Below are 144,179 nucleotides of genomic sequence, written 5' to 3'. Positions count from 1 at the left end.
GTAAAATCTTACCTGTAAAATTCCTTTCTCTGAGTCCTCCGACAGTCGCCGCCTGCCCCTCTTTTGGGGTTCTTATTACCTACTGCTATGCTACCAAACTGAGTTGGGAGTGATCACTGCAGGGGGGTATTGACCAGATGGGACAGCCCCCATGGGTGTGTATATGCAAATGCCATTTGTTTTTGACTAAGTCTATATGCCTAGCTACTCCTGCGGAGCGGAAGTCAATACCCAACAGTGATGACATAGAGGAGGCGGCGACTGTCGGAGGACTCAGAGAAAGGAATTTTACAGGTAAGATTTTACAAAAATTCAGTTTTTCAACATAAGGTTACGAACAAATTGATTAACATCCAGGATTGTAGACAAAACATCAAAATGATATGTGGGGGCAAAAGATAAACCATTTGATAATACAGAAAGTTCACCATCAGACAAAGTCACAGATGACAAGTTAAAGCAGAGTTCCATCCTAAAAAACTTTTTACCTAAAAATACCCCAGGGACAGTCAAGGCTAGCGCATTTAAGCAACGTGGGCAGCTGAAGCCGGAGCGTCCTCTTCGGTGACGTCGGAGTCCCAGAATGCCCTGCTTGTTACTTCCGGTGCAGGCGCGTCATCACTGCACAGCTTCTGGGCATGCCCAGAAGCTGTTCAGCAGGAAATGACGCGCCTGCACCGGAAATGACGAGCAGGGCCGGTGCAGGTGCATTGACTCCTGGGATCGATGATGCAAGAAGTCAATGCAAGAAGGAAGTGACGGCACAGGCTGCAGCTGCAGAGGGAGGAAGAGGAAGGAAGGTAAGTATATTTTCATTAAAAACAAGGTAAGTAAAACCAAAAAAATTTTTAATTATCCAATTCTTTTTCAGGTTTGTGTAAGCTAGCGGACGGTGAAAAGTTTTTTTTTTTAGGGTGGAACTCCGCTTTAATTACATTGACTGTACCTGCTGTTTTCCTTATTTGCCCTGTCTTCTGGGATACTTCCTGGAACTTTTGTTTTTATATTTTTCCTTCCATGTCTTGTTTTTTTTTTCTTCCTTTTTGATGCTGTTTTCTGCCCTTTGTGTTTTTTGAAGATTTAACAGAATCCTGTTTTGAAAAGACCGATCCAACTTAATTATGAGATGTGTTAAGTGATCGTGATTCACCTGTGTCTGAACATTCTGATTGAGTATCCAACTTGTCTGGTGAGCTGAAATTAACCCTTTTTCAGTTGCTGAACCCGATCTTTTCTTTAAAATAGATCTCGGTCTTCTGTGATCATGATGCACATAAACTGTACCCTCCTCATAGTCCTTGAGATCTCTCAAAAATTTAGACCTTTTTGTATACATAAATTCCATTTTCAAATTCTTTATGTTGGTTTGGAGGTCTTGATTCAGGAGATCATATGAGGCTAGAGAGCTGAACTGGTTAATGGAATTTTTTTAAAGAAGCACTGTCCTAAATCACTTCCAGTAATACTTGCTCTTCATAAACCATTATTAGAAGCATAAGTCTTTTAGAACAGTCCGATAATGTCATTCCACTCCATCTAAACCATTGATGGTATCTTTTTAATCCTTAATCCTCTTGGTATCATATTCTCATCAATGTATTTCTGCAAACCTATGTGATCCCAACAGAGTAAATTAAATGTTTGAGTTACATAAACCTATTCTTCTGTGAATTATTACAAGTGAACTTTGCTTATTTTCCCCAACATGATAATAAGACATCATTGACTTCTTGGAGTAACATCCATTATTAGTATATGTGGGTTGTATGGAGGAGGAAATCTCATGTGGCTGAAAAAGTCTTTGTCTGTTTTAATTTAGTTTAATGCGTTTTAGTGGTCTTTGAGTCTACATTGCTGCCATGGTAAAATAAAGAGTTTCTATTTTGTGATTAAAGAAAAAAACATTTCTTCCAATAATTTTAATTTTCTATGAATTTTGTGATGCAAATACCTTAAAGTGCTTTTAAAGCTTGTCTTTTTTTTTTTTAATAAAACCAAAACTTGTCATACTTACCAGGGACTTGCGGTGAGGTCGGTGGCTAGTGAGGTACTGGCTAGTATCAAAGCCAGATATACACAGGTTACATAGTCCCAAATTACGTATTTGATTCTCATTATGTAGGCGATTGCAGTTCTAATAGTTATACTCATTTACAAAAATATTTAAAACCGCTGTCACATGCCCCCTTCTATGACACTGCAGTGAGAGGAGAGCCTCCACTGCAGCATTTTTTTTGGACAGACAGTGGAACTGGGACCTGCCCCTGGCTCCCATGATTTGATTGACAGCAGCAGGAGCCAATTACTCCCTCTTCTATCAATCTGTCCAATGAGGGAAGAGACAGTGGTAGGAGCAGCTGCGCTCATACAGATGGCTGGATCGGATGGGCTCAGGTAAGAAAAGGGGGGGGGGTCTGGAGGGCAGCTGCGGCACAGAAGGTTTTTCACCCTAATGCATAGAATGCATTAGGGTGAAAAACCTTAAGGCTTTAGAACCACTTAAAGTATTTCTTTCTTGGTTATTCTTTTTGCAATAATTTAATTTAGTCAGCGTTAGGTTGCTATCACATTTCTTCTTGTTCAATGTAATGCAGTATGATGAATCATATACCTCCTTTGTGTTTAAAAAAAACACCACACAGTTGACCACATTCTACTGGACACATAAAAAAATATAAATTTGGTTTCCTGGTTATTGGCTTATCCTGTAAGTGCACTGCATATACTCTGACTGTATGCTGGTCGTAAGACATACGTTTCCTGTTACCTGGTTACAGTACATTTTCACAAACCCTCTGAAAGAAAATCTGTGCTGTGAAGAAAAAAAAGAAAACAGAAACAGTGGCATTTAGAAAGACAGTGAACTGACTTCAGGATAACAGGCACACAAATTGTTCTTTTGCAAAGCACTTCAAGACCCTAAAAAGCTGGGTCACTCTATCAACTGAAACACCAACCATAGCTGTAATGTTTGTGCTGTTGTCAGGTCCTTCTCACTCCCCTTATTTATATATTGCCCTTAAATTGTGATAGACAACCTTGCTGACCAATGAAGAGTTAAAGCAAAGAATACCTTGATGCTCTCTATCTAATGGCAACTTTTTTCAATTTTTGGATAGAGTGGTGAAGGGTTAGAATTCCTATTTTCTTGTCCCTGTCTCACTTTTTCTATGTTTCCTGGTTACTATTATCATTGGAACTGAAAGAGAGGGAAAATCCGAAATGTTGAGCTGTCATCAGAACAAGAATAGAGGTGAAATCTTCAAATTGGGGCACTTGTCATAGTGAGACTAAATAAATGCTCCTGTGCTTGAGAGTTGCTGGCAGCTAGGTCTGTAGAAGAGCGACTCCCCTTGTTTAGCTGCTGTTTCGGGTGTGCTGCCACTCCAAACAGGTCAGGGAAACCCAGATAGACTTTAAAAACGATATAAATACAAGCTCCATTTGGAGAGTTTCATCCCACAACTGTCTCTAATCAGTAGAGTATGCTGCATGGACTATTGGTGGACTGTTTCATATATATATATATATACACACACATATACTGTATATATTTTTATCACGCTTGAACAAGTCATCTCATTTGTGAGTATGATGTACAAAAATGTATATTTTTAATAAATTGTTGCCAAGGTAATGCGCTAGGCTGGTGCGCCCTCTGTATTTTTATCGTTTTTACTTGTCATAGTGATGTCGAAGAGGGAATTTACATCTCTTGGGAGAGAGTACCTCTTCCCGTGTTCCCTACAGGAAAGGAATAAAGGGAACTCTACTGAATGGGAAAAAAAGACAACAGAGCTACTCAACCTTAAAGCAGAGCTCCAGTCCCCATAATTAATTTTTTTTAAAAGCTCCCCCGCGATTGTTTGTACTAGTTCATTTATATTTGAATACTCTCCTAACTGTCTTCATGCTTGTTACCTTGAAATCTGTAATAACTTATATGATCTTGGAAGCAGGCAGGGGCCATCGAGGATGTGGGCATCTGAAGCTCGCTTGTGTGTAGTTCCGGGAAAAGGTGCAGATGGCACCTCCTGATCTCACGCCTGCACATTATTGACCATGTGGGGCATAGTCCACAGGTCGCTATGGCAATTATTCTAAAATGGCGCAAATTGCATCACGTCCGGTCAGAAAATCTTGCCACGTTACCCACATTACATGCCCAAAGACTCCTGGGATTGATGACAAAGATATCCTAGGAGTCAATGCGCCAGGGCTGGTGATGTAATCGCATAGGCGGCTGCAAACGGAAGTCGCGGGGAAGACAACTAAAAAAAAAGGTATTTTCTGCAGAAATTACAACATTTCCGCTTCCAAATTTTAATTTACTACTGATGCACATTACAATGTTCCAAATAAAAAATTCAGCCAAGCGCTCACTCCGAAGGGGAAGACTGGCGTGCTGCTCTCCTCAGGCAGGGAACTCCAACATGGGTACATAAGAAAAAGAGAGAAAGGAGGCGCAAACACCTAGTGCATTACCCGTGGTCACTGTTTGTATAATTTCAATAAAATGCCAAATGCATACTCACAGACATGAAGATAATAAAAGCGTGTTACAAGAATCCACGATACATGAACAGGAACATGTCCTTGAAGTCAGGACCGCTAACACGTTTCGGGAGTCAAGCCCCCTTCCTCAGAACTGGTCTTACCAGTAGCAGATCAAAAATATATATAGTGGCTTCAATTCCATTGGTTAAGCCCCCCTCCCCCTCCACTCAGAAGGAGTGGACGGGACCATCCAGTGCCTCAAATAATGGCCCTCTCCGCCTTAGATGAACATTAACCCTTTACGCATGCATTAGATCTTATAATGCAGACCAGAAAAGAAAAACCCAAAAATATGCCAAAAAAATGGCAAACTGTTATATGTGGTGAAATTATTATTATCATGACAATATGTATATGCTCTAGGTGGAATGGGCACTTATTGGTGGGCAGATTCATGAGTTAAGTGTATTTTATTGGGTTAAGTGTATTTGGAACATACCCCGCTCAGATCTCCTTGATGTTCTGCCGTCCTCTCTGCTCAAGCGACCCCGGTTTAGCATGACTGTGGCCCCTCATGTGAGAGCATTTACTACTGCTCTCTGGACAGCACTTTTCCTGTGATGTATGTTACTTCCGGGTCCCGGGACGCACGCCATCCACTCTGCGCTTCGGGACCCGTATCACATCACTTCCAGGATTACAATGTGGTTAACTCTTAAAAATGAGTGGAACCCTGCTTTAAATGAAAAAAATAAAATAAAAATAGTTTTGACTTTAGATAAACTTTAAATCGGATCTTCACAAACGAAAGACGCTATTTAATTATTTTTTAATATTCAAAGCAAACTCCCCCATCTATCCACTTGAATGTGGTCATCTTAAAGCGGAGTTCCGGCCTATTTTGCAACTTTAGTGATTCCTGGAGTGCTCGCTATGCTGATCAACAATTGGGCATTTTCAATTTTTTGCAGGGTCCCTTACCTTATTTTCATTTCATTTTTGATTGTACTTTCTCCTTCTCCCCCCTCTGTGGCCGCGGCCACCGACATCACTTCCGCCTTTGCATTGCATTCTGGGAGCTGTTTGTCATCACTCCCAGGAGGCTAGAATCAGGAAGAACTCCCAGAACACTCCCTGGAAGAAAAACGCAGCAGATTACACTGTGGCTTTAGATGCCCACATTCAAGATGGCCGCACTCAGACAGCATTTTTAAAAGTAAGATTTTGACTAAAATCCAATACTATACACCTTGTAAGTATGAGAATAGCGGTTCTGTAAAGGGCGATGGATTAGTATTATAGGGGTATTTTTAGTTAAAAAAGGTATTTGAGGCCGGAACTCTGCTTTAAGTAAGTGCAAATGTTTCATGTAGCATTTACTTCCTGCCCTTAACTCAAGTATGCATGCTGGAGAGTGTGCTTAGCTGAGAAAAGCCCTCTTCCTCTCCTGAAGACTCCTGGGATGTATGACATCATTTGCCTAGGCATTGAAACCAGGAAGTAACTAAAGAAATGTAAAAAAAAAAAGTGTAAAACAAGTCACTTTGATATACTTTCCTATCTATTTACTAATGCTAGAAGCATGAGGATTAAAAAGGATCACTATAGATTGGGAGAGTGAAGTTCCACTTTAAGTCACTGACCAGGAACAAATATGCAGCAAGTGAAGTCAGAGGCTTTGATTTGCACAATTGTTCTGGGTTCAAGACTCAAAGTACGGAAGTCATTACATCAGTATGAAAGTCAGGGAACTGCAATTATAGGAGAGGGCAGCATCTGTATTTCACTAAGTACAGGTATTCTTTAAATCAGCAGTCCCCAAACTGCAGCCCTTTTAACCAGCCCTTTGGCGCACTACTCCTCCATGACACCAGTGCTTGGGCTTTATTCTTCTCGCTGACATCAAGGATGGGACTCTTATCCTCCCACTGACACCAACAAAGGGCCACTATTTCTCCCACTGACACAAATAATGGGGCACTATTTCTCCCACTGACACCAATGATGGGGCACCATCCCTCCAACTAAAACCAAGGACATGGCATTTTTTCTTATTCAAATGTCTACTGGGGCTATGTAATTTTTACGCTCACTGTCCGACAAAGAGGCAATTTTTATTCCTAATTCCATTTGAGGCTGGGGCATATTCTACTCCCAGTGTCAATAGACTGGCCCCCCATAAAGTCTGGCCTTTGTTTAGAAAGTTTTATTATCCTTGCTTTAAACCATAGCTGTGTACCCCTGCCCAGTAATGAGCATTTCTGGTTCAATATGTAGACTATGGATATAAGAATTTTTGATTTATGGTCTTATCTTTCTCCAAGGGCGTAAAGCTGGCAGCATATTTTTCTATAAAATAATGCAGTATTTTTTTTTGTTTTATTTATAATGTTTATTCTAACTGTGAGTGCCGGTTCACACTGGGGCGACCTGTGAGGCGACCTGGTCGCCTCACAGGTCGCCGCAGGTCGCCTCCCATAGGGAAGCTGCGGACCCGTTCTAATAGGAGCGACACAAGTCGCTCCGACCTAGAAAAAGGGTCCGGAGCTTCTTTGGGGCGACCAGGAGGCGTCCGCCATAGACTTCAATGTTATGAAGTCCGTGGCGGCCGCTCCGAGGTCGCGGCGTGCTGCTCGCACCGCGATCTCGGAGGTCGCCCCTGCAAGTAGCGTCGCGGTAATGTGAACCGGCGCTGAAGAGCCTAAAATTGTTGTAATAAGCCAAAATATATCCCTTGGAAAGTGCAAAGAAATTCAGACAACATTTCATAGACAGTGTGATGGCTAACAACATTTCTTATTTTATTTTACTGTGAATATTTTCAGAGTATCCAAATACAACACTTCATAGACAGTGTGATGGCTAACAATGTTTCTTATTTTACTTTACTGTGAATATTTTCAGAGTATCTAAATATAAACTTGTTGTGAGGAAAAACATCTGGAGTTTGTATTCCTAAACTAGGCTTTTTATTCCTTCATTTAATGCCAAGTACCCAAGTCAACATTTTTGTATACATATAATTATTTTTTTTTCCTCTATTGCCGAACCCAAAAAAAAAAGGTAAAACTGGGGCTGATGATTTTGAGCAAATCTTTATTAGCTCTCTTCTTGTTCTCCTTACCATACAAATTGTGGCGTGTAGATATTTAGTATTACAACCTTGCCACATTCCTTACATATACTGAACTTATTTAAAGCTTCTCCTGATTTTTAGCTATTATTTATTAACCAAACTCTGTAGGAAGATAGTTACTGGAAAAGGAATAAGCTAGAGAACTAAACAGGCATATTGTCAGGACAGTAGAAACATACACTATATTACCTAAGAATATTGTGACACCTGCCTTTACACACACATGAACTTCAATGGCATCCCAGTCTTTGTCCGTAGGGTTCAATATTGAGTTGGCCCACCCTTTGCAGCTATAACAGCTTCAACTCTTCTGGGAAAGCTGTCCACAAGGTTTAGGAGTGTGTCTATGGGAATGTTTGACCATTCTTCCAGAAGAGCATTTGTGAAGTCAGGCACTGATGTTGGAGAGAAGGCCTGGCTCGCAGTCTCCGCTCTAATTCATCCCAAAGGTGCTCTATCGGGTTGAGGTCAGGACTCTGTGCAGGCCAGTCAAGTTCCTCCACCCCGAACTCGCTCATCCATGTCTGTATAGATGTGTCTTTCATTTGCTGGATTAGGTTTTCCTTGGCCAACTACTGGATCTATGGCCCTCAACATTGCCTGTTTCTTTGTGCTTCTTCAAAGAGCCTAAACGTAAGCTCTAACGAGCAGGGCCCTCTGATTCCTCCTGTATTGAATTGCACTGTAACTGTATTGTCTTCCCCCACACTGTAAAGCGCTGCGCAAACTGGTGGCGCTATATAAATCCTGTATAATAATAAACAACGCATCTTGAAACCCCATCTTGAAATCTTACTGATGCAGGATAACTACCTTGTATCTTGTTGTTGTACTCAGTCTTACCATGGAGTATGACCTGTGACATGAAACTGTCCTCACCTTAGTAGCAGAGTTTGACTGTTTCTTATTGATTTTTAAAGTGATTGTAAATGATCACCTTGTAAAACAACCAATTTATGCAGAGTTTGACTGTTTCTTATTGATTTTTAAAGTGATTGTAAACGATCACCTTATAAAACAACCAATTTAGTTTAAAATAGAAATGAAAGGCAAACATTTTTCTATACATATAACATTACATTATAAATACCTTTTTTCAGATGTGATCACATTCCCTCTGTTCTCAGCTGCATAAGAGCTGGGGGGAGGCAGCAGCACACTGAGCTTCCCAGTGAATGGCTGTGCAAGTCTGATCATTGGAGAAGAGCACACTGAGTTTCCAGCATAGCTAGAGGTCTGACCACAGTGTGCTCTCCTGCTTAGTGGAGTCAGTTTTTATTAGGAAAGCAGAGGGACTGCCAGGAACACCAGAGATTTCACATACAGGAAGCAATACAAGAAGAACAGAATACTTTCTCAAACAAGTACATGGTACGGCAGTCACATATACTGTAGATGATACAGTCTGTTGCTTGCATTAAATGATTAGTTCACCTTTACCAAAAACTTGCCTATGTAGGTAGGGGTGCCTATAGATAAAAACAAACTGTGCAGGTTTGACCAAAGTTAATTAATGCTCTTGCTCTAAGTGTAGGCTATTTACGTACCTCCCAAAGCTTGGTTGAAAAACTTCCAGAAGGGGCATCCTTCCATGCAGCCTCATTGCTAGGACGTTGCTAAGGGCTCTTTCACACGGTCCGCCTCCGTAGGCGGATCCGTGCTGCTCAGCGGGGATCGATCCGCAATCCCCGCTGAGCCGGCGGATGACAACTCCGTCTCCGCTTGCAGTGCGGAGAGGGAGGTGTCACAGCCCCCGCTGCTCTCTATGGGGGATCGGATGAGAGCGGACCGCCTGTCCGCTCTCATCCGATCCAATCCGATACCTGAACGGATGGAAAAATAGGGTTTCCATCCGTCCAGATTTCACGGACAGGATCGGATACGGATGGCAGCTGGTGTCAGTGGAGGTGTCTCCGCTGACATCCGCTGCCCCATAGAGCTGCATGGAGGATCTGATCAGATCCGCCTAAAAACTGACAGGCGGATCTGATCGGACCACCCGTGTGAAAGAGCCCTAAGACGTCCTCTCAGCCCTTACTGTTTACCCTCACTATCACAGGTACAAGCTGTCTGTACACAAGGCGTGTGCCGCACGTCCAGTCTCTCTGCCCTGCCTGTGGGACTGCCCCCCCCCCCCCTCATCCTCAATCCCAGTATACCATAATTGTTGGCTGTGATTAATTATAGCTGGCAGTACAATACACTCAGAGGAGAAGTGAGCAGCTCCAGCTGTCAAAAAAGAAGTCTGATAGTGTTTATAAACAACACATTGTTACATTTGTATCTTTCTGTTCATTCATCTGCAGATCAGAGGGATGTATTTGGTTATAAAGATTTCAGTTAAAGCAACCTGAGAGATAAAAATAAAAAAATGTTTTTAAATAAAATGTTCCTCTGTTTATCCCCTTATTAACCCTTAGTGTACTCAGCCCTAGCTAACTCCTTAGTCTCCTTCTCTCTTCAATTATTATTTTCCTGCATATTTTTTGTTTGTTTCTACTTTAATAACTTTTAAACATTTTGTTTGTTAATATTTTTTACACATTTAACATATATTTACACATATATTATTTGAAAAAGGAAAATTAGGAAAAAAAAAAAACTTTAATTTATTTGTGAATGCTTTGTACCATAATACTTCTAGTATAATTTTAAATAGGACAAATTACAGAATAAAATGTGCACTTTTTATGTGCAGTAACACTATTTATTTTTAACATGTTCTGGACCAAAAGGATTTGCCCCCTTAAAGCGGAGTTCCACCCTAAAAACAACCTGGATAATTAATATTTTTTTTTTTTTTGTTTCACTTACCTTTTTTTTGATGAAAATTAACTTACCTTCCTTCCTCTCCCTCCTTATGCGGCCACAGCCCACGACGTCACTTCCTCCTTTGCATTGCGTCTTGGGAGATGAGCGTCATCAATCCCAGGATGCAATGGGAATGGCCGGCCGCTACTCTCATTGCCGATCGCAATCTACAGCACATGCGCGAGATTGCGATCGTCATTCTGGTAGCCAGAAACCAGGAAAAAGGTCACAGCGGGGAACACAGCGGCTTCAGAAGCCCACACCGGAGATGCTCTGCAATCAATTTTAAAGGTAAGATTTTATCTTTATTCAATTACTGTCCTGTACTGTAATGTGGGGTTAGTGTTGGTGTAATTGGAGTTAGTTTAGGGTTAGGGGGTATTTTTAGCTAAAAAATGTTTTTGTAGCCGGAGCTCCGCTTTAACCACTTAAGCCCCGGAGGATTTGGCTGCTAAACCACCAGGGGGTATTTTGCGATTCGGCACTGCGTGAATTTAACAGACAATTGCGCGGTCGTGCGACGCTGTACCTAAACGAATTTGACGTCCTTTTTTTCCCACAAACAGAGCTTTCTTTTGGTGGTATTTGATCACCTGTGCGATTTTTTGATCACGCACTATAAACAAAAAAAGAGCGTCAATTTTGTAAAAATAACAATATTTTTCACATTTTTTAATATGAAATTCCCCAAAAAAAAATTTAAAAATCAAAATTTTTTAACATTTTCGGCCAATTTGTTTTATGCTACCTATGTTTGGTAAAAAAAATCGCTAAAAGCGTATTTTTATTGGTTTGCGCAAAAGTTATCGCGTTTACAAACAAAGGGAAAGATTTTTGTCATTTTTGTTGTTTTTTTTTAACGCGTAATGGCGGCAATCTGCGATTTTTTTTTTGCGGTACTGCAACATTGCGGCGGACAGATCGGACCCTTGACTGACATTTTTGACACTTTTGGGGTTACCAGTGACATTTCTACAGTAATCAGTGCTATACATATGCACTGTTACTGTAAAAATACACTGGTAGTGAAGGGGTTAACTTTATCTGAGAGGGAGGGGCTGTGTGTGTCCCTAGGGGCGTGATTCTTACTGTGATTGGCTGTGGCTTGAGCTGTAGGGACACTGATCAACGGTTCTACATTGTAGAACCGTGTGATCAGTGTTTTTACACCGAGGAGAATGACAGGTGGCTTGTTTACACAAGCCACCTGACTTTCTCCCTCTCCCCCGACGATCGCCGAGTGACCGGCAGACATCGGGTCCGCCGGTCCCACGCGCGGGGGGGTCCGTGACTGCGCGGGAGCGGGAGAGCGCTCCCCAGAGCCTCACAGGCTAGCGACGTAGACCTACATCACTCTGCCTGTGAGGGGCTGACTGCCGCAGTAAATATACTGTGAGCAGTCGGCAAGCGGTTAATGACCAGGCCATTTTTTGCGATTTAGCACTGCGTTACTTTAACGGAAAATTGCACAGTCATGTTACACTGTACCGAAATAAAATTGATGTCCTTTTTTTCCACAAATAGAGCTTTCTTTTGGTGGTATTTGATCCCCTGTGCGATTTTTATTTTTTGCGCTATAAACAAAAAGAAGCGACAATTTAAAAAAAAAAAAAAATATATATATATATATATATATATATTTATATATTTTTTTTCACATTCTGCTATATAACGTTCCCCCCCAAAAAATTGAAAAATCTAAATGTTTCATTCTTTTAGGCCAATATGTATTCTGCTACATATTTTTGGTAAAAAAAATTTTTGATTGGGTTGCGCAAAAGTTATCGTGTCTACAAACTAGGGGAAAGATTTATGTCATTTTTATTTGTTTATTTATTATTTACTTATTTATTTACTATTTATTTTTTACTAATAATGGCGGGGATCTGCGATTTTTGGCGAGACTGCGACATTGTGGCTGACAGATTGGACCCCTAACTAACATTTTTGATACTTTTGGGGGGACCAGTGACATTACTACAGTAATCAGTGCTAAAAATATGCACTTTTACTATAATAATGACACTGGCAGGGAAGGGGTTAACCTAGGGGTGATCAAATGGTTAATTGTGAGCCTAGGGTAGTGTTTTCTAACTGTGGGGGAGAGACTTGGGAAATGATCATAGAGACCTGTGATCCTATATAGAAGGATCACAGGTGCTCTGTGATCATTTCAGAGAGAAAAACAGTCAGCTGTGTTTACAACAGCTGACCGTCCTTTTCTCTCAGCGGGGAGTGATCGCAGGTGCCCGGCGGTAATCCCGGCCGCCGGACCCGTGAATCGGCATCCCCGCTGCCTAGTGGGGGCGGGAGCGCGCCGCCGGTGGTTGAGCTTTTTTCCCCCAGCGCCACTCCCGTGAACCGATGTACCCTTACGTCGATTCGCGCAGCTGAGCCAGTCTGCCGCAGTAAAACTGCGGCGGGAGGTCGGCAAGTGGTTAAACTAACTCTGCTCAAAAAAGAAAAAGTGTGTTTTGTTTAGTTTTTTGTGTTTTATTGTGTAAAGATTGTGGGGAAAAAAATTAAATTATTGTTGCTAGACAATATCATGAAAGCCTTGTTTGTCCAAAAACAAGATATGTATTTGATAGGGTACACACTATAAGAAAATTGGACGAAAAATTCTGTACTAGGCATGATTATTTAATTTTTGTATAGTTTGTACACAACTTTCGACATCCAATTCAGCCTTTCCAAATAAAAATTAACGAAGGGACAGATTGTAAAATTTTTCTTCTAAGTGAACAGAGCTAACAATTTTTGTTTAATCTCTACTGTTTGCCTATGGCTTTTGTATGAGAAAAATCAGATACGAAAGACTGCGCATAATCAAACAGTAAACAATATAAAATAAAAAAAATCCTATGAATTTTTTTTTTAACATTAGTTCCATCCTCAGGTTTTGACCTACTGTGAAACAAGGAAGAAAACTAGATGATCACGCTCCCAAATTTTTTATTAGTAATACCCACCTTTATCTTATTATCTTTAGTAATGACAAAGTTAGGCTATCTGGTGCGGACCGTTCTCTGCTCGGCGGGGTTTCCGATTCCCGCTGAGCAGGCGGATGACAGCTCCGTCTCCGCACCGCTGCTCTCTATGAGGGAATCGGATGAGAATGGACCGCCTGTCCGTTCTCATCCGATCCCATCCGATCCGATCCCCTGGATGGATGGAAAATAGGGTTTCCATCCGTCCGGATTTCACAAACAGGATCAGATGCGGGTTTCAGCGGACATGTCTCCGCTGACATCCGCTGCCCTATAGGGATGCATGGAGGATCCGATCAGGTCCGTCTAAAAAACTGACAGGCGGATCGGATTGTTTGCGTGAAAATAAACAGGTCCATAGCAGAAAGGTAAAAATTGCTCTGGTCCAAAGGTGTGAGAGGTGAAGTGGGTAAAGTGGTTCTAAAGCCCTAAAGAGATTGTAAAGTCTTGTTTTTTTTTTTATAAATAACAAACATGCTATACTTACTTGCTCTGTGCAGTTGGTTTGGCAGAGTGGCCCGAATTCTCTTCTCCGGTTCCTCTTATGTGCTCCTGTTAATGTAACATAAATGTCAGATATGGAATAGCTTTGCGTTAGCGAAATATGAAGTGAGTGATCTGTAGAAATACGTAGTGAATTGTAGATGTAATGTAATTTTGGGTTAATTAACCGGTTGCCGACTGCGCACAGTATATTTACTGCGGCAGTCAGCCCCGGCCAGGCAGAGTGACGTAGGTCTAGGTCGCTCGCCTGTCACTGGGATTTGAGCCAATTGCGGGCGAGCGCGCGCCCGCTGAGGCTTGTTCAGGGAGGAGTGCGGGCGTGTGACCGGCGGACCCGATGTCCGCCGGTCACACTACGATCGTCGGTACAGCGGGAGGAAGGCAGAGCGGCTTATGTAAACAAGCCGCCTGTCATTCTCCCCTGTGTAAAAATGGAGATCAGACGGTTCTACTATGTAGAACCGTTGATCTCTGTTTTTACACTAGTAGCCATGTCCCACTACAGTTAGAATCACGCCCCTAGGACACACTTAACCCCTCCCTGTCCAATACAGTTAACCCCTTCCCTGCCAGTGTAATTTTTACAGTAACAGTGCATATGTATAGCACTGATTACTGCAGTAATGTTACTGGTACCCCCAAAAGTGTCAAAAATGTCAGTCAAGGGTCCGATCTGTCTGCCACAATGTCGCAGTACCGCAAAAAAAATCGCAGATCGCCGCCATTACTCGTTAAAAAAAAACACCAAAAATGACAAAAATCTTTCCCTTTGTTAGTAAACGCGATAACTTTTGCGCAAACCAATCAAAATACGCTTTTTGGGATTTTTTTTTTACCAAACATATGTAGCATAAAACAATTTGGCCGAAAATGTTAAAAAATTTTGATTTTTACATTTTTTTGGGGGGGAATTTCATATAAAAAAAAGTGAAAAATATTGTTATTTTTGCAAAAATTACGCTCTTTTTTTTGTTTATAGCGCATGATCAAAAAATCGCACAGGTGATCAAATACCACCAAAAGAAAGCTCTGTTTGTGGGAAAAAAAGGACGTGAAATTCGTTTAGGTACAGCGTCGCACGACCGCGCAATTGTCCCTTAAAGTCACGCAGTAAAAAAATCGCAAAAAAACCCCTGGTCAGGAAGGGGGTAAAATCTTCCGGGGCTTAAGTGGTTAATGTATTATCACACACATGTCCTGTTAGTAGCATTTGAAAGGACACAGCTGGTCTCTCTGGGATAGAGTTGACACCTCATTGCCAATTAAGGTCCCCCATGCAATTGAACAAAAATTATCACCTTCCGGGAAGCTTCAAAGGAGACTATATGCTAGTCATATTGGCTGCAGAAATCCGCAGGAGGGTGACAATAGGTTCCGAACCGTCTGTGAGCGGTTGCTGCTTTTATCAGATCAAAGGAATGTATTTTATCTCTCATAAAAGTTAAAATATTAGTGGCAGAGAGATGAAAAGAATTCCTTCTTGTGGCTCACATGTGGGGCGACACGTACATGTAAATCTGTGTCTGTGGCATGTGTGGGGTCCTGGAGAATTGCACAAAACCGTGGTATGACGCCTGATTGCGGCAGGCAAGCAGTGTTTGGTACTGTCGGAATCAGACTGATGCGCTGGTGTCAGAACTCCTATCCCTGGCCCAGTGGTCAGCGCCATTCTGGACCAATTCAACTATGGACACAGAACATCCTGTGGGCTGAGATGGGGGCAACCCCTTGTGGCTGATTCGTTAAGGGCTAAAGTCCAGCCCACATCAATATTCCAATAAATTGGGAATCTGAGATTTGCACGGGGTTCTCCCTTGAAGCCAGTTCTGAACTGAGGAGTTCCTGCACAATTTCCGGTATGCTTCTGCCAAAGAGATAAGCTTAGGTAAAGTTTATTTCTGCTTTATTCCCTTTTATTTTCATAGCAAATTGCCAATTGTGTGTCTTTTTCTATTTTTTGTAACTGCTTTCGTTTGTATATATTTTTTATGCACTGCCCACTTTCGGGATATTAAATTATAAAATTAATAAATGACTTCTGTGTACTAAGCTAGGACTCATACCTCTAGAAAGATCTTTTGCATTTCAGCGCCTAAATCGTTTGATCTACGCTACATGCCAATCTGTATGCAATTGCACTGTGTGTTGGCAGATTACATGCAGATTGTACACCAGACGGAGATCTGCGTGTGTGTGGTGTCCCAGCAGACCAGTCTGTGGACAAACTGTTGGGTGGTGGCAGGCTATCGTTTGTGGTGTGTGGGTGTGGGGACAGTGGGAAGAGTGATTAACACAGGGGTTCTAGCTTGTAGGATAGCTGGAGGAATCCTAGTAGTGTGTGGTAATTGCTAGACTGCTCCCCAGCCCTTAGAGTGCACCAGATTGTATGTAAGATTTGTATCTGCCTGTGTGTGGTCAGCCAGCTGGATTGGAGTGGAGTCTCCCTCTAGTGGTGACCGAAGGCAGTGCAGGCTGTGAAAGTGTCACAGCCAATATTACTTAGTAGGAATTTTTTTTATTTCCGGTATCCCCTTATACTCCCCAGTCACGATTCATCGCGTCTCGGTTAGCTAGTCGCCGTGGGCGTGGTCGAATCGTGACAAGTGCCCCCACAGCAAGCAGCTTACTATGGGGGCACCCGAGCCGAGTCACAGCTCCCTGTGTCCATTCAGACACAGAGCCACGACCTGGCTCCACCCCCTCTCTCTCCCGATTGGTTGAATGACTTTGATTAACAGCAGTAGAAGCCAATTGCACCGCGCTGCTGTCTCAGCCAATGAGGGGAGTCCAGGGCAGCTGAGACACTCATGCAACATAGCTGGATAGAGATTGGCTCAGGTAAGTATTAGGGGGCTGAGGGGGACTGCTGCACACAGAAGGTTTTTTTTTTATCCTAATGCATAGAATGCATTAGGATAAAAAACCTTCTGGCTTTACAATCCCTTTAAGGATTTTTACCTAAATGCATTCTCTGCATTAAGGTTAAAAAAAATTTGTAATGAAGATCCCTCTTGATCCTCATTAATGAGGAGCCCATTCTCGATCTAGCACTGTGCACAGGGATCCACTGGCTAAGCCCCCCCCCCCCCCCTGTCTGTGTCAATGGGCACAGCCAGTGGTGCTCCGGAGCAAGCCCACACGAGTACTCCCCTTAGCAAGCAGCTTACTAGGAGGGTACTCGGAAGAGGGGAGTATCCAGGAGCACCAGGGGAACCCCAGAAGCACGTTATGCTTCCCTCTGCTGACCAGCTTTACGGAGATGCTGATTTTATTTTCCAGCAGAACTTGGCACCTGCCCACACTTCCAAAAGCACAGTATTTCATAGAGGAATTATACATACATCTCTGTCACAGCCTCTACTATATACTTCATAGAGGAATTATACATACATCTCTGTCACAGCCTCTACTATATACTTCATAGAGGAATTATACATACATCTCTGTCACAGCCTCTACTATATACTTCATAGAGGAATTATACATACATCTCTGTCACAGCCTCTACTACAGTGCCTTGCGAAACTATTCGGCCCCCTTGAACTTTGCGACCTTTTGCCACATTTCAGGCTTCAAATATAAAGATATAAAACTGTAATTTTTTGTGAAGAATCAACAAGTGGGACACAATCATGAAGTGGAACAAAATTTATTGGATATTTCAAACTTTTTTAACAAATAAAAAACTGAAAAATTGGGCGTGCAAAATTATTCAGCCCCCTTAAGTTAATACTTTGTAGCGCCACCTTTTGCTGCGATTACAGCTGTAAGTCGCTTGGGGTATGTCTCTATCAGTTTTGCGCATCGAGAGACTGAAATTTTTGCCCATTCCTCCTTGCAAAACAGCTCAAGCTCAGTGAGGTTGGATGGAGAGCATTTGTGAACAGCGGTTTTCAGTTCTTTCCACAGATTCTCGATTGGATTCAGGTCTGGACTTTGACTTGGCCATTCTAACACCTGGATATGTTTATTTGTGAACCATTCCATTGTAGATTTTGCTTTATGTTTTTGGATCATTGTCTTGTTGAAAGACAAATCTCCGTCCCAGTCTCAGGTCTTTTGCAGACTCCATCAGGTTTTCTTCCAGAATGGTCCTGTATTTGGCTCCATCCACCTTCCCATCAATTTTAACCATCTTCCCTGTCCCTGCTGAAGAAAAGCAGGCCCAAACCATGATGCTGCCACCACCATGTTTGACAGTGGGGATGGTGTGTTCAGGGTGATGAGCTGTGTTGCGTTTACGCCAAACATAACGTTTTGCATTGTTGCCAAAAAGTTTGATTTTGGTTTCATCTGACCAGAGCACCTTCTTCCACATGTTTGGTGTGTCTCCCAGGTGGCTTGTGGCAAACTTTAAACGACACTTTTTATGGATATCTTTAAGAAATGGCTTTCTTCTTGCCACTCTTCCATAAAGGCCAAATTTGTGCAGTATATGACTGATTGTTGTCCTATGGACAGAGTCTCCCACCTCAGCTGTAGATCTCTGCAGTTCATCCAGAGTGATCATGGGCCTCTTGGCTGCATCTCTGATCAGTCTTCTCCTTGTATGAGCTGAAAGTTTAGAGGGACGGCCAGGTCTTCGTAGATTTGCAGTGGTCTGATACTCCTTCCATTTCCATATTATCACTTGCACAGTGCTCCTTGGGATGTTTAAAGCTTGGGAAATCTTTTTGTATCCAAATTCGGCTTTAAACTTCTCCACAACAGTATCTCGGATCTGCCTGGTGTGTTCCTTGTTCTTCATGATGCTCTCTGCTCTTTAAACGGATCTCTGAGACTATCACAGTGCAGGTGCATTTATACTGAGACTTGATTACACACAGGTGGATTCTATTTATCATCATTAGTCATTTAGGTCAACATTGGATCATTCAGAGATCCTCACTGAACTTCTGGAGAGAGTTTGCTGCACTGAAAGTAAAGGGGCTGAATAATTTTGCACGCCCAATTTTTCAGTTTTTAATTTGTTAACAAAGTTTGAAATATCCAATAAATTTCGTCCCACTTGTTGATTCTTCACAAAAAAATTACAGTTTTATATCTTTATGTTTAAAGCCTGCAATGTGGCAAAAGGTCGCAAAGCTCAAGGGGGCCGAATACTTTCGCAAGGCACTGTATATACTTCATAGAGGAATTATACATACATCTCTGTCACAGCCTCTATTATATACTTCATAGAGGAATTATATATACATCTCTGTCACAGCCTCTACTATATACTTCATAGAGGAATTATATATACATCTCTGTCACAGCCTCTACTATATACTTCATAGAGGAATTATATATACATCTCTGTCACAGCCTCTACTATATACTTCATAGAGGAATTATATATACATCTCTGTCACAGCTTCTACTATATACTTCATAGAGGAATTATATATACATCTCTGTCACAGCCTCTACTATATACTTCATAGAGGAATTATACCTACATCTCTGTCACAGCCTCTACTATATACTTCATAGAGGAATTATATATACATCTCTGTCACAGCCTCTACTATATACTTCATAGAGGAATTATACCTACATCTCTGTCACAGCCTCTACTATATACTTCATAGAGGAATTATACATACATCTCTGTCACAGCCTCTACTATATACTTCATAGAGGAATTATATATACATCTCTGTCACAGCCTCTACTATATACTTCATAGAGGAATTATACATACATCTCTGTCACAGCCTCTACTATATACTTCATAGAGGAATTATATATACATCTCTGTCACAGCCTCTACTATATACTTCATAGAGGAATTATATATACATCTCTGTCACAGCCTCTATTATATACTTCATAGAGGAATTATATATACATCTCTGTCACAGCCTCTACTATATACTTCATAGAGGAATTATATATACATCTCTGTCACAGCCTCTACTATATACTTCATAGAGGAATTATATATACATCTCTGTCACAGCCTCTACTATATACTTTATAGAGGAATTATACATACATCTCTGTCACAGCCTCTACTATATACTTCATAGAGGAATTATACATACATCTCTGTCACAGCCTCTACTATATACTTCATAGAGGAATTATATATACATCTCTGTCACAGCCTCTACTATATACTTCATAGAGGAATTATATATACATCTCTGTCACAGCCTCTACTATATACTTCATAGAGGAATTATATACACATCTCTTTCACAGTCTCTACATTATACGTCATATAGGAATTATATATACATCTCTGTCACAGCTTCAACCATACACTTCATATAGGAACTATATATATTGTACCAGGATGAAACGCTGTCACTGTAAAAATGGTTGGTTAAAGGAGACAGGGTGTGCACATTGGCTCAGTGCAGGACTATAGCGTGTAGATGTGGAGTGGAGAAATCTGCTTTTGCAGCTTTCTCCAGGTTTTGGTATACCTGGATGGGGCTCTATGGTTGGGAGATTCCATAGTGTCTTGGGGGAGACAGAATCTCCAACCCTGTGTCCGGGTTTTGTGAAGGACCAGCAGGGTGTGTTTAGGTGCACACAACCCTTATAATGGAGGTAAAGGAATTCCTCAGGGCTCCCAGTTGGAGATTGCCTCCACCCAACAGACAGGAGGTCTGTGCATGGGAGTCAGGAGGACTCCAATCCTCTCCAGGAGTCAGAGGCTGCAGGTGACAGCCAGAGTGTGTGTATCTGTAAGAGGCAGTAAACGGCCTGAGGACTAAGGCCAGAGCAGAGCTGTGGACGCTAGAGCAAAGCACTCTTCACAGCATTATCTATGGTTAGGGTGACCAGCATAAAGAGCCAGGTAGGTTAGCATTTTCTGTTTATTTACTGGGAGAAGAACCCTTGCATGGGAAATCTATATGTTATAGACTTTTTATTTGCTTTTTAATAAAAATGGGCTACCAGACCCTTAAAATATAGTTCCTGACTACTGTGAACTACTTAAAAATGCATCTACCACTAGAGCTAATGGTCCTCTATGTGGTTGTTGCACAGGGGTCAAGACGGTGGAATCTGGGTTCTTGCTCCACAGGGAGTTCATGTCAGGAACTGTTGGCTGTGTGTGGAAGTGCAGCCAGGCAAAAAGCATTGTGTGCGGCATATGGTGTACCTGAGAAAGAGGAGTAAAAACCATTGTTTCTGCTGTGAACTGTTGTAACTTGCTGTGTTCATGACTGTAAAGGATGGGGTGGGCAAAGCAGAAAATAAGGATGCAATCCTTGCTAAGGCACAGGAAAGGCTACTTTGGCTAGAGGGTATTTCACCACATGCCCCAGCCATGCCAGAAATGTAATACGAGTGTGAAGAGGTTGTCCCTGGCAACAGGAATCCAGGTAGACAACTGCATTTGGAAAGGGTTATGGTTGTCTGTGGCAGCAATGTCAAGTCTAGCAGAGATGTCTGGGATCCAAGCAATCTGTCTGCTGATGATTGCTATCAGTGGTGTCCTCGAGTGGTATCCTGTGGCAACAAGAGAGAGACCGTCATTAAGGAGATGCCAAGAAGTTAAAGTTCAGCGTCCAGTACCGTGTTTGGAGTGTGGTCAAGTGGGGCATGGAATCTTTACTTGCACAAGGCTATGGAACACTGCCGAAGCTCTGGGAAGGCTGCAGTGTCACCCTGTGGCTGCAAAGGGGCAGTAGCTTGTGAGCATGCAGCTGAGACCGCGCACTCAAATGAAGCCAAAGTTACCTGCTACAGGATATGGTAAGACTGTTGCAGTTTGTGGGACTGATACCAGTGAAGTAACAGTTCGTCTTGCTGGGAGATCTGCAGAAAGTGTGAAAATGGACTTGCTGCAGTGTGCTACCCCAAGTAGTGGGGATACACAGGTTGAAACTCAACCTGCAGCAAGGTTAAGGACTCAAAGACTTGAGGACTCTGTATGTGCCTGGTGTAATCCAGCAGAGTAATGGAAATGTTTACCTAGGGGTGACCAAAACCATCTGTGTGACAGGTGCTGCAGAGATGCCCAGGGAAACCTCTGAGCCCACAGTGGTGAGGCACAGGGTTTTGCAAGACAACTGTAAGGGTGGTGTGCTGAGTGGCACATAGGTGGCAGTAGGTAATGCCAAAAAACTGCCTGCTGAAGATTATAACACTGTTGCTATGTCTATGAATGCTGAGGATTAGGGTATTCTTATTGATAAATGTACCTATGTTGGCAGAGGCGTAACTAGAACCTTCAGGGCCCCGATGCAAGAAACCATGAAGGGCCCCCCAGACCCCTGGCCGGGGCGCTTCCCTTCAAGCCCGGGGCTCTTCCCACTAATCCTGGGGCTCTTTAATCTCATTGCATGGCCTTTTATTATGGTCCCGCATCAGGATCCTTTCACAAGTTCTGCAGTGGGCCCCCTTCCTGCAATCTTGGGGCCTCCCCACAGTGGTGAAATGCCAGGGCCCGGTCGCAAGTGTGACCTTTGAGATCCTAGAAGTTCACCCACTGGTTTGCTACCGGGCCCCCTGGAGCATGGGGCCCGGTAGTGATTGCAACCCCTGTAGTTACGCCCCTGTATGTTGGTGATGTGTTCACTAGTAATGACAGGCTTGTTCATGGAAATCTCCGGGGGTCTCCCTTTGTTGGAGCCAGACATTGCACAGGACCAGGGGAGGGCTGGCAGCCTTAGGTCTGGGGGGCAAGTCCAGTCAAGTGGCCCATTGAACCATCGAATCAGCTTACCATCCATGCCCACCTGGTTTTGGACTTGCAGCTGTATACAGTGTCTGGCCCCTACATTAATCCAGCCCTGAGTAAGGGCTTTTTATCAGTTTTTACCACTTTTCAGAGTGGCCCGGGGGGCAATTGCCACCCTGCCCCCCTTGCCAGTCCTCCCCTGCACAGGAACGCACTGAGATTGCTCTAGTGGAACAGAATAGATCTTCACCATGCTGTGCGTGTGTGTGTATGGAAGCAGTCCACTCACCCTATGTGTAACCCAGTTGGTAGGGGGTTAAAGCGGAGTTCCGGGCACAGAAGTCATTTTTCAACAAACATACCCCCGGGACAGTCAGGGCTAGTACATTCCACAATGGCTAGCCTCTGATCTGTCCCAGTTCGCACTTACCTTTTAGAAGAAATACTCACTTATAAAATTTCTTCCACAGCGTTTCCATCTCTCTTGTGGGCAGCTGAAGCCGGCGCGGTCCTCTTCGGCGTCTTCTTCTCCCAGAATGCGCCTGCACCGGCCCCTCTCGTCACTTCCGGTGCGGCGCCGCATTCCTCCACAGCTTCTGGGCATGCCCAGAAGCTGTTTAGCAGGGGAATGCGGCGTCGCCCGGAAGTGACGAGCGGGGCCGGTGCCGTCGCATTGATTCCTGGGAGCGATGACGTTCAGCTCCCAGGAATCAGTGCAAGCCCGGAAAAGACGACTGAGCCTCGGCACAGAGGGAGGAAGCGAAGACTAGGTGAGTATCTTCGATCTTCAATTACAAGGTGAGTAAATAAAAAAAAAAAAAAAACCTAACTATCCAATTCCTTTTCAGGTGAAGGTGTAGAAGCGGACGGGCACAAAAAAAAATATCGTTTTGTGCCCGGAACTCTGCTTTAAGTCAGCTGGGCAAAGCTGAAAGTACACAGCTGAGTGTGTTAGCACCCCCAGAGCAAGCTGGTCAAAATGGTGTAGTGCAGCCATCCTAGATTGATAATGCATTATCTCAGAGAAATAGCATGTTGTCAAAATGTGATGTACAGACAAAGATACTGTTTGTGCTACAGAATGCCAGATGCCTCGTAGAGCAGGTGATGTGGTGCTGTAGAAGCACCCATGACGGAAGCGCAATGGATTGGTACAGTTGGGCCAAACAATTAATAGCCATGCTACACAAGACTATGGTATGTGAAAAGGGCGTGGACACAACAACTGCTATGCCAGAAGGAGGGATTGCAGAGTGGCCAGTGGTTGAGGGCGCATTGGTGCCTGCAAAGGTTATTTCCCCTTCAGTCAGAAGAACAAATTAGGGGGGCAGACAGGGTATCCACAGCCCAACCGCTGAATGTCAGATGTCAAGGTGACCATGTAACTGATGTTGACTTTCAGAGGCTTATTGTTGTTGAGGAGAGTGTAAGACCTGCATCTGACAGTGTTCCAGGGAGCACCAGGCTGTGATGATGGGTAACTCCTGTTAGGTGGAAGCCCCTTTTCTTTTTTTTAAATGTCTCTAGCTACAGTGAATTAGTCCCTCCATTTCCATGGTAAGGGAAAGGTCCCTAAAAAGGTGTTGACTATCAATACAGAGTGCACTTAAATGACAAGTGTGTTATTGGAACTGCTTGAACTGATAAAAGCACATGTATACCTAGGTGTCTCCATTCCAGTCAGATATGTTGGTATTGCAGAATACCAATTGGTGGAGCCAAGTAGTTCAAGCTGTGCTGGCTAACATTAATCACCAGTTGAACTGGTTGGTACAGTGCTTTTTTAAAAGTGTGTCAAGTGATCTCAGTTCCCTATGGGGGTTCTTCCAGATACTATTTGGTATGGAAGGTGCTCCTGGAGAGCTGATAAAGACATCTGAGGTCTCCCTGCCTGATGCTATGACAGATAATGCTTCTTCTAGTGTGGTCCAAGGGATTTGTAAATGACGTGGATACTGCCCCACCCGCTAGACCTCAAAAGAAGGAAGGGTCTGATCTAGACCTGACAAAAGCGGAGATTTTGTCTGTCACCTGCAAAGAGGTACAAGTTGAGGTACCCGGAGACACTCTAAAATACAATACTGATGGTATCAGAAATTGTGATCTTGGAAAGTGTGATCAATTAATAATTGGCACTGCTAACAATGGTACTGGTGACTATGACATTAAAAGGCATAAACCAGTGTGGAATATGGCAATAACTAACACTGTGTTACCAAGTTTATTGGGGGACAGACAAGTTAAAAATGTCAGAGGTCCCTTTGCATAACAGCCAGACAGAAAGCATTTCTGCTGTTATGGTCCGGGGTTGTCCTCGTTAGTTGTTGGTATCTGTGAAGGGCTCATTCATTAAGGGCCATATACACTATAAGATTTTCTGAAGACTTTTTCCTTTAGACTTACCAAAACCATATAATATGAGGTCAAACCTAAACACTTTCAATTTGTATGCAATCTGGCAGGCCCTTGCACTACATAGAAAAGGTAAATCTGAAGGAAATCTAACCACAAAAGTTGGATAGTGTGTATCCAGCTTTACACCACTGAACCAACCTCATGAGATAGAAGAGCTGAGCATGGACCAGCAAACAGCAGAAATCCTGACTATAGCTCAGATAGAATTGGATAAAACTAGTGTAAATGAGGGAAAAAGCGATTCTTCATTAATCAAAGTCAGATCAGTACACCTCCAGGACAGGGAGTTTGGGAGAAGTGTTAGGAAAGACAGAGAGTCTCAGAAAAGAAATATAAGCTTGCACCCCGAAGATAGAGGAAGAAAACTATACAGAGGTGTAGGACCCTGTTGTGATTCGGGCTAGGGCATGCCTGGAAACGCTATGGTAGAGGCTGTGTGAGTGTGACAGAGTTGTGTATATATAATTCCTATATGAAGTATATGGTAGACGCTATGGTAGAGGCTGTGTGTGTGTGTGACAGAGCTGTATATATAATTCCTATATGAAGTATATGGTAGACGCTATGGTAGAGGCTATGTGTGTGTGTGACAGAGCTGTATATATAATTCCTATATGAAGTATATGGTAGAGGCTGTGTGTGTGTGTGACAGAGCTGTATATAGAATTCCTATATGAAGTATATGGTAGACGCTATGGTAGAGGCTGTGTGTGTGTGACAGAGCTGTATATATAAATCCTCTATGAAGTATATGGTAGACGCTATGGTAGAGGCTATGTGTGTGTGTGACAGAGCTGTATATATAATTCCTATATGAAGTATATGGTAGAGGCTGTGTGTGTGTGACAGAGCTGTATATATAATTCCTATATGAAGTATATGGTAGACGCTATGGTAGAGGCTGTGTGAGTGTGACAGAGCTGTATAGATAGAAGTCTGTGAGAGGGAAGGAGGATCAGGAAGTCCAGAAAAGGAGAGCCTGGAAGGAGGAGGAGGGAGGATGGCAGAGAGGAAGTGACTTGTCTGTAGAAGGACGGAGGAGGAGGAGGTATGTGGAAGGCTGGATTGCCTGAGTCCTCCTCAGTGCCAGTGTAGCTGGAGGCTGCCAGGGACACCATCACTAAAATCAGGGAAAACACAAAGGAGCCGCTCCAGGCAGACAAATGGCTTCTATGGCGGCTGCAATAGCCGCAGCTCGGACTGCTGTGTCGGGTAACCGGCCCCTGGATGAGAAGGAGAGGAATCGCTTTGCTTATTTCTCTTCCCTCAACTCCATGGCCAAGAAGATCATGCAGGATAAGGAGCGGATCCGCCAGCGCTATGGCACTCAGTGGGAGAAGATGCCGCCCAAAGAGCAGGATGAAGCCATAGACAAGAGTATGGTGGACCCGGAGCTACAGAGGAGATATGCCCTGCATAGGGGAGCCGCTGACACCCAGCCTGTCCCCTGCTACCCCGTCCTCAAAACCCAGACTGGCCAGAAGGTGGTGCACTTCGGGGAAGAGGTGGGTACACTGCCAGGGACACACTGCATGGGGGTGATGGTGGCAGGGACACACTACATGGTGGCAGGGACACACTGCATGGGGGGAATGGTGGCAGGGACACACTGCATGGGAGTGATGGTGGCAGGGACACACTGCATGGGGGGGATGGCAGGGGATGATAAGGAAACCCTGCACAGGGAATCACCGGGACATACTGTGTGGGAGAATGGCAGAGACCTGCAGCATAAGGGGGGATGATGGGGACACACTGCATGGAATGACAGGGACACGCTGCATAAGGGGGGATGATGGGGACACACTGCATGGAATGACAGGGACACGCTGCATAAGGGGGGATGATGGGGACACACTGCATGGAATGACAGGGACACGCTGCATAAGGGGGGATGATGGGGACACGCTGCTTGGAATGACAGGGACACACTGCATAAGGGGGGGATGATGGGGACACACTGCATGGAATGACAGGGACACGCTGCATAAAGGGGGGGGGAATGATAGGGACACACTGCATGGAATGACAGGGACACGCTGCATAAAGGGGGGGAGGGGAATGATAGGGACACACTGCATGGGGGATGATGGGGACACACTGAATGGAATGACAGGGACACACTGCATAAGGGGGGGATGATGGGGACACACTGCATGGAATGACAGGGACACACTGCATAAGGGGGGATGATGGGGACACACTGCATGGAATGACAGGGACACACTGCATAAGGAGGGATGATGAGGACACACTGCATGGAATGACAGGGACACGCTGCATAAAGGGGGGGGAATGATAGGGACACACTGCATGGGGGATGATGGGGACACACTGAATGGAATGACAGGGACACACTGCATAAGGGGGGGGGGGGATGGGGACACACTGCCTGGAATGACGGGCATTCTGCATACGGGGGAGGCGGATAGAGACACACTGCATGGAATGACAGGGACACGCTAAGGGGGGAATTTACGAGGACACACTGCATGGGGGGGTCAACAGGGACACGCTGCATAAGGGGTGATTGAAAGGGACATGCTGCATAAAGGGGGTGACGGGGACACGCTACATAAAGGGGGGGATGACATGGACCCGCTGCAAAAAGGGGGGGGATGATGGGGACATGCTACATAAATGGGGGGGGGGGGGATGATGGGGACACACTGCATGAAGGGGGGGGGTGTTGGGGACACGCTGCATGAAGGGGGGGAGGTGGGGACACGCTGCCTGGGAAGGTGACAGGGACACGCTGCCTGGGAGGGACACACTTATTTTATTTTTTTCATAAGATATGCAACATGACAAACTTGTACGACATGACAGTCAGTTCTTAATGATTACCATTAACAGTGATACGAAAGGTGAATGCAAACGCTGGTTTAAAGATGGCATTGAAGCTACAGGCCACTATCCTTCCAATCTACACTGCCTAAAGGCTGTGGCATCCGCGGTGCGTATATGTTGTATCGTGGAGAAATTCCCATAAGGGAACACATCTGTCATGTACATACCGAGAAGATGGCACATAACTACCATGAGGTGGGGAAGCAAAGGCAAGGTGTAAACAGGACTATAAGCTAACCATTTTATTTAGTGACAGGGACTTTGATTGGTGTTCAGAGGGCTTTAACAAAGTGTGTCAAAGGTATGCGCTGATCTTTGACACACTTTTTTAAAGCCCTCTGAACACCAATTAAAGCCCCTTTCACTAAATAAAATGGTTAGCTTACAGTCCTGTTTACACCTTGCATTTGCTTTTGCTTCACTTCTAAAATTCTACCCCATATTGCTTTATGCCCCTTTCACACTGGTGCGACTTGTCCTGCGACTTGGGACTGCAAGGTTGCATGACAAGTCATATACCCCATGATTTCCAATGAGTACCGTTTATATCTGTGTGACTTCAAGTCTCAACGACTTCAAAGTAGTCCTTGCACCACTTTGGTCAGACTTTGATGCGTTTTGAAAAAAACCCAGAACTAGAGGGTTTTAGGAGTTTTTCCAGCTGTAAAAACACTAAAAACCGATGAAAAACGTGGCTACTCAGTTTATCAGGGTTTTTGAGCCAAAAGCTTTTATGTGAGTATAGTTTTGCTAAATACCACAGCCAAAAAATACACTGAAAAACGCTACTGCAAAAAACTCATTCTACGGCGAACGTCGCTGCTTTTTTTTATAACGTCCGGTGTGCGCGAGGCATAACGGTTCTATTCTACCCCTACTAATTGTAGGTAAATTCAGAAGAGGGAGAGGGCCAGGTGGCGTAGTGAATGCATTTTGCTGTATATGTGCCATATTAGTAGTTGCTGATTGTAATAGCCATAGCAAGGTAGTGTGTGTGTGTGTGTGTGTGTGTGTGTGTGTGTGTGTGTGTGTGTTTTTTTTTTTTTTCCCAGTAAGATTTGCGTGGTGTCTTTTATCGTGTATATAACCTCTATGGTGTAAAAAGGATGAGTGCTAAATAATCCTTCTTTGTCTCTTGGCAGTCATATGGTATTGAATTCCAGGCTTCTTTTTCTTCTTGCTGCAGCGTGCACTGTGCAAAACAATCCAGAAATGTATGTTTAGGTTCTCGCTCACACCAGCCCCATTTGGACAGCGTTGTCTGACACATAGACAAAACATATTGCCTTCTGTCTCTCTTATTTTGTTTACACTAACATGCTGCTATAACCTATCGCAGTACTCTGCTGCACAGAGTACAATTAGTTCCAGTTCACATTTTTGCGAAGCCGGAATGCTGCGAATATGCAGCGTGATCCCGCATCGCATCCGCACCCCTGGCAGTTCACACTGCCATATGCGATACGCAGGGGGTGTCAATTAAAAGTTAACGACACCCCCAGTTGAGATGGCATATCGCAGTGCGATCTGCAAGTTCGTACAGAATCGGATCGCACTGGTGTGAGCCACCATGGGTTCCGATTCTGCTGCGGATTAAAAAAAGGGTCATGTGCGTGTTTAGCGCGATTGCGGTACGAATTCAGCCATACAAAGTATATAGCTGAAATTTGCACCGCACATGAGATTGCATGTAATTTAGGAGCAGTGCGCTCCGAATTATATGCGATCTCCGTGATCGCACTAATGTGAACCAGGGCTAAGTGTAACAAAAATTTAGGAAAACCAAACGCTGCAGCGCTTTGTACAATATGCCGCCATATGCACCTGGAACTCATAGCATCACATTCATTATTTTTTAATAGTAAGCATACTGTATTATCCCAGAATGAAAGAACAAGGAGGAATCCCAGCTTTGGGTGGAACACTCTCTGGGTTCTGGTAGTTCCAGGCTTTCGTGATGTGACAGAATTTGGGAGGGGCTGTGGAATATTATGTGTTTGACAGTTGTCATTCCAGTCCTATCATAGTGCAAACCTCCAAGTACATTTGTTCCAGTTTTATTGTTCATTTTTGTATTCCCAACATTTGTTTTCATGTAACATGCATTCGCTGACAGATAAAATTGAACTGTAGAAGTAACTTTATCAAAAAGTGCTAAATAAATAGTGGTGATGTGTGGAGTATTCAATTATTATAAATACTAAATTCCAATAATTTATAAAGTGCAGGAATCTCATCCAATTAAAAAAAAAATAGGCGCTAAATAGATGGTGTTGATAAACACAGTATTTAATAAATAAATATAAATACTGAATTCCAATAATTCTTAAAGTGCAAAGAATTTCATCAAGTTAAAAAAACTACATTTAGTCCATAAAGTGCAGCAGTATTTGATCATGCAAAAATTCCACCACAAACAAGTGACATAAGGTGCTGAATAAGTCTTCATATATGGAAAAAGTTCCTTCACCCGACCATGTGAGGGTAACTCACCAGAGATCATAGGGCCTCCAGGACCCAGCTTGTTTAATTATAGTGGAAGGCTCCTTAGGTGTGTAGTAGGTGGATGGTCTCCATAGATCCACTATGGATAGGTAGTAAGCTAATCCCCCTCGATCAGGATGTAATTGCCATTTCCCCAACAGATTGAAAATATATGATAGTGCAATACCATTTTAAAAAGTTTTATTCAACACAATTCCAAAGGATAACAAGGCCCCTTTCACACGATCCGCCTTGCGATGAGTTCCGTTCTCTGCTCAGCGGGGATCGATCCGCCGATCCCCGCTGAGCCGGCGTATGACAGCTCCATCTCCACACTGTGTGCGGAGAGGGAGGTGTCAGAGCCCCGCTGCTCTCTATGGAGAATCGGATGAGAGCGGACTGCCTGTCCGCTCTCATCCGATCCGATCCCCAAGACGGATGGAAAATAGGGTTTCCATCCGTCCGGATTTCACAGACAGGATCGGATGCGGGTGTCAGCGGACATGTCATCGCTGACATCCGCTGCTCCATAGGGCTGAATGGGGCATCCGATCAGATCCGCCTAAAAAAACTGACAGGCGGATCTGATCGGAACGCCCGTGTGAAAGAGCCCTAAGGGCTCTTTCACACGGACGTTCCCGTATGTCCGTAATATCACCCCATCCGTTTGCGAGTGATATACGGACATAATGCTTGTCAATGGGATTGCGGATGTCAGCCGATGACTATCCGCTGACATCTGATTTGTGTCCTTTCAGTTCTGTTCCGTTTTTTTTTTTTTTGGAACAGAACCCTATTTTTCCTCCATTAAAAAAACGGAACTGATGCAAAATCAGATGTAAGCGGTGTCATCCGCAATCCCCATAGACTAACATTATGTCCGTATATCATCCGCAAACGGATGGGATGATATGCAGACATACGGAGCGGATGACACAAGTGTCATCCGTGTCCGTGGAAAAAAAAAAAAAAGTGCCGCAGCGGAGATAAAAAAAACTGAGCGGCCGTGTGAAAGAGCCCTTACTCAACATTTTATTGTGCCTCATTCGGCACATCCAAACTAGCAGAGAGCAGAGCTATGTGTGTGAACACCGCATTGTGGTTGTTTTCGTTGATCATTTTCTCGCGCTGCGTGCGGAGACACAGCTGTCAGGTCCCCATGCATCTCTATGGGGGAATCGGATGGGAACGGACCGTCAGTCCGTTCTCATCCGATCCGCTGGACGGATGGAAAATAGGGTTTCCATCCATCCAGATTTGACGGATCGGATGTCAGCGGACATGTCTCTGCTGACATCCGATGCCCTATAGGAATGCATGGGGGACCGTTCAGATCCGCCAAAAAAACTGACAGGCGGATCTGAACGGTCTGCCTGTGTGAAAGGGGCCTAACTCTGCTCTCTGCTAGTTTGGATGTGCGGAATGGGGTACAATATAATAGCGATGTGATAGCCCCCTACTGCATGTCACTGGGGCAAGATATGAAGGGAGCTTTTACGTATAATATATTTTAGCTGTTAAAGTACAATAATAATACCAGTTCGGCTGCCAGTGAACTTCTCTTGCAGAGCTACACCACTGAAATCTTTGTAGGTGTAGCCGATGCCTATGCCTTCCCACCATGTGGATATGATTCCGCTAGTATGTCCCTGCAGCTCCAAAGGAACATACTAAAGCGATATTAAACCCAAAAGCAAAAATTGAATGCATTTTTTTCTTTGGCTTTTTTCCCCTCGGTTTCTACCTGGTGGTCTGACCAGTAACACCCACTGTATTAGTAAGACACAACTCTGGAGGAATGAGAAGAGCCATAGCTGACAGCAGCATTGTCAGTCTGGGGGGGGGTAAATGTATTAGCAGATTTGATTACACTATAAATTGAAGCCAAACTCCAGGTCACATTTTAGAATTGGTTACAGCAAACCGTTTTTTTTTTTTTTTTTTCCCTTTTGGGATAAAGGTTTTACATAAAAGCTGATTATTGTAAGCATCCCTGCCGGTGTTAAATGGCTTGCCCAATCCTTGTAACGGATACATCTGAAAGAGAGCATGTTCTTTTGAAAAACCATCTTGCTGTCCAGATCACCAGATAAAATTAAAGGAAAGCGCCTTAAAAAGAAAACCAGCCATCACATTTTTAGAATTGATGAGCTGCAATATACTAAATGTTTGCTTTTGGGTTTATGACCACTTAAGAATAAAACAGCCGGCAGCTCAATAACTGAAACCTGTGAATCAGCGTGACCGAGAATTTTCAGAAGTAATGAAGTGCAGCCTGTTTATTTCCCGATGTGAGAACTCAGCTGCTGCTCTCTTGGTTTATGATGATCCCTTTTTTTGCCCTCTGTTCTCTAATCTCTAATTTAATACAATGTAATAACCGCATTGTGTGGCCTTGCTGCTGATAATACCTTTTTGTTTCCTTTCTTTCCAAGTCTTTTGTCCAACAACTTTAGAATTGTAAAATGAAGGTCATTTGAGTGTAGCTGTGATAAGAGAGGTATTCCATTGTACTAAAAGACTTTCTTATGATGGGCGAGTAACTGAAAGACGCAGGCTTCTCTCATGGAGATGCTTTTCTCAAGATGAGGATCCATAGCAGGGGTGCCCAACCTTTTTGAAGAGCGAGGGCCACTTTAGTGACTTTGTAACCAGTCGTGGGCCACAATGAGCGGAGCAGGCGGATGACAGGTCTGTGTCCACTCAGCATATGCAGAGCAGACCCGGACACAGCCCGCTCTACTCTATGGGTCCTCCAATCCTATCCGCCCAGACAAAATGGGACAGAGCCCCTTCTGCTGTTTTTTTTCTTTAAAAGGATCGGTTTGGAGATAGGCGAGTGTAAAAAGGACACCAGTCCGTTTACATCTGCCACTCTATAGAGGTGAATGGAGTGTCTGATTGGGTCTGCCTAAAAAAAAAAAAAAACAGTCGGACCTGATCAGACCGATCGTGTGCAAGGGGCTTAAGGCTGCTTTCACACGGAAGCACTGCAGTTTACGCTCACCGTGGGTGCAGCACAGTGCACCTGTGGCTTTCTTGTAGGTTACTAGCACTTTGCCATATAATTCTATGGTATCCTGCAGGTGTGGTGCACTTTCTGAAAGCGCACCAAACCCCCAGGTATTAACAGACGTCCATGCCTCAGGTAACCTGCAGATGCACTACACTACAACTGCGGATCAGTTTGAAAGCAGTCCAGTGTAGCTAGTATACCAGTCTAGAGAACAGATATGCCCATTGTTTGTTTTATTTTAATTAAAACTGACCGTAATCTTCACTTCCTCAGTATTCCTGCAGGTATCGCTGGCTGCTGCTGTTCCCCCCCAGGTGGGTATGGCTGGTTCCTGCTGCTTGCTGTCCCCACCCCTCCCAGGGCGGGTACGGCTGGGGGCTGCTGATGGCCATTTTGCCAGGGCGGGTACGGCTGGGGGCTGCTGCTGGCTGTTTTGCCAGGGCGGGTACGGCTGGGGGCTGCTGCTTGCTGTTTTGCCAGTGCGGGTACTGCTGGGGGCTGCTGGTGGCTGTTTTGCCAGGGGCGGGTACGGCTGGGGGCTGCTGGTGGCTGTTTTGCCAGGGGCGGGTATGGCTGGGGGCTGCTGGTGGCCGTTTTGCCAGGGCGGGTTCGTCTGGGGGCTGCTGGGGGGTTCCTGACCCACCATCACAAAGCATCAGTGTTACAGGAGTTGGAGCTAGAGGAAGCATGCGGCTGCAGTAGGTAGCAGACCCAAGTCTTCCTGTATAGCACCGGCTCTTGTCACAGGTGGAGTGATACCAAATGCAGTCTGCCTGTGACAGGAGCCGGAGCAATACAAGAAGCTTCGGCTCTGCTCTCTACTGCAGCTGCATGCTTCCTCTAGAGCTGGCTCCTGTCACACTGATGCTTGGGGATAGCGGGTCGGGAACCCGTGATCTGGGCTTACTGACCCGTCATCCTAGAGCAGGAGGTGGCGGGCCACAACAGAGGGCACGGTGGGCAAGCGGTTGGGCTCTCCTGATCTATAACTTATATGTATGTCTTTTCTATCTAGCTGTATTTGCGAGTTGGATGATTGTGCATTCTCTATAAGAGAACAGGACAGAGCATAATTTGTGATAGTCTATCCATTTTTTAAGATACTTTATAGTAAATTGGGTAATATGGGACCTTTTAAACCCTTACACATACCCAGTGAAGGGCCTATCCTCAGGTGATGCACAGAGATGAAACCAATCCTCTTACATAATTTGTATTTGATGTAGAGAAAAGAAGACTGCAGATAGACAAAGTGTTACATTTTTAGAACGCTTGTCTGAAGGTTTAGTTTAGAAAAAAGGAGGCAGAGAGCTGATGATCTACTCCTGGAAAGCTCTAAGAGCTGATTGGAGGGAAGGGACACAGCCCCCCCCCCCCCTGCACACAGAAACAGAGCTGAGGCTATCAATCTGCTGCAGGTCCCTCCCCCCTGTCACCTTTTTTCTCTTGGTGTCAGGAAAAAATGTCAGAATGGATTCATGCTGATGGCAGCGGAGCAAAGCGCCAGACAGAAATAACACTTAGCTCTCCTAATTGAGACAAGTACACACTATAGAGATGTATGCTTTGTTCATTTTTCATGTCTGAGGTTTACAATCATTTTAAGCTGTTGACGATTGTACATCATGCTTGAAAAATGTTAGTGAGTCATACTAAAGTGTGCGCCCATAGAGTTTTGCAAACCGTTTTTGGGGTGTTATTAGGTTAACAGTGACACTTGCAACGGTTCGCATTAACAGAGTGCGACGCACAGGAATCGCTGAGAGTACCGCACCGCATCAGTGTGAACCTAAAAAAATAGTTTTTGCAATTAAGCAGGTTCATCTTTTGTTGGAAAGATCTTCTCTTCCTAACAGATATTGTTGACTTTGTTTACTGTCTCCTTACTTCCCATTGGGAATTTAAGATATGCGGACACCACAATGGGAATTGCACGTAAAAAAATTTGCAAGATTAAATCTGGATTTATTTCACATATTTTTTTTTCGTTTTCTGGCTTGCCACATAGCTGTAGCTGGAGTGTTAATAGATGAGATAAAACCTTTCCACTAAGTCCAAATGGTTGTTTGGTATCTGCTCTGCCATCAGTCTGCCTTGTATCGAGTGTTGAAATGTATTTGAGACGTGTTCAGGAAACCATTGAATGACATTTTAGACGCCTGTCAGCTTCTAGCTACATTAAGACCTGTTCATGTTTTCCATAGAAGTCAATACTTTTTTTTTTTTTTTTTCACCAGGGTATCTATAAATTTAACATCAAGGATAGTGTCATGTTTAACATGTCATAACATTATTTATTTTAATTTATTTCATATAACTGTTCCATTCATCCAAAAATTCTCTATTTGCAGCATTTACAGATTTGCAGACCTATATAATTTTAGCTGTCAGTTTTTAAAAACCTGGGAGAAATTTCGATCTTCCATATTTCTTTCCAGTTGTGTGTCTGGCCTGTAGGGTATTATTTTCTTCCCACAAGAGCTCAAAAGAATTGAGATCTGCCAGTTGTGCCTGCAAGATCATTAAAGACTGGACTCTGGATCCCTGTATTCTCATTTTAAAATAGGTTTTAAATTGACTAGAAGTATGCTTGGTATTGAACTTGAACTTTTCACCAATTTAGCACTGACCACAGGGGATGGCATGGCCTTGTCAATAGCATGATAACCTCTTAGGTAGAGGTGCACGATTAATCGTTTGAGAATGGCGATCTCGATTCACCCCCCCCCATGCGATCTCAAACCCGAATTTCAGCTAATCTGAGCGGTGCTAGGGGAAGCCGTCGGCCGTGGCGGAGCCAGCCTGGAACGCAAATGGCGCCGCCGACACAAGAACTGAGGTCAGCAGTGAGAGACAACGTGATGCCACCGCATCCACTGATGGGCGGTACCGCAAATCTTCAGAGGCCCCAGGGACACTGCACTCCATCCCTCTCTTCATTCATCATGCCATGCCACATGCGAGCTATCTGTCCATCACGTGATGGGGTAATCTATGACAGAGGAGGGGGGTAATCCTTAAAAAAAAAAAAAAAATTGTATATACACTTTTTTTTTTTCTTTTCATTACATTTGTTTGAAGCAAAGATGTTATGGCTTATTTTATTGCCATCTTGTTTGATAACCTAATGTTCAGAGGTTGTAAATCTTTAAAATAAAAAAGATTTTGAGAATCGGGATTCTCATTTTTGCCAGAATCGTACAGCTCTACTCTCAGGTTTATTAGCCCCCATTCACACTAAGGCGACCTGTGAGGCGACCTGGTCGCCTCACAGGTCGCCGTAGGTCGCCTCCCATAGGGAAGCTGCGGACCCGTTCTAATAGGAGCGACACAAGTCGCTCCGACTTAGAAAAAGGGTCCGGAGCTTCTTTGGGGCGACCAGGAGGCGACCGCCATAGACTTCAATGTTATGAAGTCCGTGGCGGCCGCTCCGAGGTAGCGGCGCGGTGCGAAGTAGCGTCGCCTGCATGTGAACGGGGGCTAATTCATTGCATCCTCTGGAAATCTCACACCTTGCCAGTAGCTCCTTTACCATTTTCTCTGCTATGCCTAACAGAAGACTTCACACACTCCTCCACCATTCTTTCATTTGCTGTTTGTCTCACAAGTATTACCCTTCTTGATCTGAACACCTAGGATATGTCCATAATACTCCAGTCATTAATGATCCAATATGAACCTTATTATATATTTTTGTGTCTGTTTCAGACGTGGCTTTTTCTTTGACACTCTACCTCTATGGCCAGACTTCTCTTTATTAGCAGTTGTGTTTTTGGGTTTTCCACTTCTTTTCATATCCTGGTTAGGATCTAGTTTCTTTTCTTTCAGGGCTTTTTGTCCACATGTGATGGAAAAAGGAAGGGGTGTGTAATTTTTTTACACTGAACAAAAAAAAAAAAAAAAAAAGTTACATCTAAGCACTTAAACCCCCCCCCCCCCCCCCCAAAAAAAAGCCCTCCCACATATACACACGTACTACAAATGTAAATGTAGATTTAAGGGGCACCTATTGCACTAAACATGTTACATACCACTTTGCACGCCAGAGTGAAAGCCATAATTCTAGGCCCTTTATAATGGTTAACTCTAAACTGATGACCTGTAGGGGCTTTTAAAGCTTTCCCTATAGAAAATATAGGATGCCAACATTTTATTGCCATTTCACAGGTGCATGCAATTTTATAGTTTGACATGTTGGGAATCTCTTAACCTGGACCAACCGCCTTCTATCTTTTACCAAAAAGTGGGTAAAATTTTGCCTTTTATGTGCCCTAAAATAACCTTTTGAAATTTTGCATTTCATAAATCGTTGCGCTAATAGTGTGTGACCTAAAAACAATTGTAACTATCACTATTTAATTCTCTAGGGTGCCTGCTTTCAGAAAATCCCTTGAGGTTTTACGTAATCTTCAGACCTGAAATCCTTTTTTTTTTTTTTTTAAATGTATGCAAACATATCTCTGGCAGTGGAAGGGTTAAACAAGCGTGTGTGCTTCAGGATGTATTTGACTTAAATCAAGTCAATTTTAAATCCATAGTAAAAAAGCTTGATTTAAATACTCTATTTAAATCATAATTGTTAAAGAGCAACTGTCATCTCTGTCCCGTAGTGGCTTCTCCTCTGGCACAATGTTGACTCACTGACAGTCCCATTCACTTTAATGGGACGGCTGGGGATGCGGCAGTGACACAACAAGATGAAGGACATGGCGGCAGCTTTTTAAATGTAACCTCTTTAACGTCCTTGTAAAACATCCTGTAACGTCCTTACATCTCTTTAAATGGAAGGACTCATTTTGCTAGGAGTTAGAATCTTTAATGTTTGCAAACAAAATGAAGGTTTCCTGTTTAGAAAAATAAACTGTCAAGTTAGAAAAACGGCGATATCCAAACCAATTTAAGGTTTATAGGTTAATCACACATAGTTGGAGAACTACTTAGTCTTTTATTTAAATAAAATAACATTATATTACATATTCTTATTTGCTTAAACATTCATGTTTAGTAACTAAAGTGCATAAGCAATATCTCTGGAAAAAAACAAAACAAAAGAACTTAAGCTGAATATATCAGTTGGGTCCGCATAAAAAAAAAACTTCAAACACGGTCGTTTCATCACATCATGTCTTCTCTTGATGTTTTATTCGGGCCACAAGGCACTTCATTAAAATTTTCCCAAACTGGGTCTTTTACGGCCTGCTGCCATTTTGCTCCTCAAGGGAGCAATAAAGCACTTCAAAATAAATGCAGAAAGATCACAAGGTTTATAAGCCGATTAGAAGTTTTCACTTTCATTTTTGTTTTCTGCTTGCCCTTCCTCCTCACACTTAGAGACTGGCACAGATGCATTTCTCTTCAAGCAATCATGCAGTTTGTAGTGTACATATATTTGGGATAAAGGGATATTCCTGAACTTTGTTTTATCTCATGGTTACTGTGAAATTGTGTGAATACATCAATGCAGGGCATGTTATCTCAGCTTTGATTCATTGAGTTTACTAAAAATGTAAATATTGCAGGAGAAACAGTCTCAAGCTACATAACTAAGCTCCATTTCATGCTGAATTAACTCAATTATTCATTTATCCTAAATGGTAAGCTATCTTTAGATAGATTTTTTACTCCAAAAGCATTTTATTAAAATACATTTTGTTTAAAAAAAAAAAATCAGATTTAAATTAAAATCCCATAATTTATTTTTATTTATTTTTTTCCACCCTGGTGTGCTTTGGGTTTGGTTTGTGGTAATAGTAGTGTGGATATTTCAAGTGGAGGGAGAGTACCAGCAAGCACAATAGTCCTCCTTTGTTTTTAGTGTGTGCATTTAGCTAGGAAAAATTGAAATGAGTATACTCGCTTAACGTCCTCTAAATTGGATGTATTCTAGTTCCATTTATGATTTTTGTAATTTGGTTGAGTATCTCCCCACTGTCAGAACTAGAGATGGGTGCAGGCATGTTCAAGGTTCTGGTCCCAACCCACCTGCTCGATCCCGCCAGGAAGCCATGCACACCACTAATCACTGGCAGTAAGACATTTCCAGGTCCGCAGCTGCACAGACTGGGAAATGTCTCCATGCCTGTGAGTAGCGGTGTGCAGTGTTGGCTTTCCTGGCCCATCTCTAGTCAGAACACCATAGTTCAGCGAGGAGGGATCACTCCCCCCCCCCCCACCTCCCCCACCTCCACCTTTTTTAAATGTGTAGATTATTATTATTATTCTTTTTTTTTTTCTTTTGTTTAACCCTCTGATTGAAAAAAATGACTAATGTATGGGCTGCCTTAAGGGTCATACATACAATGAGAATATCAGATGAATGATTGCCCATATATATTTTTTTGTTTTTTTGTTTTTTTATTTTTTCTTTTGCTAGTCTCATATTGAAAATGAAGAGGTTACTCCAATTTATGAAAATTCTCGTACGACCGAATACAACTTTGGAAGCAATGTTTAGTATTTTTGGATAAATACTATACTGATTAAATGAAAATTGTACAAAACTAGTATCATACAAGAAATGTTTGCATTTGTCCCTTCCGGTGAAAGCTGTGTACTAACAATCAGACTATTGTACGATCGCTTAGAAGGTGCTATTTTTCATATGATTTTCCCATGTGTACTAGGCTTTACTCCTCCTATATAATACTGTGGAACGAGTCAGTGACTTCAGATGCACATTGGACACGCTCAGCCTTGCAGAAAATATGAAAGAAACTTTTTCATTTTAATATCTCGAGAGCTACAGCCAATTATATAATAAGTCGTTTTGGGACACATAGTGCTTGAAAGAAGTCACACCATATTTTTGTATACACTTCGCTCAAAAAAATAAAAGGAACACTCTTAGAGTATAGCATCAAGTCAATTAAACTACTGGGATATTGATCTGGTCAGTTAAGGCCCGTACACACGATAAGAAAATCTGTAGGGAAAATTCGTCCAACCGATCTGCAGATTTTCGGATTGTTAGTATGGTGCTTTCGACAGCCAACTCAGACTTTTCGGCTGACAAAATCCTGATGTGCAGGCTATATAATTTTTGTCGTCTGTAATACAACGTCCGATTTTCGTCTCATTAGTACAGATTTTGACGGAAAAAAATCTTAAGAGCAAGACTAGGCATGCTCAGAGACGAAAGAACACATACAAAGCAATCCAACACATGACATCACTTCTGAAGTAGAATTCTGTCCTACGGGAAAATTCGTATGAAAATAACCTCTTCACTTTCCACATCAGACTAGCATGCCACAAAAAACGGACGACAGATCGTTCGATAATCTGATTGTGTGCACAGGGCTTTAAGTAGCAGAGGGGGTTGTTAATCAGTTTCAGCTGCTTTGATGGTAATGAAATTAACAGGTACACTAGATGGGCAACTGAGACTACCTCTAAAATGGGAATGGTTTTACCAGTGGAGGCCACTGACATTTTTTTTCCCTACTCATCTTTTCTGACTGTTTTTCATGAGTTATGCATTTGGGTAGGGTCAGTATCACTACTGGTAGCATGAGGCGATACCTGGACCCTATAGAGGGTGCACAGGCAGTCCAACTCCTCCAGGATTGCACATCAATATAAATAATTGCCAGAAGCTTTGCTGTGTCTCCTAGCACAGGTTCAAGAGCATGGAGGAGATTCCAGGAGACAGTTACTCTAGGAGAGCTAGACAGGTCTGTGAAAGGTCCTAAACCCATCAGCGGTACCAGTATCTGCTCCTTTGGGCAAGGTGGAACAGAATGAGCACTGCCAGTCTGCCAGAGCCCCTTCAAAATGACCTCCAGCAGGCCACCGGTGTGAATGTCTCTGACCAAACAATCAGAGACAGACTTCATGAGGGTGGTCTGAGGGCCTGACATCTTCTAGTGGGCCCTGGGCTCACTGCCCGGCATCGTGGAGCTTGATTGGCATTTGCCATTGAACACCAGAATAGGCAGGTCCATCATTGGTGCCTCTGTACCCTTTCACAGTTGAGAGCAGGTTCACCCTGAGCACATGGGACAGACCTGAAAGGATCTGGAAAAGCTACTGAGAACGTTATACTGCCTGTAACATCGTTCAGCATGACCAGTTTGGTGGTGGGTCAGTAATGGTCTTGGGGGGGGGGGGGGGGGGTGGAATATTCATAGAGGGACGCACAGACCTCATATATATAATCTCACACACACACTACAAAATGGCACTCTGACTGTCATTGGGTATTGGCATGAAATCTTTGGACCTATTGTCCGACCCTACGCTGGTGCAGTGAATCCTGGATTCCTCCAGGTGCATGACCATGCCCGGCCTCATGTGGCCAGAGTATGCAGTCAGTTCCTGGAGGCTGAAGGAATTTTTTTTATACCATTAAATGGCCCCCATCCTCCCCTGACCTAAATCCAATAGAACACCTCTGGGACATTGTTTTAGCCCATCCAAAGCCGCCAGGTTCCACCTCAGTCTGTTCAGGAGCTCAGTGATGCCCTGGTCCAGATCTGGGAGGAAATGCCCCAGGAAACCATCCAATCGTCTCATTAGGAGCATTCCCTGACACTGTCAGGCATGCATGCAAGCACGTGGGAGCCATACAAACTACTGAGCACCGTTTTTGAGTTGCTGCAATTTCATTGCAGCAAAATGGACTTGCCTGCTCCATCCTTCTTCCTTTTTTTTTCCCTTTTGACTTGTCTTTAAATTCAGCCCTCTGTAGGTTGATTTTAATTTCCATCAAACGATGTGGCATCCTTTTGATTGTAACACATTACCCAGTCCATATCAGTATAGATATCCAGCATAATTTTTTTCCCCATTGAGATCCAATGTGTTTGCAAAGGGTTTATTTTAAATTTTTACTGCATAAGTTTTTTTTTTTTTTTATAAGAACCTCTTTTTAGCAAGCAGATGGAACTATTGGCTGCTGTTTAACTACTTTGTGGAAAAAAGCCTGTTGCTTGCAAATCTCAAGCGAAAAATTAAACCCAAAGTTGAATGAGTGGAAAGAGTGATTAATCCCCTCTTCCTGCTCCAACACCAGTGCCGTTGGTGCACCTCCTATTAAAGTGGACCTAAACTCCAAAAATGTATGTTTTGCATTGTTTTATAGAATAATTATAATTTTTATGATTGTTATTAAATATTCCCTAATATATTTAGTTAATTGTGCCTAAGCAATAACCTGAAAATTGACTTATCTGGAATTCCTCCTGAAAATTACCAGTGTGCTTTCTGGCATGCATATCTGTAATGTGAGCTCTATGCCACTCCTGCCTGTGACTGCTAGGCTCATAAGATCAAGAGTAAAATTTGGTGATGTCACTACTGCCCCCTTGCAGTAGTATCTGATACGAGGAAGCAAAGTCTTGCCTATATCTAGATGGCCTCTTGTTGTAGGTGAAAAATGCAGGGAAAAAATCCCTGAACCTTACCCAAAATCGCAGCCTCAGGGAAACCACACAATGCTATGAGGTCCCCAGCACGGGAAATGGCGCTGCCAAGAATTCGTGGCAGCCCCACACCTCTGCTAACCACAGCACGTTTTTGCTACAGATGCTTGGAAAGTGTGCGAGTTACACATAGTCTCGCATAAAGTGTGAGCCTAGCGACTGAGTACCTTAGCGACTGGTGGGTACCTCAGCGACTGGTGAGTATCTTAGCGACCGGTGAGTAACCTACGGGTTAGTAACAGGAAAGATGGAGATAGTGTAGTTAAAGAATAGCAGGTCGTTCTAGTAATTATCCCCGTAGAGTAGAGGGCAATAATGTCCGTCAGGATTGGGGATGCCACTCAGTGCACTTCTTGCTGCATGTATGCATTCCTTGATGAACCAATCAAGGGCCAATACTGCTGTGCAAGATGTAAGTGACTTGTTTCCCTGGAAGCCCAGATCCTGGATCTAGAGAAAAAGGTAGCAACCCTGCGTAGCATCAACAACCTGGAAAGGAGCTTGGACGTTACCCAGCAGGTGCTACAGGGGCCAGCATAGCGGAAGGAGGAGAAGAGGAGACGCAGGCACCAGAGGTAGGCAGTTGGGTGACCATTAGGAGGGGAAGAGCGCTAGGGAGGCCAATCCTGAGTTGGTACACCCTAACAAATATGCCAAGTTGCATGATGATGGGGATATCCGCTCGGGGGTGGCAGTACTGGAGCAGGTGCCCGCCCCCATGGGAGCGGCGGCTCCAGGAAGGAGGAGGGCCAAGACTCAAGAAAGGTTAGACAGGTTGTGGCCAAAACAATGGAGGGGCTTTTAAACTAGGAGTTGGGGGGGGGGGGGGCTCAGAGGTAGCATCAGTTAGGAGGGAGCAAAGGACAGAAGTTATTGTTGGGGTCAACAGCGACAGTAGGTCTGTAACGTCTACAATAGGGGGGGCCGTGCGGACAAACCGTATACCAAACACAAACAGAAAAAAATTAAGCACTATTCACTATCCACAAAACTAAGGGTTATATGCAAATGCCAGAAGCCTAACTAATAAAATGGATGAGTTGGAAATGATAGTACATGAGGAGGACATAGACCTGGTGGGAATAACAGAAACTTGGTTTGATCCCCTCACACAACGGGTATTCTGTGTATAGGAAGGACAGGGAAGGAAAAAGAGGGGGAGGGGTATATCTCTATGTCAAGAATAATGTAAGGGTGGTAGAGAGGAGTGATATTATGGAAGAGATGAGTACGGAGTTAGAATCCGTGTGGGTAGAACTCTATAGTGAAGAAGTAAAGGGGAACGTTTTTGTGGGGGTTTGTTATAGGCCGCCCAACCAAAGGGAGGAGGTAGAGCTGGAATTTATATCACTGTTGGGTAACGCGGCAAAGCTGGGATCAGTCATCATATTAGGGGACTTCAATTATCCCGACATTGACTGGGAAGAGGGGACTGCACACTCGCCAAAGGCCCGTCTCTTCATGGAAACCTTACAGGACAACTACATGTCTCGGTGGATTCTCCTACTAGAAATAATGCAGTGTTAGATCTATTAATTACTAATGACCCAGATCTAATCTCAGATGTAGGAGTCCAGGACAACTTGGGTTCTACCGATCACAGAATGATCACATTTAGCGTAAATCACAATATAGCAAGGCAAGAGTGCATCATAAGAACCCTAAACTTCAGAAGGGCAAACTTTCCCAAACTGTGCTCAGTGATAGAGAAAATAAACTGGGACCAAACCCTAGGAACACTGACAATGGCGAAAAAATGGGAATGCTTTAGGGACATATTAAACAAAAGCATCTTACAGTGCATTCCTATGGGAAATACATTTACAAGAGCCAAAGCCAAGCCGGGGTGGCTAAACCGTAATGTAACAAAACTTATTAGGGAGAAAAAATGGCCTTCAAGAAATATAAAGCGGAGTGCACATTATCGGCTTTCCAGCATTACAAGGCATTAAATAAGAAATGTAAATACGGAATCAGAATGTTTAAAATCAACTTCGAGAGACAAATAGCAGAGGATAGTAAAAAGAACCCTAAGAAATTCTTTAAATATATTAACAGCAAAAAAACGCAGTCAGAGCATGTTGCCCACCTAATTAACGATGAGGGGAGGATGGTTATAGAGGACACAGAGAAGGCAACCGTGCTAAATGCTTTCCTCTCCTCTGGCTTTACACAAGAAAAGGAGGGGTACACTGACCATGACTGTTTGGTTAGCAGTACTTCACTGGACTTGCCGCTATGGCTAACAGAGGGTGAAATCAGGGAAAGGCTGGATAATAACACCAGTAAATCACCAGGCCCGGATAGCGTACATCCGAGAATACTCAAAGAACTTAGTAAGGTTATATCTAGACCACTGTTCCTGATCTTTGCTGATAGTATTTTGACAGGAACTGTACCTGGTGATTGGAGGAAAGCTAACGTGATAACGATATTAAAAAAAGGGTAGATGCATATCACGTGAAATTATAGGCCGGTCAGCCTGACGTCCATTGTATGGAAACTTCCGGAAGGGATGATAAGGGACCATATCCAAGAGTTTGCTAAAGAGAACAACATCATCCGCAGTAATCAGCACGGGTTTACAAAAGGGCGTTCTTGTCAAACCAATCTGTTAACATTCTACAAGGAGGTGAGCTGTAAGCTAGATCAGTGTTTCTCAACTCCGGTTCTCAGAGCACACTAACAGGCCAGGTTTGCAAAAAAACTGAAATACATCACAGGTGATATCATGCTGCTCAATGATTGAAGTATTCTAGTCTGCATCTCCCCAAGGTAATACTTAAAATCTGCCCTGTTAGTGTGCCCTGAGGACCTGGAGTTGAGAAACACTGAGCTAGATAGTGGGAGACCTGTGGATGTGGCGTACCTAGATTTTGCTAAGGCGTTTTATACAGTTCCCCACAAACGCTTAATATATAAAATAAGGTCTGCAGGCATCGACCACAAGGTCTGCTCTTGGATACGGAATTGGTTAAAGGGGCATGTCCAAAGGGTGGTAATAAATAACGCATACTCAGACTGGTCTGAGGTAGAAAGTGGGGTCCCCAAAGGCTCAGTCCTGGGACCAATCTGGTTTAATTTATTCATAAATAGCCTTGAGGACAGGATTAGTAGCTCAACTTCAGTTTTTGCAGATGACACAAAATTAAGCAGGGCGATACCTTCACATCGTGAGGCAGGAATCTTACAGAATGACCTGAGCAAAATCGCAGAGTGGGCAACTACATGGCAAATGAGGTTTAATGTGGAGAAGTGTAAGGTATTGCACTTTGGGACTAAAAACATAAAAGCACAATACACTTTAGGGGGTGAAACTCTGGGGGAATCAAAAATGGAGAATGATCTGGGGGTCTTGGTAGAAGATAGACTTAACAATAGCATGCAATGTCAAGCTGCAGCTGCCAAAGCCGGCAGGATATTAGCATGCATAAGGAAGGGGATGTATTCCAGAGATAAAACTCTAATCCTGCCACTCTCCGCATCTGGAGAATTCTGTCCAGTTCTTGTCACCAGTCCTCAGAAGGGATGTGTTGGAGCTGGAAAGAGTCCAGAGAAAAGCAACTAAACGGATTAGGGGATTAGAGGACCTTAATTATGAACAGCGCTTACAAGCTCTTGATTTATTTACCCTGGAGAGGAGACCCTAAGAGGGGACATGATAGCGATTCATAAATACCTCAACGGTGATCTCAACATAGAGAAAAAACTATTCAGTCACAAGCAATGCATGAGGACACGGGGCCATACAATGCGATTAGAGGAGAAGCGTTTTAACCTCAGGCTACGCAATGGGTTCTTTACAGTAAGGGCTACAAGATTGTGGAATTCTCTACCACAAATGGTAGTAACTGCGGGAAGTATGGTTACTTTTAAAAGACTCTTGGATGTACATCTCAAGGATCATAACATTCAGGAGCATGGGAAATGATTACGGCCACACACACCTACACAGGTTGATCTGGATGGACTATTGTCTTTATTCAACCTCAACTACTACTATATGTAACTGTTTTCTGCAGAAATTACCATCCAGCTTTGGCCAACTGGTGTTTTTATGCATCACCTCTTGTTGTTTGAATTTGTAGGGTTGTTTCTTGTTCAGTAGACTTCTAACAGGTAAAGCAGGTGCCTGCACAGGGAATATTTTGGATAATTCAACAAGCCCATTGAATAAAGCATAATACATATTCCAAAGATGTAACCGTATGCATACTGACATTCCAGTACTCTGTTTTTCAGGATATAACCTGGCAAGATGAACACTCTGCACCATTTTCTTGGGAAACTCGAGTAAGTTCTGTTTTATATTGCTTGATTGTCAAGCTTTTTATTTTTTTTATCACTGATTTCTGGCATTTTCAGTGCTGATGCTTTAGAATAAGGTAAGTATACTGCTGCAGAGGTTATTAAACGATTGGGCTAGGAGTTAAGATATGTTAAAACCTAACTTTAGCCATTGTTTTGGGGTTTATTTCATTTTTGCTAGTGGAAAAAAATGTAATATTTCTGGCAGTTTTTCCATTTCTGCTGTATCTGTTTAAATCTGAGTTCCGGCCTCAAATACCTTTTTTTAACTAAAAATACCCCTATAATACAAATCCATCACCCTTTACAGAACTGCTATTCTCATACTTACAAGGTGTACAGTATTGGATTTTAATCAAAATCTTACTTTTAAAAACGCTGTCTGAGCGTGGCCATCTTGGATGTGGGCATCTGAAGCCACAGTGTAATCTGCTGTGTCCTTCTTCCTGGTTCCAGGGAGTGTTCTGGGAGTTCTTCCTGATTCCAGCCTCCTGGGATTGATGACAAACAGCTCCCAGGATGCAATGCAAAGGCGGAAGTGATGTCGGTGGCCGTGGCCACGGGGGGGGGGGGGGAGGAGGAGGAAGTACAATCAAAAATGCCCTGAAAGTAAGGTAAGGGACCCCTGAAAAAAATGCCCAATTGTTGATCAGCATAGCGAGCACTGCTAAAGTTGCAAAATAGGCCGGAACTCCACTTCAAGAAAAGAAAATTGGCCTATTTTTTACCTGGCAGGTTGGAGTCCAAGTTCACCTTTTTAAGAAAACGGAAAAATAATTGCATTTGTTTCCTACAGGAGCCTACAAAGCATCATACAAACAATCAGTGGCAATGTCTGGGTCCTGCAGATGCCTACTTTAGCTTTCTTGCTTGTACCACAGTACAGACTTTCTGCTAGTAAGCTGGCGGAAGTGACAATGAACTATGAGGGCTCTCATCTGCAACCTTTGCTGGACTTGTAGTTTTATCATTCACAGTTTTCTGTGAATTAATGATGTGGCAGTGTAGGTGGAGCCCCGCCACTCGCGATCTCCCCCCGCTGACAGAAAAGGACAAACAGCTGATGTTAACACAGCCATCCATCATTCTCCCTGAGATGATCACAGAGACCATGTGATCCTGCTATATAGGATCGCATGTCTCTTTGGTCGTCTCACAAGCCCAACCCCCCCCCCCCCACAGTTAGAATCACTCCCCTAGGCTTACATTTAACCCCTTGATCACCCATAGTATTAACCCCTTCCCTGCCAATGGCATTATTACAGTAACCGTGCATATTTTTAGCATTGATTACTGTAGTAATGTCACTGATACCCCCAAAGGTGTCAGAAATGTCAGTTAGGTGTCCGATCTGTCCGCCACAATGTCGCAGTCCCGCAAAAAATCACAGATCGCCGCCATTACTAGTAAAAAAAAAAAAAAACAATAAAAATGATATAAATCTTTCCCGTAGTTAGTAAACGCAATAACTTTTGCGCAAACCAATCAAAATACGCTTATTGCGATTTTTGGGAATGTTATATAGCAGAATGTGAAAAATATTATTTATTTTTTTCAAAAAATTGTCGCTCTTTTTTTGTTTTATAGCGCAAAAAATAAAAATCGCACAGGTGATCAAATACCACCAAAAGAAAGCTCTATTTGTGGGAAATGAAGTCAATTTTGATTGAGTACAGTGTCGCACGACCGCGCAATTGTCCGTTAAATTCACGCAGTGCCGAATTGCAAAATAGGGCCTGGTCATTAAGCAGAAAAATCTTCCGGTCTTAAAGTGGTTAAAGTGGAACTTTAGTCAGAAAATTAATTCCTGCTAAATCACTTCAGACTGGCCCCTTTTTGCTGGTATAACTATGTTAACCATTAGAAATAAGTGCCTATACTGTTTAAAATCCAGTAATAGACTGTCTCACCCTGCTCTGCACATGCTCCGTAGCTCTTCATTTTTAGGCACTGCTGAATTTTGTAGAGACCAATCCTACTGACAGCCTTAAAGCAGAATTAAATCCTCCTATCCTTTACAGCCAAGGAAGCTGCTTCTGTTTGATCTGCAACTGCCATGATGCTGCATATGTGATCAGTTATGACACCAGACATGTTAATGGTTTGACAATTTGGTTGAGGACACAAACAAATGTGACAATCCAGGCATTCCAGGAATGTAACTGCTTCTTTTAACCACTTGAAGACCTGTCCTTTTGCTTACAAGTGTGTGTGTGTGTGTGTGTGTGTGTGTCACGTGTGTGTGAAGATAGATGGATATAAAAATATACTTTTTTTTTTTTTCAGCAGAAACCCTGGAGAATAAAATAAAAAAAATGTATATTTAATTTTATTCTCCAGGGTTTCTGCTAAAAAAAAAAAAAAAAAATGTATATTTCAACAGAAACCCTGGAGAATAAAATGGCGTTGCAATATTTTACATCGCACTATATTTGTGCAGTGGTCCTTTTTTTGGAAAAATACACTTCACTGATTAAAACAAAACACTAAAGTTTATTCCAATTTTTTTTTTTGTATAATATGAAAGCTGTTACACCGAAGGCGATGTTTAAAAATTTCTAATGGTTATCTGTTTAGAGTTAGAGGAGGTCTTTCACTAGAATTATTGCTCTAACGATCGCGGCGATACCACACACGTGTGGTTTGAATACCGTTAACATTTGCAGGCACGACTTATGTATGTGTTTGCTTATGCGTGTGAGCACAGAGGGATGGGGTGCTTTCAATATTATTTCTTTTTACATTAAACATTTTGATCACTTTTTTGCTGTCATAAGGAATGTAAACATCCCTTGTGACAGTAATAGACAGTGACAGGTACTCTTTCTGGAGGGATCTGGGGTCTAGAAGTCCCCAAACTCCTCCTATGCACTTGACAGTATTCACAGCGCCAAGGTGTTTTTGAATGCTTTCGATTTTTAAAAACTGGCGTCATTGACTTCCGAGTAAACCGGAAGTGTTATCGTGATGACGCATCCGGGTTACTACATCCAAGACCCAATCAAAGCCATTTCCGGCTTTGTTCGGGTCTCTGGCCAACCGATGCTTGGAATAACAGCCGAGCGGCTGTTTAGCCGCATTGGTTCTCACAAAGCCAGCCGATCGCTCTAAAAAAAACTGTACCGTGGTGAAGTCTGCAGCTGCAGGCAACACTCCGGTATGACCAGTTGAAGCCAGTGATGTACAGGTACGTGATTTGGCAGCAAGTGGTAAACCGTTAAATCAACTGGTTTAGTTCTGCTTTATGGTTTACTGCTGTTCAGGGGCTCTGGGATTTAGCAAAATGGCCGCCTCAAGGAGGAATAAACAGGAGCAATGCTGGAGACAATTTACATCACACACTAATTAATGTTGAATGTATGTTTCTTGCTAAACAATTTTTTATCAAGTTGTTATGGGTAAAATTCAGCTGTGTGTGTGTATATGTATGTATATATTTGTTATTATTTTTTTTTTTTTTTTTTTTTTTTTTTAGTTCAGACTGTTTTAGGAATCTGACTTTCATTCTTTGTTGCTAATCAACATGCTACACCCTAAATACGCATGTAAGGTGTCGCTAAAGTTGGAGTTTGCCTTTTACGTGTTTTTAGGGGATGCGCATTACGGTTAAGGAAAAAGGGTAAGTGTTGGTCTGCTCGACAAGTAAAAATAGCTCAGGTTAAAGATACTGGGGAGATTGTTATTTTTACTTTTTTGGCACAAAAATGAGCTACAGAGCCGAGCTTCTAGTGCCAAGGAGTAGCATAGAATATTTTTTTTTTTTTTTTTAAATTCCTGAAGACAGATATTTTCCAACAGCCTTCTAAATGTTAAAAGCTTGTTTAATGGCTTTTAAAACCATGTCTGAATTGTTCATAACCTATCCATGGTAAAGCTATCTTTCCTGAATTCTTGGATAATTTCTCAACTCAAGCAAATTCATTGGCAACATCTTGAAAAAGAAATTGATGTTTGAATGCAGAAAGCACTCTGCAAGCTTTGAATGTCACTCAGCTTAACCATAGAACAAATGTCGTGGTTAGACGTGACCCAGTCAACATTGTTTGGATGATTTGAGGATGCCTTTAATTTCTGTATGCAGATGTCATATCAAACCTGTAATGTAGTTGCTTCTATTCACCCTTTTATTAGTGCAGTAATGGGAGGTAAGCTACAGCAGTTGTAGGATCTACTTTATTCAAGCAAGCTGCCGGCTGCTTAGTAAAAATGATCCAGGTAGCAGCAAAGGCAGAAGCTTTCCTTGACTTAATGAAGTGAAAATAAATTTTAAAATCATTTAAAAATAAAGTTTTTTTTTTTTCACAACTTTACACTTTATTTTTAAAACGCCTCCAAACACACCTGCATATGTTTAAAAGGTGTTTGTGCTGCACATTAGGTATTGCTGCACACATCACCATAAGAGGAAAAGTTATAGACCCAATATGAACTGTAAAGGGTTTTAAATGGATAATTTTGGTTATTATAGTCTTTTTTTGCTGTTTCACAAGCATGCACAATTTTGAAGTTTGGCATCTATTTATTCAAAGGACTCTCCTCTTTTAAAAATTAGTTAAGCCAGTGAGAAGGGGTAAATGGCTTACATACAGTATAGTCAAGTTTATATATGGCTGTTTTATACTTGAGAGCCATTTTCTTCAAAAGATCTTTTCAGTTCTTGTTCAATAAGTGCATGTTAGTTCCAGTCATGTGTATGTCTCTATGCACACTACAAATCCCACAGTCCTTCTCAGGAGCAAGTATCAGAGGGTGGCTAAATTCCCACATACAGAACCATAGAGAATGAATGTAGCCACAGGAAGTCAGATCACAGATGGGGGGGAATTCGTAGACTTGGCGCAAGCTGAGCGCAATAGAATGGCTGTGTTTGAATTAGGAATACATGATTGAATATACTTTTTTTTTTTTTTTTTTTTTTTCTGTATTCAGAGTTTAGTGCCACTTTCATGGCCACAGTAGCTATACTTGATCAAGGTTTCCATAAGCTTTACAGTGTTATCAAACCCTTAACCACTTTAAAAGTGGTATACTTAGATGATGGCTGCAGCTACAGGCTTCATCCTGTGTTGTTTTCTCCAGCTGATGCAGTTTTAAGTAATCACAATCCTAGTGGCTAATTGGCCACCAGATTGCTTTTACAGCCCCCTTCCCGAAGAGGAGCTCTGGGGACCCCCAGACCTCAGATCTCTCCATAAAGAGGACCTGCCACTGCCTATTGCTGTCACAAGGTTTACAATCCTTGTGATAGCAATAAAAGTGATTAAAAAAAAATAGAGACTGTGTAAATAAAGTGTGTGTGTGTGTTTTTTCGTTTTAAAAGCACCCCTGTCCCACAGGCGAACAAACCTGTCGGTACGTAAACTACGATCACACCACCAATGTGAGGTATTGCCACGAACCTCCGAGTGAGATCAATAATTCTAGCACCAGACTTTCTGTGTAACTTTAAATTGGTAACCTGTAAAGTCTTTCAACATGTCGCCTATGGATAGTTTTAAGTACCGTAGTTTGTCACCATTCCACAAGCGTGCACAATTTTAAAGCATGACCTGTTCGATATCTATTTACATGGCATAACATAATTTTATATTTTACGAAACAATTGGGTATGACTTTATTTTAATGCAAAAAAAAGTGTATTTTTTACCAAACAATTGCGTTTGAAAAACGGATGCACAAATACAGTGTGACTAACGAAGAAAATTGCAAAACCCACCATTTTATTCTTTAGGGCCTCTGCTTAAAAAAAAAAAAAAAAAAACTAACAAAAAGACTTAAGAGCTGCAGACTTTGGCACTACCATGTTTGCCTTTCTTTTTAAGCCTGTACTTGCATTCAATGCCATGTCTCAAAATGTTCTTTTGTGGTACCTTTTTTTGAGTGGCTCCATTCCCTTACAGAGTCCCGCAGAGCCACCTTTTACATGCGGGCTCCAGACTGGCACTATTACACTACGTGCGCCCACAGAAAAAGACAGCCCTGGTAGCAAGCCACTTTCCTCAACACAAGTGATGGACAGTGCTCTGTCCCTAGCACTCTCTGCGTGTGGGAGTACTTAGAATATTTTAAATAAAACATGGGAGTATTTAATACTAGTTTAATTTCCCTCTGTATATGTACTGTTTGATGTTAGTCCCTCTAAGCTGCTAAGTGATAAGCGAGATTCCCATGCCAGCACCCACTGAAACATGCTTGATTACTGCGTTCTGAAAAATATCCTTTTTAGAGTGCGGTAGAGCAGGGGCTGGCTGGTGTTCAGGAGATCATGCTACCTCTGCTTTTTTTTTTTTTTAACATCATAATCCTAAATAAGCATTTGGATGCGGCACGCTAATGGGCGTGTTTGACAGCCCATGCCACCTGTCAAACTCTTCAAGCCCAGGTAAAATTGCCTGTGTACAGCACCATTCAGGTGCATCAGTAGAATTTAGATGGGCGGTTGAGGGGCAGTAAAACCGTGGCTCGGTCACCTGTTTAAAACTTTGCAGGCTCCTTCATACAGGCAGCCAGAGTGCAGTAAAAGCAGAGACTTTTAGTTAAAGTGGTAGAAGTTTGCGGTTTAAAAAAAAAAAAAAAACACATACTCCACTCCTATGCTGCAGCTGTCCCGCATGACCATTGATCGCATTTCTCTCTCTTAGAGGAGAGCAGTGACTGTCAGTAACCACTCTCTGCTCTGCCCCTCCTGCATTTATTTGAGCACTGGGCTGTAGAAGGGTGGTTGTAACTGGCTCCGGCTCTCAGCCGTGCAGTTAGAGTTGGAGCCAGCTGGGTGTATCCTGACCATATGATGATCCGGATCCCTCCAGAGCCTGGAGCAGCTTGTTATAAGCTGACTGAGTCACAGGAGTGCAAAAGTAAGTGCACTCATGTGACCCACAAGAGAAGCATGGCCAAAAAAACTTTGGCCATACTTCGCTTTAAAACCTGCTTTAAAAAAAAAAGTGTTTTTTTTTTTTTTTTGTTATAATATGCATTGCATATTTGCACCATTTGGCAGACCTATCTGCTACAGGTGCTCTTCTTCTTTGCGATTGTGAGGTTTCCTGCTGGTCCTAGGTGCTTCCATCTTCGCCTGGTCTTCCTTCCAGGTACTGTCTTTTCAGCCCTTTGACTGGTCAGGCCATAATGATGTGACTCCAATGCATGCGCACAGGAGTCGCATCCTTACAGCACAGAGCAGGTGCCTTTTTAAATGTATGCTAAGCTGTGTACGTGACCACTGACTGGCAGAGGGAACCATTTATGACAGAGACGATAGGGTCTCCTCTGTCATTAAAAACCTTACCTGTCAGAAATTTTTTGAAAATGGAGTTTAATACCCCAAGAAAAAGTAAATGCTCTGTAACATTCTCCACACTCATTATTGCCAGACATCTAGATCAGCCTTTTTCAACTAGGGGCCTTCTGGGTTCCTTGCCAAAAAATTGTCATCAAGCCTGACTTTTCCCCTGCGTTGGTAATTAACTTTTTTCTATCCTCTTAGTATTGCCCACTGCCGTGATCCATTCCTTTTTACTATAGAAGGATTTTCAGACTTCCAGTGAATTATTATAAGCTTACGTGCCAAAAACATGGTTCTCACAATTGCCCCTAGTTTAATTCTCTCAATCAAATTCATCTCTCAATCAAATTCATCTAATATGCTAAGTAAGCAAGGCTTGGGATCCATTAGTAAGGAAACTTGGTAGACTCTGTTCAGAGTGTCCACCACCCCTTTCCAATACATATGCAACTTGGGGCACTTCCATAGTAGGTGTATTAGATCTCCATGGTCTCCCTTATACCTTGTGCATATTTGAGTTGGTAAAAAGCACATAATATGCGATCTCTCTCTATGGAGTGAGGTATACCCTCATGACAATGTATAGCTGGGGCAAGGGAACAGGACTCTAAAGCCCCGTACACACGTAACGATCGTCGGCCGACAGATCGGCCGTCTTTTGTCCCCGGGCTGTCGGTGTCTGTTGAAAAGTGCAAAAGACTGCACAAGAATTTTGTCTGCCGACTACAGCCGACTGCAGAAGTGATGTCATGTAATGGTTAACTTTCCCTGTGTTTTTTCTTTTCTGAGCATGCCCAGTCTTGCAAATCTGCGGTCTGTCGGCCGAATTCTGTACTGACTGGCGAACAATCGGCCGCTCTGGTGTCGGCATACAAAAATTTTAATGCTCGCATGACAGATTCTTTTCGGCCGAATGTGCGCTGTCGGCTGTCGGAAGCATCATACTAACAAGCCTACAATCGGCAGATCGGTCGTCGGCCGAAGCTTTTCGGCCGACGATCGGTACGTGTGTACGGGCCTTTACCCCCTTCTATGTGTAAAGCCAATATCGTTCTGCTCTTGAAACCTGGTAAGGATTTAGTGGACCCAAGCACTTGTAGGCCTATATCATTGCTACAGAGTAATATCTAACTATTAGCTAAGCCTAGGTATTGGTGCTCAGAGTTAATGGAGTAATCACTTCCATTTCGACATAGAAGGGGGTAAGAGTTCCTGTCCCCTTGACGCATTAAAGACCTTCAGTAGTTTCGGTAGTAGAACCTCTGCATACTGTTTGTATATTTCCACGGGAGACTTCTCTTCCCTTGGTACTTTATAGTTAGGAAATGTGGCAACCGCTGCTTGCAATTCCTTGCTTTTGAGGTAAGTGTAGGAAAGGATATCCCTTTTAAATACCCCTCCAGTTCAGAGGGAGAGTACCTAGAGGTAGTTAGATAGAAGTGCCCATAAAATAATGCCAACTCCTTTACAAGTTAAAAATCAATATTTTTTTGCTTAAAAATTACTTAGAACCCCCAAACATTCTATCTATCTTAGCAGAAACTCTAGAGAATAAAATGGAGATCGTTTCAATACTAGGTCACACTGTATTTGCTCAGCGGTCTTACAAACACAATTTGTTTGGGAAAAATACTTTTTTTTTTTTTTTTTTAATTTAAAAAAATAAGAAAACTGTAAAGTTAGCCCAAATGTGGCTTGTATGGAAGGATTTAAAAAAAGAAGCCACTTCTCAAGAAAGGCCACATGCAGTCATGAGAGAGCTTTGCCAAAATGCACCTTGAAGATTCTGAGACCACATGAAAAAGGGTGTTCTGGTCAGATGAGACTAAAATTGAAATAATTTACCTCAACTCCAAATGGCATGTCTGGCAGAAATCCAATCCAGTTCAACATCCAAATAACACCATTCCTACAGTAAAGCATGGAGGTGGTGATATCCTATTATGGGGGCGTTTCTCTGCACCAGGGACTGGAGCACTTGTCAGGATAGAAGGAAAAATGGATGGGGCAGAATACTGTTAAATTCTTAAGGAAAATCTGCTGCTGCTCTGCCAGAAAGTTGTCAGTGGGAATAAGGTTTACCTTCCAACATGACCCAAAGCACACAGTAAAAATGACCACACCTTGGTTGTAGGAGAAAAAGGTGAATGTCCTCGCATGACCTAGTCAGAGCCCAGACTTAAATCCCATTGAAAATCAAAGACTGCAGTCCACAAACCGTCACCATCAAATTTTAACTGAACTTGAGCAGTTCTGCAGACAAGAGTGGACAAATGTTGCAAAGTTAGTAGAGACATAACCCAACAGACTAAAGGCTGTACTTTAAGCAAAAGGTAGTTTAACAAAATACTGACACAAGAGGGTAATCCTTTTTTTTTTTTTTTTTTTTTTTTTTTTTGAATTTCACATTTTTTTTTTTTTTCCCTGACATGGTGTTATCTTGAACACTTGGCTGTTCTAAGTTGCACTGATTAACCACTTGCCGACTGCCAGAAGTACATATACTGCGGCAGGTCGGCTCTGTCCCCCGAAACTATGTAACTGTATGTCGCTCCGCGGGACCGCGAGTGGGGGTGTGTGTGCGCCCATTTGCCACGAGGGAAGCTGAACTGCGGGTCTGGCAGGTGCACCTGCGATCTCTCCCCCCGTGGAAACAGAACGGAGGTCTGCCTTTTGTAAACACAGTAGACCGCTGTTCTTTCAGTAATGAACACAGGGCACAGCATCCTCTTATTTAGAAACACAGGTCTCTGTGTTCATTCAGCAAGCCCCTCCCTCTACACAGTTAGAAAGCACCACCTAGGGACACATTTAACCCTTTGATTGCCCCTGGTGTTAACCCCTTCCCTTTCCAGTTTCATTAGTACAGTAACAGTGCATATTTGTAGCACTGATTACTGTAGTAATATCACTGGTCCTCCCAAAAGTGTCAAATGTCAGTTAGGTGTCTGATCTGTCCGCCACAATGTCTCAGTCCCGCTAAAAATCTCTCATGGCCGCCATTACTAGTAAAAAAAATAACTAAAAATGACAAATCTTTCCCCTAGTTTATAGACGCCATAACTTTTGCGCAAACCAATCATTATACTCTTATTGGGATTTTTTTTTTTTTTTAACCAAAAATCTCTAGCAGAATACAAATTTGCCTAAAATGATGAAAGAATTAAAAATTGTAAAATTATTATTATTTTTTTTATTGGGAATTTTTTTATAGCAGAAAGTAAAAAATATATATATTTTCTTTCTTTTTTTTTCAAAATTGTTATTTGTTTATAGCACAGAGGTGATCAAATACCACCAAAAGAAAGCTCTATTTGTGGGAAAAAAAGGACATCAATTTTATTTGGGTGCAGCGTTGCATGATCGCGCAATTGTCAGTTAAAACAACACAGCACTGTATCGCAAACAATGGCCTGGTCATTAGGGGGTAAAACCTTCTGGATCTGAAGTGGTTAAATACAGCTGGATAACCCAAAAACTGGGTCTGCCTCCATTTCAGGCTGCAAAGCAATAAAATGGGATTAAAGAGGGGTGATTCTTTTCTTTACCCACTGTAGATTGAGAAATACTGATCTAGATTTCCATAGTGTAAATTTCTGTATGACTGATTCCTTTTTCCACCTGCAATGCATTGGTTAAATAAAACCGTAACACTGTACTTAAAACAATCTTCTAATTGTCATCCTGCCCTCTGGTTCATGTCTTTATTACAGGTACAGAATTGGATCCCTTTCCCTCAGCTACTTAAAATTCTCCAGACTGCCAAACTAAACGGCTTTCTCTGGTCACAGGAGGCCTTGCATGCTTGTGAAATAGCATGCATTCCTACCAACTGAATAACATGTAAAAATAGACTCTGAAATTCTGCCTTCTGAATTTTCAGAAAATTGATGTTCTTTTCATGGCAGCCTCTAATTCAGTAAAATGTCTCTCTTGCTTAATCAGGAGGCAAAAATAGACAAAGCAGTGTTATTTTTGTTCAATCTTCCGTTCCTTGTGTTGTTAAAGAGGTTGTACACCAAGAAAAAAAATTTTTTCTCTTCTTTACATCCTGAAAGAGAAACCCATAATGAGCTAGTATGCATCGCATACTAGCTCATTATGAAATACTTACCTTAGAACGAGCCCCCGCCGTGCCGTCCGCTTACCTGTATGACGGGCGACATGTATAGTCGCCCGTCTTCCGGGATCGCGGCATCCGGCCATCTGATTGGCCGGAGCCGCGGTGACGTCACTCCCGCGCACGCGCGCGGGAGCCGACGGTCACGGCACGGGGCTCTGAAGGAACGGCACGATCTGCCGTTCCTTCAGAGCGCATGCGCCAGTGACGTCACTGGCTGCATTAAAGGTAAATATCTCCTAAACGGTACATGTTTAGGAGATATTTACAGTACCTATAGGTAAGACTTAATATAGGCTTACCTATAGGTACAACTTCCTGAGGAGGGTTTACTTCCTCTTTAACTGATTTCACAGTAAAGGGGTAAGAAATCATACATACCTCCCAACCCCATATCCATTTTTTTTTTTTTTTTAATAAAGTGGGTAAGGATCAGATGATGAGATTGACCCCCCCCCCACACCCCTGTTCTGGTGACACCAGAACAAAAAAGGGGATTTAGGGGTCACTGGGACAGGAAGCCAACAGACAGCAAGACAAACCCAAGTTCTAACCTATCCCTCACTCTACTAGGTAACTATGTTTCCTGGGCCAACATGACATCATACGTGTGGTATTATGCTGCTATGGATTGGCGACAGAAAAGGAAAAATATGGCAAGTATTTGATATAATGTTCTGTTTTCCTGGTGCCAACATGGAAGCATAGTACCACATGTATGATGCCATGGCTTGGCGCCAGGAAAGGAAAATTACAGTAGGTATTTAATACAATTTTACGACTGTTGTTGCTACTTCTTACTTCTCAAACCCTGACACTTAAAGCGGAGTGCCACCCTCAAAAAACAGAATTTTTGTAAAATCTTACCGTAAAATTCCTTTCTCTGAGTCCTCCGACAGTCGCCGCCCCCCTCCCAAGTCTTCACCAATGGGTATTGACCTTTGCTCCGCAGGAGTAGCTAGGCAACAAGAATTGTTAATACAAAAGCTTTTAGCATAGACACACCCCTAGGGGCTGTCCCCTCAGTCAATACCTCCCTGCACCAGCATTCCCAACTCAGTTTGGTAGCATAGCAGTAAGAGTACACAAAAAAACCCAAAAGAGGGGCGGGGGCGGCGACTGTCGGAGGACTCAGAGAAAGGAATTTTACGGTAAGATTTTACAAAAATTCAGTTTTCTCTTACGTCCTCCGACAGTCGCCGCCCCCTCCCAAGTCTTCACCAATGGGACGTCCCAAAGCAGTGTAGACATGAGGGGTGGGAGACGCAACAGTAGAAAAGGCAACGCAGTACCCACATCAGAGAAAGAACCTTACCACAGTAAGAGAACCAACTGGGCAACAGGAAAACGTGCTCAACAGGGGCAACAACCCAGGAAAACAAGTAACCCAGGGTTAAAACACCCCAATAACCAAGGGCCCACAAAAACAAGGGTCCCTAAGAAACTGCCGCACTGAGAACTTTACGGCCAAAGGAGGCATCGGCCGATGCCTGAACATCCACCTTATAGAATTTTGAGAAGGTGTGAAAGGACGACCAAGTCGCCGCCTTACACACCTGGGCCACAGAAGCCTGATGACGGTAAGCCCAAGACGTATTTAAAGATCTGGTAGAGTGCGCCTTCACAGGGAAAGGAGGAACCTTCCCCTTCAAGGCATAGGCTTGCTCAATGGTCTGTCTGATCCATTTTGCGATGGTCGCAGCCGACGCCGCCATGCCCTTCCGAGGTCCCTCAGGAAAGACAAAGAGGGAATCCGACTTGCGAAAAGATGTAGTGGACGACAGGTAAACCCTGATCGCCCGGACAACATCCAAGGAATGTAAGGCAACCTCCTTCGGATGCTTAGGCTTTGCGCAGAGCGAAGGCAAGACAATGTCTTCATTAAGGTGAAACTCCGAGATCCTTTTTGGAAGAAAGGAAGGGTTAGGTCGCAAGACCACCTTATCCTTGTGAATCACCAGGTAGGGAGAGCTGCAGGACAAAGCCGCCAGCTCCGACACCCTGCGAGCCGAAGTGATCGCCACCAAAAAGGCAACCTTCTTGGACAACAGAGACAACGAGATCTCCCTGATCTTTTCAAAGGGAGCCTGTTGTAACACGGACAGAACCAAGTTCAAGTCCCATGGAGGCAAAGGTTCTCTCCTAGGAGGGGCCAAATGTCGCACCCCCTGAACAAAGGTGCTAACCAATGAATTAGACGCCACAGGGCGTTGAAAAAGGACGGCCAGCGCAGAAATCTGACCCTTAATCGTGGCCAACGCCAAACGCTGGTCCACTCCAGTTTGGAGGAAAGCCAACACTCGACCCCGAGTATGAGCGAGGGGAAAACCCCCTGGACTCACACCAGGCAAAGTATGCTTTCCAAGTACGGTAGTAAATTTTCCCCGAAGAGGCTTTTCTAGCCTTGATCAAAGTGGGAATGACCTCAGGGGAGAGACCCCTATCCTTCAGGACCTGGCTTTCAACAGCCAGGCCGTTAAAGCCAGCGACTGTAAAGCAGGATGGAATATCGGCCATTGAGACATAAGGTCTTCCCGAAGCGGCAGGCGCCACGGAGTGTCGACTGCCAGATTTACGAGGTCTGCGTACCAAGACCGGCGAGGCCAGTCCGGTGCCACCAGAATCACCGCATGCTGTTCCGAGGCCAATCTGCGAAGCAGCCTGGACAGTAGTTGAATCGGGGGAAAGGCATACATCAGACAATACTGATGCCAGGGCGCCACTAACGCGTCCGAGGCGTCCGCCCGAGGATCGCGCGTTCTTGCCACGAACCTTTCCACCTTGTTGTTTAGACGAGACGCGAACAGGTCCACATCTGGAGAACCCCACTTCGCGCACAACATCTGGAAGACATCCGGGTGAAGGGACCATTCCCCCTGGTCCAGGGTCTGGCGACTCAGATAGTCCGCCTGCCAGTTCTCCACCCCCGGTATGTGAACTGCCGTTATCGCCGAGACGTGCGTCTCAGCCCAAGACAGAACGTCGGCCACTTCCCGAGCCGCGCAGTGGCATTGTCCGTCTGAACCCAAACTGGACGGCCCCGAAGCCGGTCCGTCCATCGCAGAAGGCAAAGCTTTATCGCCCTCAATTCCAGAATGTTGATCGGAAGGGAGGACTCCTCCTCCGACCAAGTTCCCTGGGCGGACAAAACAGCCCGACAGGCTGGCATCCGTGGTGATCACCGTCCACAACAATGGACGAAAAGACTTGCCCCCCGACACCGCCGGGGACTGGAGCCACCACAGAAGATCCCTTCTGGTGCTGTGGCTCAACGAGATCCGCAGATCCAGGGATTGCGGCCTCCCGTCCCACTCGGCAAGAATCTCCGCTTGGAGACCCCGCGTGTGAAACTGGGCAAAGGGGATCGCCTAGAAAGCCGAGACCATTAAACCTAGACATCTCATGCATGTCCGGAGAGACGAGTGCCGGTTGTCCCTGAGGGACCTGACCTCGTCCTGAAGTGTCCGAAGCTTGTCTTCCGGCAGGAAGACCTTCGCTTGGACAGAGTCCAGAATCAATCCCAGGTAGGGAAGACGAACCGAAGGACACAGAGTCGACTTCGGAATGTTTATAGTCCAACCGAACTCCTGCAGTGTCCGCATCGTGGTGGACAGGTAGGTCACCAGGCTCTGACTGGCGTTTGACCTTATCAGGATATCGTCCAGATACCCCAAAACAGCAATGCCCTGTGCTCGCAACAGGGTCAGAACCGGCGCCAGCACCTTGGTAAAGACCCGCGGAGCCGAAGCGAGACCGAAAGGTAACGCCACGAATTGGTAGTGATCCTCCGCAATGGCGAATCGAAGGTACCTCTGGTGACCCTCGAAAATGGGGATGTGTAGGTACGCATCCTTCAGATCGATGGAGGCCATGAATTCCCCCGGACTCAGGGCAGCCACCACTGAGCGCAGGGATTCCATGCGGAACTTGCGAACCCACACAAAGCGGTTCAGAGCTTTCAAGTCCAGAATCGGACGCACCTTGCCCTCCTTTCTGGGCACAGTGAACAGATTGGAGTAAAACCCCCGAAATCTGTCCCGATGAGGCACCGGAACAACCACCCCTTGGGCCCGCAGGTCCCGCACCGCCAGGTGCAGATCCTGCAAGCGCTCCGGAGACAGCTGAAGATTTGAGGGAAAAAATCTGCCGGCCGAGAGAGAAATTCGATCTTGTAACCAGATTGAACGATGTCCTGAACCCATCTGTCCCGAATGCGGGTCAGCCAAGGTTGTAGGAAACCGCGCAGACGTCCCCCCCACCCCAGAAACGGGTGAGGGCGCCCCTTCAGGCGGAAGTGGTATGGGAAGTCGAACCGGACTGGCCGGACTTCTGCTTCCCTGCCCACGGCTTATTCTGGGAGCCTTGGCCTTTGAAGGGCTTGCCCTTGGATTGCGACCTAAAGGCACGAAAGGACCCCTGAGAGGGTCTAAACGAGGAATCCCGTTTACCACGGAAGGACTTATGCTTGTGAGACTGGGGTAGGAGAGTACTCTTGCCCCCCGTAACCCCTTTTATCAGAGTATCCAAAGCCTCGCCAAAAAAGGCGAGATCCCGCGTAGGGAAAATCCGCCAGCGTCTTGCGAGAAGATTGGTCGACCGACCAATTTTTCAGCCATTATCAGACGACGGTTCAGTATCGCCACGCTGGACAGGCGCGCAGCCAAGGGAGCTAAATTCAAGTCTGCATCACACAAGTACATGACACCCTGATGGATCTGGTCCACCATAGCCAGCGTGGTAGGCGGAGCCGAATCAGCCACCAAGGTGCGCCTGAGCATCTTTGTCCAATCTGCAACAGCCTGTGCCGCCATAATGGAAGCAAAAATAGGCTTCAGCATAGAACCAGCAACCATATAGGCATGACGGGCAAGAGACTCCATTCTCCTGTCCGTAGGGTCCCGGAAAACCGGGGTATCCTCAGAAGGCACCGCAGTAGCCTTGTTCAAAATGGCCACCGCGTGATCCACCTGAGGCGCCACACACCAACGCTCGTCGGTGGAGGGCGCAAACGGATAAAGCAGTTTAAACTTATTTGGCACAGTAAAGGGCTTCTTTAAATTGTGCCACTGTTCATTAACCGTATGGTGAAATTCAGCAGGGCAGGGAAAAACCTGCGCTGATTTTCGAGTTCTCTGCGTTCCAAAAGAGGACACCCTAGCAGGAGGAGTAGGCTCATCCTCTAGGTGCAAGGTATCTTTAATGGAAGCAATCAGCTCATTCATGAGTGCAAGCTCTTTAGGCGAGCCAGGGGGAGAAACATCAACCCCCTCCACCTTTTTCCTCCCCCCTCGGACCCCATAAGGTCTAAAGATGAGCGGGACCCGATAAGGGTACGCCAGCCACAGCAGCCACATCGCCCTCTGAATCAGAGGAAATGGATAACCTGGCCCTTTTTTGCGGATCGTTCAGCCATCAGCATCTGCACCTGAGAAACCAATGACGCCACTACCGTGGCCAGATCAGCCCCCTCGGGGGGTGCAGCAGCCCCCAGGTCCCCCACCAGGGCGGGGGGAAACTTGCTATCCTGAGAATCCATGCCCCAGCAATGAAAAGGAAAAAAGGTACTGGCCCTTTAACACCACGGCGAGCGCAGCCCACCGTACACTACTGTATGCACCGACCCCGCAGGGATAGATAACACTGAGCAAGGAATGACAGGACAAAGAAGGTAAAAACCTGGAGAGAGCAAAACAGGCTGCTGCCACCGATCGCTGTTCCCAGAGAAAGAGGAAGTGATGCAATAGCTGGCTGACTGATATAGCCTATGAGGCTCCGCAAACATGGCCACCCGGCTGAGGGATGAGGCTACAGGAAAATGGCGCCGACATGTGCTCGAATGAGCGCGGCTCGCCAAAATGGCGCCAAAACACGGCGCTGTACAGGGACAGGGCCGGTCACAGCATACAAGCAAAAAAATGGCGGATCGCCGCAGCGGCCGCCGCACAACACATGTCTGTACCCAAATCTGCACCCAGAGCATAACTCACAGCAGAGCAGGATGGCCCCCCCTCGCAGCCCACAGGCAGTGCAGCCATACAGGGATCTGACAGGGAGCCCGCATTTACACAGACATGGGGGGTACTACACAGCCACAGACTGACACCCACACAGAAGGTCCCCACACAGAAGGTGCTTACCGTACCAGATGGCGTGGGGAGCCGTCTCCAGCTACAAACCGCTATCAAGGCAGACAGATGTGCCGCAGCCAGGACGCTTGTGGACCGCAGCCATAGACCGCAGCATGGCGTCCAGTGAGGTAGCCACCTCACAGGCAGCATCCCTGCAGCGAACAGGGATGGGTCGTTCAATGTGCCAGGGCAAACCTAAGCTGAACGCTTGATGGCAGGCTGGGGATCCATCTGGCACTCAGCCCTGAGATCCAGGGCGGCCAGTCCGAGACCCAGCTCCGCATGAACATCTTCATCCGAAGAACCCTAACTAAGGCTGACAAAATAACAGCTAGCAAAGAAAAGAAATACTTGAATTAAAATCAAAAAGGGTAGAAGGCTGAGACTAAAGCCCCAGCACAGGAAAGTAGGGATGCACCGAAATGAAATTCTTGGCCGAAGCCGAATAATAATGAAATGCTTGGCCGAAGGCTGAATACCGAACGCGGTGTTTCGCATTTTTTCCATTTATTTTGCCAATTTTTAGGGGGCACGCTGATGGGCACATTTTATGTTAGGGGGCACGCTGATGGGCAAAACAAAACATTTAAATCAGCGTTGCTCTTAACATAAAATATGCCCATTAGCGTGCCCCTTAACATAAAATATGCTCATCAGAGTGCCCCTTAACATAAAATATGCTCATCAGCATGTCCCTTAGCATAAAATAAGGGGCACGCTGATGGCCACATTTTATGTCAAGGGAGCACTCTGTTGGGCACATTTTTTTTCTTTTTTTTTTTTAAGGGGCACTTTATAGGGCACTCTAATGTAATGAGCATGGCAAGTGGCAACAACATATGGCAGTCTGCACACTAATGCTTGTGCAGCTACCGTATTCTCCCCCAAATGTGCTCAGCTCCACATCACATACCTGAACTGCAGCCAGAGCCAAAAGCCGCGAACAGGGGGGCGGGGCGTGGACCTAGTGTGAAGAAGCCGCAGTCAGGAGCAGGGGGCGGGACGCGCGCGTGACGTCACAGGACACCGGCGACGTGTGAGAAGGGAGCCGCAATGAGGAAGGTGAGCGGTCAGGGCGGAAGCTGACATTGTTCGGCTCAAAATTATTCGGCCTTTTGACTTATTCGGCCGAACGCCGAAAGTGCTATTTTCTCTACTATTCGGCCGCCGAATATTCGGTGCATCCCTACAGGAAAGCCTGCTACTCCTAAGCTAGGCAAGATCAAACTGAGTTGGGAATGCTGGTGCAGGGAGGTATTGACTGAGGGGACAGCCCCTAGGGGTGTGTCTATTCTAAAAGCTTTTGTATTAACAATTCTTGTTGCCTAGCTACTCCTGCGGAGCTAAGGTCAATACCCATTGGTGAAGACTTGGGAGGGGGCGGCGACTGTCGGAGGACGTAAGAGAAATAACTTTTCCCCATCCGTTTGCTCTAAATCACCTGAAAAAGAATTGGATAATTTAAAAAAAAAATTTTTTGATTAACTTGCCTTGTTTTTAAAGAAAATATACTTGACTTCCTTCCTCTTCCTCCCTCTGCCGTTGTCACTTCCTGCTTGCATTGACTCCTGGGAGATGAGCGTCATTGATCCCAGGAGTCAATGCGCCTGCACCGGCCCTGCTCGTCACTTCCGGTGCAGGCGCATCATTCCCTGCTAAACAGCTTCTGGGCATGCCGCGCCTGCACCAGAAGTGACGTGCAGGGCATTCTGGGACACCGACGTCACCGAAGAAGACGCTCCGGCTTCAGCTGCCCACACCTGAGATGCAGCACTGGACAAGACATTTTCAAGGTAAGTATTTCTTCTAAAAGGTAAGTGAAACAGGGGACAGTTCAGAGGCTATCGTTGCTTAAATGCACTAGCCCTGACTGTCCCGGGGGTATTTTTATCTAGAAAAAAATTTTCAGGCTGGAAATTCGCTTTAAGCAGGAAGTGATGTTCAATTTTTCTTTGTGACAACACAGCCGGCAGAGAGTAAAAAAAAAAAATATATATATTGTCACTCATTCCCCTCCACCCCTTCACTGTAGAGAACGAAAAAGGAAACCTTAAGTGTTTTCCATGGCAGTGATGGTCATTCAAAGTGTCTGCTGGTGTGCAGCTTTAGGTACTTTGCACATTATATGTTCTATTGATAACATACCCATGCCCTATTGATAACAGACACACGGTACTAGTGCAGAGTGCTATTGATAACATGCAAACCTTTATATGTCTAATGCAGCAAATAAGTAGAAGCTGGTCATTTTATTAGCGCTCCGCAGTCCCAATGCACATTTGTGTGCTATTTCACTGCTTTATAAATGAACCCCTAAGTATATGTAAGATTTGCCAGGGAGCACAAATGGTCTTCAAGCCTTCAGTAAGGGAACTACAGATTTCTTATCAATGTCCCGATTCTATCAATTTTCTATTAAAAGTTGATCAGAAGAAAGGGTCACTATTGTGCCTTTGTAGCGGTAGCAGCTTTTTGAGAGAGGGGAATGAGAATCCTGGTCAGTGAATAAGGGTAATCCACATATATTCCTATATTACAACTGAAATGCATATCAAAATCGCCTTTTCACAGGAAATACTAATGACCAGGTTGTAACTGTATACTTTATGTACAGAAGGATTTTTTTTATTTTTGCACAGTACATATGCAGGCTTCACTTCCTGATTTACAGTTGCTGCACAGTGATATAAGCTTGATTGTTTTGTTACAAGACCAGTTTATAACTTCTTACATACTTTTTAGACTTCTCTTGTTTAGAGTGCTGTATGTCTGATAAAACATTCCAGATAATCTGTACAAAACAAAAAGAAAAACCTTGGGTGGTGGTCTTTCATATATGGTTGTCAGAATTTCATTCCTGTTTATGAATGTCAACTCTATAACATTATCTCCAAATAACGGCAGAAGTCCCTATCATGCAATGCTAATCAATCCATGCTTTAGATACCGGACTCTTCTTGAACAGAATTTATGTGCATATTCTGGAACTTTTTTAGTTTCTGTTGTGTGGCCTTTTATGAGGCCTTTTATGAAAACCCTTTTCATTATAGTATGGTACAACAGGCAACCACCATTCCACAATAATGCACAACAAAGGGCTTGAATAAGCTCAGGATCAGTCAGCCAGATTACCTAACAATGTTACCCAGCACCAAATGGTTTTGTGAGCCTGTTCATTGTGAATGGAAGTACAACTCTACTAATTGTTTTGTTGTTATTGTCAATTACCTGTGAAAAGATTGAACTGTTTTATCCTTCCAGTGTAATAAACTGTGTGATTGGGTCTCTGCACTGAGATACAATTCATATTTAGGGCATCCACTACACTAGCAATGTCAAATTTTGTAAGATATCTATTAAAGCCTGTGTCCATCAGAGAGGGTGGAGGCACTGTAACTTCCCTATAAGAGATAATCTAGCTTAAGTGGTCATAATGAAAGCATACCCACTCATTCAAAAATGTTTAAAGCTAAATGATTGTACATTTTTTAAACTTTCCTCCAATCGCAAGTTTATATTACCTTCTCAACCGGTTGCTGACCGCAAGCCGCAGTTATACAGGCGGTTGCGCGCCTGCAGCTAGGAGGCACCTCCGGCAGTGCACTCCCGCCCCCGCTCATCAGCGGGGACTCTGATGCATGGTGCAGCCGGCTCTGATTGCTGCCTGACATCCGCGATCGTTCCCCGCTGAGAGAGAAGAACGGTCAGCTGTTGTAAACACAGCTGACCGTTCTTCTTTCTGGAATGATCACCGAGCTCCTGTGATCCTTCTATATAGAAACACAGGTCTCTATGATCATTTCACAAGCCATGCCCCCCACCTTTAGAAACACGCCCCTAGGTACACATTTAACCCCTTGATCTCCCACAGTGTTAACCCCTTCTCTGCCAGTATCATTATTACAGTAACAGTGCATAGTGGTAGCACTGATTACTGTAGTAATGTCACTGGCCCCCCCCAAAAGTGTCAAAAATTTCAGTCAGGGGTCTGATCTGTGCACCACAATCTCGCAGTCCCGCAAAAAATCGCAGATCGCTGCCATTACTAGTATAAAAAAAAAAACAATAAAAATGACAAATCTTTCCCGTAGTTAGTAGACGCAATAACTTTTGCGCAAACCATCAAAATACGCTTTATTGCGAATTGTTTTTTTTTTTACCAAAAATCTGTAGCAGAAAACAAATTGGCCTAAAATGTTAATTTTTTTTTTTTTTTTATTTTATTTTTCGTAATGTTATATAGCAGAATGTGGGAAATAGTTTTTTTTCTTTTTTTTTCAGAATTGTCGCTTTTTGTTAAAAGCGCAAAAAAAAAAAAAAAATTGCAGGGGTGATCAAATACCACCAAAAGAAAACTCTATTTGTGGGGAAAAAAAGGACATTCATTTTTTCTAGGTACAGCGTCGCACGGCCACGCAATTGTCCATTAAACTAACTCAGTGCCGAATTGCAAAATATGGCCTGGTCATTAAGGGGGGCAAATCCTTCTGGTCCAGAAGTGGTTAATGTACACCAGTATTAAATCTTCCAAATGATTCCCATTATGAAGAGATCAGTGCTGTTTCGTCCCTGGTTCATGCATGTATCATTAATTCTTAAAATTGTAGCCATTACGGAGGTATGCAGAGTTCCTTGTTTTCATCACCACTATCTCCAGGAAGTAGATGTGCTTTTGAATGGATGACATACAAGACCACATCCAAAATAGCACTTGTTTTAGTTGTGGCAGGGATAAACTGCCTACATCTACAAAGTAATCTATTTACAAAGTGCCTGTTTAATTGAGTGAATGAGGTTAGGATTTTTTTTTTTCTTGCAGTGTTGTTCAGGATCTTAAAAGTATATCAAACTGAATTTAAAAGGCAAGCTGCATTTACCCATAAGCTAAAGCCTATATACAGGTCAAACTGCAGCACTGCTCAGTTTTTGGTAGTAGAGCGTAGAAATGCCTCTCTGCTCCAACCCCACAATAAAATTGTCTAGGGCCTGATGAGCAGGGCTTGGCATTGTCACCTGAGGGAGGCCTTCTTATGTTTGCACAGATAACACCTTTGAGAAAGTCAGTCCTTATTTGCTTATCTAGTGACAGTGCTGCAGTAGATTTTTCTTCTATGTGGAAGTGTATGACTTCATTATCTCTTTGGGTGCATCGTCAATATGGCATATGGAAAATGACCTACCATGGTATCGGTACATACATGCAAGATTGTTTGAAAGTATCTTAACAAAGATGACGCTCAAAGACTTCTAGGGGGAGCAGTGCATTAACACAGGAACAGAAAATTAGATGTTACTTTCATTCTAGAACTGTCTTCACCACTGAGTGTAGCTAGTCTTCCAGGTTGAATGACAGTCCACATTCTTCAACCAAGAGCCAAGTCTGTCATTAAGGTAGTGCCATCTTCTTTCTAGCCTCACAGTACTCCTGGACTGAGCAGTGTTTTACACATTATTATGCCAGCACCATTCATTTCAACAAGGACTACTCACCAGCAAGGAGTTAAGCCCCGTACACACGTACCGATGGTCGGCATACAAATGTTCCTCTTTTCTCCCCGGGATGTCGGTGTCTGCTGAAAAGTGCAAAGACAGCACAAGGACAGCACAAGAATTTTGTCCGCCGACTGCAGAAGTGATGTCATGTAATGGTTAACTTTCCCTGTGTTTTCTATTTTCTGAGCATGCCCAGTCTTGCAAATCTGCGGTCTGTCGGCCGAATTGTGTACTGACAGGCGAACAATCGTCCGTTCTGGTGTCGGCATACAAATATTTTCATGTTTGCACGAAAGACTTTTGTCCGCGGATTGTGCGCAGACATCTGTCGGAGGCACCATACTAACACGCGTACAATCGGCAGATCCTTCGTCCACCGACGTTTGTATGCCGACGATCGGTACGTGTGTACGGGCCTTAACACGTGAAATAATCAGACAGGCTTGAAAACTGCAGGAAAAAAAAATGTATAGTTTTTTTTCCGGAAATGGCAAAAATCGAATACAGCAACTTCAGGCATCCCTGCGGATTTTAATTTAATGATTTGCACCATGCAGTGAAAATAAAGATATGGGTGTTCAGGTCCTAAATTGATCTTGATACTGTGCATCCGGAAAGTCTTCACAGTGCTTCACTTTTTCAACATTGTTAAAGCTTTATTCCAAAATGAAATAAATTCATTGTTTTCCTCAAAATTCTACAAACAATACCCCATAACGTGAAGGAAGTTTGTTTGAAATCTTTGTAAATTTATTAAAAATAAAAACGTAAAAAAAAATCACTTGTACATAAGTATTCACAGCCTTTGCCATGACACTCAAAATTAGCTCAGGTGCATCCTGTTTCCACTGATCATCCTTGAGATATTTCTACAACTTGACTGGAGTCCACCTGTGGTAAATTCAGTTGATTGGACATGATTTGGAAAGGCGCACACCTGTCTTTAGAAGGTCCCACAGTTAACAGTGCATGTCAGACCACAAACCAAGCCATGAAGTCCAAGGAATTGTCTGTAGACCTCTGAGACAGGATTGTATCGAGGCACAGATTTGCGGAAGGGTACAGAAAGTTTTGCACCATTGAAGGTCCCCATGAGCACAGTGGCCTCCATCTTCCGTAAATGGAAGAAGTTTGGAACCACCAGGACTCTTCCTAGAGTGGGCAGTGAGCTCAGGGCACCCTCATGAAGTCTGTTTCTGATTGGTCAGAGACATTCACAGCAGTGGCTTGCTGGAGGTCATTTTGTAGGGCTTTGGCAGTGCTCATCTTGTTCCTCCTTGTACAAAGGAGCAGATACTGGTCCTTCTGCTGGGTTAAGGACCTTCTATGGTGGCCCTGTCCAGCTCTCCTAGAGTAACTGGCTCTCTCCTGGAATCTCCTCAATGCTCTTCAGACTGTTCTGGGAGATACAGCAAACCTTTTGGCAATGGCTCGTGTTGATGTGCCATCCTGGAGGAGTTGGACTGCCTGTGCAACCTCTATAGAGTCCATCTATCACCTTATGCCACCAGTAGTGACGCTGACCCTAGTCAAATGCAAAACTAGTAAAAACAGTCAGAAAAAATGAGTAGGGGAAAAATATTGATGGCCTCCACCTGTAAAATCATTCATGTTTTTGAGGTTGTCTCATTGTTACCCATCTAGTGCACCTGTTAGTTTAACACCAAAGCAGCTGTAACTAATAAACAACCCCCTCTGCTACTTAATTGACCAGATCAATACCCCAGGAGTTTAATTGACTTGATGCTATACTCTGATTAAAAGTGTTCCTTTCATTTTTTGGAGCAGTGTATCATCAAAAAGTGAATTTATTTCAGTAATTAAAAAAATGAAACTCCTATGTTATATAGATTCATTACACAGAGTGATCTATTTCAAGCATTTCTTTCTTTTAATTTTGAGGATTATGGCTTACATCTAGTGAAAACCCAAAATTGAGTATCTCAGAAAATTAGAATATTGTGACAAGATTCAATATTGTAGACTAGTGGTGTCACACTCTAATCATGTAACTCAAACTACCTGTAAAGGTTTCCTGAGCTTTTAAATGGTATCTCAGTCTGGTTCAGTAGGTTACACAATCGTGGGGTAGACTGCTGACTTGACAGTTGTCTAGAAGACAGTCATTGACACCCTAAACAAGGAGGGTAAGCCACAAAAGGTCATTGCTAAAGACGCTGGCTGTTCATAGAGTGCTGTATCCAAGCATATTAATGAAAAGTTGAGTGGAAGGAAAAAGTATGGTAGAAAAAGGTGCACAAGCAACAGGGATAACCGCAGCCTTGAGAAGATTGTGAAGGAAAGGCTATTCAGGAATTTGGTGGAGATTCACAAAGAGTGGACTACGGCTGGTGTCAGTGCTTCAAGAGCTATTATACGCAGACATATCCAGGACAGGGGCTACAACTGTTGTATTCCTTGTGTCAAGCCACTCCTGAACCAGAGATTTCAGAAGTGTCTTATATGGGCTAAGAAAGATAGAAAAAAAAAAAAGGATTGGACTGTTGCTCAGTGGTCCAAAGTTCTCTTTTCGGATTAAAGTAAATTTTACATTTCTTTTGAAAATCAAGGTCCCAGAGTCTGGGAAGAATGGAGAGGCACAGAATCCAATTTGCATGAGGTCCAGTGTGAAGTTTCCACAGCCAGTGATGATTTGGAGAGCTATGTCATTTGCTGGTGTTGGTCCAAAGTCAGCGCAGCCCTTTACCAGGAAATTCTAGAGCACTTCATGCTTCCCTCTGCTGATCAGCTTTATTGAGATAATTTATTTTTCTTTTTTTGTGGGCAGGACTTGGCACCTGCCCACATTGCCAAAAGTACCAATGCCTGGTTTAATGATCATAGTATCACTGTGCTTGATTGGCCAGCAAACTCTTCTTACCTAAACCCCATAGAGAATCTGTGGGGTATTGTCTAGAGCAGGGGTCTTTAAACCAGGGATTCCCAAACTACGGCCCTCCAGTTGTTCAGGAACTACAATTCCCATCATGCCTAGTCATGTATGTGCATGTCAGAGTTTTACAATGCCTCATGGGATGTGTAGTTTTGCAACAGCTCCAGGGCCGTAGTTTGGGAATCCCTGCTAAATTATGGACCGCCAGTTGTTCAGGAACTACATATGCCGTCATGTCTTTGAATGTCAGAGTTTAACAATGCCTCATGTGATGTGTAGTTCTGCAACAGCTGGAGGGCCTAATGCCCCATACACACGTGCAGATTATCTGCAGACTTTTGTCTGCAGACTTACCAAAACCATATAATATGAGGTCAAACCTAAACACTTTCAATTTGTATGCAATCCGGCAGGCCCTTGCACTACATAGAAAAGGTAAGTCTTCAGACAAAAGTCTGCAGATAATCTGCACGTGTGTACGGGGCATTAGTTTGAGGATCCCTGGTCTAGAGGAAGATAAGAGACACCGGACCCACCAATGCAGAGGAGTTGAAAGCCACTATAAAAGCAACCTGGGCTTCCATAACACCTTAGCAGTGCCACAGATGGATCGCCTCCATGCCACGCCGCATTGATACAGTAATTCATGCACAAGGAGCCCAGACCAAGTATTGAGTTTATATTATACTGTACATGGCCATACTTTTCAAGCTAACATTTCTGTATTACATTTTTTTTTTTATATTGGTCTTATGTAATATTCAAATTTTCTGAGATACTGAACTTTGGGTTTTCACTAGCTGTAAGCCATAATCCTCAAAATTAAAAGCAAGACATGCTTGAAACATCACACTGTGTGTAGTGAATCTATTGGAGTTTCACTTATTTAATTGAATTACTAAAATAAGTTAATTTTGATATTCAAATTTTTTTGAGATGCACCTGTATTCCTTTTGTCTGGCATGTCTAATGTATGATACATATTTTAAGTGTTTGACTTTCTATAAATTATAAAGACTTGAACGAAAAATATATATATAAAAAAAAAAAAAACAATAACACATATGGGCCTAAAAGATTATAAGGGCCCAAACTGACTTTCATGAATTTACAGGAAGTTATTAGACTTTTATAGTAAAACAATCCAAATGAAATTATCCCCACATTGCCTGTCCAGATGCACAACAAGCTGCAGCAATTTCAGAACCAACAGTGCCTTGCAAAAGTATTCACCCCCTTGACTTTTTACCTATTTTGTTATATTACAGCCTTAAGTTCAATGTTTTGTTAATCTGAATTGGTCGTTGAGAAGTAGAAGTCAGGGTTAGGTTATATAAAAAAAAAAAAAATACCAAATTTTTGATGATCCCCAGGAGCACCATCAAATCTATCATAACCAAATGGAAAGAACATGGCACAGCAGCAAACCTGCCAAGAGACGGCCGCCCACCAAAACTCACGGACCGGGCAAGGAGGGCATTAATCAGAGAGGCAGCACGTAGACCTAAGGTAACCCTGGAGGAGCTGCAGAGTTCCACAGCAGAGACTGGAGTATCTGTACATAGGACGACAATAAGCCGTATGCTCCATAGAGTTGGGCTTTATGGCAGAGTGGCCAGAAGAAAGCCATTACTTTTAGCAAAAAAAAACAAAATGGCATGTTTTGAGTTTGCAAAAAGGCATGTGGGAGGCTTCCAAAATGTTTGCAGGAAGGTGCTCTGGTCTGATGAGACTAAAATTGAACTTTTTGGCCATCAAAGAAAACGCTATGTCTGTCGCAAACCTAACCCATCTCATCACCCAAAGAACACCATTCAACAGCCGGGATTGGGAAACTGGTCAGAGTTGAGGGAAAGATGGATGGTGCTAAATACGGGGATATTCTTGAACAAAACCTGTACCACTCTGTGTGCGTGATTTGAGGCTAGGACGGAGGTTCACCTTCCAACAGGACAATGACCCCAAACACACTGCTAAAGCAACACTTGAGTGGTTTAAGGGGGAACATGTAAATGTGTTGGAATGGCCTAATCAAAGCTCAGACCTCAATCCAATAGAAAATATGTGTTCAAACTTAAAGATTGCTGTTCACAAGTGCAAACTATCCAACTTGAAGGAGCTGGAGCAGTTTTGCAAGGAGGAATGGGTAGCAATCCCAGTGGTAAGATGTGGCAAGCTCATAGAGACTTATCCAAAGCGACATGGAGCTGTGATTGCCGCAAAATGAGGCTCTACAAAGTATTTACTTTAGGCAGGGGACTAGTTATGCACATTGACTTTTTCTGTTATTTTGTCCTATTTGTTGTTTGCTTCACAAAAAAAAAAAAAAAAAAACACATCTTCAAAGTTGTGGGCACGTTCTGTAAATTAAATGATGCAAATCCTCAAACAATCCATGTTAATTCCAGGTTGTGAGGCAACAAAACATGGAAAATGCCAAGGGGGGTGAATACTTTTGCAAGGCACTGTATTAGCCAGTGAAAAGCAATTTCAGGACATAATAGCCAGTTCTTGACACTATAATAAATTAAAAAGGTTCAGAGTTAGGGTCCTTTCACACGGGCGATCCGATCTGCCTGTCAGTTTTTCAGGGGGACCTGATCGGATCCTCCATGCATCCCTATGGGGCAGTGGATGTCATTGGAGACATGTCCGCTGATACCCGCTGCTCTCCGATCTAATCCGATCCTGTCCGTGAAATCCAGACAGATGGAAACCCTATTTTCAGCAGTCCGTACTCATCCGATCTCCCCATAGAGGACAGCAGGGATCTGACAGCTCCATCTGCGCACACAGAACAAAGATGGAGCTGTTATCCGCCTGCTCGGCGGACCTTAAATCAGACATATGAAAATCATGCGGGAAAATAGAAGAAATATTTAAGGTGTTTTTTTTGGCGCACAGGACATTAAAGTCAGTCCAAATCTTGGACTCTGTAAGTTTATTGTATATTATTTAGGCTGACCGCAAGGCAGATGCGAAAGACACAAATTAACACAGTTCTAGAATTAAATGAATTTTTTGACTGCAAGCAGTGTATGTTCCTCAGTTTGATCTATCAGTCTCCCACTTTTCCCTGTGCAGCAGGGCTGGAGTGTGAGAGAAAGAAGCAGTGCAAGGAAGCAATCAGTTCATGTAGTGACAAAAAGCATGCAGATAGGTGGAGAAAACAGAGTAACATAATCACACCATTGGACTGCTTCTTAAACCATCAAAGGCTGGAGTTGGTCCAGGACAACCTGAGTGCAGTCTGATGCCCAGCTTTATTCAACCCACTTCCTCTGAGGCCAGTGGCAGTAAAAAAAGTAAAAATGTTCAGCTTTACCCACTTGCTGCAAAATCGCATACTTGTACATCATTTTACTCAAGTGGTAGTTTTTTAGAACCAATGGTCAACTTTCTTGTAATAACAGATGCGGCTAAGCAGCTGCTGGGCTGTTATTATAAGCAGTGGAAGGGGACCTTCCGTCTGCTTCTGTGGCTTGCCTGGGCTCTACCGTCCCACCGGGAGACCCAAACCACCAGCCGACATGTCCGCCGGCTGGGTGGAGACTCCAAATAAAGCCAGAATATATATATATTTGGGAGATTCTTTTAAGTAACTTTATAGAATAAAATACAGAATTTTACTTGTAAGCAACAAATCTCAGAAATAGGCCTGGTCTTGAAGTGGCTAAAGCAGAGTTCCACCTAAAAGTGGAAGCTGCTCTTTAAGGACTCCTGACCCCCTTTGGCATGTCATTTTTTGGAGGGGGGGGCGGCTCGAGCAGAAGTTCTCCTCGACCTCTCTCTGCAATCTTTTGGGACAGGTCCCAGAAGATTGCCCGGCCCTTCAGGACATGCAGCGCGGCTGTCACAGCGGGGTACCACACTAGTGATGCTAGCGCCGAAGAAGAGAACCAAGGCTTCAGGTGGCCGCATCGGTGAATCTTGGGACAGGTGAGTGTCTTTATTAAAAGTCAGCAGATACACTTTTTGCAGCTGCTGACTTTGAATAAACACAAACGGCTGGAACTCCACTCCAAAGGGTAACTCCACTTTTGTGGATAAAAAAAAAAACAATATAGCGTATAAAATTGTGACACAAATCATATTGTAATTGAATGTTATTAAAAATTGCCTTTACTTTTTCAATCTGCAGCTGCTGTCTTTTTCTGAAATCCAATGCAATATGGCTACCTGGAGCTGTTTTGTACACAGAATGTGTACTGACCACACCCCAGAAACATCTTTTCCTGCTTGTGTGATTGGCTCACCAATTTTCCCAGAAGTCTGCCCTAAGATACAAGTCAGGTTTCTGGCATCCCCTGCAACAAAAATGTTATTTTTGGTGAGATACTCTCAATAGGAACACGTCTAAAGGGATCCAGGCCCAGCAGCTTTCCTCATTAGAGCCCTGCAGCTGCACAGATAATTATGAAACCACTCCCATTTGACCCACTCAGCACAGAGAAACAAACAGGGATTTCTTCAGAATAACAAAAGGAAGGAATCTGCAACAAAGTTTGTTAAAATCCTTGTAATGTACATAGATCACCTAGAGGGGAATTTTTTTTTTTCTCAACAAAAGTGGAGTTACGCTTTAAGGTCTGTGAAGTATAAAAAGACTGATTTATCATCTGTATTTTTTAGCTACCAGTCAGATCATGTCCATGTTCAAATTCGCATGGACATTTTTTACCTAATTTAAATAATGAGATGAGATCTTATGTAGAATTGGAATTAGGTAAACCTATACTAGAAATTCAGTGTACAATAGGATTAGATTAAATGCTTGTATAGTTTATGAACATAATGTGTACAGAGTACAGGTTCCCATTAAGTATGTCTGTGTAGCACAAGCTCGGAATTTCTAAATTTAGAATCATTTAGCTCCTCGCCTTTACAGATGTCGGTATGCAGAGGTTTATACATTGGCATTCCAATCTGGCGTCTTTCGCATGGTAGGAAAATTCTTATGTATTAAGTAGACGATACAGATTTAATTTCCAGTGAACAATTACGCTGCCTGTTTCTAAATCCAGGATATTTGCTTGTCCATGGTGGACTACTGTACAAAATATTTAAAGACCTGTTGCCTGCATACTTTACATGAGTCACTGACCTAAAATGACAATATGTAAATAAGCAGATAATACATTTCCTGGGCCTTGCCCCAGTTGGCTAGCTCCTAAAATAGTGTTTCCCTGTGGCTGCACAAAGCAACTTTTTTTTTTTTTTTTTTTTATACCTCTGTAAGTATTGAAAAATATAAACTTGCCTGGTACTGAAAGACGTATGCTTTTTGTGTTCTTTAAATCTACATTCCCACCAGTATCTAGACAATTGAATCCTTTAGCTATGGGAGCTGTGGCAAGAAGTAAATAAACTGTTACCATTTGTTTTGTGCTGCAGATCAAGAACTGAAGGTAGAGCAGCACCCCTGCAACCAAGACCTGAAGGTAGAGCAGCACCCCTGCAACTAAAATCATGGCTAAAGGAGTTTTCCAGATTTTCACAACTTTTGTACCTAGAAAGAAAAAGGAAGCAGCTAACTCGGGCGTTTTAAAAAAAAAAAAAAGGGCCAGTTTACTGTTCTTTAGAGGGGCCCAGCTGTGGCCATTGGATGTAGACATTGGTGGCTAGTGAGTTAAAAAATACCTTAAGCCTGCCATAGACCAGTCAGCTGGAACCAACTGAGATTTGAACCATGTATGGGCAGGCTGAATATACCCAAGTTGATCGATCAACTTGGGTAAAACCAACATGTCTGAGCTTACAAGCAATTATTTCCGGGGGTTCTTATAGCCACTAGCAATACTCACTGCGTTTTCCCAGTGGGGACAACTTCCCCCGCCCTCCTGCTGGGAGAACACACTGGCTCGATGGGATGTATTCCACAGTCAACACCATGGTCTCAGGAAAGAAATCCATCTTTGGCCGGCCTTAGGGTCAGTGGGAGTAAAAAAATTATCTGACACATGAGGTCAGTGGGAGGAGGAATAAAGATACATTGTGAATGTCATTAGAAGAAATAGTGTCCTATTGCTGGTATCGGTGGGGGAAATTATGCACCATCATTGTATCTGTAGAAGGAATAGTGCGCTATCTTTGGTGTCAGTGGGAGGAATAATGCCTCATTCTTGGTGTCAGTGAAATAAATGGTGCCTCATTGCTGATGTCAGTGGGAAGGAAGAAGTTGTGTCCCATCAGTGGTGTAAGTGGGAAGAATTATTATACCCATCGTGGTGGCAATGGAAGGAATTATGCCGCATTGTTGGCATCAAAAGGCGAATAATGGCCCCAAAGGCTCGATAGAGGCAAGCAAAGGGCCACATCTGGCCCACAAGCCACAGTTTAAAAGACACATGTATATTGAAAAATAAAGATTTAATGCAATGTCTCATATATTACTAATATTTGCACCATATAAAGCCATGTTGCTACTTTTATTTTTCAATTTACATGTGTCTTTTAAACTGTGGCTTGTGGGCCAGAGTGGCCCTTTGCTTGCTTATTTGCACCATATAAAGCCATGTTGCTACTACTTGTTTTAGTTATGGGGGGATTCCGCAATCAGTAAATTTAGGTGCACAGAGCCTTTTCTACCTCAGTAGAATTTGTTTACTCTTCAGTGTCTTAAGGCCCGTACACACGATAAGAAAATCTGTAGTGAAAATTCGTCCGACGACCGATCTGCCGATTTTCGGATTGTTAGTATGGTGCTTTCGACAGCCAATTCAGACTTTTCGGCTGACAAAATCCTGATGTGCAGGCTATAAAATTTTTGTTGTCCGTAATACAATGTCCGATTTTCGTCTCATTCGTACAGATTTCGAAAGAAAAAAATCTTAAGGGCAAGACTAGGCATGCTCAGAGAGAAAGAAATCCAACACATGACATCACTTCTGTCGTACGGGAAAATTCGTATGAAAATAACCCCTTTACTTTCCACATCAGACTAGCATGCCACAAAAAACGGATGACAGATCGTTCGATAATCTGATCGTGTGTACGGGGCTTTAACCTCTTTCGGGGACACTCTTTACTGTACAGTACCCATGTTTCATAACAGCCGTTACTCAGTAAGCAGTGTCCACATTGAAGCACACTCTGGTATTGTTTCAGATAATTGGGGCCCTGTGCAAAATTAAGCTAGGCCTTATGTGCACAATGATAATTTGGTAAGGTTTATAAATTGCACATGCAAAACAAAGTAGCAGATCCAAAATGATTTGTATCCTGCTTTGAGAGCAAATTAGACAATGCAAATTTATATCAATATCATTACAAGATACATTCACAAGCAGCAGTGATTTTTGCACATCATCTTGTTGTGTCCAAATCTTGAACTTTTGTACAGGTGCACCATGGTGCTTTCTGTGCAGCTGTGATGTCAAATAGCCCCAAATTAAGGCCTCGTGCACACTGGACGTTTTTTTCAGCTGCTGTTTTCTTGCATCAGACGTTTTACTACAGCCAGTAAACTCCCCAGCATGTTTTTCTATGTGTCCAGGCACACAAAGGCTGTTATCAGCAGTTTTTGGCAGGGGTGTTTTCTGGCTGGAAAAACCCCCTAGAACTAGTGGGTTTTTAAGAGGCGTTTTTCAGCTGTAAAAATGCTCTAACTCTGATAAAAGCTTGAAAAACATGGCTATTCAGCGTTAATCAACGTTTTTGAGCCATAAGCTTTTGTGGGAATAAAAAAAAAAAAAAAGCTAAAAAATGCTACTGCAAAAAAGCTGAAAGACGCCTTCTACAGCTGTAGCTTTCTACTGACGTTTTAATAACGTCCAGTGTGCATGAGGCCTTAGAGAAATTCCCATTTTTATTGTAATAACTTTTCACTATTTTGATCTAGACAGCGAGTATGGAATCTTGCATATTTGGCCCAGATTTTGGAGATCAGACCATGTTCATTTAGGTAACATATGTTTTGTAAAATTATTCAATAAAAGTTCCAAAATCAGTTACGTGACCAGGATTATAGTCAGATAATATTGCCAGTTATTATTTTGGTATGGATAAAACTTTGGTTTACAGTTTATAAATCATTTGTTCTTTAAAATTGTCTTATCATGATTTTTTTTTTTTTAACAGAGTCAAATGGAGTTCACTGTCGCTTCTTTATCTGGTCAAGAATTGGCAACTGGTCTCGCTCAGACTGAAACAAAGCAAACCCCTAAACCTGCAAATCAAAGCAATCAGAGTAAAACTCCTCTTAGCAATCCCCAAGTTAAGAATACTCAGGTTACTAGAACACCCAACTATGATGGATCAACTCCAATTAGGAAAGAAGAGGAGTCAGCCTTTTGGAAAATAAGCATGGAGCGATCTAGAATTGAAGGTTCACAGTCAGAATTTCAGTCTTTAACACCGAGCCAGATAAAGTCCTTAGAAAAAGGTGAAAAGCCACTACCTGTTTATTATAGGCAAGATTCTTTCCAGAAGGAAAAGGAAGTATCCAAACCTGAGAAACCAACACTGTTGACTGAAAAGCCAGCTGTGATTACCAAACAGCCGAAGACTACCATTCCAAGTGTTGTCTCTTTGGAGAATCCTAGGCCAAGCCAGTCTTCTGTCAGCACACTAGATGATGTCTTTCTGCCAGAGCCAGTTGAACCTGTGAAGAAGACCAGCAAGGAACCTGAAAATGATGAGGCAGGACCTCAACTGTTTTCACAGGTTGGTGTTTAATTTATGTCATACCTTCTGTAACCTAATCTTACTTACACTCTGTGTCGCTAGAAAGTTTTGCAACAGCACCTTTAATATAAAATTGATTGACAAACTGAAAGCTGAAACCTTTGTACGACTTGTACATAAATGTTCCCTATAAGCATAAAAAACAGCGCAGTTGCACAATGGCAACCACTTAAAGGGTATGTATATTTACTCCTCCCTAACCTTGACTAGTCCACCCTCCCCTGCCCCTACCAAAATGTTTATCTCCTACTGCTTGAATCTTCTTCTAGCTGTATACGTGTGCAAAGTAGCTTCCCATGGAAGCTTGAAGGGGTTCTCCTGCACACACTTGGAAAGCGGGAACACGATCCATGTACATACTGTCACTCTTCGTTTCTGTCTGTTCTTTGTCTATCCAGACAATGTTACATTTCTTTGACTGGTAAACCCAACACTCCTACTACCTCAGAACAGTTGGACTCCCTGGATTCGATTGCTTGCTTGCCCTGACCTTGGATTTGTTGTCCATTATGTACTTGCTATCCATTTAGCTTAGACGCCTGTCTCTAGTCAACCACGGCAATGACCTTGGCTACTTACAATGGCAACTTCATAGTCCTTAGCTCCTCTTTTCTGGGACTAGCCGCCTGTTAAAGTTCAGTAATCTGTCACTATCAATAATCCAGAGTTTAGCTCTTTGACCTTTTTTAATGTGTTCACTAGGTTTTACTTTTGGTACCCATGTGTGCAAGCCCTTGAAAATAATGATGACAACTTAAAGTTAAGACCACAACAAAGTAAAACCCTGTATAAACAGCTCTATCTGCTGTCATTTGCCAACATCCTATTTCTTATACATCATCCAAAGGTTACCGACAATATTTTCTACCTGGGCACCTTTTTTTTTTTTTTTCCTTTCTAAAGTTTGGGAACTAGTGCTGTATGCATGTAGGGATATTTTGCTTGTATGCGTGTAAAGGGATAGATCACCTTTTATTTTTCAAGTATAAGCCTTTTCTTAATGTCATGTTATTTACTGAACACATTTTGTCATCAGTGTACGTATTACATTTGACTAAGGGCACTTTGTTACAGGAAAATGCATCCGTGTGGCAGATACATAATTTACTACTGCATAATCAGTTTATTTTCACAAAGCATCAATTTCCTGATCATGACGCAGTCTTCATTTCATAGCTAACTACATTTAGGGTCCCTGAAATCTAATTTTCTTCGTGTTTGTACAATTGCCACAGATAATTGGCAGCCATGCCATTTGGAATGATATGACATTTGATAATTAACAAATTTAACTTTAACCATAATTTTCAGCCACAGATCCCTATTTGAATACATAAAATTCACAAACCAGTAAAGCACACAAGCAGTCAATCAAATTGTGCCAAAAAGTATACTAGGGCCAATTCCACATGACAAAGGTCCTGCAGCTTAGCTTGCCAAGTAGATCCGGGGAGATCTGAAAAGCTGAAAGAAGAAGATAGCAGCACAGGATCCTCATTAGTATTATGAATTGAATGTATTCAACAATAAAAATAGTATACTCACATGTTACATCTTGACATCCAGCATAGATAGAAAACGTACTACACTCTGCCTCATGGAATCCCCTATGCCTCTCACTAGCATGTAGGGGGTTCCACGATGCAGAGTGCAGGATGCTGGGCATTGGCAGCTTCTCTGACAGCTATTTGAATACATAATGACTGTATGATCTAAATATTCACAAGCCAGGATGTAGATGTACATACGTATAGTCTAGCCATTCATTGGTTCTCTGGCTAGTCACTTCCTTCCCCCAGTTTTTATGTGCCTAATACATTAATGCAAAAGAACTAACTGGAAGGTTCACAGAGAACTCTTTATTCTTTGCTTTTGAACATTAGTCTGAAGGACACTATGTTCAGCAAGTATTTAAAGGCCCTGAGGATGCCTCCTTTTGAGTCCTTAAAAGACAAATGTTAGATTTTATAAAACACTCCCCAGCCCACCTCACTACTTCCTCCAGGCTAACTTTACAACTCTATATGATCATTCGCATTCACTTCCATTAAGGCTCACCTTTTTGTTCTGATCATTCTCCTTCAAATCAATCAATTTTCACTCTTTACCTTTTTCATCTTGGAGTGTTTAAGTCACAGGTCCTTCTCTTTCTATGGTGGTGGGTGAAACTAGATTGTTGAGTGACCAGTGACATATAATGAAGTAGCCCTGCTCTCTGCAGCATCCTCCTGTCACTCTATGGGCTTTCTGATAAAATGCCCAGAGGGAGTGGGCCCTTGGCACCAAAGACTTACAGAAGTGGTTTAAATTACACTGGGTAGATACAATAGCATGATCTCCTCCCCCCCCCCCCCTTTCTGATTGGCTGTAATTATCTTTTTTTTCTGTTGACTTAAATCTTTCTATTATAGAATAGCACAGAACAATTCCAGCCAATTGGAAAAGAAGGAATGATGATATTGTACTGCAGATTTCTAAATGTAAAATTGTTGCTTTCAAATCTACTATCGAGGGCAGTGGTGGTCAACTCACTTCATTTAGAGGGTTTCAAGTGCGGCCCCTAAAGTTACTTCATATGATATTCTGTGAATTTATTGTGCCAGAAAGCTGTCAGACTGCAGACATGCTATAGGACAGTGGTCTCCAAACTGCGGCCCTTCGGGCACTAGTTCATCCACAGATACCAATATTGGGGCATAATGTCCTTCCCACTAAAACCAGTGAAGGGGCACATTTCCTCCCAATGACACCAATGATGGGGCATGAATCCTCCCCAATAAAACCAAAAATAGGGCACTATCTCTGCCACTAACATCAAAGAAGGGACATTGTATTTTCTCTCATGTCCTCTGACAGTCGCCACCCACTCATACAGTCTTCACTTATGGGTATTGACCTCTTATCCACAGGAGTAAGCTAGGCATTTTTCCTGCTGACATTTATGACCTTTTCTACTCCCAATGGCCAAAGTCCGGTCCCTGTAAAGTCTGAAGAACAGTAAACTGGCACCTTGTTAAGAAACCCCTGTTATAGAAGATGGCCAAAGACTGAAGACCAGATATAGCTATCAAAGACTTTGGACATAATTCAGGAGAACAATTATGTGGGACTGTTGGAGATCACAGCTTTTTTAGTCTTTCTACAACTCAGTGCTTCCATATTTGTGTTTCAAATAGCCCCCTTAAAAATTACTTGTAACACATGGTATTGCTCTCAGCAAGATCCATTATAAAAAAAAGTGATAGTTTAAAATAAAGGGCCTCTGAGGGTGTCAAAATGTCACATGTGGCCGCAGGTTGGACACTAAGGTTCCATGGATTGCTAGAGACCTGTGAGGAGAGAACGTGTGCATTAAACAGCTTACAACAGCCTCAATGCTCAGCTGTGGTAAATTGTGTTTTCTGAAGTAAATTGCAGGTGGTTTACTTTACAAACTGGTTTTCTATAATGTTTATGTTGCCAACTATAATTATTTGAAATGTATAGCTAAAACAAATGATAGCTGCCTTTTCATACCTTAAAAAAAATAAAAAATAATGGTTTATACATGTGACCGTAGTCTTTTTACTTTTCCATTACAGATTAACACTAGCAGTGTGCTCTTGAAGACGGGATTTGATTTCCTTGACAACTGGTAACACCAGAGACTGCTGTCAGACCGATCGGAGTCATGTGCAAATTGTTTTCTTGTAACCTGCAAATTCTTGCCTTCCTAGACAGCTTTTTGTAAAACTGTATGCATTATTTTATATCATTTTGTGAAGTATTTGTTAGTTAAAATTTTATGTATTGTTTTTCAAAGTCAAGCTCTTTTTAAAAGGTGCCTAAACTATTGACCTTCTTAAATTTAACTTTATGGACAGTAATTGAGAAAATCATTTTGTGGCATTTTACTATTGCCCTTAAAGGGAAGCTAAAACCAAAATTGCCTATTACTACTCATTTAAATTAGCTGGTAATATTGTTGGACGTATGGGAGCCTTAATTCAGCTTGAAGTTATGGGCTAATTCATTGCAAAACTAAAAATGCAGGGTTTTAAAGCACCCTATGTAAAATAGTATTTATATATGAGAATTTACTGAATAGAAGGGGGGTATGACAACAAGAATTGATAAGAATGCCACTTCTGCTTGAAAACCCAGGTACCCACTAAGGGATTATGAGGTAATACTTGAGCATCCTATTTTCTGTTTAACCCCTTCCCTCCCAGCATCTCTTTAACAAGGTTTTTTTTGCCCAGGGAGCAGAAAGGACCAGCCAATTTTGTGACAAATGTAATTGGCTGTCACAGTGGTCACATGGGCAAGGGCCAGTCCCACAAGTCTTTCAGCACAGAAAACTACCATCCATGTATGTGGAGTGTGGGCATTAAAGCCTTCACACTTTGTCACCATACATATGCATTACATGGGCAGCAAGAGGTTAAAGGTTTGGCATTGGTATCCGAAACATGAGGTCTGTCTGATACTAACTATCAATGCAACAGCAATGGGGAACAAGGATCATTGGTTATATTGAATCTACTGAATAATACCTGTGACAATTTGAAAGATCAGATTTGTATCCTAGTTAATTGACCCCATTTTTTTTTTAGCATTGTTTAGAGCATGGGTGCTCAACCTGTGCCCCCAGCTGTTGCTGAACTACAAATCCCATCATGCCTCTGCCTTTTGGAGTCATTGCTTGGTAATGTCAGCCTTGGAGGGCCACATGTGGAGCACCCATGGTTTAGAGCCATTGTTTTGCTAGTACAAATGGGGTAATATATAGTGGAGCTGCCTCTTGGTTCCCTACCTCCGAAGACAATCCAAATCTGAATTCAGGAAACAATATTGCACTGTGATGTTAAGCTCTACACCAGTGGTGTTAATGGCTCATTTATAAACTAGACTATAGGTTGATTTTAAACTGTTAGAGATGTGGCACCATATACTTGGTGTCAAACGGAAGTATACAATTTTTCTCAAGTAAACAGGGTTTAAGAACATCTAATTAGCACATGTATGTATATAGTTCTGCTTCCCCACCATTACAGTGATAACACTGGTATATCTATTTTTGATACCTAGATTTCATACTACTTTTTCTGTCTTGAACAACACTAGCCATTCAAAACTGTTAAATTATATAATATGACACATTTCTACCAACATATCAGCCACTTATGACACCATGATCTTTCTACTTACATTACATTGCTGTTTTTTCTTTTTTACAAAATAAAAGGTTTTAGAGATATAATAAAAATTTACCACAGAAAGACAAAAATTAGGTTTGGCACTTTACAAAAATTTTAGTAGGTTAGATTATAACCATTTAAGCTCAAACGTCATTTTCACATTCATTATGGGACAATTAGAAAATGTCAAAGTTATTGCCACCCTATGTTAGAAGTTAGGTATATATTGGGGAGACTTTACGAAAACTGGAGCAGACAGAATCCAGAGCAGCTGTGCATAGTAACAAATCAGATTCTCAATTCAGCTTGTTCAGTTAAGCTTTGAAATAAGCTGATTGGCTGCCGTGAACAGTCTTCTGTCTGTTCCAGTCTTGGTAAATTTTCCTCATTGTGATGTGTTATAAAATCTATTTTGAAGGCAAAAGGTAATACAAAGGAAATAGGCTTTTCTTTCCAGTTTTAACAAGTGATCATTTAAATTTGAATATAAAAAAAAATAAAAACTACACTTAGCATTAACACATCAAAATTATTTTTTTTTTATATATCTATAGAGTATATATATATATATATTTTCTTTTTTTTTTTTTTAATGCTTCTGGCACGAAAACTGAACAAACAAAATACAACATTTTCATATGTGCATTATAACATTTGATAAAAAATGGTGAACTTCCATTTAATTTACATATACTGATTAGACACTTGCACACCTTTTAGTCATTATTATTTATACTTTACATTACATTAAAATATTAATGGAGGAATCTATATTCTGTGTCAATCAGTGAGCTTTAAAGTTTGAGACAGGATCTGAAATTGTCTCCTGAAAATTTGCCCTAACAAACTGCCTGACCTTCCACCCTGAATCCTTAGAAGCAGGGAGATGTTTTTTATTATACATCAGGTGACTTTTCACTACTTGATTTAAGTTAAAGCAGAGTTCCGGCCTCAAACATTTTTTTTAGATAAAAATACCCTTGGGACAGTCAGGGCTAGTACATTGCAGCAATGATAGCCTCTGAACTGTCCCAGGTTTCACTTACCTTTTAGAAGAAATACTTACCTTGAAAATTTCTTGTCCAGCGTTGCCATTTCAGGTGTGAGCAGCTGAAGCCAGGGCGTCCTCTTCGGTCCCAGAATGCGCTGCACCAGCCCCGCTCCTCACTTCCGGTGCAGGCACATCATCCCTGCACAGCTTTGGGGCATACCCAGAAGCTGTTTAGCAGGGAATGACGCGCCTGCATCGGAAGTGACGAGCGGGGCCTGTGCAGGCGCATTGACTCCTGGGAGCGATGACGTTCAGCTTCCAGGAGTCAATGTAAGCAGGAAGAGGCGGCGCTGGCCGCGGCCGCAGATGGAGGAAGTGGAAGGAAGGTAAGTATATTTTCTTCAAAAACAAGGTAAGTAAATTAAAAAAAAAAAAAATAAATAAAAATCGGGATTATCCAATTCTTTTTTAGGTGATTTTCAGAAAGCGGATGGGCCAAAGTTGTTTTTGAGGCCGGAACTCCGCTTTAAAGTTGTTAAGTCAGGAAGGTTTTTTTTAATCTCAATGCATTCTATGCATTAAGATAAAAAGCCTTCTGTGTATAGAAGTCCCCCCTGCACCCCCTAATACTTACCTGAGCCCCATGTCTATCTAACGATGTCCACAAGTCCCTCGGCCATCCTGGGACTCTCTCTCCTGATTGACTGAGATACACCCACTGCACCATTGGCTCCTGCGGCTGTCAGACAGTGAGCCAGTCAGGAGAAAGGGAGGGCGGGGCAGAACGGCAGCTCCGTGTCTGCATAGACACAGGGAGCTGCAACTTGGCTTGGGTGCCCCCATAGCTAGCTGCTTACTGTAGGGGCACTCAATGGGAGGGAGGGGCCAGGAGCAGGAACAAGGGACCCGAGAAGGGGAGGATTCGGGCTGCTTTGTGCAAAACCAACTACACGAAGAGGTAAGTTAGAACATGTTTTTTATTTAAAAAAAAAAAAAACACAAGACTTTACAATCACTTTAAAGAATAGGATAAAAATTCTTGCATAAGCCCAGTTGTGACTGCCCTGGTTAAGGTTTATGTTAACCCTAAGGGCCGGCTCTGTGCAATTCAGTGCGGTGCGATTTTCAGCCTAGTCATTTGATGAGCTGCAATTGCTCTGGATAGTGCATGCACTACTTTTTAAAAGCACACTACATCAGATTGCATGGTACTGCGGTACTATGTAATCTGGTGCAGGCAAACACACTGCGTTTGCAATCTGTATTTTCTGTAAAAATATATTGACACTTGCAGCAGCGTTTTGAGCAAGATACAGGAAATGAGCACAGAACGCACCTTTCTTGCACCACGTTCTGGTGTGCACCAACTCCTAATCTGTTTTTTAGTATGTTTGGCATCATGCCCCACTGTTTACAGTTTTCTTAAGCAAATTGTTTTTTGTGAACTAGCTGCACAGTTTTTTACTTGGAGCTCCTGCCAGTAACAGCACTTTCTGTTGCAGACTGGCAACACTAAGCCACTGCCCCTCAATCAGTAGCAGCGTTGACAGCCTGTTGTGTGAGCTCCTTCAGTTAGTCATTGGACTGCCTATAAAATTGGTAGCCCAACTGCCAACTGGAGCAGGGCACATGGCAGATTGACAATGCTGCTGCTAATTGCAAGATGGTGGCTTAGCGTTTTCTGCCTACAACAGGAAGTGCTGTTACTTGGCAGGTAAGAAACCAGGGTTCATAGAAACATACATTTAATACTGTGCATATGGGACTGTGGAGTGGATTTACTAAAACTGGAGAGTGCAAAATCTGGTGCAGCTCTGCATAGAACCCAATCAGCTTCCAGGTTTTTCTGTCAAAGCTAAAGTTAGAACCCACATAATAATACTACCAGTGCCTACACCACGAATAATTGCAACAAACTGTCTTATTTTGACTGCTAATGCAGATACTGCTGGCCAGGAATTCTAATCCAGCAATCAGCTTTCCTTAATTGGCTTACTTTGAGTCCACCCACGGTTCCCATTTTTAACTGAAGCCCTGATGAAGGGGGGGTTCATTTGATCCCCGAAAAACACATTGGCTGTCCTTTACCACAGTATCAATAAGTGAATTTGGACTCTTTTGGTCTGGCGCTCCATTTATATATGCATGTCTTTTTCTGGCAACGTAATGGAGGGTAGCCTGTTCTGTTGTGAGCAGCCTAACCTGAGCCAGTGGGCTCTTCAAATGTTTTTTGCCCTCTCACTACCTTTTTTAAACTCATAACAAAGTCCCAGTGCCTCCTGGATGCCCTTATTGTTCATTGCAGCCTATCAAGAAAATGTCTCATTTCTTCCTGTCATTTCACGAGGACAGGCATTCAAGGGAAATTGCTCTAGAATCGACACTTTGTCAGCAAGGGGAAAAGTAGAAATCATTTTAGCTTTTTATAGCTGTGCAAGTGCATGCTGGGGAGATTTCACCTACCTTCTTGTTTCAACGGTAGGTGTAAACAAAAACCAGAAGTTAGGGGTATTTTCCAAGCGTGGACTCAGACAGTAGCAAAAATCTAACCTTTTCCTACTCTCACTAAAGTATCTAAACCCATTAACGTTTTTTGGCTGGTACTCAGAGGAATATTGAAACCTACTCAAACATGGCATGTTGTATATGGACTGTTAACCAGCGCTACCTAAATATAGAGACCACATCTCTATTCAGCCTGCTCAGGTATTCTCTCACAATAGCATTTGTGTGTCAGTTGTGTGTAGTACAAGTTTTGAGGCATTTTATGTATTTCTCATTTCTTCTAATGCTCTAGTCCATTACAGTCTTTGTATATGTATACTACGTTATACATACATAGAACATTTGATTGTATTTTATGTTTATAATGGATATCCCCCTGTGTGGTTTTTGATGGCTTGGTTTACTGTAGCTTGGTGAAGAATTTATCATAATTCTGGACTTTCAATTTTTTTAAATTTTATTCTAAAACTTATGGTAAGATTTGGTTGGAACAATCTGAGTTCAGATTCCCAGATGATTAACAGATTTTTCCTTATACGTGCACAATCAGTTTGTATGATCTGTACATTCTGAGCCCAACCAAGCTTTCAGAATAAACAGAGCAAATAAGATTAAACAAAAAAAAAAAGACATACACTGACCACTATGTATTCTGACAATTGTCAGCTAGAGTTTTCTTAAAACCTACCTATACTTAATGCAAGTTAAAACTTGGTTGACTGGTTTACAGGGAAGAATTTATAAAATAATTTAAGTTCTCTGTACAGAGGCAGATTTGTATTGTACACATGCCATATGAATAAATGAGGCTGGATGGAAGAGTCCAAGGTAAAGCACAGTATAATGAGCATTTTCTGTTTAAGAGAGTCTATGCATTGTGAATAACTTTCTCTTTAAAATCTTTGTCTAGCGTAGGACTATTTTCTGGCTCCCTTCTTGTTGTCACTAAGGACCTGTTCACACCAGAATTGCACAGGAATGCGGTCTGCGTTCCTGTGCAATTCAGGGGTGTGCAATTTTTCTGCTGAATAATTTGAATAGAATGAAACTACCTTGGACTGCACCAATAGTGGTGCATGCATTACTTTTAAAAGGTGCTGCATATGGATTGCATAGTATTGTGGAACCATGTGACCCAGGCTGGAAAATGCACTGTGTGTCGGATGTCGTTAGGAATATGTTGACACCTACAGAAGATTTTATATCCAGTGTGTTTTGAACGTGGTGCAGGAAATGCACACACAACACGGGTTTCTGTTCTGGTGTGCATGAGCCCTAAATGTTTTTGGGGAAAAAAGAAGCAGCGCCTTGTACATTTCATCCTTTCTTCAGCCCCAGGTAATAAATATTACCTTCATCAGGATGTATCTGGTGGTATGGGTGACTGAATATTTTGGCTGTCACCTTTTATCGTTATGTCATATACTTCAATGTGCTTTTAAAGTGTAAGAACTCTTTATATGTTGTACATGGAATAAGGTCCATAATTCCTGGTGTAATATTATGAGGGTGTTTGTTCAGTAGTAGTGCTTCCCAGTGAGTTTAGTCCACTCCAGAAATGCTCTTTATGGGATTGCTGGCCCATTGTATTACCAAAACAGAAAAACTTCACAAAGAAAATGTTTCCCACACAGGGGTTTCCACCATCAACACCAACATAAATGACATTTAGCCTCTGTAGCAGTGCTGTTGTTCGGGCCTTTTGCCATGGTCCTCCACAGCATCTCACTGCTCCCATACAACCTCAGCTCTTTGCTGCTCTGTCATTAACTGCTCTTGCACTGTGCAGACATACATGCTCTGGCTGCCCCATGCAGACTCTGACTCTTAAGGAAGGATTGGAGTCCTCCTGTCCCCCTATGCAGGGACTTACTGTCTGTCGGGTGGCGCCCCGAACTGTTGTGAGGTCCTAGATTTTAGAGGCTGCACACTCAGCCTGATCATTTCTGATAAGACCGGAGACTACTTCCCTCCCAAAGCACTTTGAAGTCTCTGAGCTCCAAACCCTGATTTTTAAATTTACAAAACTTGGAGAAAGATGAAAAAACACCTTTCTCCACTCAGAACTGACATTCCGGAGCCCCTCAAACTGTATTCTTAAGGATCCTATGTTTTCTCCTACATTTTTACAGTGGCAGGACCTCATACTGTCACACTGGATATAAGGCATTACCTTTTTATATATAGTGGAGAATTGTTGGAGAGTAAGGTTATGAATAAAATATTCAGTACTAAAATAGATGAAAAGTTAAAGTATTTTTTTTTTTAATGTGCAGCTTAGCTTTTGCATGCTTTTAGGAATTATCCCATCCAATTACACAGGTGTGAATTTGATTTTTTTTTTTTTTATGTAAGATTTTAGGCTCAACATTTTTTTTTTTTAACCATACAGCTTCGGTTTTCAGGTATTTACAAGACTGGGGGGTGGGGAACCTTCTATGCTGGAGAAGTCATGCATTTGTTTTACTTATATAATTATGCTGAGGTTACAAAGCACATTTATGGTTTTTGCATGCATTCCTTAGCGGGTTTATACATTCCCTGTCTGTGCTATATTTATAGTAAATGCAGTTCAGGCAGAATGGGCAGAGTGCATGTATATAAACCCTAACTTTGACAGACCTGGGCTGTATGGGTGTAAAATTATATATATATTTTTAAACCCACAAATATTTTTATTTTATACAAGCTGTTTTTTGATATGTAAAATGCATTTTATATCCTTAAACAGGTTTCTATATATTGATTTTTTGTTTATTTGTTCATCAACACTTAGTGGCCATAAAATATATAGAGCTGTTTATTAAAAATATTTTATATTTTCTGAGCAGTGCTATAATATGCATTTATTTAAGAGAAATAAAATGCTATTTTACTCTTTATACATACATTGTGTATTTGCCTTAAATTGTTGCTGAACCTTCAGTTTGCATTGGTTGAATAACATGATGTTTTATATCCATTTTAACTAATACAGTGGGGTTTTTTTTTTTTTTTTTTTTTTAAATGCAGTGCAAAGAGCATTATTGTGCTGTAACTTGGAATAACTAATCGCCTATCAGCCTTCGTTATTACAACTCCTCTAACCTGCTTAAAGCCTATACGTGATTGTTACTGTATGCAACACCTTACTGCTTTTTCACTATGCTGGTAAAAAGCCCCTGTAACAATGTATACATATAACCATTGTATAATGAAAGTATTGTATTTGAACTTGTATTTAATTGTAAATAGAACAGTATGATGGCTGTCGTGGGAAGGGTCACACACCATTCAAGATATTTTATTTAGTTTGTCGGGTCCTTATAACAGAAACCCACTTTCGTAGTATACTCCATGTATTTCACAGTGAAGCATATACATGGGGGGGGGGGGGGGGGGGGTTGCTTAATAAAACATGTGCAGGTTAAATACAGGGTGATTTTTTTTTTTTTTTTAGCTATCCATGTTCTAGGGAGCTTGTGTGTTTTTAAGTACATACATTTCCACTTTAGCTAGGTAAACCGTTTAACAAATGCTTGATTTTAAAGTAATCATTAGCATAAGAAACCAGCTGGATTAAGCAGTAGACCCTGTTTTTTGGGCAATTACTAATAATTAATGCATGTTCATTTGATACAAATGTGAACATGTAAGAAATAATCTTTTATACGGTAAGTGTTTGCATCACCTACCTATCCTACCCAGATATCAAGCAATTGTGCTGCAAGTTTGAAAATGACTTCACAAGTTTGTTGCACAATTGCAGCAAGTCCACATTGCAGGACTCTAGATCAACTTTCTTTGCAAACATTCTGCAAGTCTGCTGCAAGGTATGGTTCAGTTATGTTGTGCAATAGTCCTCCCACCACAGTGTCTGAATTTTCATGCTGTAGACTCACAACTGCAACTTTGCTCTTGCTAGGGACTTGCCACTGAAATTTGCTACAAGTTGGAAAAATGTCAACTAGAATTTGAGCTTTAGGTCCTCTGCAAGTGTACAACTTGCCAGTAAATATGTGCAGCATGTTAACAGCCTTAAGGCCCGTACACACAATGAGAAAATCGAAAGTAAAATTTCATCCGACTACTGATCTGCCGATTTTTGTATCGTTAGTATGGTGCTTTCAACAGCCGATTACGAGTTTTCTGACGACGAAAACTGTGCTCACATGATAAAAATTTGATAGCCTTCACATTCAATTTCTGATTTTCATTTAATTAGTACAGTTTTCTTACGGAAAAAAAAAAAATCATAAGAGCAAGACTACGCATGCTTGGAAATGAAAAAATACATACGAAACAATTCAACACATGACATCACTTCTGAAGTTGAATTCTGTCGTACGAGAATGTTCGTATGAAAGTACCCTCTTCACTTTCGATACGAGACTAGCATGCAACAAAAAAACAGATGAAAATTCGTCCGATAATCTGATAGTGTGTACGAGGCTTTACAATTCAACACTGCCACAAATTTTCCTCCCCAGAAGAGGTGGTTCAGGGCTGCTCTGTGCAAAACCACTGTACAGAGCAAGGTTTGTTCTTTTATGTAAAAAAAAAAAAATGAAAGGTTTAAAAGCCCTCACCCTTTGCCAGTGTGCTTTGAGTCGCTTCAGAGCAATGCTTAGCTTGATATTGAGAAATCTGTGGATGTATTACTAGTCTCCTATAGTTCAACTGCCTTCGTCTGTAAGCTATGGGCTTGCACTGTTCCTGCTAAGTGCCCTTTCTGCAAAAGTTCTATAGCAAAGCAGAGACTGGGCAAAATAGTTGATAGTCTAAAGTGATATGGAATACTCTTAAAAAGCAAAAAGTTTAAACCTTAAGGTCAATATTGTTTTTAGTGAGAGTAGTTTTCACTAGTGGCTTAGGTATAGTTTTATCATTTTTATTCCTATGAAACAGAGAGATGGGTGGGATTTTAGACAGGCAGATTGTGTCAGAAATTTAGAGGGCTTTGTCTAACACCCAATATATTGCTTGACTGGCCTATAGTGGTTTGTATAACCTTTGTACACATTCAGTACATGTTCCATTAACTGACTTGTCAATGTTTATGGTCATCTGCACCTTTTGCTTTACCAAAGTAAAGTGTTGCAGGCTTTTGGAAGTGGAAGAATAAGTATTAAAAGATTAACATTCTCTCCTCTGCTGCCTTTGTATTTCTGGTACTATGTGTGGGGGCAGACGCAGAGCTGCCTGGGTGCTCTTGCCCCATGTGATTTTTTTCAATTCCAAGGTTTTATTGTCATATTTTATATTGTAAACAATAACATTTAATAAAGTGGATGGACGTAAACACTTTTGTGTTTCAGATTTGTGGTTCAACTCCTATACATGCATATCATTTTCATCATTTAGATCAGAATCACACTTGCAGTACCCTACCATGCACACGTTAATGCGTTATTGTTGTAATAATTCTACTATGCACACGTTAAAGCGTTATTGTTGCAATAATTCTAACAGCCAGTACGCATGAGAAGATCTTCTCAGAATCTGCTTTTAGGAGCGTCAGGGTTTTTTTTTTTTTTTTAGCTTAAAAAACACCCCTTTATGTTATTCTATGGCCTCATGCCCACACAGGCTTTTCGGAGCTGTAAGTGGCATAGGCATTTTTAAGCTGTAAAAAAACCCAGGGCCAGCACGTTCTGGATCAGCAGCGTTCAGCTGTAAAAACACCTGAAGCTACTAAAGGCTGTTTAACACTGCATACAGCGGCGTTAGGCCACGTCTGATGTTTTTAAGCTGTGGTAATTGGATTTGAGGGCAGAGAAAGGCTGCTAAATGTGGCTAAAATGTGCATTAACACCAATACAAAACGCTTCTAAAAGCCCATTTTTACAGCTGTTTTTCCTGGCGTCAGAACTGGCTTTGCAGCTTATTTTTTTCAAGCGCCCTGTGTACATGAGGTCTTACACTGTTGTCTGTTTCCTTGTTTTGAGATTTCTCCTCACTCAGGAATCTTTCCACTTGTCCATATAACAGATGGTAACAGATATAGCAATAAACACACACACACACACAAAAAGTCCCTGGGATTTCCGAGGTACTGGATAGAATATCAACCATATACAGAATAGTTCATATTCCCATCTCACACCTTCCTGGATATAGGCACATCAGTTGTGGGTGCTGCAGCGATCACCAGCTGGACACTGTATCCATCACAGATTCATACATATTCGCCAGTGCAACAAGGATCTTGCACAGCAGTCCAAAGAAACGTATTATTGCAAAAGGATCACTTTAGGATAGGTGCAATGTTTCGGAGTCACGGAGGACCCCTTTGTCAGACCTGTGATAAAGTGTTAACAGTGAGCAAAAAATATGTGATCAAACCACCAATCAAAATAATGGAAAAATTGTGACACCCCCCTCCTCTGACGTCATGCTCCCGCCTATGGCCATTTAATAAAATAATCATTTACACTGTGAATAATGTAATGATCACATATAAGTAGACCTGTGCATTCATGAGGGACCCTCAGTGGGTGTACTAATGTTTATTACACATGTGCCGATCGGGTACATCATCTGGAGGGGGTCGTGGCTTGGCACGGCAGGTGAGGATGGCTGATTGCTAGGAGAAGCACCTGCTCCTGCACCTGCCTCAGCGCTTGTTCGATTGGAACCCAGCTGGCTATCTCCATGTGTGTGGCCTGAGGACTGCTGATGGGCTGCTAGTGCTATGGTCTGGTACGGTGGAGTGCAGGGAAGTGTAGTGAAGCACAGCATAGCACGGTACAGCGGGAGAGTGGAACAGCGAGGCTAGCTGTTTGCAGAGTTGCCACTGAATAGTTGTGTGCTGTCCACAAGGCTGCAGGGCTGTCTGAGATTTACAACCACGGCCGGGGGGGACCCCGCAGTGTCATGGGAAGGCTTACCCAGCAAGCATGCCAGAATCCCAGCACACGATCTCGGCGGACAACTTCGGTCCCCGGGGCCGTCTGCCCTGATATCTTCAAAGCCCTGCCGAGAACTCAGTTGAAAGACTGCGAGGCTAGGATGGCAGAGCAGCTTACAGAGCAGGAGCTGGATGAAGGACGCAGCAAGGAGCCGCAGGGGCGTTGAGTATGCAGCCCAGGATAGAGGTACGAGCTGTTGAGGTTGCTGTTGAGGCTGTGCAAAATACACAAAGCCTACATAATCTTCATGCTGCACCAGCCATGCAAATTGCACAGGTTAGTGCAGGTATAGGTGCTCAGGTGCAGATGGGACAGGATGTCCTGGTTGCTCATACCCAGACAGCTCAAGTTGGACAGACTGCACATAATGCTCATATTGCTCTGATAAATACACAAAATGTACAAGTTGGGCAGACCACACAGACAGCCCTGAATGCTCAAGCCTTACAAGCTTCTCAGACTAGACTGTACCCCCAGGCTCAAATTGAACAGACTGTACAAGTTATACAAGATGCACAAACCATAAAGATGGCTATGAATGCGCAAGTTTCAGAAACCTCTCAAACCAGATTGTTTGCCCAGGATCAAACCGAACAGAGTCATGTTATACAGGCTGGTTGCGGTGGAGCAGTAAGAGGTGATGAGAGGTCAGGCAATGAGCTGCCAGATCGTTTATTAACTCTCTCGGATATGTCAAAGATAGCGGAGGAGCTTTTTCTGTTACAATATCTACGGCTATATCTGAAAAACGGATATATCAGCTTTGTCAGATAAAATTATGAGAGTGGAAAGAGAATAATAGACGGGATGAGGTTATCTCTCGGCTGGAGAAAGTCACTAGTGCACATTCTACACATCTGATTGAGTTAAGCAGATATACAGAGGATCTGGATGATAGGGGCCGGAGGTGTAATATCAGAGTAAGGGGAGTGCCAGAGGCGGTGTACCGGGAGCAGATAGTGCCTACACTACAAATTATTTTCAACAGGTTGTTGAACTGACAAATAGACTCCACGATTGAATTTGAAAGAGCCCATAGAGCACTGAGGGCTTGCCCTCTAGATCAGTCCTCTCCGAGGGATATAATCTGCTGTGTAATGGACATCAGACTTAAGGAGGACATAATGACAAAAGCAAGAACGAATGACCCAATAATGTTTAATGGTCAAAGGATTAGCCTTTTTCAGGACTTATCCCCAACCACCTTAAATAACCGCCGTGCCTTGCGGCCTTTTTGTTGGATTTATTAAAGGAGCGGAAATTGATATACAAATGGAAATTTCCATTTGCCTTGCAAGTGACTTTTCAGGGCAGACATAACCTCTTATGTACCCCAGATGATTTACAAATATTCTGCAGTAATTTACGTATTTCATTGGTAGAACTGCCAGATTGGTATAGGGAATTCCGAGTTCAAACATCAGGGGGTGGTATTCAAGTTACACCAAGGGTATCAGATATACCAAGTACATCAGATGTATTAGATACACGAAATTCAACTGAATTTCCGCAAACTAGACAATTTGGGCAAGATACGCAGCGTACTGCTAGTAAAATCCCATCAAGGGAAGGAAAGGATGGGAAAACCCAAAGAACTTCCAACAAGGGGCTTATTGCACATTAGTGTAATTGGAAATCTACCTTCAAAACAATTCTGCTTTAAATATATCCCTAAACGGTGGGAAGTAAAGGGTGGTTGGCATCGGCCCCTCACCCCCTCCTTTCAATATTAGTAATAGTATCCCTCTCGGCCATAGGATATATTGAAGAATGAAGCTGAATGAAAAATAAAGAGGAAAAAAGGAAAGGAAAGGAAAAATGAATTCCACTGAATCAAGTCGGCTTCTGGAAATATATGGATTTATGGTTACTGGTTAATGGGAGTTGGGGGGAGCTATATGTGAAGGGAGGGGGATGGAGGGTGAGGGTAATTTTTTTTTTGGGGGGGGGGTTTGTGATCGGAGGATCTGTTGCGTGGCCAAGCTGTTGATGTATCATAAGGGTCCATTTATGGTGGATAATTAAAAAAAAATTTTTTTCTTTTTGTGGCCATAGTCCGCTGAGTAGTGGGGGGGGGGTGTTGTTTTGTCGGAGGGTCTGTTGTATGGCCAAGCTGTTGATGAATCATAAAGGTACATTCATGGTGGATAATTAAATTTTTTTTTGGCCATAGTCCGCTGAGTAGTAGAGGGGGGTTTGCGTTTTTTGTTTTTTTTTGTTTTGTCGGAGGGTCTGTTGTATGGCCAAGCTGTTGATTCATGGTGGATAATTCGATTTTTTTTGGCCATAGTCCGCTGAGTAGTAGAGGGGGGTTGTGCATTTTTTTTTTTTTTTGGGGTTGTATTGCCTTTGGGGTCCTGAGAAAGGGCACACTTTAGTATAGGATATGAGGTGAGGTGGGTGTATAAAGAGAAATGTATAGTCATGACATGCGTAGGTTGGGTTCTTGTACTATATGCGATAGATTTGCATTTTTGGCTGAGGCGGGTAGGGAGCTGAGGGGCTTTTCCAATCCTGTACTTGCCATAGCCTCCCATTGCCCCTACCAGGGGGTACTGTGGGTTTTTCTTTATGTATTTGGAGCTGGGGGGTTCATATTTTTTCCCCCCTGTGACTTTTTTCCGTTAGGGGTTTTTTGGGGCTCCATTTAATGACCACAGTCCCAACTTTTTCTTGCCTCTGTCTTTGGGCGTGGTACCCAGAGTCGGGGTTATCAGTTATTCTTGTGTCCTCTGAGCGAGGAGGACATTATAAAACCTTTTTATTTGTTTTTTTCTCTTTCCCCTAGGCCTTGTGTAATCGCTACACGATATAATGGTATATTCGCAGTTGAGCAAATGTCCGACAGTAATCTCCCATAATGTAAGGGGATTGAATATCCCTCAAAAACGGACACAATTAATGTGCTCCCTGGGGAGGATTAAACCAATGTTTGTCTTCCTTCAGGAAAGCATTTTAAATCATCAAAGGTACCTAAAATGACAGATAAAATCTTCCATGCAGCTTTCCAGATACAGCAGATTCAAGTAAATTGCCCATTTAGGTGGGTGACATCCCAATTAAAATATTTGGGAATTGTATTGACCTCGAATATGGCGGGCATCTACACGCAAAATTTTCTCCCACTATTAAAAAAATTGAAGGCGGATCTCCAAAATTGGAGGGCGAAGCCTCTTTCATGGTTTGGCAGAGCGGCAGCAGTAAAGATGACGGTGTTTCCAAAGGTGCTGTATCTCCTGTGGAGTTTACCTATCAGTCTACCTAGGTGCTTTTTCTTATCTTTGAATTCTATTATAGGGAGATTTATATGGGCGGATAAAAAAACCGAGAATTAGCCTTCAGACATTATCTAGATCAAAAGAGGCGGAAGGTAAAAATTTACCAAATTTTTTGCATTATTACTATGCCACGCATTTAGTAAGGGTCATTGATTGGAATTGCCACTTTAAATGTAAAGATTGGGTGAACATGGAAAATTTGCAAATTACATTTCCACTTAGATTTCTACCATGGATCCCATATAAATCGTATCCGACTCATGTTAGAACACACCCAACCATTGGACCCACTTTAGCGATATTCCATAAGGTGACTAAGTATTATAATTTGGCCTCCCTTCCAGGCCCGTTAATGCCATTGGAGTATAGGATGGAGTGGGCAGAAAATAAGAAGGTGGCTGTGCCCAGTGGCAGGGAACCGACAATGCCCTTGACGGTATATCATTGCATGGAGGCAGGAAGACTTAGGCCATACACCCAGCTGCAATCCGAGGTATTTGGTAGCCAGTTTACATATTGGCAATATCTTCGACTGCATAGTTATGTTGACAGCTCAACTAATCGGTCAAATTTTTCGAGACAACTGACACAATTCGAGACTATTAGTTTTAAGGGAAACCCGGTAGAGAAATCTGTTTTTTTTTTTGGCTTATTTAATATGATTTAGAATTATTATGTGAAATTATTGGAGTATTGTGAGTTTTTTTTTCTTTTTTGTATTGACTAATAATAAATAAACTTCAAATGTGAAAAAATAATACAGATTATGCCAAAAATTATGTTTTATTGTTTTCAGATTTGTGATATGCCTTTGCTCTCTCTCCCCTGTCATCCTCATCCCACCTGGCAACTAACACCCCACCCCCTGCCATCCTCATCTTCATCACACATGGTAATCCACTGATACCTCACTAACTCCCCACTCCCTGCCATCTTCCTCCTCATCACACCTGGCAACCTTGCTAAAACCCCAACCACTGTCATCCTCATGTTCATCACATCTGGCATCCCACTGCAACCTTGCTAGCACCCCACCCAGTCATCTTATCTTCATCCCACCTGACAACCCACTGATATCTTGCTAACACCCCACCCAGTCATCCTCATCACACCTGGCAACCCACTGATACCTTCCTTATACTCTACCCCCCTGTCATCCTGATCTCCCCTATAACCCACAGCTAGCTTCTAAACACCTGCATTGAGAAAGCAGCTTATTCTAATGTTGAGAGGACAAGGGTCTCTTCCCCACAAATGTGTGGTGGTGGGTAACGTGGTCTGTGGACGGGGGCATATTGACATTTGGAACACTGTTAACAATAAAGATGCCACCCCAAGTGAATGATTAAGTGTTACTAAACCCATAACAATAAAATCAATCTGTATATGCAGTAAAGCATGCTTGTTATACCCCTTAGTGTGGATCCTAAGGGGTTAATCCTCTGCATTGTGTAAGAAGGCTGTTCAATCCTGTCTTCCCTGATCATCTCCTTCCTCCACAGACTCCAAAAAATAACCTAATATTAACAGTCTATGGAGTCAGGCTGCACAGTTTGGTGTGTATTGTTAGAGAGTTTTTTTTTTTTTTTTTTCTTGGTAGGGTACAGGTGATCAGCACAGGGCCAATCAGCACTGTCCAAACATGTTTAGACAGAGAATTAAGGGGATTGAAACCTGATATATCGTAGGAGAAGTTCTCATTTCTCCCACGATTTTCCTATCAGCACTCACTGATACAAGTCACAAAATTGCTCTAATTACTATATACAGCTGATGAAAAAAAGTATTTATCAGTTTATATTTACTAAAATAATTGCATTTCTGTATTATGTGTACTGTGGGGGACCAGATCTAGTGAATGCAGGATCTGGATTTAGTAACACTTTTTAATTATAAATATATATATGTGCAGTCACAAATAAAGAGGTGTATACTAATTGATATAGCCAACAATATTCTGTGCTTATGTGACATAAAAGTGAAAATCAGCCCCATTAGTCCATCCAAAAATATTCTTATGTGGGGCATTATCAGTAAATCTCTTTACCAAGTAAAGCTGGGATACACACTATCCAACTTTTGTGGTTAGATTTCCTTCAGATTTACCTTTTCTATGTAGTGCAAGGGCCTGCCAGATTGCATACAAATTGAAAGTGTTTAGGTTTGACCTCATATTATATGGTTTTGGTAAGTCTAAAGGAAAAAGTCTTCAGAAAATCTTATAGTGTATATGACCCTTAACCACACAGCCTCTTACCGGATGACAAGACCCCAAATTATAAGTGGTCTATACGGATATCATGGGGGGGGGTTTCCGAAATCCTGCTACCTTTCAGCTATGCTCATTTAATTTCCGTGGATTGAATGAACCGGCCAAAAGGTCACAGATACCTTACAAATTTCACAAATCCAAGGTCGATGTTCTTTTTTTTTTTTTATAGGAGACCCACTTCCGATCAGAGCATATTCCTTCACTGCAGAACAAATACTATACAACCTGGCTCCATAGTACTTATGCCCACTTGAAATCCAGGGGAGTGGCAATCGCCTTCCATAAATCAGTGAACTACACTCTCTTAGACTATTTTGGACCCTGAAGGTCGATATTTGTTTTTAAAAATTACACTTAGTGGCAAAACATGCACATTAGCTAATATGTACATTCCCAATCAGGACCAAACAACTCACACCCTTCAATATCTCCATAAGTTATTGTAATATGCCGAAGGAGTTATTCTTCTCGGTAGAGACTTTCATGGTATGTCCTTAATCCCGCCTTAGACACTTCATCGGGCAAAAGCTCTATCTCATATACTCAAATCAATAGATTGAAGAGGTTTCTTGTTCAACATAACTTAGTAGATGTTTGGCGAATACTTCACCCCACAGACAGGGATTACTCTTTTTACTGTACTGCTCACAATTCCTATTCTCTTATTAATTCTTTTTTTTTTTTGGGTTAGTCATTATGCCTTAACATTCCACCCTCAAAGTAGTATTGGCAATATATTGTGGTCCGACCACGCGCCAGTGGATTTGTCCCTTTCCCTACCTGATCTTCCCAACCAGGACTGGATGTGGAGATTAAACGACTCAGAGAGTAGTGGTTAATGATTCTTACTCTGAATGGTCTAAGGTTATCAGTGGTGTACCCCAAGGTTCAGTGTTGGGACCCTTACTTTTTAATATCTGCAGATGACACCAAGCTTTGCAGTGGAATAACTTCCTTACAGGATGTCTCCAACTTACAAGCCGACCTCAATGCACTGTTTCTTTGGGCAACTATGTGGCAAATGAGGTTAAATGTTGATAAATGTTAAGTTATGCACTTGGGGGCTAAGAATATGCATGCATCATACATACCAGGGGGAGTAGAACTGGGGGAATCCATAGCGGAGACTGATCTGGGTGTTCTGGTAGATCCCAAGCTTAATAATTGCTTGCTTTGGAAACTGCACCTTGGCATTGCACGCTAAGTCCTTTCTTGTATTAACAGAGGCATGGACTCCGAGGAACAGAGATATAATTTTGCCCCTGTACAAATCATCATTAAGACCTCATCTGGAATTTGGAGTTCAGTTTTGGGCACCAGTTCTCAAAAAGGATATCGGGGAACTGGAGAAAGTGCAGAGAAGGGCAACCAAACTGATAAGAGGCATGGAGGAGCTCAGCTATGAGGACAGCTTAGAGGAACTGAATTTATTCTCTCTTAACCACTTGCCGACCGCCCACAGTATATTTACTGCGGCAGTCAGCCCCGTACAGTAGTACTACGTCGCTCGCCTGAGAGCGTCTAGGGGGCGAGCGCGCACCCCCGCTCGTTCCCTGACATCTCCGCGCGTGTGACCGGCGGACCCGATGTCACTCGCAATCTCCCGGTGCAGAGGGAGAAAGGCTGGCTGCTGATGTAAACAAAGCCGCCTGTCATTCTCCCTGATCTAACTGCAGCGATCATACGATCCTGCTATGTAGGATCGTAGGTCTCTGTGGTTACATCACTAGCCACGCCCCTTTACAGTTAGAAGCACGCCCCTAGGGACACACTTAACCCCTTGATTACTAATAAAGTTAACCCCTTCCCTGCCAGTGTCATTTTTACAGTAACAGTGCATATGTATAGCACTGATTACTGTAGTAATGTCACTGGTACCCCCAAAAGTCAAAAATGTCAGTCAAGGGTCTGATCTGTTCACCGCAATGTCGCAGTCCTGCAAAAAAAAAAAAAAAAAAAAAAATCGCAGATTGCCGCCATTACTCGTTAAAAAAAAAAAACAATAAAAATGACAAAAATCTTTCCCTTAGTTAGTAAACGCAATAACTTTTGCGCAAACCAATCAAAATACGCTTATTATGATTTTTTTTTTTACCAAACATTTGTAGCAGAAAACAAATTGGCCTAAAATGTTAAAAAATTTGGATTTTTACATTTTTTTGGGGGGGAATTTCATATAAAAAAAATGTGAAAAATATTGTTATTTTTTCAAAATTGACGCTTTTTTTTTTTCGTTTATAGCGCAAAAAGTAAAAGGTGATCAAATACCACCAAAAGAAAGCTCTGTTTGTGGGGAAAAAAGGACATCAATTTCATTTGGGTACAGCGTCGCCCGACCGCGCAATTGTCCATTAAAGTCAAGCAGTGCCGAATCGCAAAATAGGGCCTGGCCTTTGGGCAGCCAAATCCTCCGGGGCTTAAGTGGTTAAGAAAAGGAGATTAGGAGGTATATGATCAACATGTATAAATACATAAGGGGTCCATATAGTGAACTTGGTGCTGAGTTATTCACTTTAAAAGGTCAACACAGGGGACAAGGGGGCACGCTTTACGTCTAGAGGAAAAGAGATTTTGTCTCTAAATATGGAAATGTTTCTTCACCGTAAGAGCTGTGAAAATAAGGAATAGACGCCCTCCAGAGGTGGTTCTGGCTAGCTCACTAGATTGCTTTAAAAAAAGGCCTGGATTCTTTCCTAGTTGTACATAATATGAATGGCTACTAATATTTATAGGTAAAGTTGATCCAGGGAATATCCGATTGTCTCTCGGGGGATCAGAAATTGAATTTTTCCCCCCCTGTTGTAGCAAATTGGATCATGCTTTGCTGGGGTTTTTTTTGTCTTCCTCTGGATCAACTGCGGGTATAGGATTGTGTATATGGGATTGTATGGTTGGGTTTTCTTTACGGTTTTTTGTTTTTTATTGGTTGAGTCAGATTGACTTGTGTCTTTTTTTTAACCTGACTAATTATGTAACTCTTTGCTGCAAGACAAATTGTGTTCTACAGAAATACAGACCACTACCTCCAACTTCATCTCTGACCATTGTAATTACGATACTTCTGCACAAACTCAGTGGGAGGCCTTAAAATGTGTGTTACGAGGGGGATTTATTAAGTGTGGCTCTAGACTCAAACAAACTCATCTTGCTCAAGTTAACGAGCTTTCACTTCGCATTGCTGACTTGGACCGATCCCATAAAAGTAACCAATCCCCGACCACACAACTGCCATTATCTGACGCTAGACTTAAATTACTACACCTTTTTGAACAGAAAACCCTTTCAGTCAGAGACAAACTACACAAACTCTTTTATGTTGAGGCTATCAATCAGGTAGGATGTTGGCCAGAGCCATTCATGCCAAAAATAGCCTGGTCTCTTTCCCTAAGCAAATGTCCTGACGGCCAAATGGTTCATCATCCCAAGGACATTAATGAGCTCTTTCATTCATTTTATGCCTTCTACTATTACACCCGAAAAAAAATTCAGTCTAACAGACGAGTATATTACCTCTACAGCACTCCCGGCCCTTCCTCCATCAGTAGTGCACGACCATTTCTAAAGGATGAGCTAGCTAGCTGCTGTCTCCTCTCTTAAGACTAATAAAAGCCCAGGTGTGGATGGATATTCTGCTCGCTTTTATAAATCCATTCAGGACTCTCTCCTACCACTACTTAAAAAAACATTTAATGCTATCTCCTCAGATTCCCCTTTCCTAAAGCAAGTCCTTGAAGCTCATATCGTGGTCCTACCTAAGCCTGGTAAAGATCCTACTCTTTGCAGTAGCTATCGCCCTATATTGTAAACAATATTGACATTCGCTTATACTCTAAAAATACTTGCCAACCATCTTACACCGCTTATATCTAGCCTAATCCATCTTGACCAGGTGGGGTTTACTTCCGAGAGAGAGGCCAGGGATAATATTCTTAAAACAATTACCCTGATGGAATACGCCCAAAAATGTCAAATCCCGGCTTGCTTGATATCGGTCGATGCTGAAAAAGCTTTTGACCGGGTTCATTGGCAATTCCTTGAGGGATACACTACAGCAGGTGGTACTTGGCTCCAACATGTTGTGTAGGATTCAAGCACTCTATGAAAACCCTACAGCAAGGATGGCTTGCTCTCAGACCCAATTTGGATACGTAACGGAACCCGGCAGGGATGCTCCCTTTCACCCTTCTATATTCTCACAATAGCCATACGACAAAAACCCCAATATCCAGGGTCTTTTATTTGGCCAATGTCAATATAAGCTATCTCTTTATGTGGATTACCTCCTTTTATATGTATCTAACCCTCCATATTGCTTTACCAGCTATTATCAAAGCGTTCACTGAGTTTGGCTTGGTAAGCAATTTCAAAGTAAACTATGACAAAACTGAGGCCCTTAACGTATCCTTATCCAAGACTATTTTATCCCAACTCTAATCTAATCCTAATCATGTTTAAATGGCAGAAAAAAGCTATTAAATACCTTGGTATTCAAATTCCTACTTCCCTATCTACCTTGGCAGACCTTAATTATACACCCATGTCTCATACAATTCATGCATGTCTCAAATCATATGATGAACCAAACATCTCCCAGTTTGGCCACATGAATGTTGTCAAAATAAACGTGTTGCCCAAATTACTTAATACCTTTCAGCCGATTCCTGTTCCTCCCCCCATGGGATTTTTTTACCATCGGGCTATTCGTGACTTTATATGGCAACATAGGAGGCCTCGAATTAGCTCTAATATCTTAGCGCTACCTAAACTTAGAGGAGGTGTTGCTCTTCCTCACCTCTTGCTATACTTTCCTGCGGCATCACTGCTTCGAGTAATTGATTGGTACCATGGTAAATCTACTAAATTATGGACTTTATTAGAAAATGACCTGATATCCACAGACCTTACATCTCTTCTATGGAGAGACCCAGCACACAGACCCTCTACTGACCTATTGTCCTCGTGACCTCTGCTACACTACAGATTTGGGACACATACCTAACAAAAATATATTATTCTCAAGACCTAGCCCATTGACCCCGCTATTTGGGAATGGCATCCTTCTCTCTGACTCTTACTAGCTCCAAATTCCTCTCATGGCGAAAATCTGACACTCCTCTTCTGAACCATGCACTTAGAAACTGAAAAATAATCCCTCTCTCCCTAATACTCTCAACTTGTCATAATCCTTCGGGGGCATGGCTTGAACATACTCAATTGACACACTTTCTAGACGGAAAGCTGAGCATTGACGATTTGACTAGACCGCAGGCCGCTTTTGAGTCGTTGCTCTACCAGCCTAACAGACCGGAACATACACTATACCAAATATACCAGATTCTGTTACAGGCCTCCTATCCAGCTTCACCACCATTCCTTTCCAAATGGAAAGAGGAACTAAATGTATCTATGATGATATGGAATGGAGCAAAACACTGGCGCTTTCTTTTAAGTTATCTATATCATCTCATGCCCAAGAAAGGAATTACCGAATTGTGTCTAGAGGGTATTGTTGTCCTACTATTCTACATAAAATTGATCCTGCCATACCAGATACATGCTGGAAATGTTTACAGGCTACCGGCACCATGACACATACAGTATCTCACAAAAGTGAGTACACACATTTTTGTAAATATTTTTATTATAACTTTTCATTTGACAACACTGAAGAAATTACACTTTGCTACAATGTAAAGTAGTGAGTGTACAGCTTGTGTAACAGTGCTGTCCCCTCAAAATAACTCAACACACAGCCATTAATTTCTAAACCGCTGGCAACAAAAGTGAGTACACCCCTAAGTGAAAATGTCCAAATTGAGCCCAATTAGCCATTTGCCTCCCCTGGTGTGTCATGTGACATGTTAGTGTTACAAGGTCTCAGGTGTGAATGAGGAGCAGGTGTGGTAAATTTGTTACGGCGATTTGCCTGGGAGCGGCTGCCTGCCGCAGTACATCTGCTGCGGGCGGTCGTTAACTGGTTAAGGTATTGGATGTGGAGAAATATACAATACTACTTTATATTTCTCAAAGGTATAATATATTTCTCAAAGGTATAATTATCCAACACTAGTATTTCCTTCATGCACATGATATTCAGAATCACGATGGAGACCCACAAGGATAAAGGAGGGGGAAACATCTGTCTTCCAGAATAAAGGTATGAGAAGTTGTCAAGCTGCAGAAAGGAAAAAACTTAAGCACTAAGCACCGTTTCTGAGAGGCATAGAAAGGAGCACCATCTCTCAGGGTGGGCCTCAAAGACTCATCATAAATCTTGTTGTAAATTGCAGACTTGTGACGAAAAGGGCCAAATCCTGCGACATTCCCACCAGATATGTATACAAGTACCCTCCGCAGAGCCACATCTCCAGCAGGTGGTGGGAGTGGACAGGAACATCCTATGTACTGAGACAGGGACCCTGTACCACCGGGACAGGAGCTTAAAAGTGCTTTTTCCTTTACAGAACAGGAAAATTGTGGATTTGTGTGTAAAATGGAATGAAGTCTTCAGGGGATAGGTCTTGTTCTACCATTGTGGATGCTTTAGTGAGGGGGCTAGGGAACTATTCAAATATGTGTGCCAGCAAAGCAGCTTCATGGTAGAGCTCAAAATCAGGTAGTACAACCCCTCTCTGGAGTTTAGGGAACTTAAGCAGTTTATGTTGAATCTTTGAAAATCCCTGATTCTAAATTAAACATATTGATGATAGAGAAGGTGGCATCATGAACAAATGTTTAGGTACTAATATGGGTACAGTCTGAAATAGGTATAGTCATTTTGGAAGATTATCAATTTTTAAAGGTGTTTATAAGGCCAAACCATGGTAAGGAGGAAAGGCCCCAGGAGTCCAGCTCTTTCCGTATATGAGATAGCAATGGGGCATAATTTACGACATATAAATTGGTGAGGTCAAAAGGTATTGTGATGCCTAAATAGGAAATGTCTTTGGTTTGCCATTGGGATATCGTATTTTCTAGCAAGGAGATGTAAAGGGCCTCTGTTTTGGACATATTCAGTTTAAAATGAAACTCCAGCCAAAAATGATTTTTTGCCTATTAATAGTATGTTAAATATCTTTATTTTTGATATTAATGTCCTGGCTAGCTGCTTGTGTAGCTTAGAAAGTCTTATCTAAACTAGTCAATCAGCCTCTTTCTCTTCTTCACCGACAACGCTATCCCCTTTATCTGAATTTGCTAAGCGGTCTCACATCCTGAAAAGGTTGTCAGCCTTTCTTAGACAGGCATGCCTAGACCTGCCCATCCCCACCCCCATCCCTCCTATCTTTCACCATGATCTCCTCCTGTCTTCATAGCCTCGTTTAGGTTAGCATCTTCTTCTAAGAGAGAGCGAGGGGGGGGGGGTGTCATGTGACCGGCGCAATATATAAAAGAAAGGTAAAAGCAACATTTTTGAAAATTCAGAAGGATACAGATTGATGTCTATTGCTCATTACATGTGAGTAATGAGTTTTAGGCTCCATTTCCAATAGTGCGACTTCGGACACAAAGTCCCATAACAAGTCACAGCCCATTGATTTCAATGGCACCTGTTCCTATATATGCCACTTTAAAAATCACCGACTCTGAAAAGGTGCCTGCACTACTTTGATGCAACTTTGACCCAGAGAGTGTAAAGTTGGATCAAAGCTGCACTCAAAGTCGCAGTCCATTTTACACAACCCAAGAGTCGCACTAGTGGACATGTAGGCACTAGGCTAAGACTGTGGAGTGCGACTGAGTGCAGCTTCGATCCAACTTTACACTCTACTGAGCAAAGTCACATCAAAAGTTGCATCAAAGTATTGAAGGGAACCCTTTCAAGGTCGCTGATTTTCAAAGTCGCATAGATGGGAACGGGTGCCATTGAAATCAACGGGCTGGGACTTGCCATGCGGCTTTGTGTGTCCAAAGTCGCATGACAAGTCACACTAGTGGAAACGGAGCTTAAGTCTATGTCTCCACTATTGCGATTTAGAGTGCGACTTTGCTCCAACTTTACACTCTCTGGATCAACGTTGCATCAAAAGTTGCATCAAAGTAGTGCAGGTACCTTTTCTTTACCATTTTTTTATTCAAGATTTAAAAAAAACAAAGAAAGCATCAAAATAGGACACTGTGAAGGAGAACCCCATCACTCTGGACTCATTTCGTACATTTGGTTTGGATTACTCAAATGGGATAGTAAATATTTGTCAGGAATATATCTCAAGAAATATATGAAGACTATCCCTGGCCTGTTTGATTCTTTATATGTTCATTGAAAGAGCTATTCACCTTGGCCTCTGTTCCATGTTCTTTGGTATCGGAGACGGCGGTCTATTCCTGGTACTCTTCCTATTGTTTGTATATTAAGGTGTGCTGTGTGTTCTGTTCAAACCTGTCTGTCTCCTTGTTAATTGCTAATGGACTTCTGTCCAGATGGCTAGATAATTGGTTCAGGTTGATTCTCTTTCACAATCTCATCTACATGATAATGTAATCGGGGGCCATGACCTGGTTAGGAGGGGGGGATGTGTCCCTGTGCTGTAAATATAGTGTGTGAGACTGGTCAATAGAGTCTTTTAACCCAGCATAAGCCTTGGCTCATGTATGGGGGGGTGTGATGCTATGCCGCTGTTATTTCACCTAGATGGATTATTTGCCGTTCTGCTGAAAAAGGGATACCTGTGACGGTGAGAGGGGGTCAGACCTTCACAGACACCATCCATTTTCTGCCTATATAGAAACATGTACATTGGTGCATGATCCAACATAGTCAGTGAAAACAGTACAGAAAAAGGAATGAGGAGCTCTGCAATATACTAGTAGTGTAAGACGCGTCCCTAAGACATACGGATGGGGGCAGGACTGCACATTTGCATAATCGAGAAGGCTGTATGGAAAATGAGCAAATGCAGAAAAGATTCCTCTTCGTCAACATTAAAATTAAACAATGGTTTAGAAATAAAGGACCCTGGATCCCAAGTAATCATGACGTTAGGTAAACAGTTATCAAGGCCCTGCTTGGAGATGAGATATACCATTTCTGTAAAAGGACTTTTCTGCTAGGGCTTTTAAACTAGCAGGAACAGTGCAACCTTCTCCAAAACAAAAACAGGATGCTGCTCCTGCTTAAGGGTACAAACCCCCCCCCCCCCAAAAAAATAGGGGGCAGGGGAGGAGCAGTTAAAGGGGCAGAAGAGAGGAAGAGGAAGCCATCTTTGTCCCGGGGGTTCACTATGGATATGTTGAATTGTGTTAATGGTTTACAGTTCTAGAAATCACGTAGGTGGTTGTGCTGATGGGAAATAGTCTAGCCAGGGCTGCCAGGTGCGTAACAATGTATCAAACCAAAAAATAGTGCCAAGCACCTATCTCCTGTGCTCTGAGAGGTGATCTTTTAACTGAATCCAGCCACACTCATGCGGCTACCAGAGACCTTCAACTTGGCTTCTCCTGGATGATTCGGCCTTGCAGCCCCTTTCAAGACCAGGGTAGTCTAGGACAACTAAAATAAAAAAACAAACACAAGGGCGCACCGTCCTAGTGCATTATCCTTCACAAAGGTTTTATTAAATAAAAAAGATCTAAAAATACTCACAAACGAGTTCTTGGTGCATGCATATCAAAATATTATATTGACGTCAGCATTAGAACCAGAAAATGCACCGTCCTCTAGAGCTTGAAAAGGCTTACACGTTTTGAGGCTTAGCCTCTTTCTCAGAGTCTCGTGTAACAATGTATCATGTGTATCCATTAATATTGCCGTCAGTTTCTCATTTACCAAGGTGCTGTACACCCCCTTTTTTACCTTGTCGAAGCTGAGAGTTGGCATCTTCCACGCTTTTGCGATTGTCTGCTTTGTGGCTAAAAAAAAAATAAACTATTGGTTTGTGTATGAGCGCCTCCCAAGGATTTTTTTGTAGGTTTATATGTAGCACCCAATTGACCATGCTATAGACCCTTATACAAAATGTGTTTAACCTTAGGGCATGTCCACCATATATGCTTCATGTCACCAAGGTCTGAACATTCCCTGAAGCATGTAGAAGAGTAGGAAAGGAGGTGATCGCAATTCTGGCTGGGATTAAATACCACAGAGAAAAAACTTTAAAGGAATTTTCCAGAGCTATGATGTTGCGGGAGGATTTAAATAGCGCCTCCCAGATTTTTTTCTCCGGAGTTTGTGTGGCTCCAAGGTCCCTTTCCCAATTAGAACGATAGGATGAGACGCACAAATTAGTATTATTTAGTATGGAACTATATAGTAAGGAGATAAGGCCTTGGGTAGTGGGTAACGTTCGGCATCTGGTTTCAAATGCCGTATTGGTCGTAGACCAATCATGGTTTTTTGTCAAGGATTCAAGCAGGTGATGGATTTGGAGATAATAAAATTTCTCAGAGTCCGGAATGTCATATGTATCTCTGAGGTATTGGAAGGTGACTATACCTTTGGAGGATAAAAAAAAAGAGACCAAACTGCTACACCACCATAAATAACTCCGAGGACTCTCCAGACAGGGAGAAAATAAGGGACAATTAAAGATCTCTAAAAGAGGGAGGTGCCATAATATCATTTAAGCTGAATATTCTATAGAGTTCCATACTGCAGGGATGTGGGTAAGACAGGATTTATAGGTTTAGGATGGAGTTTTGGCAGGAGCCATGGTATAGAGGAGAGCGGGACCGGGTCTGTATCTACTACATTAATAAAGGTCCAAAGGGGTGCGCCTTTTCCTGCAAACAGTTGGGAAAGAGGAGCTATCTGGGCTGCTTTATAGTAAAAAAAACCTCTCTTAACCTCGGTTTGGACAACCCCCAGCCAAATTAAAAGCGAAGGCTTTGCAAGGACCGCAGGACATGTGGGGGGACCAGAACAGGCAGAACCCTGAATGGATATAATAGCTTAGGCAAAAGGGTCATATTTATTGCATATAACTGGCCCAGCCAAGAAACGTGTTTTGTTCCAGGACTTCAACAGACAAGTCAGTTCTTTAATAAGGGGAGGATAGTCAGCACTATATAGAGCTGAATATGTTTGTGTAATCTTGATCCTAAGGTAGGGGATGGACTCAGAGCTTGTGGTGTATACCAGCCAATTCAATGCCTTTGGTGTCGGGGCTCAGGTAGATGTGTGTGGCCAGAGCTTCCAGGGCAATAATGAAGAGAAGAAGTGGAGAGAGGAGACATCCTTGGCGAGTGCCCTGGGCTATACGGAAAGGAGGGCGAATAACGTCCCATGCATTTCACAGTAGCAGAGGGATCACGACAAAGAACAGCTAACCATTGTGGGAAAGGGCTCCTACACCTCTGTGGGCCAATGCCGCCTTTAGATAGGTCCAGGATAGGGTGTCAAATGCTTTCCGAATATCTAGGGAAATCAGCATTAGTTGGTTAGCTTGGCGATGTGCCATGTGGGTGAGGAGGAGCGTCCGACGAACATTGTCCGCAGCTTGCCTAAGGGGCACAAAGCCTACCTGATGTTTATGCATCCAATGGTGACGTGATTTAGTCATTAGTTAGTTAGTACCTTGGCTAAGATTTTTATATCGACATTGAGGAGTGAGATTGGGCAGAAGTTGGCCCAGGTTTGAATGGCTTTGTCTGGCTTGGGGAACATTATAATAGAGGCCTGTAATATGGTTTTGGGTAAAGTTTTACCTTGCTTAATGCTATTGAAGAGAGAAGTTAGATACGGAACCGTTACATCCGATAATTATTTATAGAAAAGGGCCATAAATCCGTCCGGGCCTGGGCGCTTGTGGGGTTTATGATCTTTAATAACCGGTCGCACTTCTGTTTTCGTAATGTCAGTGCCTAGAGGATCCAGTTGAGTGGGCTTTAAAGATGGCAAGGCCGCTTCATTAAGAAAGGATGTGAGGTTTAGGGGAGATGTGTCGTTCCGCCCTCTCAGTCAGACATAGATCAAGATCTCTCCTAAGCATATCCACATCAAAGCTCTGTAGCTTACTGGGATTATGTTTCAGTAGGTTTGTGGTAGCATCTAGTTCAGATTCAAATCTAGATATCTGTGCCGTTCTCTTTTTCTTCCGGTGGGAGGCGTATTGGATTATATGGCCCTGGATCACTGCCTTGTAGACTTCCCATAAGGGGACTGAACTGAGCCAACATTAAGTTGAAAATATTCCATTGAGCGGAGTCGCAGGTCTTCTATCAGAGAAGATTGGGACAGTAAGAAATCATTCAGACACCATGTGGATTAGGGAGATTTGAGCACTGCAAGTAACAAGGATTGGATCATGGTCAGACCAAGGCAAAGTAAAAATAAAGGTGGACAACACTTGAGGGACAAGCTGCCTAGGGACAAACACATGGTCAATTCAAGAGAAACTGGCGTGCAGGTGGGAGTAGTGTGTGTAGTCCCTGGCAATGGGGTGGAGTTCTCTCCAAATATCCACCAGGCCTGAACTATCTAAATGGTCTCTGTAAGATCTAGAGGAAATCTCAGTGCCCTTCTGATGGGGTTTAGAGTGATCTAGTTTTTGGTTCAAAACCAGGATTGAGTCTCTGTATAGAAGGAGAGTCCCTTTTGTATGAGTACGCAGTAGCTCAAAGAGGTGAGAGAAGAAGGGTACTTATCGCTCATTTGGGGCATATTAAGGACAAAGAGTTACCTCCAGATCGAGTAGAGTACCCGACAGGAGCAGGTACCAGCCTTGAGGATAAGCAATCGTTTTATGACAGGTGAAAGTTATTTTATTATGGAAAGCAATAAGGATTCCACGTGTTTTGGAAGGGGCAGTAGCATTGTAAACCTGTTGGTATTGACCATCAAAATAGCGAGGGGTAGAAGAGGAGGCAAAGTGTGTTTCCTGTAGGCAGGTTATATCCACTTTTGAAGATACCTGAACCTGAAAACATTTGTGTGTTTCTGAGGCGAATTTAGGCCTTGGACATTTATGGCGCTTTTCCACTGCATGGAACCGTACCGGTTCGGCACGCTTTTGTGCTTTTCCACTGCGGTACCGCATGGTATAGGGTCGGTACGGTACGGTATAGGTTTGCTTTTCCACTGCATGGAACCGAACGGTACGGTACGGCTCTGAAAAAACAGTACCTACTCGATTGTGGTTCCAACAGGTACCAAACTGGTACCATATCCCACAATCCTTTGCATGCAGTCACTACTAGCCACTGATTGGTCAGAGAATCACACCCACCCCGTTGTTATCCCACCCACTTAACTTTAGTACTACTTTAGTGGAAAAGCAAACCTATACCGTACCGAACCGTTCCGACACTATACCATGCGGTACCGCAGTGGAAAAGCAAACCGGGCCAAGCAGGGCTGAGTAGAGCCGAGCCGGTACTAGCCGGTACTTGCAGTGGAAAAGTGCCATTAGGGACACCCAATTAAGTACCATGGGTCCAATGGGTAAACCTATATGTAGCAAGGTTGTGATAATGAGTGGTCTCTGGGGCAGAGAGGGAGAAAAATAGTAAAGAAAAAAATGGAAAGATTAATAGGACTAAGAGAAGGGGACAACACAAAAAGGATGAAAAAAAATGCAAATAAAGCACTGGTGTGAAACCCACTTGATTTCATGTTTGCATAACGCTGGGTAGCCTTAGTGCCAGACATTGGTAACTAGAAACACCGCCTACTGCTGTGGTGTATTCTAGTCCAATGAAAAGAGGGGGAGACATGGATCACCCCGGGCAGGAAGTCTCCTACAAAAACATTGAGTAACTGTCATTAATAACCATTAGGAACGTGAGTAACATTACTGATAAAAAAAAAAATAAGCGAGAGGCTTTAATATGTAGAGACCCATTTTTAACTTTAGCATGTGGCTGGCTAACTTGCTAAAGACAAAAAAAAAAGAAAAAAAAGGGGGGGGTGGGTGAAGAGGAGCATGGTAGGAAAAGGGGGAGATATAGGGGAGGAAGGAAAGAAGGGGCAGGAAGGAGGGAAGAAGAGGGTGGGGGGGGGGGAGGGTTGTAAAAGAAGAAGGGGGGGGGTTGTAAAAGGAGGGGAAAGAGCAGTCAGATGAGGTTAGGATGCATAGTTATTGTAGGAAAAAAGAGAAAACAGCTATGTCACTGTGCATGGCGATGACAAACACAGATATTGTTGAGCAGAATTAGCACAGTTCTAAAGAGCACAGAGCTCTAACAGTGTATTATGAATTATATATTGAAGACTCTGGCTGCCAGAAACCTATAGAACCAGCCTCTAGCATACTCCGCGTGTTCAGTTGGGGATTCGGAGGTAGCCTGTTGGACCAATCAAGCCAGGAGGAGTAGTGGTCAGGCTGGGAGCAAGAGCCTTTCAGAAAAAGTGCAGTTATACTATTTTGGTCAATTAACAGAAAAATAACATTTTAGACCAGAGAAATAAAGCATGTTTCCCTTTTTACATTTTTCCCTTTGGAGAGAAAAAAAAAACCATATGCTACCTAAAAGTTCAACATGGTCTCTACTAAAAACTTTGAAGAGGGATCCCAAGTTCCAGGCAGCAGATTGACAGATTAATAAAAAATGGTTTCTGCAAGTGGTATGGTGTGGTGGGTGATCCCAGCAGGCACATAAATTGACCAATCTAGTACTCACAGTCCACAGATTGTTGGAACTGGAAACCAGAGCCAACATGGAGGGGATCTGCTCCAAACGCAGGGGGCAGGTAGTAAAGAACCCAGTTAGAACCGTCCACGACGTGAGTGCCAGGAGCTTGTCCACAGGAAAAAGAATGTATTAGCTGGTAAGATGGCGTTGCTCAGCCTTCCGCAGGGGAACAAAACGCCTGAGAATGGAGAAGTTGTAGGGCTTGAGACCTCTGGGAGCTAGTACTTTTGGTGCGATGAGCTGTTTGAGAGCTTGGATCAGCAGGAACGTCCATGCCAATGATTTAAAGATGGTGTCGGGGCTCTGGGAAGGAAGTAGCTTCATAGTAATCTTCACAGTAGTCAAACTGTAATTTAAAGGGGAACCTCCACCTGTACTTAATATTATCGGATTGCAGGATTTGCAGGAGGGGTTTCAGTGCTCTGCGTTTAATGATGGTGGACTGTGCCATATCTTAGTAGATCTGGTATGGGGGTCCCTGGAATTACAGAGAGTGGGAATCTCTTGAGGCTTGCATCACTGCTTCCTTCATACGATAGAAGGGAAATTTCAGAATGATGTCCCTGAGGGACCATCCAGAAGTTTGCGCGCTAGGGCTCTGTGTATGCGGTCCATCTCTAGCTGTTCTGGAAGAATAGCAGGGACAACCTCCTGTAACAGAGCAAGAACTGACCCCCGAAGATTTATAATAGACCCTGGGAGCCCCTGGATCCTAATATTGCTGCTTCTAGCCAGATTTTCTGCATCCTCTAGCTGGGAGCGGAGCATGGGTATTTCATTCTACAGGTCTTCCAGGTCTGTTTCATGAGCGTCCAGGACAGTGGTGACAGCATCCAGTCTGTGTTCAGAAAGTGCAGCACACTGGCTCAGATCCTTAACCTCCCTGGTGGTCTGATTATGTCAGAATTTTTTGTGCTAAAAGTGGTACATTGTTTTGCGTGGAAATATGTTGTTTTATATTTTAGGCCTGTAATTCTTAGGAATAGCTCACTTAAATCTGCCCAAACAAGAGTCTACAGTAGTAGACATCCCGGGTCTGATAAAGTTTGAAACACGAAATCATAAATTATAATATAATACTACATTTCATCAAATTCTTCATTGTTTTCGAAGTGGAGATGTTTCATTATGAGGGAGAATCTGTACTCTGACATTACCATGCCAAAGAATGGAGTGGCAAGTAATGTATTGGTTGTCCAATTCCACTTCTGCAGGGGTTTCCCCACCACTCCCTGAAGAATTATTAGGCCCAGAAATTTCCAAATGTCATCTTTGGTTAGTGGTTCCCACTTTCTGCATCTTGCAAACTTCCGATGAATAGCCAATTGTTGCTCTTTGTACCGGTTGGTCTCGGAAACTATTTTTTCAATAACCTCATCGGTCAGAAATAATTGTAGGTATGCAAAGGGGTTGTCATGGTCAATGTCAACTTTCATACTAGGTGCTCCAGTAAATTGGAATCTTTGAGGCGCTGCTTGATCCATACCGCAGTCAATAGAGCACCAAGTCCGCACAACGCTGAGCTCAGTCGCAGAATCGTCGCTGTTGTCACTTTTAGTACCCGATGACGAATTTTCCCACAAATCGCTATCGCTCAGTTCTTCAAATATTTCTGATTCACTGTCGCTGTTTTCCAGTTCGACCAAAAGCGTTTTTGAGCTAAAAACGCTTTTTGCACGCCATGGACGTTATCAATTTTCCAGGCACAAAGTACTGCAAAAAGTACCACAAAAAGTACAGGCAGGGCACTGGAAAAGCCTCTAGGTGAAATGGCATGATACAAAGTTGTAATCCTAACAGATTACACTGTATCATGTCATTTTTTTTTAATCTCCCGCCGGTTCCACCCCCCTGCGATGTGGCGCTCGCAAGGAAGGAACTGGAAGAAGGCATTGGCCGAACACACAGCGAGAGGACAGTGGGAGGACGGCTGGAGGAAGGCTTGGGAGGACGGCGGGGGATCGCAGGGGAAGGGGAGTATCATTCTGGGGTAATACCGAGTGTGGCTCGGGGTTACCGCTTTTGGCACTGAATGTTAAACCCAATCCATACTCGGGAATACCGCTATCAAGGTTCCTGAAATCCGCCGACAGTCTCTTTGCCACAGTAGTAAGTTCCTATCTCACAACTCCCCTGATCTTGTCTAGCCATGAAGTGTCAGCTTCCTCAGAAGGGACAGAGCTGAGGGAAACTAATGGAAGTGGTCACAAGAGCCCCGACAGGGAGAGCCACGTGGTTTCATCCTTAAGCGGGCTCTGCACCATTTTGGCTGCTGTGCGCCGCTGGGGCTTCAGATCCGACGCCTGCCAGGACTTGTTCCAAACAGGGGGACCCATGGCTCTAGATGTCGATGTACAAGGTGCGCGGTCGCTTGAGCTTAGTATCGCAGATGCCCACTTACATACAGTATCTCACAAAAGTGAGTACACCTCTCACATTCTTGTAAATATTTCATAATATCTTTTCATGTGACAACACTTAAGAAAAGATACTTTGCTACAATGTAAAGTAGTGAGTGTACAGCTTGTATAACAATGTAAATTTGCAGTTCCTTCAAAATAACTCACCTCACAGCCATTAATGTCTAAACCGCTGGCGACAAAAGTGAGTACACCCCTAAGTCAAAATGTCCAAATTGGGCCCAAAGTGTTAATATTTTGTGTGGCCGCCATTCATTTTCCAGCACTGCCTTAACCCTCTTGGGGACGGAGTTCGCCAGAGATTTACTGGTTGCCACTGGAGTCCTCTTCCACTCCTCCATGACGGCATCACAAAGCTGGTGGCTGTTAGAGACCTTGCGCTCCTCCACCTTCCGTTTGAGGATGCCCCACAGATGCTCAATAGGGTATAGGTCTGGAGACATGCTTGGCCAGTCTATCACCTTTACCCTCAGCTTCTTTAGAAAGATAGTGGTCATCTTGGAGTTGTGTTTGGGATCGTTATGTTGGAATACTGCCCTGCGGCCCAGTTTCCAAAGGGAGGGGATCATGTGCTGCTTCAGTATGTTACAGTACATGTTGGCAGCACTAATGCAGCCCCAGACCATGATACTCCCACCACCATGCTTGACTGTAGGCAAGACACACTTGTCATTGTACTCCTCACCTGGTTGCCGCCACACACGCTTGACACCATCTGAATCAAATAAGTTTATCTTGAGTCTCATCAGAACACAGGACATGGTTCCAGTAATCCATGTCCTTAGTCTGTCTTCAGCAAACTGTTTGCAGGATTTCTTGTGCATCATCTTTAGAAGAGGCTTCCCTCTGGGACAACAGCCATGCAGACCAATATGATGCAGTGTGCGGGGTATGGTCTGAGCACTGACAGGTTGACCCCCCCCCCCCTTCAACTTCTGCAGCAATGCTGGCAGCACTCATACGTCTATTTCCCAAAGACAACCTCTGGATAGGATGCCGATATGTCCCATTAGCGGAAACTGAGCTTTAGTCTAAGTTTCAACTATTGCAATTTAGAGTGCGGCTTTGATCTAACTTTACACTCTCTGGATCAAAGTCGCATCAAAAGTTGCATCAAAGTAGTAAAAGGTACCTATTCAAAGTCGCTGATTTTCAAAGTTGCATAGATGGGAACGAGTGCCATTTAAATCAAAGAGCTGTGACTTGTCATGCGACTGTGTGTCCAAAGTTGCATGACAAGTCGCAGTAGTGGAAACGTAGACTTAGTGCGGTTGCCTGTACTGTGATCATTGTAGACTGTGACCATAGACCCCAGAGCACTTCCAGCTACACTGACAGTTCCCCGCCCTGCGTCCAGCTTTCTTTTACTATGGCAGTCTTCATTTAAAGCCCAGCACAGCTAAAGTGCCTTGAAAAATTATTCACCCCCATTGACTTTTTACCGATTTTGTTTTATTACAGCCTTAAATTTAATGTTTTGTTAATCTGAATTTTATGTAATGGATCAGAACACAATAGTCTAAGTTGGTGAAGACAAATATGTACAAAAAACTTTTTTTTAGAAATAGAAAACAAAACATTGGCATGTGCATATGTATTCACCCCCTTTGTTATGAAGCCCATAAAAAGTTCTGGTGCAACCAATTACCTTCAGAAGTCACATAATTTGTGAAATGATATCCACCTGTGTGCAATCTAAGTGTCACATGATCTGCCATTACATATACACACCTTTTTTGAAAGTCCCCAGAGGCTGCAACATCTAAGCAAGAGGCACCACTAACCAAACACTGCCATGTAGACCAAGGAACTCTCCAAACAAGTAAGGGACAATGTCATTGAGAAGTACAAGTCAGGGTTAGGTTATAAAAAAAATATCCAAATCTTTGATGATCCCCAGGAGCACCATCAAATCTATCATAACCAAATGAAAAGAACATGGCACAGAAGCAACCCTGCCAAGAAATGACCGCCCACCAAAACTCATAGACCGGGCAAGGAGGGCATTAATCAGAGAGGCAGAACAGAGACCTAAGGTAACCCTGGAGGAGCTGCAGAGTTCCACAGCAGAGACTGGAATATCTGTATATAGGATGACAATAAGCCATACGCTCCATAGAGTTAGGCTTTATGGCAGAGTGGCAAGAAGAAAGCAATTACATTCAGCAAAAAAACAAAATGGCATGTTTTGAGTTTGCGAAAAGGCATGTGGGAGACTCCCAAAATGTATGGAAGAAGGTGCTCTGGTCTGAGGAGACTAAAATTTAACTTTTCGGCAATCAAAGAAAAAACTATATCTGACGCAAACCCAACACATCACATCACCCAAAGCACACCATCCCCACAGTGAAACATGGTGGTGGCAGAATCATGCTGTGGGGATGTTTTTCAGCTGCTGGGACTAGGAAACTGGTCAGAGTTGAGGGAAAGATAGGTGGTGCTAAATACAGGGATATTCTTGAGCAAAACCTGTACCACTCTGTGCGTGATTTGAGGCTAGGATGGAGGCTCACCTTCATGCAGGACAATGACCCCAAACACACTGCTAAAGCAACACTTGAGTGGTTTAAGGGGAAACATGTAAATGTGTTGGAATGGCCTAGTCAAAGCCCAGACCCCAATCCAATAGAAAATCTGTGGTCAGACTTAAGATTGCTGTTCACAAGCGCAAACCACCCAACTTGAAGGAGCTGGAGCAGTTTTGCAAGGAGGAATGGGCAAAAACCCCAGTGGTAAGATGTGGCAAGCTCACAGAGACTTATCCAAAGCGACTTAGAGCTGTGATTGCCACAAAAGGTGGCTCTACAAGGTATTGACTCTAGGGGGGTGAATAGTTATGCACATTGACTTTTTCTGTTATTTTGTCCTATTTGTTGTTTGCTTTACAATAAAAAAACAAGAAAAAAAATCTTCAAAGTTGTGGGCATGCTATGTAAATTAAACGATGCAAATCCTCAAACAATCCATGGTAGTTCCAGGTTGTGAGGCAACAAAACACGAAAAATGCCAAGTGGGTGAATACTTTTGTAAGGCACTGTATACTGTATATGTGTATAAACTGTGTCCTATGTGGATCAGTCTTTTTTTTTTATTTCTTGATTTTCTCATTAAATTGTCTGTTTATTAAAAGTCAGCAGCTACAGTTTTGTAGCTGCTGATTTACATTTTTTGAAATTTGGTTGAAGTTCTTCTTCAATTAGGTCCTATTAAAATGTCATGAAGTGTGGTGGACACTGTGTCAACAAGGAGTGGAGCACTCTCACCAAGATCATCAGAACTGTAGAAGGTGCTGTTATGCACTGAAGTACAACACCCAGGTTTGCCACAACAGTAACACCTGACCTGCATGCAAAACTAAGTACTGAACTGTGAAGCAGAAACAGACAAGCTGGAGGTCAGGCCAGGCAAAAGCAAAATCCAAAGAAAGTCTGAGTCATAATGAAAGAGAAATCCAAATACATGAAGTAGTCGGGCAGAAAGCAACACACACTTCTGATCTGGTACTAAGTAAATTCTTACCTCAATTTAAAGTGTATCTAAAATGCAAAAACAAATGTATTTTAATGTATTTTTATAGAGATCCTAGTTACTCACTAACTGCAAACAGTGTACAAATGCATCCAGATTGGTAAAAAATAACTAGGTTCACATCTTGTTACTGTATAAAAAATGCATTCAAGTTTTTTCAAAATTATGGGGAAATTTTCTTGTTTGGCGTGTAAGCGAATATATAGTTAAGTTCAATCCAATTCATAACAGGTAGGTCCTTTGTTCATATTTCAAGACAATTGATATGCATGCATAAAATGGTCTTTACACTGTAAATCCAAGAAACAGATCATTCTGCTTAGGGATGGACAAACATCGGCCAGGGCGGTTCGGGAACGCCAGCCGCAAATTTTCTCAAAAGTCCGTGAACCGCGAGTTTGCGGCGGGCCCCATTGACTTTAATGGGAGGCAAAATTTAAAAATCTTTAGGTCATATTTGCAGCCACAAAAGACGTACTTGCTGTGCACAAATAGTCCGAGCACATGGACAATGTCATTGCAATTGAAGTATTGCAATTGAAAAAGTTGCCCTAAATTTATTTTTATTTTTTTTACAGCAAAAAATATTTTTTTTTCATAAATCAGCCAGAACTGACAGCAATACATTGTCTAATACATATAGGGTCCATTCACACATCTGTAAAATGGGTCTGCATCCATTCCACAATTTGGCGGAACCTTTACAGCCCCATTGTTTTTCATTTCCAGTCTGAAAAATTAGGCATTCACAGGATAAAGAAGTGTCAGCCATTCCAGGCCCCAAAATTTAGCCCACTTGCGTTTACCTGACAGCTAAGAACGTAGTATTCTGTGGCTGAAGGTACATTAGGCATTCACATGATACATTCACATGATACAGAAGTGAGTGTCGCCATAAAAGGGCCCAAAAATTAGCCCACATGGGTTTAACTGACAGCAAAGAACTTTGTTTTTGATGGCTAGAAGTACAGTAGGCGTTCACATTATACATAAGTAAGTGTCGTCCTGTATAGACTCCAAAAATTAGCTCACATGGTTTGAACTGACAGCAAAGAACTTCGTTTTTGATGGCTACAGGTACAGTAGGCGTTCACAGGATACATAAGTGTCGGCCTGTATAGGCTCAAAAAATTAGCTCACATGGTTTGAACTGACCGCAAAGAACGTAGTATATGATGGCTAGAGGTACAGTAGGCATTCACAGTGTACAGAACAGTAAGTGGCGACCTGTATAGGCTGCAAAAATTAGCCCACATGGGTTTAACTGACAGCAAAGAACTTTGTTTTTGATGGCTAGAAGTACAGTAGGCGTTCACAGGATACATAAGTAAGTGTCGGCCTGTATAGACTCCAAAAATTAGCTCACATGGTTTGAACTGACAGCAAAGAACTTCGTTTTTGATGGCTACAGGTACAGTAGGCGTTCACAGGATACACAAGTAAGTGTCGGCCTGTATAGGTTCCAAAAATTAGCTCACATGGGTTGAACTGACAGCAAAGAACGTAGTATATGATGGCTAGAGGTACAGTAGGCATTCACAGTGTACAGAACAGTGGCTAGAAGTACAGTAGGCGTTCACAGGATACATAAGTAAGTGGCGACCTGTATAGACTCCAAAAATTAGCTCACATGGTTTGAACTGGCAGCAAAGAACTTTGTTTTTGATGGCTAGAGGTACAGTAGGCATTCACAGTATACAGAAGCAAGTGGCGGCCTGTATAGGCTGCAAAAATTAGCTCACATGGGTTGAACTGACAGCAAAGAACTATGTTTTTGATGGCTACAGGTACCGTAGGCGTTCACAGGATACATAAGTAAGTGTCGGCCTGTATAGGCTCCAAAAATTAGCTCACATGGTTTGAACTGACAGCAAAGAACTTCGTTTTTGATGGCTACAGGTACAGTAGGCATTCACAGTATACAGAAGTAAGTGGCGACCTGTAAAGGCTGCAAAAATTAGCCCACATGGGTTGAACTGACAGCAAAGAACTTCGTTTTTGATGGCTAGAGGTACAGTAGGCGTTCACAGTATACATAAGTAAGTGTCGGCCTGTATAGGCTCCAAAAATTAGCTCACATGGTTTGAACTGACAGCAAAGAACTTCGTTTTTGATGGCTAGAGGTACAGTAGGCGTTCACAGTATACAGAAGTAAGTGGCGACCTGTATAGGCTGCAAAAATTAGCCCACATGGGTTGAACTGACAGCAAAGAACTTCGTTTTTGATGGCTAGAGGTACAGTAGGCGTTCACAGTATACAGAAGTAAGTGGCGACCTGTATAGGCTGCAAAAATGAGCTCACATGGGTTGAACTGACAGCAAAGAACGTAGTTTATGATGGCTAGAGGTACAGTAGGCGTTCACAGTATACAGAAGTAAGTGGCGGCCTGCTGGAAACACTATCCTCCACGCAAGGAGTTTCCACCCAGAACCCTTAAAGAGGTCAATACCATACAGCCAGTTTCTTAGATTGAAAAGGAACTGTACGAGCCCAACAGAATTTCAGAGAGAAGCCGATGCCTTGACCAGCAGGCTCAGAGAAAGAGGGTACTCCAAAACTTGCCTTAATTAGGCCTTTAACAAAGTACGAAAACAAGACAGACAGGAAATTATTTTCAAAAAAGATAATAAGACCCAAAAAGACCAACCTATCACAAGGATCATTATGAGAATTTCCAATGAACATCGCAAAATCAGAAACATTCTAAAGAAAAACTGGTCCATCCTCAAAGAAGATCCCACCATTAAAGATTTAGTCCCAGACAATCCCATGATTACTCACAAAAAAAAACAACTCAATACATCAAACCTTAGTCCACAGCGAGATAAAATCAAGAAAAGATCCCTGTAAAACTAAAGGCACTTTCCCTTGCGGTTCCTGTGCAAAATGCAGTGATACAGAAATCAACCTCTAAAATACTACCGAATGGTGACACCTTTACCCCCAAACATTATGCCAACTGCAAAACCAAAGGGGTAGTGTACCTAATGGAGTGTGAGTGTGGAGCCTTCTACATAGGGAAGACACGCCAGGAATTTGAACTAAGAGTTAATAAACATTTGCAGAGCATGACCATAGGAAACTTCTACCTCCCGCTTGGACGACATGTAGCCTATTTTCACATATATAGAATGCCCAAAGTTACTTTCTCAGCCTTAGACAGGATACACATTCCAGCAAGAGGGGGAGACTGGAACAAGTCCCTCCTACAAATTGAAATGCGCTGGATCAAAAGACTCAACGCAACGAGACCACCGGGATTAAACGAAAGTGAAAGCTATCGTCCATTTTTAGAGGGTTTCTCCTCTGGCAAAACCGATTAAACCTACTCTCCAAGCTCATCCTCTATGCAGCAGAGATTGGCTCCACAATCTTGGCAGCAACAGAGCAAACCATGTTGTATCTGGACTGTTTTTAGTTGCAAAATAACATTCCCAAAAACCAATAATTCAATTACTTCACCCCTTCACTAAATATTTAGTGAACGATCCCTGAAATCGGGTATCGTGAGGCTGTTAACTACATTCTCACCCTGCTAACACTAACCATTTCTGAGACTCTGGACCCCCACCCTTGCATTTCTGAGGGTCATACTCCACATGGCCCAATTCGCCCCCCCATATAATAGGTGCCCCCCCCTCTCCGCTTTATTCACATTGCTGTATCATACGTTTATATTTATTTCTATATTTATATACAATTTACTGTGTACTCAGAATGACGTTATTGTCGTTTTTCCTCAAATGTTGTTCTTTATTATTATTCTCATTTTTCTCCAATATGTCTGTTTTTGTAAGGATCCCCATGTCTGATCTCCTAAGCACGCCCGGCACAGGTGGCCCCGGTCTATACATTACCGGGGGTCTCATGAGAATCGGAGGATTGCATCCCCCGATATGATCCCTCAGCAGGGGATATATCTCTCTCCATCTGTGTCGGGTCTGCTATGTGATACTCCGATGCGCACACTGTGCATGCGTGAGGGGTATAAATAGCTGGTGAATTGAAACAGGGCGCCACTTCCCTCCTGCAGAGGGAACGTGACGGATGCCCGGGACCCGCTGCCTCTGGATATCCAGCCCCTGACCATTTTACCACCAACAGTGAGTTTGCCTGCACAAGTCCACAATGCTATATTTTATGCATTGTTGGTCTTTTTTCCTTTCTAAGCAATTGGATTTTTGTACACTGGGCTTACTTCCAATCTCACCATTACAAGGGCAAACAGGAAAACTGACCGGGATTACCCCCTACTGGTGCATATAAGAAACTACACTTACTGTAAGTACTAGATACTAGACTCATACACTGTTGATTAAAAGCAAACTTTATTCAATGAAATCAGGTGTTTTTTGATACAATATTAACTCACACCACTCCACCACTCAGGACAAACTAGAAACCACCGGGATTCATCCCCTATTGGTGTGACCAAGACCACTTACTTCTGTAAGTAACTGAGGTTGACCTACATTCCTTTTCAATATATACATTCAAGATCCAAATAAATACCTTAAACATTACTATGTCATACACTACAGAGGCAGAATCCTTCTCAATTCCTGTGTGATTAACTTAAGAGATCAGACGCAAGGTTCCAGGAGCAGACACACGTTAACAAGTATGTATTTCATTATGCAACCAATGGAAAACGTCCACAGGTTGCATAACATAATTTGATTGTTTACCTACTATATTTTTCAGATATGGTGGACAAACTTTCCTTGACAAAGGCAGTGTATTGTATATGCCGAAACGCGTAGGAAATTCAAGATATTCTCACCCGGCAGATACAATGCTGTATCCACAAGCACGGACTGACAGAGAGATATATTCTTCATTTGTCACCACATCACCTTGTCACTTCTTTCTTATCTAAATTCACTATCACTTATGGGTCTATAACCCATACACATAATTAAGTGTTGTTTACAACGACTTTATGCTTTATTTTCAATAAATTGTCCAAAAATTCTTACATTATTGTTTTACTGAGCCCATAAAGTCCCACCCCCCTTGGCCTAAGGCACCAACCTTGTTCAAGTGGCGGCCTGTATAGGCGGCAAAAATTAGCTCACATGGGTTGAACTGACAGCAAAGAACATAGTATATGATGGCTAGAGGTACAGTAGGCATTCACAGTACACAGAACAGTAAGTGTCGGCCTGTATAGGCCCCAAAAATTAGCCATTCATTGGACATTAAATGCCTTTTATGCTGCTGTATTTAGTGAAGACAAGGACCAGGAATTGTGGGTTGATGGCAGTCTGGCAGATATTTGTGGCCTTTGATGAGGAATTGAATGAAACATGGTCTACTGGTGGTCACGTGTTGAATTCCTCAGAGATCCATGCCTCATTCATTTTTATAAATGTGAGGTAGTCTACACTGTCATGAGCTAGGCGAGTGCGTTTATCGGTCACGATCCCCCCTGCTGCGCTGAACGTCCTTTCGGACAGGACACTGGACGGGGGGCAAGCCAACAGTTCCATTGCAAATTGTGCAAGCTCTGGCCAGAGGTCAAGCTTGCCCACCCAGTAGTCCAGGGGTTCATCACTCCTCAGAGCGTCCACATCGGCCGTTAACCGGATGTAGTCGGACACCTGCCGGACACCTTTTTTTACGCTCCAACATTTGAGCCACAGTAGCCTGCCTTTTTCCAGAACAACGTGACGATGGCATCATGGAAGGTGGAGTGTTAGACAACTGTGAGGAGACAGGAGAAGGAGAAGAGGCTGGACGGTGAGAGCATGGAGTGTGGCTTTGTAGATTCTACTGTGTGTAGTGTTGCTGCAGAAACGCACAGTCTCACCACCACACCTGTCACAATGCTGCACAGTGCACAATAATACTACTAATCCACTATAATATGCTTTCTACAAAGTATATTATACCGTGGATTACCCCCCCCCCCCCCCCCCCTTTTTAGTGCACTGCACAGCAATACCAAAAAATTTGCAGCCCTTTAAATGACTTTTGTGGACATTAACAGAGCGATTTGTGTCACTGCTGACGATCTCTAACTGCCCCTACAGCAACTACTGGATACCTCTCCCTATACTAAAGAGACTGTAATAGACCCTATAACGACCTTGGAGCACTTTAAATGACTACTGTGGATATTAACAGAGCGATTTGTGTCACTGCAGATGACGATCTCTAACTGCCATTTCAGCACAGACTGAATAACCTGTCCCTATACTGAAGAGAGACTGGAACTATACCGATATACCAGCCCTGAAAAGGACTTTTGTGGACATTAACATAGCGATTTGTGTGACTGCAGCCGATCTCTAACTGCCCCTAAAGCACCGACTTGATACCTGTCCCTAACCTGAAAAGAGACTGTAGAAGGCCTATACCGAAATACCAGCCCTGAAAAGGACTTTTGTGGCTCTTCACAGCGCTATATGTGTCTAGCAAACTCTCCCTGAGGAGCACAGCAGACCTCTCCCTACACTGGCAAAAAGCGGAATGGGAAATGGCCGCCAGGTCAGGTCTATTTATAGGGTAGGGGGGACTGTCCATGTGCTGGAATGTTTCAATTGGCTGTCCCATTCCACCTGACGGCTGTGTCATGGGTCAAAGTTCTCCCCAATGTAAACTAATATGGCCACTGCGAACTACGCCATGTGTTCGCAAATTTGGCGGGTAGCGAACAAGCAAAATTTGCCGCGAACCGACCGCCGGGCGAACCACAAGGCCATCTCTAATTCTGCTACAAGCTATTGAAATTAACCACTTCCATACAGAGTAGTTACACCCCCTTCCTGCCCAGACCAATTTTCAGCTTTCGGCGCTCTCACAATTTGAATGATAATTACTCAGTCATACAACGCTGTACCCAATCAAATTTTTTATCATTTTTTTCACACAAATAGAGCTTTCTTTTGGTAGTATTTAATCACCACTGGGTTTTTTTTTTTTTTTTTTGCGATACAAGTGAAAAAAGAGCGACCATTTTGAAAAAAACACATTTTGTTTTAGTTTCTATTATAAAATTTTGCAAATAAGTAATTTTTTTTTTCATAAATTGGGGACAAAATTTATACTTCTATATATCTTTGGTAAGAATAACCCAAATTAGTGGTTATTATTTAGTCTGTGTGAAAGCCATTGAGTCTACAAGCTATGGTGCCAATCATTGAAAATTGATCACACCTGATGTACCGACGGTCTATCTAATTTCTTGAGGCCCTGAAATGTCAGGACAGTGCATATACCCCCCAAATTACCCCTTTTTGGAAAGTAGACATTCCAGGGTATTTAGTAAGAGGCATGGTGAGTTTTTTTAAATTGTAATTTTTTCCCACAATTCTTGGGAATATGAAGAAATAATTTTTTTTTTTTTTTTTTTTTTTTTACACAAAATTGTCATAATTACAAGTTATTTCTCACACACAGTATACGCATACTTTCAATTACACCCCTAAATACATTCTGCTTCTCCTCCTGAGTATGGTGATATCACATGTGTGAGACTTTTACACAGCCTGGCCACATACAGAGGCCCAACATGCAGGGAGCATCGTCAGGTGTTCTAATAGCATAAATTACACATATAATTTCCTAACGACCTATCACACTTTTGAAGGCTCTGGAACACCAGGACAATGCAATTACCCACAAAATGATCCCATTTTGGAAAGCATTAAATTCTGTACCCCTTCTTCTCCAAACGTACCTTTGCTCATTCCGGCCAAAAAATTCAATTTTAACCTCATCGGTCCACAGAACTTGTTTCCAAAATGCATCAGTCTTGTCTATATGCTTATTTGCAAAGTTCAAACGCTTATTTTTCTGGTGAGAACATAGAAGAGGTTTTCTTCTGATGACTCTTCCATGAAGACCATATTTGTACAAGTATCTTTTTATAGTGGAATAGTGTACCACAACTCCAGTGTCTGCCAGATCTTTCTGGACGGATTGTGCAGTCAAACGTGGGTTTTCTTGGTCTTCCAGATATTGCTTTAACTTCCAATGTTCCTGATGACTGCCATTTCTTTATTACATTCTGAACAGAGGATATTGACATCTGAAAACGCTTTGCTATCTTCTTATAGCCTTCTCCAGCTTTGTGAGCGTCAACTATTTTCAGTTTCAGTTTTCTAGACAACTGCTTAGAAGATCCCATGGTGCTGATTGTTGGGGCAAGGTCAGATGAGTCTGGGCATATAAAACCTTTGAGATTGACATCACCTGGTCTTCCCAGACGATGATTGAGAATAATCCATGACACAGGCAGGTCTCAGCCTTGCAAAGGGGTCAGTACATGCTATAAATTCTGCAGGGTGTAATGAAAGTGTAAATGATGGAAACAAAATCTAACTTTTGTTGACATATTATTAGAATATATAATCTGTAATTTGATGCCTTTTGGAGATTTTTCCATCTTTCCTTGGCTTCTTTATGCACATTGATATAAATTTTTACCTGGGGTGCCCAAACTTTCGATCCCCACTGTATAATTTCATTACAACCTATCACACTTTTGAAGGCCCTGGAACCCCAGGACAATGGAAACCCCCACAAAATGACCCAATTTTGGAAAGCAAACACCCCAACACATAATCTAGGAGGCATGGGCAGCAGATAGGTACTCAGGTACACTGATCGGCTTCAGAAAGGTACTCGGGTACTCCGATGAGCTTCAGAGAGGTACTTGGGTATTCTGATGGGCTAGAGACAGGTACTCGGGTAATCTGGGCTGGAGACAGATACTCGAGTACTCTGATGACAGGTACTTGGGTACTCTAATGACAGGTACTCAAAGTACCCTGATGACAGGTACTCAAATTACCCGAGTACCTGTCATCAGAGTACCCGAATACCTGTCATCAGAGTACCCGAGTACCTGAGTACCTGTCATCAGAGTACCCGAGTACCTAGCTCCAGCCCATTAGAGTACCCGAGTACCTGTCATCAGAGTACCTAATGGGCTGGTGACAGGTACTCGGGTACTCTGATGGGCTGGCAACAGGTACTTTGATGGGCTAGTGACAGGTTCTCTTTATTGGGGTGGGGCAATCAGTGTGTTTTGGGGTGCACTTTCATTGGCTGCTTACCTTGATCGGGGTGGGCTCAGTCCGAAGGATGAGCCTCATCCCTGATTGCCACGCTGCGCGTCCCCAGGGGCGCGCAGTAGCGGTGAGAGCGGGCCGACGTCATATGACGTCAGCCCGGATCGAGGAGCACTTCCTGCCGCCATCATTTTTCAATGACGCGGAATGGAAGTGGTTAAAAAAAAATGGTATTTTTGTACTTACCATAAAATCCATTTCTTAGAGTTCATCGACGGACACAGCGCTCCATAAATCATAACTACTGGGTTATATTGCCTCCTCCAGGAGTAGGACAAGGCAGAACATAAAACAACTGGCTATGCCCATGGACTGTATTAAGCTTGGTATGTAACCCCTCTCTCTGCTCTAGGTAATCAATTTAGTAGCAAGCCATATTAGAAGTATCAGAACTCCATTCAGGGGTGGGTGCTGTGTCCGAACTCGGAGAAATGGATTTTACGGTAAGTACAAAAATCCCATTTTCGATTTTGTTCATCGACGGGCACAGCGCTCCATAAATCAAAACCACTGGGACGTCCAAAAGCAGTGCCAAAAGGAAAATGAGGGGTGGGGGAAATAACCCAAGGCTAAACATAAGAGCCCTTAACCAGACACAGGAGCCCCCTCTGAAAAATAAACGTTTAACCACTTTAGCCCGGAGGATTTGGCTGCTCAATGACCAGGCCCTATTTTGTGTTTTGGCACTGCGTGACTTTAACGGACAATTGCGCGGTTGTGCGACACTGTACCCAAACGAAATTGACATACTTTTTTTCCCACAAATAGAGCTTTCTTTTGGTGGTATTTGATCACCTGTGCGAATTTTATTTTTTGCGCTATAAACAAAAAAAAGAGCAACAATTTTGAAAAAATAATATTTTTCACATTCTTTTATATGAAAATTCTCAAAAAAAATGTAAAAATCCAATTTTTTTTAACAATGTAGGCCAATTTGTTTTCTGCTTCATATTTTTGGTAAAAAAAAAATTGCAATAAGCATATTTTGATTGGTGTGCACAAAAGTTATTGCGTTTACTAACTACGGGAAAGATTTATGTCATTTTTTTTTTTTTTTTTTTTACTAGTAATGGCGGCGATCTGCGATTTTTTGCGGGACTGTGACATTGCGGCGGACAGATCGGACCCCTAACTGACATTTTTTGACACTTTTGGGGGTACCAGTGACATTACTACAGTAATCAGTGCTAAAAATATGCACTGTTACTGTAAAAATGACACTGGCCAGGAAGGGGTTAACAGTATGGGTGATCAAGGGGTTAAATGTGTCCCTAGGGGCATGATTCTAATAGTGGGGGGGGGGGGGGGGTGTGGCTTGTGAAGTCATCACAGACATGCAATCCTATATATAGCAGGATCACATAGCCTCTGTGATCACTTCAGGGAGAATGACAGACGGCTGTGTTTACATCTTACGTCTCTGTCAGCGGGGGGAGATCGTGAGTGGCCGGCAGCCATCGGAGCTGCCTGTCACACGCACTGGCTCCCTGGCTGACGAGCGGGGATGGGAGCCCCCTAGAGTCTCCTGAGCGAGCGAGGTAGTACTACGTCTGTTTGCCCAGGAGCGGCTGCCTGCCGCAGTAAATCTGCGGTGGGCGGTCATCAAGTGGTTAAAGAAAAACACCCCTCAAGAGGGAACAGCCCCTCTTAAACAGCAGCCTGCAAAACTTTGCGGCCAAAAAAAGCATCTTCAGATGCCAAAGTATCTACCTTACAGAATTTTGTGAAGGTATGCACCAACGGCCAAGTGGCCGCCTTGCAAACTTGCGATATTGATGCCTGACGATGGAAGGCCCAAGAAGCACTCCGCTCCTGAGTAGAATGCGCCATGACAGGGAAAGGTGGAACCTGACCTTTAATAGGATAGGCCTGGGTTACTGTCTGTCTGATCCATCTGGAGATGGTAGCCGAAGAAGCAGCCAGCCCTTTTCTTGGTCTGTCTGTAGCCACAAGAGTCTGACAGTAGATATATCTTGCTGGAAGACTACATTCTCGCCTTCACCATAGTAGGGATCACTTATCCAGACAGACCTCTATCCTTCAATACCTGGTTTTCAATAGCTAAGTCATTAAAACCAGCAACTGTAAAGCAGGATGGTAGATCAGCCCTTCCAGGAAGCCCCCAAGGGACGTTTATGGCCACCAGACTGATTGGAAGATCCTCGCCCTTGATTCATCACAGAAATTGCAGAAGAAGCCTGAGCCGAGGATAATACTGGCCTTATCCTGGCCCTTGGACGCCTTTGGGGTCTGTCAGAGGAACCTGTGATCTTGCCACAAACCTCGGTCTTTTGGCACCACTTAAGGAACCCCTAAGGCTCAGGGTACCTATCAACAGAGAGAGATAACAGGGACTCCCAAGAACTCACCCTACGGATCGGAAGAGCGCTGAGACTTTGAACTCAGCATCACCATGGACACTATCCCTGTTCATATGTCCGGGGCACAGGAAGAGGAAACTGAGGAGGAAGAGGAGCTTCGGCATCCCCATAAGTCTTTGGTTTTTACCAGTGTCTCCGGGACTAAGGGAAAATGGCCCCGTGACTTTGGGCTACACAAACATGGCCGCCAACCAGAGACCAGACAGACTAAGGGAAAATGGCCACCATCAGCTACAACCACTGAAGCATGCTGCCAGGGTCTTCCCTGTGCACTCTGCCCAGTCTCTGCACTGGGACCCCCCTGGACTATATCCACACTGAAAAGAGTAGGGCATGCACCTAGGGGTCTCCTACACTGGGACCCCTCCAGACTACCAGGGCAGGACACACACTATCCCAGGACCCTTACAGAGTGGGGATAGCGGGGGGGGGGTAATCCCAGGGGTCTCCGCTGCATTCTCTGCCCTGGGACCCCCACCAGACTCCAGGAGCTACAGTTCATTGAGGGAACCATGAATGCCAACATGTACTGTGACATACTGAAGCAGAGCGTGATCCCCTCCCTTCTGAGACTGGGCCATAGGGCAGTATTTCAACATGATAACGACTCCAAACACACCTCCAAGATGACCACTGCCTTGCTAAAGAAGCTGAGAGTAAAGGTGATGGACTGGCCAAGCATGTCTCCAGATCTAAACCCTATTGAGCATCTGTGGGGCATCCTCAAACAGAAGGTGGAGGAGCGCGAGGTCTCTAACAGCCACCAGCTTCGTGATGTCATGGAGGAGTACTCCAGTGGGAACCTGTGAAGCTTTGGTGAACTCCATGCCCAAGAGGGTTAAGGCAGTACTGGAAAATAATGGTTGCCACACAAAATATTGACACTTTGGGCCCAATTTGGACATCTTTACTTAGGGGTGTACTCACTTTTGTTGCCAGTGGTTTAGACATTAATGGCTTTGTGTTGAGTTATTTTGAGGGGACAGCAAATTTACACTGTTATACAAGCTGTACACTCACTACTTTACATTGTAGCAAAGTGTAATTTCTTCAGTGTTTTCACATGAAAAGATATACTAAAATATTTACAAAAATGTGAGGGGTGTACTCACTTTTATGAGATACTGTATGTATTGCATACAGATTTACTGAAAGACTTTTAGATCACCAAATGTTAGGCCGCATGCACATTAAACATTTGCTCAGCCCCTTTGAATGCCTTTTCTCTTGGTAGGAAAAAAGCTGCTTTAATAGAGGGATAAAAGCCTGATATCGCACACCCGTTTAAGTGTATTTATGCATATGCATGTTAAAGCATTATATTGGCCAGAATATTAAATCCTGAACATGTCAGTAATGATTTATTTTTTTCTGCCTGTAAATGCTCCTCTTCTAATATGCCTGTAAACAAATGTGTGAATGGACACATAGGCTAACAGACGTGCGTTTACAGGCAGAAAAAAAAAAAAAAAAAGCCAAGTAAAAGCTGAGGTTTTTTCTAAGCCCTGTTTGCATGAGACCTTATTTTAATGACAGCCTGACCACATTTCTGCCTCATCCTCAGTTGGTGATTGCGCTTGGTTGGCTATGACCATTAGATTGTCTTAACAATGAGCTACAATTAGTGAGGCCATCCAAAGGACTGCCACCTCACAAGTTGCAACCTCGCAGTCAAGGGTTCTGCTAAAGAGCAGGTACACTTAGAGTCTTGAGAGCTCATAACCATCCTGTCAGTGCCTCTGAAAAGTCTCTGCCATACTCTTTTCTATGGCCAGTTCTAACCAAGCTACAGTCACACGCTGGAGGTCTACATGTGCAGTGCTGGTACTCCAGCCAGTGGAAAGCATGTGTTCCATGAAATGCCAGTGTTGTGTAGTAGAAATATTGTATTTAAATAGAAGTCAACGGTTACAATTTTAGCTGGTGGCTTCCATTTTGCAGTGATCCCATAGCCCACAGAGTGCATTGCAAGCAATAGGCCCATGCAGAAGTTACATGGAAATAATCAACCCCAAATCATCACAGACTGTGGAAAATTCTGAATTTCATTTGAAAATCAAGGTCCCAGAGTCTAGCTGAAGATTGGAGAGGCACAGAATTCAAGTTTGCATGAGGTCCAGTGTGAAGTTTCCACAATCAGTAATGATTTGGAGAGCCATGTCATCTAGTGGTGTTGGTCCACTGTGTTTTATCAAGTCCAAAGTCAGCCCAGCCCTCTACCAGGAAATTCTAGAGCATTACAGGTTTCCCTCTGCTGACCAGCCTTTTGGAGATGCTGATTTCATTTTCCAGCAGGACTTGGCACCTGCCCACTGCCAAGAGTACCAATACCTGGTTTAATGATCATGGTATCACTGTGCTTGATAGGTCAGCAAACTCGCCTGACCTAAACCCCATAGAGAATCTGTGGGGTATTCTCCTGAGGAAGATAAAAGAGTCCAGACCCAACAATGCAGATGAGCTGAAAGCCACTATTAAAGAAACCTGGGCTTCCATTAACACCTCAGCAGTGCCACAGGCTGATCGCCTCCATGCCACACCACAGTAATGCAGCAATTCATGCAAAAGGACCCCCGACCAAGTATTAAGTGCATACTATACTGTACATGGACATACTTTTTCAGTAAGCCAACGATTCTGTATTAAAAATCTTTTTTTTTTTTATTGGTTATTATTTTTATTATGTAATATTCTAGTTTTCTGAGACACTGAATTTTGGGTTTTCACTAGCTGTAAGCCATAATCATTAAAATTAAATGAAAGAAATACTTGAAATATGTCACTCTGTGTGTAACGCATCTAAATAAAACATATGAGTTTTACTTTTTAAGTTGAATTACTGAAATAAATTAACTTTTTGATGATATTCTAATTTTATGAGATGCACCTGTACATAAAACAGCCTAGCTGGAAAGTGTGCTGGGACATCATCTTTTTGTACTGTGCACTTCCCTTCCACGTGCACCTTACTTCAAAAGCTAGCTATAAATTGGGGTGGTTGCTATTCTTATATACTGTTGCTTGCTCTAGATTTGGCATTGGGACACAATGGACGCCTTGAGCTGCAATGCATTGTGCAAGGCTTTGAATGTCTCCCTGCTCCTTTAAGGAGGAATGGGCATACTTCCCCTAATTTATCCATTACTATATATGCTGCAACTTGGAGTGCTAAAATTTAAGAGTAAGGACCGCACTTTACAGAGCAGCCTTAGTGAGGCAGTGCAGCTTCCACATATATTTGAAATGTGTGCAGCTAAAATCAGTGTGTTTTAGTTACACTTAAAAACATTAAAATAAGAATCAATCAAAACCAATCAATTACACTTCCCTTTAAAAGCCCAACTCAACTTTTATAAAAAAAAACGAAAAAAAATAAAAGGGACATGCATGTTAAAAAGGCAGCTCCGGCTGCAATACTCACTTACACTTTGGTGCTGTCCAACAACCCTCCATATTCACCGATCCTCAATCCACTGCAATTTCTCTTCCATGTTGATTGGAGCAAACCATCCCCCAATCCCACTTTCTGTGAGCCCAGGCTATCATGGATAATGTACCCTATCAGGTATCACTCAACGTGGAAGCGGAGTGGTGGTCAAGACTGGGAACAGTGAGCCTTTGGGGGGGGCGTGCATAACCGGAAAGGAGTATTGTACCCAGATATATTTTTTTAAGTACTACTAAATATTGACATTTCTGTGAAATGTGAAGTTGAGCTTTAAGTGTTTCACATGAAATGGCCCTGAGGCTACATTCACACCCGAGCGTAGCGTTTTCGCGCGTTTTTTACAGCGATTTTACCGCGATTTTTACCGCGATTTTACCGTGATTTACAGGCGTTTTTGTGCAGGCGTTTTTAGATCGAATAGAAACCAATGGAAAACGCCTGTAATCTGCCCAAAAAGAAGCTCATGTACTTTTTTGAGCGTTGGGCGTTTTCCTTACAGCGTCAAAAAGCTCAGATGTGAACAGGGGCCATTGAAATGAATAGGATTTGTCTTGTTGGGCGTTTTGAGAGCTGATCCTAGAGCAGAAAAACGCCCCAAAAACGCCTACATGTGAACGGAGCCTGAAACGAATTTGTGTGAATAATATCCAGTATAAATCAATGCATGCTGTGTAAAACAAATTATCAATCAGCAATCTTAAAGAAAATCTCATCTCCACTATCTACCATCTCATTTTGATCACCATAGATCAGAGTTGTCTGGCAAGAAGTATTGACACTGTGGCTCTCTTGCAACCCCTAATTTGTGAATTGTAACAATCAGTGTGTTTGTCTTCCTGTGTCCAGATAGGGGGCTCATTATAGCATTGTGGACCAGGAGACCAGTTAAACTTTTTGCAACATTCCACATTTTTATTTCCTTTGTCTTTTCATCTATTTGTAACACTACTTAAAGTGTTTGTTACCCTGAAAAAAAATAGATCCTGTTCCCTTAAAGCACATTATACAGCACAGTGCTTGTGCTGTGTGATTTGGCCCCCTTCTGTCACCTGCAATACCTGGCTGGTCCTGCCTGGTTTTGCCCCCCCCCCCCCCCGTAAACTGACCAGAGTTTATCATGGCTGCTAAGCCCATTCACCATGGTCAGTTTACGTGCCTCCATCATCGGCTGCTATCTTCAGCTCTCCTCTATCTCCCTCTATCCTCCTTCCCTCCCTGCTTGCAAGCTCTCACTAGCGCCGCTCTGCTCCCCTCCCCGCTGCTACAAAACAATGTTTTATATTTATACCATCCCCATTGTTAGATAAGAACATATGTCCTAGTGTCTGCGCTTTATATAAAAAAAAAGGTGACTTTTACCTGATTTCCCGGCGATCACGTGACTTCCTGGCTCTCTCCTTCCCTCCTCCCTGGCCGCTGGAGCTGTCAGACAGGGAGAGAAGAGAGCTGGGAGTCACGTGAGTGCTGGGAGGCGCTGTGAAATCAGGTAGAAGTCTGCTTTTTTTTTTTATAAAGCACAGACACTAGGACACATGTTCTTATCTAACAATGGGGATGGTATAAAGACCACATAGCTGCTTAACCACTTTAATGAAGGGAAAAATGTGTAGTCCTTACCTATACAGGGAAAAGCCACCTCTTTTCCTGTGCTGCCTACAAAGGACTTCAGTGCCTGCAGTTAATATGGTCTAGTCAAAAAATTTAAGTAGAACCAAAGGCAATTTTTGTTGAATAGTATAAGGGAAGGTTTTTAACTAATATTGGGCTCAGGAATGTTTGAATCATACCCGCCAGGAAGCCGTCACTGCTCACAGCCAATCATAGACAGCGTGTATATGTGTAGCTGCGGCAGGGAAATTCCTCACTGCCTATGATTGGCGTGTGCAGTGACGGCTTCCTGGCGGATACGATCCGAGCATGCCTGAGTCCATCTCTAGTCGTATCCCCTGTCAGTTTCTTATTTGCCATCAGTGTCTCATTGGGGAGATTTCCCTTAATTTCCTTTCCCAAAGTCAAAACAGGAAGTGAGAAAATCCCTCCAAAGAGTTCTCACAGAACTAGTATCTCCATTGGAAGATTTCCATTACCCCTCTATTCCTGTTCTTGTGACATCCCAAATTTGGGATTTTTTTTTTTTTTTTTTTTAGGAGAACAGTAAACAGGACAAATAGAATAAATCTCCCTAACATGAGCACTGCCAGTAATAAAAACCTGACAGGTGTTCTAATCCCTCTTCAGTTCATCCTAAACAAAAAAAAAAAAGAAGTTATGCCTGTAGTTATACTTTATTGACAATACAGATGTCGGTTTTGCCTTTTGGTTTAATTTTTGTAATTATTTTAAACCGCTATAACAATTGTGTCCGAATAGGATTTCCTGTGGCCTGTCTCAGCCTTTTGCTCTCTCCCTCTTTGGTATTTGCAAGGAAAGAGTGCCATGCCTTCCAGCCCATCTGTGTCATTGCAATGGAATGTCATATCTTGGAACAAGGTTCAGTTCATTGAAAAGGAGTGCAGAAAGATGAGATGGACAGCAACATTTAGGATATGCCTGCCAACTTGCACAGCTTACAATAAGCAGGCTGCACACATTGCTCTGCATTTCCTCCTAATGATAGTAGCGTCACTGTGCTCGTAGGGATGTTAATCTAAAAAGAGCCTCTTTGTAAACCATTTCTTCTTTTTGGCATAAGACCCACTTGTATCATTCCCTCCCCTAGGCACCAATTCCAAACTTGTTGAGCAACCCCCAAAAGCATCAATCCCTTGATGCTTTCTTCATTTTGTACATCACAGACGACATTCTGTATTTACCCCTCTCCCTACATTTCTTAAGCATCCCTAGTCTTTTCCACTATGGCATGAGAGAAAACAAAAAGAGGATGATAGTTTTGATCAGATTCTTGTAAAAGTTTGGATTATTATATACATTATTAGTCATGGGTCTGATGGGCAGCATGGCGGTTTAGTGATTGGACAACTTGAATTCGCTTTTGCGAAAGAAGACCACGGGGTTGATTTACTAAAAGGCAAATACTGTCCACTTTACTTTGCAAGTGCAGTTGTACTCTGTAGGGAAAGTAGCTCATGAGCTTCCTAAAATGAGCGGAAGCACTGCAGATTTCCATCATCCAATCATGTGCAAGCAAAAATCGATTGCTTTTACTTCCTTTGCAAAGTGAAGCTTCACCTCATTTACTAAGCTCTGGGGAAAATTTCCTCGCAGAGTGCAAGGGACAAAAAAGTTTTAATAACAAAAGTTATAATAAAAAAATATGGACTTTTTAGTGTTGTTATTAAAAACATCCCTATGAATTCCTGGGAGATTGTTATTGGTTGCTTTGCAAAGGGAAAAAAGGAATTAAAAGGCTCTACATCCAAAGTGAGTGTGTAAAGGCTTCTTAGAACAGAAGGTATTTACATGTCTTATTCCATGGCATATCCCAAAAATAAGAGGATTATTGTTTATTTTAGGACAGTGGGTGGAGACATGCAAATCCTTTTGTGCCTCAAAATATCCATCTGCACATTTAAAACTGCTGGTATAATATGTGGCTACAGCCTGTTTATAGAGCACTGTGTGGTTCGGAATAAATTGCTCTATAATTTTCTGCTGTGGGGTTGATTTACTTAAACTGGAGAGTGCAAAACCTGGTTCATCTATGCACAGAAACCGTTTAGCTTCCAGGTTTTTTTTGTCAAAGCTTAAAGTGATATTAAAGGCTATATATATATATATATATATGTGTGTAAAACAAGTCGCGCTAAATGATTAATTAAACTGAAGTGAAATCAGAAAAAAACAAACATAAATTGGTGTGATAAAAATGTCCAATGAAAATTGTGTGAATTGTTCAAAAAAGATTTCACCCACAGGTAAAGAACAGATACATTTAGATATCCCAACTTGAATAAATCAACAACCAATAAGTGTTCTGCTTACCAGAAACTAATGAATATTGCGCCCATAAACTGATCACACAGGACGAGTATGGTAAGCCTGTAGATAGTTCAAATACCAGGAAACACTTCAATAAGGACCACTTGATTAGTCGTAGTGATACCCTCAGACCAACTCAGGTGAAGACACAGTCGCCATATGTCACCATTAGCATGAAATGAAAAAATTGTACGCCATAGCAGAAAATCAACAAACAATGGGAAAAATAAAAAAGACAAAGAGTGCACTCACAAGGAATGCAGAGTATTGCGCCTTCACAAATAGGTAAGTGTGGGGAAATATTGAAATTACCACTCTGCTAGTATCACAACCTGTTTATATACTTCTTACCAGAAAACAAATAAGTGTGCACTGTGTATCACTATCCAACATGAAAGGAAAAAATGTGCAGCCTCCACACAGTAAGGGGTACAGAAGGGAGAGACTCACCCCTATAGTGGTCCGCCACCAGTATGTATAATTCTGACCAGATACCAGTGAGGACTCAGCGTGTAGCACAAAGCGGAATATGATGATGGATGTTGTTTCCAAAGGGAGCCTGAAGACCTCAAAATATACCACAGCAGAAGCCAATTCAAATAAACTCAGCGTGCATCATGATCATAAAATGAGAGATGGAGACGCCATAACATAAAACGAGATAAACATTTATTGTAAAAAAAAAAACAAAATAAATAAACTCACATAAGTATGCAGAGTATTGCGCCTTGGATAAATAAGAGTTAAGCCGCCGGCCGGTCGGCTTAACGCCCGTACTTCCTGGACGCAGGGGGTGACGTCAGCACGCCGTGACCCGACTCGTTTCGTCAGAGCTGACGCTATCAAAGGTCATATATATATATAGGAATCGCTGTAGCGCCTTGCGTGTGGTTGGTGTAGGCCAATCCTGAATGCAAGATATCTTACTCATGTCCATCTCGATTCCTGTTTTGGATATGATGTAGCCTAGAAAGAGTACCTCTTCTTTATGAAACAAGCATTTTTTCAGTTTCACATAAAGGTTGTGTGCAAGCAATCTCGATAATACTAGTCTTACATGTCTTATGTGTTCAGACAGGGATCGTGAATATATAAGTATATCGTCCAGATATACCACAACACAGACATCTAGTAAGTCTCTGAAAATATCGTTTATAAATCGTTGAAAAACTGCAGGGGCGTTGAACAGCCCGAATGGCATTACAAGATATTCGAACAATCCGTATCTGGTTCTGAATGCAGTCTTCCACTCGTGTCCATCACGGATTCGAATGAGATTGTATGCTCCTTTCAGGTCCAATTTTGAAAAATAGGTAGCTCCACGCACCTGCTCAATGAGCTCAGGGATAAGCGGTAGAGGATAGCGATCTTTTATTGTAATAGCATTCAATTGCCTATAGTCGATGATAGGCCTGAGACTTGAGTCCTTATTGCGGACAAAAAGAGTCCTGCTGCTGTGGAAGAAGTGGAAGGTCTAATAAAACCTTTTTCCAAATTCTCATCCAAATAGTCTTTGAGATGGGAAAGTTCATCCTGTGAAAGAGGATAAACATGACCGAACGGCAATTTGCTATTTGGGAGTAGATCAATGCTACAATCATAGTCTCGATGGGGAGGTAGTGCTTGAGCATTTTTCTCAAGAAAAACCTCAGAGAGATCCTGATAACATAGTGGTGCAATCTCATCTGTCACCACAGACAGGATCTTCCCGAAAGACGGGAGGTTACACGTACCCTCGCAATAGCAAGAGAGGAAGGCCAGGGTCCGTTCCTTCCAATCTATGGTTGGTTGATGTGTGTGCAACCAGGGAAGTCCCAACACAATGGGAAAGTGGGGTGAAGGTATTAGATCGAAGGTAGTGGTCTCCATATGAGACCCGTTAGTAGTGACTAGGAGTGCCTGTGTCTGATCAGTGATCGGACCAGAGGATAAAGGAACACCGTTAATAAGACTTACTGAGACAGGTTTAAGTTTAGAAATAATAGGTACTTTATTTAAAGCAGCAAAACGTATGTCAATATAATTTCCACAAGAT

At 42.7% G+C, this 144,179-nt stretch overlaps 1 protein-coding gene across 1 annotated transcript; it reads left to right on the top strand.

Annotated features, from left to right (window-relative positions):
* The first annotated feature begins 26,062 nt into the window (after nt 1-26,062).
* Nucleotides 26,063-85,851, top strand: LOC309551630 (uncharacterized protein C1orf198). Its single transcript, XM_082252292.1, has 4 exons — nt 26,063-26,484; nt 46,994-47,044; nt 81,058-81,642; nt 85,245-85,851. Exons 1-4 carry the CDS (start codon nt 26,143-26,145, stop codon nt 85,299-85,301), a joined length of 1,035 nt encoding a protein of 344 aa, XP_082108418.1. The 5' UTR covers nt 26,063-26,142; the 3' UTR covers nt 85,302-85,851.
* Nucleotides 85,852-144,179: the final 58,328 nt, after the last annotated feature.

This window comes from Pelophylax lessonae (assembly GCF_965119305.1).
Source record: "Pelophylax lessonae genome assembly, chromosome: 3".
Classification (NCBI taxonomy): Eukaryota; Metazoa; Chordata; class Amphibia; order Anura; family Ranidae; genus Pelophylax; species Pelophylax lessonae.
The sequence above is the reverse complement of the archived record's forward strand: the minus strand, read 5'-3'. Positions and strand labels throughout refer to the sequence as shown.

Coding starts and splice junctions, on each gene's coding strand:
- LOC309551630 (XM_082252292.1), top strand. CDS start 26,143: ATGGCTTCTATGGCGGCTGCAATAGCCGCAGCTCGGACTGCTGTGTCG. Junction 26,485..46,993: donor TGGTGCACTTCGGGGAAGAG/GTGGGTACACTG, acceptor TCTGTTTTTCAG/GATATAACCTGGCAAGATGA. Junction 81,643..85,244: donor GACCTCAACTGTTTTCACAG/GTTGGTGTTTAA, acceptor TTTCCATTACAG/ATTAACACTAGCAGTGTGCT.